Consider the following 144,179-nt stretch of genomic DNA (forward strand, 5'->3'; position numbering starts at 1 on the left):
CTTTACAACATTACGGGTCATTTGCAGTGCTTTCAGTGGGCTGTGTCTCCCACAGCTGGTTGTTACAATACGCCACTGTCCTCTGAAGTCTGAAGGTGAGTGGGGAATCGTTAGTTGGATGTTGAGTGGGGCAGGTGATGGGTTAGCCCAGGGCAGGGTATAGGGCTCTGGACAGTGGTGGGGGTAAGAGCATATGACGATGAAGGATGAAATCAGAGCAGGAGCTGTGACAACCAAAGACAGAGTAACCACATTTGGAAGCTGATTGACAGAAAAAAAAAGGTTGACTTTGTGACACACGGGATGCCTAATGACTTTTGAGTGTGTTGGTGATGGGAGCTTCCTGTGTTCAATTGTATGCTGAGTTCTAATGAGAATACTGACTGGATTGGTGCCATTTCACGGAAGGAAGGCAATGCTTGTAAACGCATTGTTCTTACCCAGAGAGCTCTGAGTTTAAGAATTCACCGTCGCTGTGAATCAAGTATGCAGGTGAGTGTCCAAAGTCGTGCTAAAAGGCACTCAGTGGACAAAAGATTCAGGACGTTTGGCAGCAGAGGGTTTCCAGGCTGGAACCGAGGGTGATGTGACCAAAATAATAGCTCCGAGTTTATCCCCAGATTATAAATTTCTAACATATCTTTCAGACAAGTAGGTAAGCGATTTTCTGCCAATTGAAGTGGAACATTGAGATAAGGTACAATGCCAAAACCAGCTGATGTCCATACCTTGATAGATGACGAGAATAGTTGAGACCATCCTAAAAGAAGGCACTGGGTCCATCTTCCAGTGAATTAAAATGTCATTTAGAACTGCATGGAGAAAATATCCTTCTAACATCACTTTTGGTTCTTTAGTAAGTCACTTTTGTTGAACGTTATCTGGTTCTGGAACCCACTGCCAAGTGAGACTATTGTTTCTTCTATTCTGTCTAAGTGTATAATGATAATAAACACCTCAGTCTTGGGGAACAAGAGTCCTGTAGCATCCATACCTCAAAAGGTCCTCACATTGATGGTCTCCAACAGGAAAGTCCAATCACCTGCCCTTGATATTCTTTGGCATTGCCATTACTGAGCTCATCACGGTCAATCACCTCAGGGTCACAGTGATCAGAAAATCTCCAGGAGCTGCCCTGTGAATACTGCGTGCTCCCGCTAGGGCAGTGGGACATGTCCAGACTGTTAGGCTATAGCAGTGGGTAGAGACACAGTGAGCAAGATCACAGATAATTGACAGGCTGGATGGACCCATTATGATACAGACATGTAGACAGTCAGAGAATTTGATGGTGAATCTAAATGCCTAAACCGTGACTACAGAGAAGATGAGGATTTGTTCTCTTAATTTGCGTAGAGCCTCTCTCTAACAGTGTGATGTCAGAACTTAACTTGGAGACTAAACCTGTCTCCTCTGAAATGTCCATCCTTCACCCAGTGATGTTATTTGTAGACTTTTTACAGGGTAGAAAAAACGAAGGATTTATTTGCAACAAAGTCAAACTCAAGAACGTGTCAGTTCTGCTATGAATATCAATTCACCAACAGTTGAAGAATACCATCGATCTTGGGACGTGGTGGTAGAGATGCGACATTGCATCTTGATAGATAGCATACAAGTTATTAGCAATAGAACACAGTTTATGGGTAAGAGTTGCATGACACAAACTGGAGATAAACCTTATAAATTGTCTTCCAAGTTATTGAAGGAGTGAACAATATTTCCTTGGTAATAGACCGTAAGTCATAGGAGTAAAATTAGGCCATTTGGCCCATCAAGTCTGCTCTGCCATTTAATCATGGCTGGTTTAGCCCTCCTCAGCCCCACACTCAGCCTTCTCCCTGTAACCTTTGATGACATGTCCAATTAAGAACCAATCGATCTCTGTCTTAAGTACACCCAACAACCTGGCCTCTACAGCTGCCTGTGGTAATAAATTCCACAAATTCGCCACCCTTTGGCTACAGAAATATCTCCACATCTCTGTTTTAAATGGACACCCCTCCATCCTGAGGCTGTGCCCTCTTGTCCTAGACTCCCCCACCATGGGAAACATCCTTTCTACACCTACTCTGTAAAGGCCTTTCAACATTTGAAATGTTTCAATGAGATCCTCACTCATCCTTCTAAATTCCAGCAAGTACAGACCCAGAGCTATCAAACATTCCTCGTACGATAACCCTTTCATTCCTGGAATCATCCTTCCGGACCTCCTCTGACCCTCTCCAATGCCAGCACATCTTTTCTTAGATGAGGAGCCAAAAACGGAGGCCTCACCAGTGCCTTATAAAGCCTCAGCATCACATCCTTGCTCTTGTATCCTAGACCTCTTGAAATGAATGCTAACGGGGCATTTGCCTTCTTCAGCACTGACTCTACCTGCAAGTTAACCTTTAGGGTGTTCTGCACAAGGGCTCCAAAGCCCCTTTGCATCTCAGATTTTTGGATTTTCTCCCCGTTTAGAGAATAGTCCACACATTTATTTCTACTACCAAAGTGCATGACCATGCATTTTCCAACATTGTATTTCATAATACTAGTATATCAGTTGATGATCATTGGTAAAGAAGGCATATCTCATCACAACTAGGAATGTGCATTTACTTTGTATCTGAAATCAAGTTCTATGTTTTTAAATCTCATTTGAACCCATTCGATTCAGTGCCCTGTTAACATAGCAGCATATCTTTCACAGACGCTCAGCTGCTTGAAGTTTGCGAGGGATTCACTTCTTCATCTGCCTGCTGATGCACCGGAGAGCGCGTAGCAAGGGAAAATATCAACCTGATGGCATGAACATTGACTTCTCTAACTTCCGCTAATGCCCCACCTCCCCCTCGTACCCCATCCGTTATTTATTTATATACACACATTCTTTCTCTCTCTCTCCTTTTTCTCCCTCTGTCCCTCTGACTATACCCCTTGCCCATCCTCTGGGTTTCCTCCCCTCCCCCTTGTCTTTCTCCCTGGGCCTCCTGTCTCATGATCCTCTCATATCCCTTTTGCCAATCACCTGCCCAGCTCTTGGCTCCATCCCCCCCCCACTCCTGTCTTCTCCTATCATTTTGGATCTCCCCCTCCCCCTCCCGGGTGAAGTGACCGCACCGATCACCTGGTCTCTGACAACTTGCGCTCGCTCTTCCTTCAAACTTTATTTAATTGTGTACAAGGACAACAGTCCAGTCCCCGTCACAGAACTGTACCGAAACTTCAGCTCAGAGTTGTCACTTTCATATGGATATTGACCAGTTGAAATCTTGTGAAGCTTCTAATTCCTTATTTGCAGATATATAACCCCAATCATGATACATTCTGACAGGTTATATTAAGCAGCAAAGCTGCATGGTCCTAGATTTAATCTGATCGCAAGCGGCAAGTAATATCTTAGTTTGTGTTGGAGTGATTGTCCGATGGAAAGTGCTTCTCGCTCCTTCATTACCGTCCTTGGCATGTCTGTCTGCTCATGTCCTCGGTGACTGTGTTGTACAGAGAGGAACTACTCCTCCAAGGGAGACCGAACGGCGCCGCTGAGATGGAGGAGAGGACAGTGAACAAACTGGAGAATGGGCAGGTAAAGGGGAGGAGGTAGATTCAAAGATAGGTAAGTGGCGCGTGGCCCAAGTGGTTAAGGCGTCGGTCTAGTGAAGGTCGCTAGTTCGAGCCTCAGCTGAGGCAGTGTGTTGTGACCTTGAGCAAGGCACCTAACCACACATTGCTCTGTGACGACACCGGTGCCAAGCTGTATGGGTCGTAATGCTCTTCCCTTGGACAAAATCGCTGAGAGGAGAGGGGAGACTTGCAGCATGGGCCCTGGAAACCTTTCAAAGCACAAATCCATGATCTCACGAGACTAACGTATGCTTAAGAAGAGGAGACACGTGGTGGGTGGGGGGGGGGCAAACGAGGAAGAGCGTTGTGGGAGGGAATGGACAACCCAGATACCGGGGATGTGTTGAGATGGGAGTTGTGACTCATTGACGGGGAATAGAGAAAAAGGGGAGTCCCAGAGATGTCAGTGGAGTGGCCCAGAGATCTGAGGAGATAGTGGATGACCCAGAGGATGGAAGGTGGTAAATCCGACGGAAGAATTGGACGAACTAGAGATAGTGAATTGGGAAGGGGGCGATTCAGGGGTGGGGAAGGAAACGGTTCAATGAATAGACGTGGGGAGGACAGAAGGCATGAAAGGTAGGAGGATGGAAAGGAGCCCAAGGCGGTGGGGGTTGGGTCGGAGGGACCAAAATCAGTTGGAGGAGGAAAGGGAGTGACCTAGAGACGGGATAGTGGGGGAGACCTAGAGGTGGTGAGACGAGGTAGCGGTGACCTGTATATGGATGAACGGGTCAAAGATGTGGGGTGGGAACGGTTTGACCTCGAGAGGTGAGGTTAGCAGGGAGTGACAAAGAGTAGGGGGAGACGGAAAGGGAGAGACCAATAGGCAATAGCAGGTTGGAAGGGAGCGACCTGTTGATTGTGGAAAGGTGGGAAACTGGCTAAGTAAAGAGGGGGAGGGAACGAGGGCCCTTCCCAGAGAAGCAGGTCAGGGGGACGGGAAGGAGATGGGGATGCAGGAATAGCGTCAAGATGGAGGGGGGAGGAGAGGTAGGTCAGGGCAGATAGGGGAAATTGCCAGGGTGTGATCCAGCGAATGCGTGGAAGTGGAGGTGCGACCCTTATACGACGTTAGGCGGAAAGGGGGCGACATAGAATGGGAGATATGTGCTGTCTTCCCAAGCACTTATTGCTCCATAATCCAAAGATCGGTTACATTTGAGTGCTGGTGAACCAATCGTAACAGCAAAACTGATATGTTGTGTCTGAGATTCACATACACAAATCCTTTGCCTTTTCACCCCGCAAAAGCGAGGCGAAGTTAAGATGGCACTAAATGGCGACACCTTTGCTTGCTTCTTCGCGAACAGCTTTATTTCTATCTTATTCAGAGTTTGGGGGATTCTTTTGAAGACCCTGACCTGGAGTTACACTCTGACTTCGGTTCTTTGCGGGAATGCGACCCGCTCTCAGGGCCTCGTGACCGGCCGCTTTTTGATACCCCAGGGACGCGGCCTGGGAGACTAGTGCTCCTTCAGAGTTCCGGGATTTCGTGGCGCTGGGGACGGGCTGATTCTAGGCCGGTGGCCCCTGGCTGAAGCGTCGCGGGAGAACACGGAGCATCGGGAGCAGCGGGTTAGCTGGCGGGGGTTGTGTGTCCGGAGAACTGCGCCTTTCTGGGGCCGACTCTCCGGGCGCGGTGCTCGGAAGAAGCGCCGCAACGGACTTTTAACACTGTAAATCAGCGGGTTGTTTTGTTATGTCTCCCCTCTCGCTGTGAAATGCGGACGTCTCTTTTCCCTTATTAGGGAGAGAGAGAGAGAGAGCTTATAGTGTGTTGAATTACCGGGTGAACAAGTCTGTGTCTTTACTGATGCTTTGATGCACGTTTGAGTGCTCGGTGGGGGGTGCTGATGCTTTTTGTTGGTGGGAGGGGGGCCGTTGCTTTGTTGCTGCTTGTGCGTGGGACAGGGGAGTTGCGGGGGGGCTTTGAGGTTCTAACGTTTAACTGTCATTCATCCTTTGGGGCACTCTCTGTTTTCGTGGATGTTTGTGAAGAAAAAGAATTCCAGGATGTATATTGTATACATTTCTCTGACATTAAATGCACCTATTGACCTACTGAAAAAAATATTTACAAAAGTCATCAATGAAAGAAGCACACACTTCAGCTGACGTAATTTTAGCTCTATGGTGAACTGTGACACCTTACTGTTACAGGAAGGTTCAACCCAAATTGGAGGAACGACTTTAATTGGACATCGATCAGGGATCCACGCACAATATTAAGTTCTCTGACCAGCTTCGTGTCTGTATCAGAATGGATCATTTCTGCCCGTCATTAATCTGTCATCTCATTCACTTTGTCGCTCTCCATCGGTAATATTTCAAGTTCTGGGCTTGTCTCTTGGCGCTACAGAGGTCACATGATACCACATGGCTGCTCCTGAAGACCCTTCAATAATTCTGAGCCTACCTCCAGGGGGTTGACGGCCGTGAACTCACCGGTGGCAATCCCAGTGAATGCAAAGTGGAAGTGATTAGACTTTCCTCGATGGCGATAGTTAATTTGCGGCACTTTTACCATGTGAAAGCTATAGGTCACGTGCTACCACGGACAAAAGTGCTTGATGTCAATACGTACCCAGAAAAAAATCATGTTCACAGGTAGAAAGGTCCGGAATCAGAGGAGGTCGAACAGAGATGATCTTTTAAAGGGCCGGTGCTGATGTAAACATTTTGTTTTCTCTACTTGAAATTTTAATTGACTGGAAGGTAGACCCAGTACTTTCGTTTAGGCCTCAGTCTCAACTATATTATCTACATGTTTATTCTGCACAACAGACCTAATCCAATGTTTGCCTTGTGCTCCAATTCATGCATGAAGTCAGTAATCCACTTGTCCGAAATCTGCCTTCGATGATCTTCTTCTGTGGTCAGCTCGGAACTATATATTTTATTCCGAGTTCTAAATCCTTGCATTTAGATAGTTGGAGTGTCTGGGGGGTCCACAAGCTCTCATTCCCTCCTCCTGCGCTTCCTCCTATGGACTGGCAGGGAAAGTGCTGGAAGCGTCATCCGTGATGGCTTCAATTCCCAGAAACCACTACGAGCCAAAAACTTGTCTCGCACAAAGTTGTTTGCCCTGTTGCCGCCCTGAGTCCTTTTTCCTCCCCGTAGACTCTTTCCCCGCCAATTCCTTTAACTCCAAAATCAGCACTGTGCTGGCCTCCCTGCCTTTGACCCTCCTCCACTGAGCATCAATTCATTCTGCTCTCAAACTTTGAAGGACAGGGGTGCATTGCAACTACTGGGCTGACAGCCCTCAGTTAAAATTACCTCCAACACTGAAAAGAACAGGGAGTAAGGAATTGGGAACCCGGGGTATACTTCCTCGACCCAGAGGCTTGGGGCATGAGGAACCTTTGGGACAAAACGTCAGTGAACTTGTCTTCTTCTTCAGTGTGCAGAATTCCATGGAGGAAATTCAAGGTAGACCTCCGCGGCCGCAGGGTGAGGACCAATTGGAACTTGTCATCACGGGGAGAGTGGGCGCTGAACAGCAGCGATGGAGTTAATAGCTTTGGCGAGGAACAGATGCACGGACAGGGACCAGCTGGGCCGAGTGGCCTCCCTACTGTACGTTATGTGTGTGGCCGAGACACCAAGCACCCGAGGCACAGGATTTGAAATGGAACTTGCTCATTTGCCACAGAGCAACAATATTAAACACTGGTCTAATTCAAGGCTAACAACAGCAGAACAACCCCTCCAATGCTCAGTGACCAGGGTTCAGTCCCGAGGGTGGTGAGCTGCCGCAATAACGGCAGAATCTGAAATCAGCAGTCCGCCAGGAGCCTGCAATCGGATTTGGCCACCAGTATGTTTAAAAAAATTAACATAGCGTCTTTGAACTTCTTCCCTGATGTGAAGTCGTTGGTTTTCCAGGGGATGGGAAAATCACGTAAATCACGCGCCTCTCTTTGGTGTGAACTCGCTGGTGTTTCACAAGGTGGAGTGACTGAGAGAAACCCTTCCCACGTTCAGAACGGAGGTACGGCTACTCCGCTGTGTGAACTCACTGGTGTTTCAGCGGGTCAGATGGCTGAATGAACCTCTTCCCACACTTGGAACAGATGAACGGCCTCTCTCCAGTAAGAATTCTGTGATGTGCTCTGAGGTTGGACACAGGTGAATGGTCTCTCTGTGGCGTGAACTCACTGATGTCTCGTCAGGCTGGATGGTCGAGTATATCTTCTCTCACACAGAGCAGCTGAACTGCCTTTCCCCGGAGTGAACTCCCTGGTGTATCAGTGGGTAGTATTGACGAAGTAAATCTCGTTGCTCACACAGGACAGGCGTGTGGCCTCTCGGTGTGAACGCACTGGCGCTCTACGAGGTGAGATAACTGAATGAATCCCTTCCCTCGTTCAGAGCAGGTGAGCGGCCTCTCCCGAGAGTGAGCTCGCTGGTGTCTGAGAGCGTGGTATGAATGGGTGAATCCCCTCCCACACAGACAACAGGTGAATGGCCTCTCCCTCGTGTGAACTCGCTGGTGTGCCAGCGGACGAGACGACCGAGTGAATCTCTTCCCACCGTCTGAGCCGGTGTGAACTCACTGGTGCATTATCAGATAGGATAAATTATCAGGGGAAGGGGCTAGATTTCCACGATAAAGATTGTTAAAGTGTGGCACTTTTGTGATGTGAATGTTATACGTCACTTGCTACCAAGGGTAAATGTGTTTGATATCAGTACGTTCCCAGAGAGAATGGGAAAAGACATGTTCTCCCGGGTAAAAAGATCGGAACCAGACTGGTATTGGTCCATGGCATAACAATGATTGGGGACACCTGCCATACACAAATCCTTCTTCGTTGTTACACTGTAAAAAATGTTTACAAAACACGTCAGAGGGTGAAGGATAATATTTCAGCTGGTATAATATTAGTCTCTATGGTGATTGCTGACATCACACTGTCACAGTGAGGGTCAACACAACTTGGAGAAATAACTCATCTTCCAACTGGACACAGTTCAGGCATTCGGACAGAGCGTCACATTTTCCGTCTTCCTGTGTTCTCAGAATGGGTCACTTCGCCCTTTCTCGGTCCGTGACTTGGATCAGTTTGCCTCTGTCCGTGTCCTGGGCGTGTCCCACACACCGCATGGTATGTACAAGGCTGCTTCTGGACTCTCTGATTATTACTTTTAATAAGAATTGGTTGTTAAGGAGGATATAAGGAGGATTAAGGAGGATAACAACCATCTCAACACATCCCCGGTATCTGGGTTGTCCATTCCCTCCCACAACGCTCTTCCTCGTTTGCCCCCCCCCCCACCCACCACGTGTCTCCTCTTCTTAAGCATACGTTAGTCTCGTGAGATCATGGATTTGTGCTTTGAAAGGTTTCCAGGGCCCATGCTGCAAGTCTCCCCTCTCCTCTCAGCGATTTTGTCCAAGGGAAGAGCATTACGACCCATACAGCTTGGCACCGGTGTCGTCACAGAGCAATGTGTGGTTAGGTGCCTTGCTCAAGGTCACAACACACTGCCTCAGCTGAGGCTCGAACTAGCGACCTTCACTAGACCGACGCCTTAACCACTTGGGCCACGCGCCACTTACCTATCTTTGAATCTACCTCCTCCCCTTTACCTGCCCATTCTCCAGTTTGTTCACTGTCCTCTCCTCCATCTCAGCGGCGCCGTTCGGTCTCCCTTGGAGGAGTAGTTCCTCTCTGTACAACACAGTCACCGAGGACATGAGCAGACAGACATGCCAAGGACGGTAATGAAGGAGCGAGAAGCACTTTCCATCGGACAATCACTCCAACACAAACTAAGATATTACTTGCCGCTTGCGATCAGATTAAATCTAGGACCATGCAGCTTTGCTGCTTAATATAACCTGTCAGAATGTATCATGATTGGGGTTATATATCTGCAAATAAGGAATTAGAAGCTTCACAAGATTTCAACTGGTCAATATCCATATGAAAGTGACAACTCTGAGCTGAAGTTTCGGTACAGTTCTGTGACGGGGACTGGACTGTTGTCCTTGTACACAATTAAATAAAGTTTGAAGGAAGAGCGAGCGCAAGTTGTCAGAGACCAGGTGATCGGTGCGGTCACTTCACCCGGGAGGGGGAGGGGGAGATCCAAAATGATAGGAGAAGACAGGAGGGGGGGGGGGGGGGATGGAGCCAAGAGCTGGGCAGGTGATTGGCAAAAGGGATATGAGAGGATCATGAGACAGGAGGCCCAGGGAGAAAGACAAGGGGGAGGGGAGGAAACCCAGAGGATGGGCAAGGGGTATAGTCAGAGGGACAGAGGGAGAAAAAGGAGAGAGAGAGAAAGAATGTGTGTATATAAATAAATAACGGATGGGGTACGAGGGGGAGGTGGGGCATTAGCGGAAGTTAGAGAAGTCAATGTTCATGCCATCAGGTTGATATTTTCCCTTGCTACGCGCTCTCCGGTGCATCAGCAGGCAGATGAAGAAGTGAATCCCTCGCAAACTTCAAGCAGCTGAGCGTCTGTGAAAGATATGCTGCTATGTTAACAGGGCACTGAATCGAATGGGTTCAAATGAGATTTAAAAACATAGAACTTGATTTCAGATACAAAGTAAATGCACATTCCTAGTTGTGATGAGATATGCCTTCTTTACCAATGATCATCAACTGATATACTAGTATTATGAAATACAATGTTGGAAAATGCATGGTCATGCACTTTGGTAGTAGAAATAAATGTGTGGACTATTCTCTAAACGGGGAGAAAATCCAAAAATCTGAGATGCAAAGGGGCTTTGGAGCCCTTGTGCAGAACACCCTAAAGGTTAACTTGCAGGTAGAGTCAGTGCTGAAGAAGGCAAATGCCCCGTTAGCATTCATTTCAAGAGGTCTAGGATACAAGAGCAAGGATGTGATGCTGAGGCTTTATAAGGCACTGGTGAGGCCTCCGTTTTTGGCTCCTCATCTAAGAAAAGATGTGCTGGCATTGGAGAGGGTCAGAGGAGGTCCGGAAGGATGATTCCAGGAATGAAAGGGTTATCGTACGAGGAATGTTTGATAGCTCTGGGTCTGTACTTGCTGGAATTTAGAAGGATGAGTGAGGATCTCATTGAAACATTTCAAATGTTGAAAGGCCTTTACAGAGTAGGTGTAGAAAGGATGTTTCCCATGGTGGGGGAGTCTAGGACAAGAGGGCACAGCCTCAGGATGGAGGGGTGTCCATTTAAAACAGAGATGTGGAGATATTTCTGTAGCCAAAGGGTGGCGAATTTGTGGAATTTATTACCACAGGCAGCTGTAGAGGCCAGGTTGTTGGGTGTACTTAAGACAGAGATCGATTGGTTCTTAATTGGACATGTCATCAAAGGTTACAGGGAGAAGGCTGAGTGTGGGGCTGAGGAGGGCTAAACCAGCCATGATTAAATGGCAGAGCAGACTTGATGGGCCAAATGGCCTAATTTTACTCCTATGACTTACGGTCTATTACCAAGGAAATATTGTTCACTCCTTCAATAACTTGGAAGACAATTTATAAGGTTTATCTCCAGTTTGTGTCATGCAACTCTTACCCATAAACTGTGTTCTATTGCTAATAACTTGTATGCTATCTATCAAGATGCAATGTCGCATCTCTACCACCACGTCCCAAGATCGATGGTATTCTTCAACTGTTGGTGAATTGATATTCATAGCAGAACTGACACGTTCTTGAGTTTGACTTTGTTGCAAATAAATCCTTCGTTTTTTCTACCCTGTAAAAAGTCTACAAATAACATCACTGGGTGAAGGATGGACATTTCAGAGGAGACAGGTTTAGTCTCCAAGTTAAGTTCTGACATCACACTGTTAGAGAGAGGCTCTACGCAAATTAAGAGAACAAATCCTCATCTTCTCTGTAGTCACGGTTTAGGCATTTAGATTCACCATCAAATTCTCTGACTGTCTACATGTCTGTATCATAATGGGTCCATCCAGCCTGTCAATTATCTGTGATCTTGCTCACTGTGTCTCTACCCACTGCTATAGCCTAACAGTCTGGACATGTCCCACTGCCCTAGCGGGAGCACGCAGTATTCACAGGGCAGCTCCTGGAGATTTTCTGATCACTGTGACCCTGAGGTGATTGACCGTGATGAGCTCAGTAATGGCAATGCCAAAGAATATCAAGGGCAGGTGATTGGACTTTCCTGTTGGAGACCGTCAATGTGAGGACCTTTTGAGGTATGGATGCTACAGGACTCTTGTTCCCCAAGACTGAGGTGTTTATTATCATTATACACTTAGACAGAATAGAAGAAACAATAGTCTCACTTGGCAGTGGGTTCCAGAACCAGATAACGTTCAACAAAAGTGACTTACTAAAGAACCAAAAGTGATGTTAGAAGGATATTTTCTCCATGCAGTTCTAAATGACATTTTAATTCACTGGAAGATGGACCCAGTGCCTTCTTTTAGGATGGTCTCAACTATTCTCGTCATCTATCAAGGTATGGACATCAGCTGGTTTTGGCATTGTACCTTATCTCAATGTTCCACTTCAATTGGCAGAAAATCGCTTACCTACTTGTCTGAAAGATATGTTAGAAATTTATAATCTGGGGATAAACTCGGAGCTATTATTTTGGTCACATCACCCTCGGTTCCAGCCTGGAAACCCTCTGCTGCCAAACGTCCTGAATCTTTTGTCCACTGAGTGCCTTTTAGCACGACTTTGGACACTCACCTGCATACTTGATTCACAGCGACGGTGAATTCTTAAACTCAGAGCTCTCTGGGTAAGAACAATGCGTTTACAAGCATTGCCTTCCTTCCGTGAAATGGCACCAATCCAGTCAGTATTCTCATTAGAACTCAGCATACAATTGAACACAGGAAGCTCCCATCACCAACACACTCAAAAGTCATTAGGCATCCCGTGTGTCACAAAGTCAACCTTTTTTTTTCTGTCAATCAGCTTCCAAATGTGGTTACTCTGTCTTTGGTTGTCACAGCTCCTGCTCTGATTTCATCCTTCATCGTCATATGCTCTTACCCCCACCACTGTCCAGAGCCCTATACCCTGCCCTGGGCTAACCCATCACCTGCCCCACTCAACATCCAACTAACGATTCCCCACTCACCTTCAGACTTCAGAGGACAGTGGCGTATTGTAACAACCAGCTGTGGGAGACACAGCCCACTGAAAGCACTGCAAATGACCCGTAATGTTGTAAAGAGCAGGGAATAAGGAGGTTAACAACCAATTCTTATTAATCAATTAACTTATTAATTGATTAATAATTATCAATTAATAAGATATATTACTTTTGCGCAGTACTGTATTTGTCAACGTGGAGCAGAGAGCGAGTTTGTAAATCTGATGGGAGAAAACAATGTTAGGAATGGCGAGAGTGGGGCGTCGCGGGAGGAGCGGCGGAGAAGGAGTGCTTGGGGCGGGGACTAAGCGGGTGCAGACACACCCGGCCCGGAGACACCAGGCAAGGTCATTTGATCCCAAACAGTTGGTTTATTGATCATTACAGAATGTCCCCTCTGGTGTTTCCTGTTCCTTCATCTCAATGTATCTATTCAGAACATGAGTTTGTGGGGGTGTCTGAAGTTATCCACACTGGTTCAGGAGCCTGACGATGCGAACTGTTCCTGAACCTGGAAGGGGCGGCCCACAAGTAAGTGTGAAGCGGGAAGGAAAAGCAAGAGGAACCAGGGAGAGGAGGGAATGTGAGGTGGGGCGTTATTGGAATTGGGGTGAAATGGGTGGGGGGGGGTGCGGCCGGGAGCTGAGGCTGGAGGGTCGACTCTGAGATATTGAGCAATGGGGTAACCTAGAGACAAGTGGGGGTTGGCGGGGTGGGGGGAGGGAGAAATTACAGACATGGAAAACGGAGAAAGGGACGACCCAGAAACGCGGGGCTGAAGGGGAGAGAAAAGTGACCGAAACATGGGGGAAATGGTGATGGGGGAAGAGGGCAACTCAGAGAGGGGGAAGAAGGGAACCGGGCACCCCACTTACGAGTTACGGGGTGGCGGCTGGGGAGGAAGGGGAGAAAGTGGGGAACCCGATGGCAGTTGAAAGGATCAGCAGGGAAGGGGGCCAGGGACGACCAAATGACAGGGAATGTCGACAGAGCGACGGCAGGAAGAGGCAAGCGGCGCCTTAGAAAGGAGGGGAGGGTTAAGGGAAGGGGAGAGATCTAGAAACGGAGAAGTTGGGGAGAGACCCTAATGCAGGGGAAGGTGTGAGGTGAAGGGCAGATGGGGATAGGGGGCAACCAGACATCGGTGGTAATAAGGAGAGAGGGAGGAAGGAATTTACCCTGCAAAGGGGTGTGGGCCCCAGAGATTTCAGGATGCAAAGGCTGAAAGGGGAAGAGAACGACCAGTAGATGGGGTGGGGGTGGAGGGAAGTGGGATTAAAAAGACCCAGTGAGAGAGGAAACTAAGCTGGTGACACAGAGACGATTGAGGGGGTGGGTATGTGGGAAGGGGCAACCCGGGAACCAAATAAGTGACCAAGAAAATGGGGCGATGTCAGATGAGAAGGGGTAGATGATGCAAGGGGGCGAGCCAGAGATGGGCGGAGGGAGGGGTGATCCAGGGAAAGTGGGGGGCGACTCAGACAGAGCATGGGTGGAAGGGGGCGTCACAGAGACCAGGGAGAGGTGGTGCTAAAGAAGAGGGTTAAGAGGGCGACGTAGAGGCAGGGAGTGGGGGGAAAGAAAGAATCCTCACGTGGGAGGGGGCAGGCGGTGATCTAGAGAGGAGGGAGGGGCGATCAAGACACAGAGGAGCTAGTAAGGCGGTGACAGAGACGGGGGGGGGGCGCAGAGACTGAGTGGTAAAGGGGCGAACCAGAGACAGAAGGGGGAAACTGGGACCCAGGAAGGGAATAGTGAGGGGAGGGGGGAACGATCCAGAAATGGGAGGGATGGGCGGGGATTTGGGACGGGGTAAAGCATGGACCCAGAGGTAGGAGACGGGGAGGAAGAGGGTTACCTCGAGAAGGGGGTAACATTTAAACTGGTGGGGGTAGGGGGAATGATGGGGTCGGGTGGACCCCGACAGGTACGACCCAGAAACTCGAAGCAGGGGAGGGCATGTGGTAAAGAGGAGGAAGGGAATATATTAATAGGGAAACCCAGAGTCGCGGGAAGAGGGCAACACAGTGATAAGGTAAGAGTTAGTGTGTTAGCCCAGGGTCAGGGTAGGTGAGGGAATGGGGAAGAGGGCGTCCTCATAGATGGGAGGAGAGTGTAGAAGAAGGGGGAGATCCAGACAGGGACTGCGGGGGGGGGGGGGGTTGTGGAGATACCACAGAGGAAACCAGTGCTCTCAAAAAAAACATTGTTGCACGTCTCAAGTTTGCAAAAGACCACTTGGATGTTCTACAATGCTTCTGCAACAGTGTTCTGTGGACAGATGAGACAAAAGTTGAACTCTTTGGCAGAAATGCACATTACTATGTTTGGGGGGAAAAGGGCACTGCACACCAACACCAAAACCTCATCCCAACTGTGAAGCATCACGGTTTGGGGCTGCTTTGCTGCCTCAGGGCCTGGATAACTTGCAATCATTGAGAGAACAATTAATTCAAAATTGTATCAAGACAATTTAGAGGAGAATGTCAAGGTAGCAGTCCATCACCTGAAACTTAATCGAAATTAGATAATGGAACAAGACAATAATTTGAAAGACAAGGGTAAACCTTCAACAGAAGGGTTTAAAAAGAATAAAATTTGTGTTTTGTTATGGCCAAGTCAAAGTCCTGACTTAATCCTACAGAAATGTTGTGGGAGGACCTGAAGCAGGCAGTTGGTGTAAGGAAGCCCACCAACATCCCAGAGCTAAAGCAGTTTTGTAAGGAGGAATGCCTAAAATTCCTCCAAGCTGATGTGCAGGATAAATCAACAGTTACCAGAAATGTTTGGTTGAAGTTATTGCTGTACAAGGGGGTCACACCAGTTATTGAAAGCAAAGGTTCACACACCCCTTTTTCCAACAAATACATGTAATATTGGATCATTTTTCTCAATATATAAATGAGCAAGTATAATGTATTTGTGATAATTATTTAATTTGGATTCTCTTTATCTATTTGTAGGGCTTATGTGAAGTTGGAGACAACACTTACTGTGACCCCAAAATGATTGTCGGTGGTGAACTCTGAAATGGCAATGCTAATCAGGTAAAATTTATTGTCATTTAACTCTATGCATGTATGTAACGTATATAACCACATAATGTATATGGAAAAGAGATGTTTCTGCAAGTCAGGGTGTAAAGCACAATAGTACACATAACACACAATAACTTACGGATAAAACCTACAGATGTATCACAGATAAATAACAAACAAAGGTGCATTAATATTAAGTATTGTAAGGTACTGAACAGATTAACCAGTGATACTTTGAATGTGATGCGGTAGGGAGTTCAGAAGCCTAATGGCCTGGGGGGAAAATGTTTCTCATCCTGACCATTCTTGTTTTTGTTTTGAATATTAAGGCTGGGTGATGAGATTTTCTTGTTGAGACTGTAAATGTGTGGAACTTTTGTGGTGTGAATACTACAGGTCACTTGTTTCCCCAAAACAGAGGTGTTTGCCATCATTGTGCACACAGACAGAATACAATGGTCTGCACTTGGTCAAAGGATCCAGAACCAGATAACATTTAGCAAAGGTGATCTGCTAAAGAACTAAAAGTGACGTAAGAAGAATTCCCCATGCCGTTCTAAATAGCATCTTAATTCACAGAAAGTTGTACCCAGTACTTTCTTTTGAGACACGGTCTCAACTATTCCCATTATTTACTGAGTTATCCACATCAGCTTGGTCTGGACATCAGACCTGATCTCAATGTTTCACTTCAATTGGTAGAAAATCGATTATCTACTTGGCTGAAAGATACGTTAGAAATTCATTATGCAAAATAATTACACAAATATTCTTTTTCCAACTCCCAATTCCTTAGATCACTTCTGTGCTGAGCCCAGCTGTGGGAGACCCAGGACGTTGAAAAGAGCAGGGAGTAAGGAGAATAACAACCAAAGTCAGTCTTCCTCAGCCCAGAGACTTGAGGGACAAAGAGAATGCAAGACAACTACAGACAACTGAGCTCATCTTCTTCTTCAGCCTGCAGAAAGTCAACGGAAACCTCTTCACCCAGAGAGTGGTGGCCATTTGGAACCTGTCATCACAGGGACAATAAGAAGTGAGCAGCAGAGAGGCATTAAAAGGACTGTCATGGAACAGAAACATGGGCAGAATTGGACCCTAACTGTACACTGCGTGTGCTGTAGGTTCACTAAAGTACCTGAGACAAAGTTTAAAATAGAGCTCATTTATTTGTAACAGAACCAGGATATTAAAGTCCAATCGCAATAGAGGTGAACATCAGAAGAAACTCCTCCCAGGCCCAGTCACCAGGGTGTGATGAGCAGCAGCAATCATTACACAGTCTGACCTCAGCAGTCACCTTTGAACTTGTCTCTAGGTTTGGCAACTGTGATAGTTAACTATCAGCTTGCATCTTGCTAAATTTTTCCCTAGTGTGAATTCGGCTGTGCTTCATAAGGTGGGATAATTGAGTGAATCCCTTCCCACAATCTGAGCAGGTGAACGGCCTCTCCCCGGTGTGAATTCGCTGATGTACCTTCAGTTGAGATGACTGAGTGAATCCCTTCCCACAGTCTGAGCAGGTGAATGGCATCTCCCCAGTGTGAACTGACTGGTGTGCCAGGAGGTCAGATGACCGAGTAAATCCCTTCCCACACTCAGAGCAGATGAATGGCCTCTCCCCAGTGTGGATTGACTGGTGTGCCTGTAGGTGGGATGACCGAGTGAATCCCTTCCCACATTCAGAGCAAATGAATGGCCTCTCCCCAGTGTGAACTGACTGATGTGTCTGCAGGTGGGATGACCGAGTGAATCCTTTCCCACATACAGAGCAGGTGAACGGCCTCTCTCCAGTGTGAACTCGCTGATGTACATTCAGTTGAGAGGACTGAGTGAATCCCTTCCCACATTCAGAGCAGATGAATGGCGTCTCCCCACTGTGAACTGACTGGTGTGTCTGTAGGTGGGATGATCGAGTGAATCCTTTCCCACATTCAGAGCAGATGAATGGCCTCTCCCCGGTGTGAATTCGCTGATGTACCTTCAGTTGAGATGACTGCGTAAATCCCTTCCCACAGTCTGAGCAGGTGAACGGCCTCTCCCCAGTGTGAACTGACTGGTGTGTCTGCAGGTGGGATAACTGAGTGAATCCCTTCCCACATTCAGTGCAGATGTACGGCCTCTCCCCAGTGTGAACTCGCTGGTGTGTCAACAGATCAGATGACCGAGTGAATCCCTTCCCACAAACGGAACAGATAAATGGTCTCTCCCCAGTGTGAATTCGCTGGTGTCTCTGCAGGTGAGATGGGTGGGTAAATGCCTTCCCGCACTCAGAGCAGATGAATGGCCTCTCCCCAGAGTGAACTCGCTGATGTACCTTCAGTTGAGATGACTGAGTGAATCCCTTCCCACAGCCTGAGCAGGTGAACGGCTTCTCCCCAGTGTGAACTCGCTGGTGTGTCAGCAGATCAGATGAACGAGTGAATCCCTTCCCACAATCAGAGCAGACGTACGGCCTCTCACCAGTGTGAAATCGCACGTGCGTCAGCAGATCTGATGACCGAGTGAAGCTCTTCCCACAGACAGAACAGATAAATGGCCTCTCCCCAGTGTGAACTCGCTGGTGTGTCTGTAGGTGAGATGGGTAAGTAAACGTCTTCCCACAGTCTGAGCAGATGAACGGTCGTTCCCCAGTGTGAACTAACTGGTGTGTCTGTAGGTACGATGATCGAGTGAAACACTTCCCACATTCTGAGCAGATGAACGGTCTCTCGCCAGTGTGAACTGATCGGTGTGTCTGAAGGTAGGATGATCGGGTGAATCCCTTCCCACATTCAGAGCAGATGTACGGCCTCTCCCCAGTGTGAACTCGCTGGTGTCTCCGCAGTTCGGATGATCGAATATATGACTTGCCACAGTCGGAGCAGATGAATGGCCTCTCCTTGGAGTAAACTGGCTGGTGCCTCATCATGCCAGGTGAATTAGTGAATCCCTCCCCAGATATGGAAGAAATGAATGGTCTCTGTTCCTTCTGAACTTGCTGGTGTGTCTGCAGGTGGCTGAGTGAGTGAATCTCTTCCCACATATGGAAATGGTGAACTGCCTCGCTCTGCTCTGAACTCGCTGATGTATCTTCAGGCTGATGACTGAGTACATCCCCTCCCACACACAGAAATGGTGAATGGCCGTAACCCAGTGCGAACTCACTGTCGGGGGGCTGAGTGAGTGAATCCATTCTCACGCTGAGAGCAGGTGAATGATATCTCCGTTATCAATTCCCTAGAAATTCATCAAGTCAGATGTCAGTCATCGAGAATCCGTCGCACAAACAATGCAGTTGATGAAACTGATCCCTAGTGAACAAAACCACAACAGATTCTGCAGGGGCTGGAAATCCAAGGCAACACGCACAAAATGCTGCAGCAACTCAGCAGGCCAGGCAACGTCTATGGAACTGAATAAACAGTCGGTGTTTTGGGCCAAGACCCTTCTTTAGGACTGGAAAGGAAGCGGGAAGATGCCTGAACAAAAAGAGTTGGAGGGAGGGAAAGGAAAACTAGCCAGAATGTGAGTGGTGGGTGGGAAGGCAAAGGGCTGGAAAAGAAGCAATCTGATTGGAGAGGAGAGTGGACCATAAGTAAAAGGGAGTTCCCAGCACCCTGGTTCCAGTGGAGTTCACTGAATTAAAACAGAAAACTTCATTTCTGAGACAAAGCATGTTTCCATCTTGGACAAAGAAAATATCTGGTCACTCCTTAAATATCTGGGCAGACACAGAACAGGCATGTTGTTGTCTCTGTGATTCCCGTACATAAATTCCTTGCCGTTTCTGTCCTGTAAAAACATTTACAAAAGACATCAGTGGGTGAAGGACAGCATTTCAGATTAGACAATTTTAGTCTCTGTGGTGAGATCTGACATCACACTGTTACAGTGAGGTTCAACACAAGTTGGAGGAACAATTTGTCCTGTAAGGCAGCCAGACTGACCATCAAATTCTCTGACTGTTCGATTATCTGCATCCGAATGGACATTTCCGACCATCATCAATCTGAGATTTGACTGAGTTTGTCTCTCTCCACTGAAATTATTTCTAGTTCTGGGCAGGTCCCACTCCACTGCACATAGCACATCACATCACATGACTGATCCTGGAGACTTTCTAACTACTCTGACCCCCCTCCCCTCGCAGGTGATTGACAGTGAAGCAAAGCCAATGAACATGAAGGGAAAGGCATTGGTCTTTCTCACTGGAGATTGGTGATATGTAGCACTTTTATGATGTGAAAGCTACAGGGCATTAGGTGATATACTGCGTCCGGTGCTCCCAATGCGGCCTTCTATATATTGGTGAGACCTGACGCAGACTGGGAGACCGTTTCGCTGAACATCTACGCTCTGTCCGCCAGAGAAAGCAGGATCTCCCAGTGGCCGCACATTTTAATTCCACATCCCATTCCCATTCTGACATGTCTATCCACGGCCTCCTCTACTGTAAAGATGAGGCCACAGTCAGATTGGAGGAACAATACCTTATATTCCGTCTGGGTAGCCTCCAACCTGATGGCATGAACATTGACTTCTCTAACTTCCGTTAATCCCCCACCTCCCCATCGTACCCCATGCGTTATTTATTTAGTATTATTAGTATATTTTTTTTCTCTCCCTTTTTCTCCCTCTGTCCCTCTCACTATACCCCTTGCCCATCCTCTGGGTTCCCCTCCCTTTCCTTCTCCCTGGACCTCCTGTCCCATGATCCTCTCATATCCCCTTTGCCAATCAGCTGTCCAGCTCTTGGCTCCATCCCTCCCCCTCCTGTCTTCTCCTATCATTTTGGATCTCCCCTTCCCCCTCCCACTTTCAAATCTCTTACTAGCTCTTCTTTCAGTTAGTCCTGACGAAGGGTCTCGGCCTGAAACTTCGACTGTACCTCTTCCTAGAGATGCTGCCTGGCCGGCTGCCTTCACCAGCAACTTTTATATGTGTTGCTTACAACTCCAGCATCTGCAGATTTCCTCGTGAGGGCATTAGTTATCCAGGACAAGGGTGTTTGATGTGATTACCCAGAGAAAATGGGGCAAAAGATGTCCTTATGGCTACCAGCATGGAAAGGAGATTGACTCACTGGCAGGAGGAAAAGAGTGGGAATAAAGGGGGCCTTTTCTGGTTGGTATTTGGTGACTAGTACAGCATTTTCCATGGGCTGTGCTGGGACCGCTGCATTTGGAATGTTATCAGTGACTCAGATGACCGAACTGACAGCTTTTGTGGGCAGGTTTGCAAAAGACACAAGGATAGGTGGAGGGGCAGATAGTGCTGAGGAAGCAGGGGGTCTGCAGAAGGGCTTAAGAGAGATTGTGAGAATGGAAGGATGACTGGTAGTTGGAATATAGTGTATTGTCATGCACATTGGCAGGCAAGGAAAACGGCACAGACTGTTTTCTAATTGTGGAGAAAAATCCAAATATCAGAGGTGCAAAAGGACTTGTGTAGGATTCCCTAAAGGTTAATTTGTAGGTTGATTTGTTAGTTAGGAGGGCAAACTACCATTCATCTCAAAAAAACTATAATGTGAAGACTATGATAAGACTATAATGCAAAAATGCGAGGCTGAGGATTTATAAGGCACTGGTCCAATTATATTTGGTGTATTACGAGCAGCAGTTTTGGGCCCTTTATCGAAGAAAAGATGTGCTAGGTTTGCAGAGGGTCCAGAGGACGATCAGAAGACGCATAAACAACACACATGAATAAAGAATCATGCCAGGAATGAAAGGGTTAATGTAGGAACACACATCAAAGTTGCTGGTGAACACAGCAGGCCAGGCAGCATCTCTAGGAAGAGGTGCAGTCGACGTTTCAGGCCGAGACCCTTCGTCAGGACTAACTGAAGGAAGAGTGAGTAAGGGATTTGAAAGTTGGAGGGGGAGGGGGAGATCCAAAATGATAGGAGAAGACAGGAGGGGGAGGGATGGAGCCAAGAGCTGGACAGGTGATTGGCAAAAGGGATACGAGAGGATCACGGGACGGGAGGTCCGGGAAGAAAGACCCGGGGGGGGGGTGGAACCCAGAGGATGGGCAAGGGGTATATTCAGAGGGACAGAGGGAGAAAAAGGAGAGTGAGAGAAAGAATGTGTGTATGTAAATAAATAACGGATGGGGTACGAGGGGGAGGTGAGGTATCAGCGGAAGTTAGAGAAGTCAATGTTCATGCCATCAGGTTGGAGGCTACCCAGACGGAATATAAGGTGTTGTTCCTCCAACCTGAGTGTGGCTTCATCTTTACAGTAGAGGAGGCCGTGGATAGACATGTCAGAATGGGAATGGGATGTGGAATTAAAATGTGTGGCCACTGGGAGATAGGAGGCGTGTTTGATGGCTCTAGGTCTGTAATCGCTGGAGTTTAGAAGAATGGGGGCCGGGGGGGGGGTAATTCTTGGACCAGAGGGCACAGCCTCGGTATAGAGGGATGTCCGTGTAAAACAGAAATGAGGAGGAATTTATTTAGCCAGAGGGTTGTGAATCTGTGGAATCCATTGCCAAATACAGGCGAGGAATCCAATTCATCAGGTATATTGAAAGTTGTGGTTGTTAGGTTCCTGATTAGTCAGGGCTTCACAGATTATGGGAGAAAGCAAAAGAATAGGATGAAGAGGATAATTGATATTTTCAGTGACTGAATGAGACTCTTTCAGCCGAGAAGTGTATCTTTGTTCCCAGCTCCTAAAGCTTGGATTTAGATAGCTACAACTCGGCAGTATCTGAGAGAAGCATCCGCTCCCACTTCCATACAAGTCTTACATAGTGGTGGGAAAGGACTGGAAGTATCACTCATGACCGTCCCTCAACCCAGAAAATGACAAGAACGAGACACCCGACGATCCGCCACGGTCGCACCGACGCGCATGCGCTGCAGGAATGGCGCAGCACTTCCGCTCATCAGCAGAAAATGTTCCCGGGGCCTGGATGCAGATCGTGGGACTGAGAGAGAAGCAAAGGGCCAGGACTGACCCGGGGGGTGCGGAGCCGCGGTGTAGCCGCAGCTCGCAGCGACTGCCGCCCAGTCGGAGTGCGACGCCACCCCGATAATGAAACCCCTGCCCGTACCCCCCGTCCGACCTACCAGCCTGCCGGCGATCAACCAGTCTTTTGTCCCCCGAGCGCATGCGCATTTCACCGAGCCCAGCCGCAACCCTTGGCGCCTGCGCGTTTGATAGGCAGGGCACCACCGGCGCTTTCTGAAGCGCAGAGATACTTGGGTAAGCGAGATGCCATTCAACGGAACGCACACAAACTGCTGCAGGAACTCGGCAGGCCAGGGGAAAAAAAGTAAGCAGTCGACATTTCAGGCCGAGTCTCTTCATGAAGACTGGAAAAAGAAAAACGATGAGAAGTTAGAGCAAGAAAGTACAAGGTGGTAGGTGATAGGTTAAACCGGGAGGGGGAGAGGGGTGAAGGAAAGAGTCGGGAAGTTGATAGGGGAAAGAGATAAAGGGCTGGAGAAGGGGGAGTCTGATAGGAGAGGGTAGAACACCATGCAGGAAATGGAAAAGAGAGGAGCACCTGAGCGATTGATGGGCAGGAAAGGAGAAAAGGCGAGAGAAGGAAATGGAATGGGGAATGGTGAAGGGGTGGGGGCAATTAACAGAAGTTTAAAAAATCGATGTTCATGCCATCATGTTGGAGGCTACCCAGATGGAATATAAGGTGTTGCTCCTCCAACCTGAGTGTGGCCTCATCGTGGCAGTAGAGGAGGCCGTGGACTGACATGTTGGAATGGGAATGGGAAGTAAAATTGAAATGGGTGGCCACTGGCAGGTCCCACTTTTCTGGCAGATGAAGTGTAGGTGCTTAGCAAAGCGGTCTCCCAAACTATGCCACCTATTTCAATCCCAATGTAGATTTTTGACTGAGTGTATCATTTCCCACACAGGGACACGTAAGTGGCCTCTCCCCAGTGGGAATTCATAAACATACAGTATGCTTGGATGAATCCCTTCCTACAAACGGAGCATCTGAATAACCTCTCCCTGGTGTGAACTTGCTGGGGTATCTGCAGGTGTGATAGCCGAGTGAAATACTTCCAAAATGAGAGCATCTCACGGACATCAACTCTGGTGATAGAACCAAGCCAGAATGAAACTCAGAGGAATGAGATCCCCTCCACATCTTGCTAGCAAATGTGCAGTCGCTGGAGAAGAAAACTGAGGCCCTGAGGCCAAAGTTACTGTATCAGAGGGCAATGAGAGATTGTTGTGGTCTATGTTTGACCAAGACATGTCCTACCACCAACATTCCAGATACGACGATCAGACCCAAAGGCTTTTCAATTCACAGGTTGGATCAAACTGCTGATTCAGAAAAGGCAAAAGTTGGAAGAGTGTGTTTCACGATTAACTCTCTGTGCCGCTCCAATGTGGCAGTTTTGTTGAACTTGTGTTCCCCTGACCCTGGGAGTATTATGACCAAATGCCATTCATTCTACTTACCTCGGGAGCTCACATCCATGATCCCCGCCAGAGTGTACATACCATCAGTGGCCGACTATATTCAAGTGCTTGAGAAGGTGTATGATGCCATCTCCAAACAGGAAACAGTTAATCCTGACGCAGTTCAAATCATAGATGGGGTCTTCAAACAGACTTGCTTGAAGAAATCTCTGTCCATTATAAACCCACTGACTCTCGCAGCCACTGGAGAATATGTCTTCCCACCCTGTCACTTGTGAAAATGTCATCTCCTTCTCTCAATTCCTTTGTCTCCATGCATCTGCTCTCAGGATGAGGCCTTTCATTTCAGAACTAAGGAGATGTCTTCCTTCAAAGAAAAGGACTTCCCTTCCTCCACCATCAACACTGCCCTCAACTGCATCTCTTCCATTTTGCACATGTCTGCCCTCACCCCATCCTCCTGCCACTCCACCAGGGATAGGGTCTGTATCCAGCACATAATTCTCTGTAACATCCACCATCTTCAATGGGCTCCCACCAGCAAACACATCTTTCCCTCCCCACCACATTCTTCTTTCCACAGGGATCACTCCCTATGTGACTCCCCTGTACATTTGTCCCTCTCCACTGATCTTCCTCCTGGCACTTGTCCTTGCAACGAATCAAATGCTACACCTGCCCCTACACCTCCTCCCTCATTACCACTCAAGGCCCCGCACAGTCCTTGCAGATGAGGCCAAACTTCACCTGTGAGTCTGTTAGGGTCATCTACTGTATTCAGTGTTCCTGGTGTGATCTCCTGTATATCAGTGAGACCCAATGTAGGTTGGGAAACAGTTTTGCCAAGACCTGTGCTCTGTCCGCCAAAGAAAGTGGGATCTTCCAGTAGTCACCCATTTTAATTTCACATCCTATTCCCTTTCTGTCATGCCAGTATGTGGCCTCCTCTACTGCTGTGGTGAGCCCTCAGTTGTTGCAAAAGCAACACCTTATATGCCGTCTGAGTAGCCCCTAACCTGATGGCATGAACATTGACTTCTCAAACTTTCGGTAATGTCCCCTCCCCCTCTCCTTTACCATTCCCCATCCCCATCCCCCTAATCCTCTCTCACCTCGTCTCCTTACCTGATCATCACCTCCCTCTGGTGCTCCTCCCCCTTTCTTTTCTACCATAGCCTTCTGCCTTCTATCAGATTCCTCTTTCTCTTACCCTGTATCTCTTTCACCAATCAACTTCCCATGTCTTGACTTCCCCTTTCCCTCCCCTTCCGCCCCAACCCCACTTTCTAACTCTGACTCCTCATCTTTTTGCTCCAGTTCTAATGAAGGATATCCTAGTGTCCACCCATTTTAATTCTACTTCCCATTTCCATTTCAACATGTCAGTCCAAGGCTGCGATGAGGTTACATTCAGGTTTGAGGAACAACACCTTATATTCCGTCTGGATAGCCCCCAACCTGATGGCATGAACATCGATGTCTTGAATGTCTGGTAATTGTTTTTAGATTAGATTAGATTATGAGGACACTCAGTCCTCGTTTATTGTCATTTAGAAATGCATGCATTAAGAAATGATACAATGTTCCTCCAGAGTGATATCACAAAAAAAAAGGACAAACCAAAGGCTAACACTGACAGAACCATACAATTATAACATATAGTTACAGCAGTGCAAAGCAATACCATAATTTGATAAAGAGCAGACTATGGGCACGGTAATTGCCCCCAGATGTTCCAGGGTTGAGTGAAGAAGCAATGAGATGGCATCTGCTGTGGAGCTGTTGTGCCGGGAAACAAATTGGAGTGGGTCAAAGTCGCTTTTCAGACAGCGATTTCTCTGCTTCACCACCAGCCTCTCAAACCACTTCATCACTGTGGATGTATGTGCAACTGGATGATAGTCTTTGGGGCTTTGAGGCACCGTGTGTTTTTTTTAGTAATTGGTCAAAGTAAAGCCTGCTTGAAGCATGTGGGTACCTCAGGCTGCCAAAGTGAGAGGTTAAAGATCTCCGTGAGCACTCCAGCCAGTTGATCAGCACAGGTCTCTTGTACTTGGCCAGGTACCCCCGTCTGGGCCAGACGTTCACATTTTCTACCACATGCAAGTAAGTAAACACACCCAGGGTATAAATGCCATGAAAATCAGAATCAGGTTTATTATCACCATCTTGGGATGGTACGGCAGCATTGTGGTTAGCACGACATTTTACAGTTCCATAAAGCCAGGTTTAATTCCCATGGATTAAATCGGGGGTTACTGGGCGGCGTGGCTCAACGCACCGGAGGCTCGAAGGCCTATTCCACACTGTATCTCAATAAATTAATAAATAAGTTCACCTACTTGAAAGATATTCCGTCGTCAGCCTTGAAGAGTGAGATCAGTGGGTTGTTTGATGGAATTTGATTGCATTCTGAAGCAGAGAGGCAGTAGTTCCAAACCATGTTCCATATATTTGTTTCTGTGTTCCCCTATACTGAATATGCATTTCTCATTCTCTGGTTTGCCCACTTCACATCATCCCTTGTTGAAGAAACAGGCATTGTTTTCACAAATGTCCATCAATCAAAATTGTCCATGTTGAAAACACAATAAAAACACTCAATATGATAACTATAAGAAAATAAAACACAGGAACAGAATTAGTCCTCTGGGCACGTTCTTTCTTTGGTGATAAATTTTTCCTCTCAACCCTCTTCTGCTGCCTTCTCTCTGTAACTTTTGACACCCCTGCAAATCAAGCATCTATCAACCTCCACTCTAAATATAGACGAGGGGTGATTGATAAGTTCATAGCCTAAGGTAGAAGGAGTCAATTTTAGAAAACCTAGCCATTTATTTTTCAACATAGTCCCCTTCTACATTTACACACTTAGTCCAGTGGTCGTGGAGCATACGGATCCCTTCTTTGTAAAAGTGGTCCACAGCAGGGGTGATTGATAAGTTCGCGGCCTAAGGTAGAAGAAGATGAGTTATTAGTTTCAAAGTTTCTGCATTATCACTCAAAGAGTTGAACTGCACATGCATGTAACAACAGCGTCTTGGACCTTCAGGTGGCCCACAGCAGGGGTGATTGATTAGGTCCTGTCCTAAGGTAGAAGGAGATGAGTTATACAGCTCTTGTTACAAGCACGTGCAGTTCAAATCTTTGAGTGAAAATGCAGAAAGTTAATAACATCTCCTCCTACCCGAGGCCACGAATTTATCAATCACCCCTGCTGTGGACCACTTTCTGGAGGCCCAAGACGCCGACTTCTACAATGAAGGGATCCGTATGCTCCACGACTGCTGGACTAAGTGTGTAAATACAGGAAAAATAAACGTGCTAGGTTTTCTAAAACTGACTCCTTCTACTTTAGGCTACGAACTTATCAATGACTTGTCCTCTGCAGTGTGGTAAGGGATGGTGGCAAAATCACAGGAGACTGATATGGAAGAACAATTTCAAAAATGGATGAGACAGAAGAGAAATAGTTTTGTTTGCAGCAATTAATGTACAGGTACAGGTCAGACGTGTGAATTTAATCATATTTAAGGAGCTCTTTGCTATGTAGGGTGTCCGTAAGTGGAACTCAGGTGACCCAGGGACACCCTGTTTGTGTGAGACACTCCCAATGTCAGTATGCCTGTGTGCACTTCTGTGAGCATTACCTTGCTGAAAGAGAACCCCTCTGTCCCTTCACCTCTCAGTGAACTTCTCTCTCCCAGTGAACACACTTGTATGTCTGTAAACCGTTCAAGGACCCACCTTTCTCCTGTGCATTTCTCACTGTGTGTGTGTGTGTGTGTGTGTGTGTGTGTGTGTCTCCCTCTCTCTCTCTACATCTCTACCTGTTTATGTTTATTTGTTTCTGTATCTGTCTGTATGTGTGTCCTTTGTCTCTCTCTCTCTCTCTCTCTCTCTCTCTCTCTCTCTCTCTCCCCTGCTTTCTCTGTCTCTCATGTCGATCCCTGTCCATCGGTTTGCGTATGCTTCACTCCAGAGGAGAAATAGAATACTATCTCTGTCACTGAGTGAGCGCTGGCACTATCGGAACACAAGTGCAGATGAAAGGCAGATTCCGATCTAGAGATGGCGAGCAGAGTTTATCCATAATAGTTCCAAAAGAACATCAAATAAAACGTAACAAACTGAAACAAAAAGCACCAGGAGACCACATCACAAAGAGCGAGTCACTGGAGATAAACACAATGAACTCTAAGCGATTAACGACTCATTAACCAGCAATTAATCTATTAAAATGCTCTGAAAACCTCAGAGCCCCAACGCGCTCCGGCACCATGCTCACATCTGAAGAGCTCAATGCAGTACTGTACCCCCATCCCCATGACCAGCACCTGACGGCCCAGGGACGCCTGAAAACCTGAGATCCAGGCACATCTCGAGAAACCTGGGGAACTCGAGAGGGAAGCGTAGCGAACCTCGAGAAGGACCCTCAAGACTGTCAGTGAAGACCTGGGGGCTTCGAGAGAGGAGGGACCAGGGAACCCCGAGAGACAGAGCCCAGGGAAGCCCTGACAGCCGGTGGGGGTGGAAATCCCTGAGACCCGAAGTGGCGGGGGGGAGGGGGTTCAAGGAGGCAGCCAGAGGGTGAGAAACATTGTCCAGAATTGCCAGGATTTCCCTTAGGTCCTTGATTGGAAAGGCTGTCTCTAATCAAACTGAACCCAACTGGAGTCTGTGGTCGAACAAAGGACCCTATGGAAAATCCTGGCAATTCCAGACAATGTTTCCTACCCTCTCCATGCCACCTTGGCTGAACAGAGGAACACTTTTACTAATGGACTACGACAACTGTGCTATATGAGGTTATTCTTACCCTCGGCCATTTGGCTCTTTAACGAGTCAACCTATAGCCGGGAAAGTGATGACCTCCTCCTGTTAGATTGTTTGAGGTAACTTATTTTTTATTCTTTCTAACTTCTCTTCTAATATTTGTATATTTGCATATCTGTGCACTTGTAACGCCACTGCGACATTGTGATTTCCTTTGGTATCAATAAAGTATCTATCTATATATTTACTGTAATTCACATTTTTATTGTTATGTATTGCATCGTACTGCTGCTGTAAGGACAACAAATTTCACAGCTTATGCTAAATCTGATTCTAATTCACAGAGACGTCACAGGAGGGGAGCCGACAGCTCAGCCCATCGCGCGCTTGGCACAACAATCTCGTCCTTTCAGTAAATTATCGCCATCTCCACAGCACCACCCACTGTCTTTCCGAATTCTTGACTGACTCGGACAGAGTTTCCACTACTGAGTCCAGGCACTCACTGCCCTGGGTGATAGTGGTTAGATTGACCCGTGAGGAGCGACCGAAGCAGACCAGGCCTGTAGTCTCTGGAGTTCAGGAGACTGCGAGAAGATGTCATTGTGAATCCTCCACAAGACCGGCAAGTTCAATGGGGTGGAGGTGTCTCCCCCGATTGAATTGTTTCATTTGAGGGGGAGGGCTTGTTCATTATGTCGGACTAAGACGTCAGTCATTGAGGACGGAGATGGGGAGAAATCTAGAGAGAGACGAATCTCTGGTGACCTTTGAAAGGGTAGGATGGGTGGGGAGGGGGTGCTCAGTCACTGGGTTCTGAATGTTAAAGGAACTGAAGGACGAGGACGAGATTTATTGTCTTACAGAGTCGTTGAGTCAGAGAACACTACACCACAGAAACAGTCTCTTTGGCCCATCTAGTCCATTAGCCTAGTCCCATCGACCGGCACCTAGACCGTAACACTCCATACCCGTCCCATTCACAGTCTTATGATCTGGTGAGGCAGGGGTTGACACGTGGGAGTCACGTCGCAGCAGATTGGGCTGGAAAGGAAGTGGGATCAGGCTGGCGTTAGAACGTGCGGGACTGGCCATCAATCTGAGGAACGGATACAAAGCCCCCTCCGAAGCCCCTCAGTGCGGCCATGTCCGGCAGTAGAGGGTTGGGCTGGAAAGGAAACGGGATCGCTGCTCGTAGTCAAGAACCACCAGATTTTCTGCCCACCTCCGGCCTGAAGCAAGTCCACTACCACCTGCTCAACCCATAGACCTCAGGACTAAGGGGTCCATCTTTACGCCTTATCCCACCGCCCGAACCCCCTCCCCATCAGCTGAGGACCTATTTGTTCATAAGCTCCCAACAACCCTATCCCTGGGCATTGATACTGAATACCGGGGACTTGACCCCACGCCACTAATTAACCCTCACCCTCTGAGACATAAATTCACCCACCCACCCCCACACATACACAATTCGACCCCACTCCCGGGACCTGATTCTCACTGTTCATGCCTCATTGCGTTTCCAATCCCATTGACTCCATCGCCCGAGAACTGATCTTTCCACTCTAATGTCCCTTTCTGAATTTAAACTCTCCCCACCCCTAGCTCCCTCAGCCCCTGCCCATCCCTGATTCTATGCCACCAAGTGGAGCTACAGGCACCGGGCCACATTGGCAGAGGTTCCTGGGTCCGGGCTCAGGCCAACACTTTCCAGCTGTAGCCACGGGTGCTTCAAGTGAAGGTTGCGTAGAAGCACAGCCGAGTGCCAGGTTTGCGCTGCAGGAAAACACCCGTCCCTGGTCTGAGCTACAGGAACCCCCCCCCCCCCCCACCCTCACGGTGATCAGGCTCCCAACTAGCACAAGCTCTGTCACAACAGGCGCATATCCCGCAGTGAACAGATACAGGCAGCCGCTGGCAACCCTGGACTGAAAGGTTCCCAGCATGCCAGCTCCCAGTTACAGGCAAACCCCCTACGGAATGCATCTACAGGCAAACTTGGCCAGTCCAACAGGAAGACCCCTACCAAGCATGGCCCATCTCAGCTGCAGAGAGCCCATGTGTTGGTGACAGGTAGCCCGTTTAATAGGGGTATTCTCTGTCACCCTGGTCTCAGCTACAAGCAACCCCCATAGACAAGCGTAGCTAAAGCCACTTCAGATCTCAGCCACAGGTAAACACATCGAGTGTGTCTCCGTGTATCCCGGGTCCCAGATACGGTAAAACATTACCTAGCTCCGCTACAGTAAGCCCTGAGTGAACGCGACTGAATTTGTCTCAGGTCCCAGCTAAAGGCACCCCGCTTCCTCCCCCTCCTATCTCAGTACCTCAGACAGATCCCTCCTAACACCCCCTCCCCACCCCACCCCCACATTCTGGGCGCAGGGCTGGTCATGGATGTGCGTTTCCCTGGCGCACAGCTCCCGTGTCTCTCTTCCTCCCACACCTACCTATCAGGTATGGGGTGTAAGGGGTGTCAGGGAGGGGTAGCACCTCTGGTAGGGGAACATGTCGCATCCTTTTCAAGGTGGTTAGTCCACCTTTGGTCCCCACCTGGCACTCAGCTCTCACCTGAGGCTCCCCGTAGCTGTTTGCATGCGACAGCGGCCACACCCCGGGCAACGGCTTCCACAAGCCAGCTAAACCAGGTGAGGACAGCCGACGGGTCTCAACCCCTCGGTAAGATAGGGAAATGTCTATCCCAGCACGTGAAGACAGACTCCGGCGGATTGAGCGGACGAGTCCAATGGAAGGTCCAATGGTCAAGAAATCGGTCTCTGCAAGCGTCGTGGAACGTGTAGAGCAGGACAAGACACAGAAGATGTCCTGGTCATCCACTGCGCCTAGTCCCATCTCCAGCCGTCTAGACTCTGTCTTGTCACTGGATCCAGATGGGAATTGGGAGGAGAGAGTGAGGCTGACGCTGCGCAACTCTCCGGCACTTATGGTCTTGGCACCACCATAGCCGGCTAGTGGCGTAGTGACATCAGCGCCGGACTCCAGGAACGAAGGTTCCCGAGTTCGAATCCAGTCAAGCCGCTCCTGGGCACGCTTTCCATCCATGCTGGGTTGAGTGTTGAGCTAGCAACTCGTCCTCGTAAAAAGTACTAATGATGTCGAGGTCTTCATCGATGACGACCATCATCAGTTGCATTACTTGTGGAAGACTCGGACCACACCGATCTCAAGCCGAGAGGTAGAGGGAGAATCGAGGCCTGGGGGTGCTGGGGTAGAACGGCAGGACCTGTATCTGATTATCTCTCTACTGCAGGGAGATGAACAGGGGGTCACAGCAGCTGGTGAGCGGGGTGGGGTGTATAGGGGTGGGAAAGGAAGTGTGAGGCAGAGAACGCCGATCTGGACATGGTTGTCCCAGGAGTGACCAGCAGCAGCAGGAGATCGAGGAAAATGTAGACCGTTCCCTGGGATGCTATGAGGGAACACATGGATATAAGGGAGGGTGGGAATCTGGGGTAAAGAGTGAAGCCGAGAGAGAGAAGGAGGGGAAGAAGCAAGAGAGAGGGAGAGAGAGAGGAAAGAGGAGAGAGAATGGGGGGGGGGGGGAGTGAGGGGGAGAGCGAGAGAGGGGAGAGGGAAAGAGATCCATGCCGAGGCTGCCATTCAGATCCCATGGAAATCATGACCCCCCCCCCCCCCCGCCCATCCCTCCCATCACTAAGTGGTGATGAATTTCCCGGTGCTTCTCTGCAATACGTCTGGGAAGTAAAACATGGTGTGCTCGGAATAATGTCTGATCTGCACCCCCCCCCCCCTCACCCCGCTCTCAGTCTGCACCGTCAGTGCCCTCTGATCCTCTCTCTGGTGCCAGAGCGGAGCGTGGTGAAGGAGATGCCCCAGTGACCAGGGTTCGGTTCCGGATCTGATGAACTGCAGAATCTGACAACAGTCACTCTTAAACTTGCAAATGGACTCTCCAAGTGTGATGGTTAAAAACTCATCATAGAGTTACTTAACCTTCCTCCCTGTGTGCCTTTGCTTGGTGTTTTAGCAGGCGGGGTGACCGAGTAAACCTCTTTGCTCACGCAGGGCAGGTGTACAGCCTCTCAATGTGGGTTCGCTATCGTTTCATATGGTGGGATGAATGAGTGAATCCCTTCCCACAGTCGGAGCAGGTGAGCAGCGTGAGCAGCGGTGTACCCTTTTCCACAGTCCACAATCCCTCCACTATGAACCCGCTGGTGTGTCTGTAGGTGGGATGTGTCAGAGCTCAGATGACTGAGCGCATCTCATCGCACACACGGAGCGGGTAAGCAGCTTCTTCTCGGTGTCAATGTTCTGACGTGTCTTCAGGCTGGGCAACGGAATAAATACATTCCCACAGTTCGAACAGGCGAACGGTCTCTCGGTGGCGTGAACCCGCTGATGTATCTTCGATGATCTTCACTGATGACTGAGTTTATCCCCTCCCACACACTGGCCAAGGAAATGGCCTCTTCCCGGCGTGAACCCGCCTGTGTTTCTGCAAACGCGGAGCAGGTGACCGACCTTTCCCCACTGTAAGCTCAACGGTGTGTCTGCAGGCTGGATGAACGATTGAATCTTCTCACGCTCAGAGCAGCTAAATGATTTTTCCTTGCTATGACTGTCTGTTGCGTCGTCAGGCAACTAATGTAGCCGACCTCTTCCACAATTCAAGCAGCTGAGCCTCTGGTCTCTGGTGAAGATATTCTGGTGTGTTCTCGGGGCACGGGATCCAATGGAAAGTTAAAACAGAGAACTTCATTTCAGAACAAAAACTTCATTTCAGTACGTTTCATGCCTTCACTTCCAAAGGATCGATAACGAAGATACCGGTGTGATTAAGTAAAAATCTGGTCGCTCCTTCAATGACTTGAAGGAAATTTAAAAGTTTTATTTTCAGGTTGGTTCATCCAGTCTTCACCTCTGTCTGACACGTGTCCGGATTTTCCTAGCTGTGTCCGCTGTGTTGTCTTCTCAAGCATCTCCTCCTCCACAATCAGAGATTTATTGTTTTCAAGTGCTGGTGAATGACTTTCACATTAGAGCTGATGTGTTCTTGTGTTTGAGACAAATCATCTGCCTTTTCTACACCGTAAAAAGTTTACAAAAGGCAGCATTTCAGATGAGGTAGCTCTGGTCGTGAACGTGAGCTCTGACGTCACACAGTTGCCGTGTGGTTCCACGCAAGTTAAGACAACAAATTCTCATCAGGTCACGGTTCGGGTCGCTTCACTCGGCATCAGATTTCGAGACTGTAACATAATGGGACAATCCTGCCCATAAACTACCTGGGAGTGCGCATCTCCCGTAATGTCTCATGGAACCAGAACTCATTAAACGCAATCAGGAAAACTCACCGCCCACCGTCTGATTTCTGCGGAGGCTGGAGAGAGCTGGACTTTGCACATCCAAACTCACGTCATTCTACCGACGCGCAGTGGAGAGCATCCTGACAAGCTGCGTGACTGCACAGTACGGGAACTGCACTGCGGTAGTCAAGACTGCCCAGTTGAATTCACCACCATCAAGGGCATATACTGTATACAGAAATGTGCTGAAAAAGGGCCAATAGCATCATGAAGGATCCCACTCACTCATGGATTTCTTATCTCGCTCCCATCCGGCCGGAGGCTGCATGGCATTCATGCCCGCCCCACCAGACTCCAAACCAGTTACTTTCCCCAAGCAGTAAGGCTGATCAACTTTTCTAGTCACTAACCCACCCCCACGACTTTATCATTTCCCGTCTCTCACCTTATGTACAGACACTCCACCGCTGAGCGTCACTTTATGAGCAGACAATCAATCACTGAATGTAATCTATCTTATCTATTGAAACTCATTATTGTAGTTGTGATCATTATCTTATTGTGTAAACTACATGAAACAATCTTGAATCTTGAAGTTTGCTCTGTCTGTCTCTGTCTCTCTACAGCTTAACAATTCTGGCCGTGTCCCACTGCCGAACTGCGGATGCAGCTCGGCTCCTCCTGCAGACTTTCTGATCACTCAGACCCCGAAGTGATTGACGGCGATGAATTCAACAATGAGAATACCAATGAATGCCGGGGATTGATGATTATACTCTTCGGAGATTCTGTGGTCTGAATGCTACAGGTCACTTGTTACCCAAAACAGGGGTATTCGTTATTATTATACACTCAGGCAGAATAGAAGAAACCATGGCCTCGCTTGGCAGAAGGGTCCAGGACCAGATAACGTCCAACAAAGGTGATCTGCTGAAAAACCAAAAGTGACGAAATAAATTTATTTTTCCCACTCAGCTCTAATTGACATTTTAATTCGTTGGAAGTCAGACCGGTTCTTTCTTTCAGTCCTCAGTCTGTTCGTTCATCCACACACATGCCCACTCCCTCTCTCCCCCTACAAAGTTACGTACACATTGATAATCCCTTGTGAACACGCAAGTCGGGAGGACACCGAGGCTCCTGTACACGGCTCTGTACACTCAGATACCTGAACACACAGAACCCGTGCCCACACAGTCACAAACCAGTGCGCGCACGGTTCTGTGTACACACAGCCCACACAGTCACAAACCAGTGCGCGCACAGTTCTGTGCACACACAGCCCACACAGTCACAAACCAGTGCGGGCACAATTCTGTGTACACACAGTCACAAACCAGTGCCTGCACAGTTCTGTGTACCCAGTGTTCTGTACGCACAGCCCACACAGACACAAATCAGTGCGCGCACAGTTCTCTGTTCACACAGCCCACACAGTCATAAACCAGTGCGTACACAGTTCTGTGTACACACAATCACAAACCAGTGCGTACACAGTTTTGTGTACACACAGCCCACACAGTCACAAACCAGTGCATGCACAGTTCCGTGTACACAGACCACACAGTCACAAAGCAGTGCGCACACAGTTCTGCGTACACAGAGCCCACACAGTCATGAACCGGTGCGCGCACAGTTCTATGTACAGAGAGCACACACAGTCACAAACCAGTGCGCTCACAGTTCTCATACCCACAGCCCACACAGTCACAAACCGCTGCGCGCACAGTTCTGTGTACATAAACCACACATATTCACAAACCAGTGCGCGCACAGTTCACTGTACGCACAGCCCATATAGTCACAAACCAGTGCGCGCAGTTCTCTGTACATAAAGCACACAAAGTCACAAACCGGTATGTGCACAGTTCTGTGGCACATAGCCCACACATTCACAAACCAGTGCGCGCACGGTTCTGTGTACACAGAGCCCAGACGGTCACAAACTAGTGCACGCACGGTTCTGTGTACACAGAACCCACACAGTCACAAATCACTGCGCTCACAGTTCTGTGTACAGACAGCACACACAGTCACAAACCAGTGCGCTCACAGTTCTCATACGCACAGCCCACACGGTCACAAACCAGTGCGCGCACAGCTCTCTGTACGCACAGCACATATAGTCACAAAGCAGTGCATGCACAGTTCTGTGTACACAGAGCCTCCACAGTCACAAACCAGTGCGTGCATGGTTCTCTGTACGCACAGCCCACACAGTCACAAACCGGTGCGTGCACAGTTCTCTGTACGCACAGCCCACACAGTTACAAACCGGTGGGCGCACGGTTCTGTGTACACGCGGCCCACACAGTCACAAACCAGTGCGCACACAGTTCTGTGTACACACAGCCCACACAGTCACAAACCAGTGCACGCACAGTTTTGTGTACACAGAGCCCACACAGTCACAGAGCAATGCGCGCACAGTTCTGTTTACACACAGTCACAAACCAGTGCATGCACAGTTGTGTGTACACAGACGACACAGTCACAAACCAGTGCGCGCACAGTTCTGCGTACACACAGCCCACACAGTCACAAATCACTGCGCGCACAGTTCTGTGTACAGAGAGCACACACAGTCACAAACCAGTGCGTTCACAGTTCTCATACGCACAGCCCTCACGGTCACAAACCAGTGCGCGCACGGTTCTGTGTACACAGAGCCCACACAGTCACAAACTAGTGCGCGCACGGTTCTGTGTACACAAAACCCACACAGTCACAAACCGCTGCGCGCACAGTTCTGTGTACATAGACCACACATATTCACAAATCAGTGTGCGCACAGTTCTGTGTACACAGACGACACAGTCACAAACCAGTGCGCGCACAGTTCTGCGTACACACGGCCCACACAGTCACAAATCACTGCGCGCACAGTTCTGTGTACAGAGAGCACACACAGTCACAAACCAGTGCGTTCACAGTTCTCATACGCACAGCCCTCACGGTCACAAACCAGTGCGCGCACGGTTCTGTGTACACAGAGCCCACACAGTCACAAACTAATGCGCGCACGGTTCTGTGTACACAAAACCCACACAGTCACAAACCGCTGCGCGCACAGTTCTGTGTACATAGACCACACATATTCACAAATCAGTGTGCGCACAGTTCTGTGTACACAGAGCACACTCAGTTACAGACCAGTGCGCGCACAGTTCTGTGTACGCACTCTCCACACAGTCACAAACCGGTGCGCGCACAATTCTCTGTACACAGAACACACACAGTCACAAAACAGAGCGCGCACAGGTCTCTGTGCATGCAGATCACACAGTCACAAACCAGTGTGCACACGATTCTGTGTACACAGATGCAACACAGTCACAAACCGGTGCGCACACGGTTCTGTGTACACACAGCCCATAGAGTCACAAACCAGTGCGCGCACGGTCCTGTGTACACGCAGCCCACACAGTCACAAACTACTGTACACACGGTTCTGTGTACACACAGCACACACAGTCACAAAGCAATGCGTGCACAGTTCTGTTTACACACAGTCACAAACCAGTGGGTGCACAGTTCTGTGTACACACAGCCCACACAGTCACAAACCACTGCACGCACAGTTCACTGTACGCACAGCCCATATAGTCACAAACCAGTGCGCGCAGTTCTCTGTACATAAAGCACACACAGTCACAAACCGGTGTGTGCACAGTTCTGTGGCACATAGCCCACACATTCACAAACCAGTGCGCGCACGGTTCTGTGTACACAGAGCCCAGACAGTCACAAACTAATGCACGCACGGTTCTGTGTACACAGAACCCACACAGTCACAAATCACTGCGCGCACAGTTCTGTGTACAGAGAGCACACACAGTCACAAACCAGTGTGCTCACAGTTCTCATACGCACAGCCCACACGGTCACACACCAGTGCGCGCACAGCTCTCTGTACGCACAGCCCATATAGTCACAAACCAGTGCATGCACAGTTCTGTGTACACAGAGCCCCCACAGTCACAAACCGGTGGGCGCACGGTTCTGTGTACACGCAGCCCACACAGTTACAAACCAGTGCGCACACAGTTCTGTGTACACACAGCCCACGCAGTCACAAACCAGTGCGCGCACAGTTTTGTCTACACAGAGCCCACACAGTCACAGAGCAATGCGCGCACAGTTCTGTTTACACACACTCACAAACCAGTGCATGCACAGTTGTGTGTACACAGACCACACAGTCACAAACCAGTGCGCGCACAGTTCTGCGTACACACAGCCCACACAGTCACAAATCACTGCGCGCACAGTTCTGTGTACAGAGAGCACACACAGTCACAATCCAGTGCGCTCACAGTTCTCATACGCACAGCCCACATGGTCACAAACCAGAGCGCGCACGGTTCTGTGTACACAGAGCCCACACAGTCACAAACTAGTGCGCGCACGGTTCTGTGTACACAAAACCCACACAGTCACAAACCGCTGCGCGCACAGTTCTGTGTACAGAGACCACACATATTCACAAACCAGTGTGCGCACAGTTCTGTGTACACAGAGCACACGCGGTTACAGACCAGTGCGCGCACAGTTCTGTGTACGCACTGCCCACACAGTCACAAACCGGTGCGCGCACAATTCTCTGTACACAGAGCACACACAGTCACAAAACAGTGCCCGCACAGTTCTCAGTGCATGCAGATCACACAGTCACAAACCAGTGTGCGCACGATTCTGTGTACACAGATGCAACACAGTCACAAACCGGTGTGCACACGGTTCTGTGTACACACAGCCCATAGAGTCACAAACCAGTACGCGCACGGTCCTGTGTACACGCAGCCCACACAGTCACAAACTAGTGTACACACGGTTCTGTGTACACACAGCACACACAGTCACAAAGCAATGCGCGCACAGTTCTGTTTACACACAGTCACAAACCAGTGGGTGCATGGTTCTGTGTACACACAGCCCACACAGTCACAAACCAGTGCGCGCACAGTTCTGTGTACACACAGCCCACACAGTCACAAACCAGTGCGCACACAGTTCTGTGTACACACAGCCCACACAGTCACAAACCAGTGCGCGCACAGTTTTGTGTACACAGAGCACACACAGTCACAAGGCAATGCGCGCACAGTTCTGTTTACACACAGTCACAAACCAGTGCGCACACAGTTCTGTGTACACACAGCCCACGCAGTCACAAACCAGTGCGCGCACAGTTTTGTGTATACAGAGCCCACACAGTCACAATGCAATGCGCGCACAGTTCTGTTTACACACAGTCACAAACCAGTGCGTGCACAGTTCTGCGTACGCAGAGCCCACACAGTCACGAACAGGTGCGCGCACAGTTCTGTGTACACACAGTCACAAACCGGTGCGCGCACGGTTCTGTGTACAAACAGTACGCACAGTTACGAATTGTTGCGCGCACGATTCAGTGTACACAGATGCAACACAGTCACAAACCAGTTCGCGCACGGTTCTGTGTACATAGACCACACACATTCACAAACCAGTGCGCGCACAGTTCACTGTACGCACAGCCCATATAGTCACAAACCAGTGCGCGCAGTTCTCTGTACACAAAGCACACACAGTCACAAACCAGTGTGTGCACAGTTCTGTGGACACACAGCCCACACATTCACAAACCAGTGCGCGCACGGTTTTGTGTACACAAAGTCCACACAGTCACAAAGCAACGCGCAGAGTTCTGTTTACACACAGTCACAAACCAGTGGGTGCACAGTTCTGTGTACACGCAGCCCACAATGTCACAAACCAGTGCGCACACAGTTCTGTGTACACACAGCCCACACAGTCACAAACCGGTGCGCGCACAGTTCTGTGTACACTCAGTCACAAACCAGTGCACGCACGGTTCTGTGTACACACGGCCCATACAGTCACAAACTAGTGCGCGCACGGTTCTGTGTACACAGAGCCCACACAGTCACAAACCGCTGCGCACACAGTTCTGTGTACATAAACCACACACATTCACAAACCAGTGTGCGCACAGTTTACCGTATGCACAGCCCATATAGTCACAAACCAGTGCGCGCAGTTCTCTGTAGACAAAGCACATACAGTCACAAAGCAGTGTGTGCACAGTTCTGTGGACACACAGCCCACACATTCACAAACCAGTGCACGCACAGTTCCTGTACACAAAGCACACACAGTCACAGACCAGTGCGCGCACAGTTCTCTGTATACACAGACCACACAGTCACAAACCAGTGCGCACACAGTTCTGAGTGCACACAGCCCACAGAGTCACAAACCAGTGTGTGCACAGTTTTGTGTACACAGAGCCCACACGGTCACAAAGCAATGCACGCACAGTATCATACGCACAGCCCACACGGCCACAAACCAGTGCGCACACAGTTCTGTGTATACGGAGCCCACACAGTCACAAACCAGTGCGCGCACAGCTCTCTGTACAGAGAGCACACACAGTCACAAACCAGTGCATGCACAGTTCTGTGTACCCAGTGCTCTGTACGCACAGCCCACACAGACACAAATCAGTGCGCGCACAGTTCTCTGTTCACAGAGCACACACAGTCACAAACCAGTGCGGGCACAATTCTGTGTACACAGAACACACACAGTCACAAACCAGTGAGCGCACAGTTCTCTGTACACACAGCACACACAATCACAAACCAGTGCACGCACAGTTCTCTGTACACACAGCCCACACAGACACAAATCAGTGCGTGCACATTTCTGTGTACACAGAGCACACGCAGTCACAAACCAGTGCGCGTACAGTTCTCTGTGCACGCAGATCACACAGTCACAAACCAGTGCGCGCACGGTTCTGTGTACACAGACCACACAGTCACAAACCAGTGCGCGCACAGTTCTGTGTACACACAGACAACACAGTCACAACCAATGCGCGCACAGTTCTGTGTACACAGAGGCAACACAGTCACAAACCGGTGCGCGCACGGTTCTGTGTACTCACAGCCCACACACTCACGAACCGGTGCGCGCACAATTTTCTATACACAGAGCACACACAGTCACAAAACAGTGCGCGCACAATTGTGTGTGCACACAGAGGCAACTCAGTCATAAACCGGTGTGCGTACGGTTCTGTGTACAAACAGTACGCACAGTACGAACCGGTGCGCGCACGATTCTGTGTACACAGATGCAACACAGTCACAAACCGGTGCGCACACGGTTCTGTATACACACAGCCCATACAGTCACAAACCAGTGCGTGCAAGGTCCTGTGTACACTTAGCCCACCCAGTCACAAAGCAGTGCGCGCACAGTTCTGCGTACACAGAGCCCACACAGTCACAAAGCAGCGCGCTCACAGTTCTCATACGCACAGCCCACACGATCACAAACCAGTGCGCGCACGGTTCTGTGTACACAGAGCCCACACAGTCACAAACTAGTGCACGCACGGTTCTGTGTACAAACAGTACGCACAGTCACAAACCGGTGCGCGCATGGTTTTGTGTGCTCACAGCCCACACAGTAACAAACCAGTGTGCGCACGGTCCTGTGTACACGCAGCCCACACAGTCACAAACCGGTGCGCGCACGGTTCTGTGTACAAACAATACGCACAGTTACGAACCGTTGCGCGCACGATTCTGTGTACACAGATGCAACACAGTCACAAACCGCTGCACACACGGTTCTGTGTACACACAGCCCACACAGTTACAAAGCAATGCGCGCACAGTTCTGTTTACACACAATCACAAACCAGTGGGTGCACAGTTCTGTGTACACACAGCCCACACGTTCGCAAACCAGTGCGCGCACAGTTCGGTGTACGCACAGCCCACACAGTCACAAACCAGTGCACGCACAGTTCTGTGTACACACAGTCACAAACCAGTGTGTGCACAGTTCTGTGGACACACAGTCCACACAGTCACAAACCAGTGCGCGCACTGTTCTGTGTACACACAGCCCACACAGTCACAAACTAATGCGCGCACGGTTCTGTGTACACAGAACCCACACAGTCACAAACCGCTGCGCGCACAGCTCTCTGTACATAAACCAAACATATTCACAAACCACTGCACGCACAGTTCACTGTACGCACAACCCATATAGTTACAAACCAGTGCGCGCAGTTCTCTGTACATAAAGCACACACAGTCACAAACCGGTGTGTGCACAGTTCTGTGGCACATAGCCCACACATTCACAAACCAGTGCGCGCACGGTTCTGTGTACACAGAGCCCAGACGGTCACAAACTAATGCACGCACGGTTCTGTGTACACAGAACCCACACAGTCACAAATCACTGCGCGCACAGTTCTGTGTAGAGAGAGCACACACAGTCACAAACCAGTGCGCTCACAGTTCTCATACGCACAGCCCACACGGTCACAAACCAGTGCGCGCACAGCTCTCTGTACGCACAGCCCATATAGTCACAAACCAGTGCGTGCACAGTTCTCTGTACGCACAGCCCACACAGTCCAAATCGGTGGGTGCACGGTTCTGTGTACACGCAGCCCACACAGTAACAAACCAGTGCGCACACAGTTCTGTGTACACACAGCCCACACGGTCACAAACCACTGCGCACACAGTTTTGTGTACACAGAGCCCACACAGTCACAAAGCAATGCGCGCACAGTTCTGTTTACACACACTCACAAACCAGTGCGTGCACAGTTCTGTGTACACACAGCCCACACAGTCACAAACCAGTGCGCGCACAGTTTTGTGTACACAGAGCACACACAGTCACAAAACAATGCGCGCACAGTTCTGTTTACACACAGTCACAAACCAGTGCGCGCACAGTTCTGTTTACACACAGTCACAAACCAGTGCGTGCACAGTTCTGCGTACGCAGAGCCCACACAGTCACGAACAGGTGCGCGCACAGTTCTGTGTACACGCAGCCCACACAGTCACAAACTAGTGTACACACGGTTCTGTGTACACACAGCACACACAGTCACAAAGCAATGCGCGCACAGTTCTGTTTACACACAGTCACAAACCAGTGGGTGCATGGTTCTGTGTACACACAGCCCACACAGTCACAAACCAGTGCGCGCACATTTCTGTGTACACACAGCCCACACAGTCACAAACCAGTGCGCGCACAGTTCTGTGTACACACAGCCCACACAGTCACAAACCAGTGCGCGCACAGTTCTCTGTACACACAGCCCACACAGTCACAAACCAGTGCGCGCACAGTTCTCTGTACACAGAGCACACACAGTCACAAAACAATGCGCGCACAGTTCTGTTTACACACAGTCACAAACCAGTGCGCACACAGTTCTGTGTACACACAGCCCACGCAGTCACAAACCAGTGCGCGCACAGTTTTGTGTATACAGAGCCCACACAGTCACAATGCAATGCGCGCACAGTTCTGTGTACACACAGTCACAAACCGGTGCGCGCACGGTTCTGTGTACAAACAGTATGCACAGTTACGAATTTTTGCGCGCACGATTCAGTGTACACAGATGCAACACAGTCACAAGCCAGTTCGCGCACGGTTCTGTGTACATAGACCACACACATTCACAAACCAGTGCGCGCACAGTTCACTGTACGCACAGCCCATATAGTCACAAACCAGTGCGCGCACGGTTCTGTGTACACAGAGCCCAGACGGTCACAAACTAATGCACGCACGGTTCTGTGTACACAGAACCCACACAGTCACAAATCACTGCGCGCACAGTTCTGTGTACAGAGAGCACACACAGTCACAAACCAGTGCGCTCACAGTTCTCATACGCATAGCCCACACGGTCACAAGCCAGTGCGCGCACAGCTCTCTGTACGCACAGCCCATATAGTCACAAACCAGTGCGTGCACAGTTCTCTGTACGCACAGCCCACACAGTCACAAACCGGTGGGCGCACTGTTCTGTGTACACGCAGCCCACACAGTTACAAACCAGTGCGCACACAGTTCTGTGTACACACAGCCCACACAGTCACAAACCAGTGCACGCACAGTTTTGTGTACACAGAGCCCACACAGTCACAGAGCAATGCGCGCACAGTTCTGTTTACACACACTCACAAACCAGTGCATGCACAGTTGTGTGTACACAAACCACACAGTCACAAACCAGTGCGCGCACAGTTCTGCGTGCACACAGCGCACACAGTCACAAATCACTGCGCGCACAGTTCTGTGTACAGAGAGCACACACAGTCACAAACTAGTGCGCGCACGGCTCTGTGTACACAAAACCCACACAGTCACAAACTGCTGCGCGCACAGTTCTGTGTACATGGACAACACATATTCACAAACCAGTGTGCGCACAGTTCTGTGTACACAGAGCACACGCAGTTACAGACCAGTGCGCGCACAGTTCTGTGTACGCACTGCCCACACAGTCACAAACCGGTGCGCGCACTATTCTCTGTACACAGAGCACACACAGTCACAAAACAGTGCGCGCACAGTTCTCTGTGCATGCAGATCACACAGTCACAAACCAGTGTGCGCACGATTCTGTGTACACAGATGCAACACAGTCACAAACCGGTGCGCACACGGTTCTGTGTACACACAGCCCATAGAGTCACAAACCAGTATGCGCACGGTCCTGTGTACACGCAGCCCACACAGTCACAAACTAGTGTACACACGGTTCTGTGTACACACAGCACACACAGTCACAAAGCAATGCGCGCACAGTATTGTTTACACACAGTCACAAACCAGTGGGTGCATGGTTCTGTGTACACACAGCCCACACAGTCACAAACCAGTGCGCGCACAGTTCTGTGTACACACAGCCCACACAGTCACAAACCAGTGCGCGCACAGTTCTCTGTACACAGAGCACACACAGTCACAAAGCAATGCGCGCACAGTTCTGTTTACACACAGTCACAAACCAGTGCGCGCACAGTTTTGTGTACACAGAGCACACACAGTCACAAAACAATGCGCGCACAGTTCTGTTTACACACAGTCACAAACCAGTGCGCGCACAGTTCTGTGTACACACAGCCCACGCAGTCACAAACCAGTGCGCGCACAGTTTTGTGTATACAGAGCCCACACAGTCACAAAACAATGCGCGCACAGTTCTGTTTACACACAGTCACAAACCAGTGCGTGCACAGTTCTGCGTACGCAGAGTCCACACAGTCACGAACAGGTGCGCGGACATTTCTGTGTACACACAGTCACAAACCGGTGCGCGCACGGTTCTGTGTACAAACAGTACGCACAGTTACGAATTTTTGCGCGCACGATTCAGTGTACACAGATGCAACACAGTCACAAACCAGTTCGCGCACGGTTCTGTGTACATAGACCACACACATTCACAAACCAGTGCGCGCACAGTTCACTGTACGCACAGCCCATATAGTCACAAACCAGTGCGCGCACGGTTCTGTGTACACAGAGCCCACACAGTCACAAAACAATGCGCGCACAGTTCTGTTTACACACAGTCACAAACCAGTGCGTGCACAGTTCTGCGTACGCAGAGTCCACACAGTCACGAACAGGTGCGCGCACATTTCTGTGTACACACTGTCACAAACCGGTGCGCGCACGGTTCTGTGTACAAACAGTACGCACAGTTACGAATTTTTGCGCGCACGATTCAGTGTACACAGATGCAACACAGTCACAAACCAGTTCGCGCACGGTTCTGTGTACATAGACCACACACATTCACAAACCAGTGCGCGCACAGTTCACTGTACGCACAGCCCATATAGTCACAAACCAGTGCGCGCACGGTTCTGTGTACACAGAGCCCAGACGGTCACAAACTAATGCACGCACGGTTCTGTGTACAGAGAGCACACACAGTCACAAACCAGTGCGCTCACAGTTCTCATACGCACAGCCCACACGGTCACAAACCAGTGCGCGCACAGTTCTCTGTACGCACAGCCCACACAGTCACAAACCGGTGGGCGCACAGTTCTGTGTACACGCAGCCCACATAGTTACAAACCAGTGCGCACACAGTTCTGTGTACGCACAGCCCACACAGTCACAGAGCAATGCGCGCACAGTTCTGTTTACACACACTCACAAACCAGTGCATGCACAGTTGTGTGTACACAGACCACACAGTCACAAACCAGTGCGCGCACAGTTCTGCGTACACACAGCGCACACAGTCACAAATCACTGCGCGCACAGTTCTGTGTACAGAGAGCACACACAGTCACAATCCAGTGCGCTCACAGTTCTCATACGCACAGCCCACATGGTCACAAACCAGAGCGCGCACGGTTCTGTGTACACAGAGCCCACACAGTCACAAACTAGTGCGCGCACGGTTCTGTGTACACAAAACCCACACAGTCACAAACCGCTGCGCGCACAGTTCTGTGTACAGAGACCACACATATTCACAAACCAGTGTGCGCACAGTTCTGTGTACACAGAGCACACGCGGTTACAGACCAGTGCGCGCACAGTTCTGTGTACGCACTGCCCACACAGTCACAAACCGGTGCGCGCACAATTCTCTGTACACAGAGCCCACACAGTCACAAAACAGTGCGCGCACAGTTCACTGTACGCACAGCCCATATAGTCACAAACCAGTGCGCGCAGTTCTCTGTACACAAAGCACACACAGTCACAAACCAGTTTGTGCACAGTTCTGTGGACACACAGCCCACGCATTCACAAACCAGTGCGCGCACGGTTCTGTGTACACAAAGCACACACGGTCATAAACTAGTGCACTCACGGTTCTGTGTACAGAAAGCACACACAGTCACAAAACAGTGCGCGCACAGCTCACTGTACGCACAGCCCATATAGTCACAAACCAGTGCGCGCAGTTCTCTGTACACAAAGCACACACAGTCACAAACCAGTGTGTGCACAGTTCTGTGGACACACAACCCACACAGTCACAAACCAGTGCGCGCACAGTTCTGTGTACACACCGCACAAACAGTCACAAACCAGTGCGCACACAGTTCTCTGTACAAAGAGCACACACAGTTCTCTGTACACACAGCCCACACAGATACAAATCGGTGCGCGCACAGTTCTGTGTACACAGAGCACACACAGTCACAAACCAGTGCGCATACAGTTCTGTGTACACACAGCCCATACATTCACAAACCAGTGCGCGCACGGTTCTGTATACACAAATCCCACACAGTTACAAAGCAACGCGCAGAGTTCTGTTTGCACACAGTCACAAACCAGTGGGTGCACAGTTCTGTGTACACACAGCCCACAATGTCACAAACCGGTGCGCGTACTGTTCTTTGTACACAGAGCACGCTCAGTCACAAACCGGTGCGCGCACGGTTCTGTGTACACACGGCCCATACAGTCACAAACTAGTTCGCGCACAGTTCTGTGTACATAAACCACACACATTCACAAACCAGTGCGCGCACAGTTCACCGTATGCACAGCCCATATAGTCACAAACCAGTGAGCACAGTTCTCTGTAGACAAAGCACACACAGTCACTAATCAGTGTGTGCACAGTTCTGTGGACACACAGCCCACACATTCACAAACCAGTGCGCGCGCAGTTCCTGTACACAAAGCACACACAGTCACAGACCAGTGCGCGCACAGTTCTCTGTACATACAGCCCACACAGTCGCAAACCAGTGGGCACACGGTTCTGTGTACACACAGACCACACAGTCACAAACGAGTGCGCACACAGTTCTGTGTACACACAGCCCACAGAGTCACAAACCAGTGTGTGCACAGTTTTGTGTACACAGAGCACACACAGTCACAAAGCAATGCGCGCACAGTTCTGTTTACACACAGTCACAAACCAGTGCACACTCAGTTCTGTGTACATACAACCCACGCAGTCACAAACCAGTGCGCACACAGTTTTCTGTATACAGAGCCCACACAGTCACAAAGCAATGTGCGCACAGTTCTGTTTACACACAGTCACAAACCAATGCGTGCACAGTTCTGTGTACACACAGCCCACACAGTCACAAGCCAGTGCGCGCACAGTATCATACGCACAGCCCATATAGTCACAAACCAGTACGCGCAGTTCTCTGTACACAAAGCACACACAGTCACAAACCAGTGTGTGCACAGTTCTGTGGACACACAGCTCACACAGTCACCAACCAGTGCGCGCATAGTTCTGTGTACACACAGATCACATAGTCACAAACCAGTGCGCGCACGGTTCTGTGTACACAGACCACACATTCACAAACCAGTCCGCGCACAGTTCTGTGGTCACACAGCCCACACATCCGCAAACCAGTGCGCGCACGATTCTGTGTACTCAGAGCTTCCACAGTCACCAACCAGTGAGCGCACAGTTCTGTGTACACATAGCCTACACTGTCACAAACCAGCACGCATGGTTCTGCGTACATAGAGCACACACAGTAACAGACCAATGCGCGCACATTTCTGTTTACGCTCAGTCCACACAGTCACAAAGCAGTGCGCGCACGATTCTCTATAGACAGAGCACACACAGTCACAAAACAGTGCGTGCACAATTGTGTGTGCACACAGACCACACAGTCACAAACCAGTGCGTGCACGGTTCTGTGTACATAGAGGCAACACAGTCACAAACCTGTGCGCGCACGGTTCTGTGTACTCACAGCCCACACAGTCACAAACCAGTGCGCGCACGGTTCTGTGTACACACAGTTACGAACCGGTGCACGCACGATTCTGTGTACACACAGCCCACACAGTCACAAACCGGTGCGCACACAGTTCTGTGTATACACAACCCACACAGTCACAAACCGGTGCACGCACAATTCTCTATACACAGAGCACACACAGTCACAAACCAGTGCGCGCACAGTTCTGTGTACACAGAGCCCAGACAGTCACAAACCGCTGCGCGCACAGTTCTGTGTACATAGACCACACACATTCACAAACCAGTACGCGCACAGTTCACCGTATGCACAGCCCATATAGTCACAAACCAGTGCGCGCCGTCTCTGTACACAAAGCACACACAGTCACAAACCAGTGTGTGCACAGTTCTGTGGACAAAACAGCCCACACATTCACAAACCAGTGCGCGCACAGGTCTGTGTACACAAAGCACACACAGTCACAGACCAGTGGGCGCACGGTTCTGTGTACACACAGCCCACAGAGTCACAAACCAGTGTGTGCACAGTTTTGTGTACACAGAGCCCACACAGTCACAAAGCAATGCACGCACAGTTCTGCTTACACACAGTCACAAACCAGTGCGCACACAGTTCTGTGTACACACAACCCACACAGTCACAAACCAGTGCGCACACAGTTTTGTGTATACAGAGCCCACACAGTCACAAAGCAATGCGCGCACAGTTCTGTTTACACACAGTCACAAACCAATGCGCGCACAGTTCTGTGTACACACAGCCCACACAGTCACAAACCAGTGCGCGCACAGTATCATACGCACAGCCCACACGGCCACAAACCAGTGCGCGCACAGTTCTGTGTATACGGAGCCCACACAGTCACAAACCGCTGCACGCACAGTTCTGTGTACATAGACCACACACATTAACAAACAGTTCACTGTACGCATAGTCCACACAGTCACAAACCGCTGCGCGCAGTTCTCTGTACACAAAGCACACACAGTCACAAACCAGTGTGTGCACAGTTCTGTGGACACACAGCCCACACATTCACAAACCAGTGCGCGCACGGTTCTTGTACTCAGAGCTCACACAGTCACCAACCAGTGAGCACACAGTTCTGTGTACACATAGCCCACACAGTCACAAACCAGCACGCACGGTTCTGTGTACACAGAGCACACGCAGTTACAGACCAGTGCACGCCAGTTCTGTGTACGCTCAGCCCACACAGTCACAAACCAGTGCACGCACAATTCTCTGTACACAGAGCACACACAGTCACAAAACAGTGCGCGCACAGTTCTCTGTGCATGCAGACCACACAGTCACAAACCAGTGCGCGCACGGTTCTGTATACACAGAGCACACACAGTCACACTCCAGTGCGCGCACAGTTCTGTGTACACACAGACTACACAGTCACAAACCAGTGTGCGCACGGTTCTGTGTACTCACAGCCCACACAGTCACAAACCAGTGCGTGCACGGTCCTCTGTACGTGCAGCCCACACAGTCACCCACCAGTGCGCAAACGGTTCTGTGTACACACAGTACACACAGTTACGAACCGGTGCGCATACAATTCTGTGTACACACAGCCCACACAGTCACAAACCGGTGCGCACACGGTTCTGTTTACACACAACCCACACAGTCACAAACCAGTGCGCTCACAGTTCTCATACGCACAGCCCACATGGTCGCAAACCAGTGCACGCACGGTTCTGTGTACACAGAGCCCACACAGTCACAAACCAGTGCGCACACGGTTCTGTGTACACAGAACCCACACAGTCACAAACCGCTGCGCGCACAGTTCTGAGTACATAGACCACACATATTCACAAACCAGTGCGCGCACAGTTCACCATACGCACAACCCATATAGTCACAAACCAGTGTGCGCAGTTCTCTGTACACAAAGCACACACATTCACAAACCAGTGCGCGCACGGTTCTGTGTACACAGAGCCCAGACGGTCACAAACTAGTGCACGCACGGTTCTGTGTACACAGAACCCACACAGTCACAAACCAGTGCGCTCACAGTTCTCATACGCACAGCCCACACGGTCGCAAACCAGTGCGCGCACGGTTCTGTGTATACAGAGCCCACACAGTCACAAACCAGTGCGCGCACAGTTCTGTGTACATAGACCACACACATTCACAAACCAGTGTGCGCACAGTTTGCTGTTCGCACAGCCCATATAGTCACAAACAGTGCACGTAGTTCTCTGTACACAAAGCACACACAGTCACAAACCAGTGTGTGTACAGTTCTGTGGACACACAGCCCACACATTCACAAACCAGTGCACGCACGGTACTGTGTACTCAGAGCTGACACAGTCACAAATCAGTGTGCGCACTGTTCTGTGTACACATAGCCCACACAGTTACAAACCAGCATGCACGGTTCTGTGTACACAGAGCACACACAGTTACAGACCAGTGCGCGCCAGTTCTGTGTAGGCACAGCCCACACAGTCACAAACCAGTGCGCGCACAGTTCTATATACACACAGACCACACAGTCACAAACCAGTGCGCGCACGGTTCTGTGTACACAGAGGCAACACAGTCACAAACCGGTGCGCACACGGTTCTGTGTACACACAGTCCATACAGTCACAAACCGCTGCGTGCACAGTTCTGTGTACATAGACCACACATATTCACAAACCAATGTGTGCACAGTTCTGTGGACACACAGCCCACACAGTCACAAACCAGTGCGCGCACGGTTCTGTGTACTCAGAGCTCACACAGTCACCAACCAGTGCGTGCACAGTTCTGTGTACGCATAGTCCACACAGTCACAAACCAGCGCGCACAGTTCTGTGTACATAGACCACAGACATTCACAAACCAGTGCGCGCACAGTTCACTGTACGCACAGCCCATATATTCACAAACCAGTGCGCGCAGTTCTCTGTACACAAAGCACACACAGTCACAAACCAGTGTGTGCACAGTTCTGTGGACACACAGCCCGCACATTTACAAACCAGTGCGCGCACCGATCCTGTACACAAAGCACACACAGTCACGGACCAGTGCGCGCACAGTTCTGTGTACGCATAGTCCACACAGTCACAAACCAGCGCGCACAGTTCTGTGTACATAGACCACACACATTCACAAACCAGTGCGCGCACAGTTCACTTTACGCACAGCCCATATATTCACAAACCAGTGCGCGCAGTTCTCTGTACACAAAGCACACACAGTCACAAACCAGTGTGTGCACAGTTCTGTGGACACACAGCCCGCACATTTACAAACCAGTGCGCGCACCGATCCTGTACACAAAGCACACACAGTCACAGACCAGTGCGCGCACAGTTCTCTGTACACACAGCCCACACAGTCACAAACCGGTGGGCGCACGGTTCTGTGTACTCACAAACCACGCAGTGACAAAACAGTGCGCACACAGTCCTGTGTACACGCAGCCCACACAGTCACAAACCAGTGCGCGCACGGTTCTGTGTACACACAGCACACACAGTTACGAACCGGTGCACGCACGATTCTGTGTACACACAGCCCACACTGTCATGAATCAGTGCGCACACAGTTCTGTGCACACACAGCCCACACAGTCACAAACCAGTGCGTGCACAGTTCTGTGTACACAGACCACACACAGTCACAAACCAGTGCGCGCACAGTTCTGTGTACACACAGACCAAACAGTCACAAACCAGTGCGCGCACGGTTCTGTGTACCCAGAGGCAACACAGTCAGAAACCGGTGTGCACACGGTTCTGTGTACACCCAGCGCATACAGTCACAAACCGCTGCGCACACAGTTCTCTGTACACACAGCCCACACGGCCACAAACCGGTGCGCTCACAGTTCTGTGTACACAGACCACACACATTCACAAACCAGTGCGCACAGAGTTCACCGTACTCACAGATCACACATTTACAAACCAGTGCGCGCACCGATCCTGTACACAAAGCACACACAGTCACAGACCAGTGCGCGCACAGTTCTGTGTACGCACAACCCACACAATCACGAACCAGTGCGCGCACAGTTTTGTGTACACAGAGCCCACACAGTCACAAAGCAATGCGCGCACAGTTTGTTTACTCACAGTCACAAACCAGTCCGTGCACAGTTCTGTGTACACACAGCCCACACAGTCACAAACCAGTGTGCACACAATTTTGCGTACACAGAGCCCACACAGTCACGAACCGGTGCGCGCACAGTTCTGTGTACACAGAGCACACACAGTCACAAACCAGTGCACGCATAGTTCTGTGTACACAGAGCACACAAATTCACAAACCAGTGCCGCACAGTTCACTGTACACACAGCCCATATAGTCACAAACCAGTGCGCGCAGTTCTCTGTACACAAAGCACACATAGTCACAAACCAGTGTGTGCACAGTTCTGTGGACACACGCCCCACATATTCACAAACCACTGCGCGCACAGTTCCTGTACACAAAGCACACACAGTCACAGACCAGTGGGCGCACGGTTCTGTGTACACACAGCCCACACAGTCACAAACCATTGCGTGCACAGTTCCTGTACACAAAGCACACACAGTCACAGACCAGTGTGTGCACAGTTCTCTGTACGCACAGCCCACACAGTCACAAACCGGTGGACGCACGGTTCTGTGTACACACAGCCCAAACAGCCACAAACCAGTGCGCGCAGAGTTTTGTGTACACACAGCCCACACAGGATACTCAGCATCGAGTGGATTGATCCTGTCCACTCTCCTCCCCAACCCCGCGCCCTCTACCCCTTATGGCCCTAAAGATGTTGCCTTCTTGGGAATTGCTTTCCCCGTCCGTTCTGAACCTTCAGCTCTCTCCGGCCTGAAAGAGACCGGAAGCTAACCTGAATCAGATGAAGAAGAGGCTACTCACCCGTCCCAGCCCCGTCTGACTCACTCACAGAGCCGTCACAGGAGGGGAGCAAACTGTCAATCCATCCAATAGAGGAAGAGGATGGGTGGTGAGGAGTGGGAGGGGCGGGGCGGAAAAGGGGAAGTGTATGACCAGAGGTTGCAGGTTCTAGATCAGTCAGTGCATTGCGGGGAGAAGGCAGGAGAATGTGGTCGAGAAGGATAGGAAATCAGCTATGATGGAAAGGCGATGCCGACTCGATGGGCTGAATGGCCTAATCCTGCTCCTATGTCTTGAAGTCTCGGTGTTGGAAAGGCTCCTCAACGTGATAGAGCACTACAGCTCACAAACAGGTCTTAGTCCGGGGTAAAGGTGGTGGAGGAGAGGGGAGCAGAGGACACCTCAGGGTGGTGCGTCCAGCGACCAGGGAGAGGGGCACTGGGGTGGAATTGTGCGACTCACTAGACGGATGGGTTTGCCCCAGCGAGGGGATGAGGCGGCCCTAAAACAGGTTGGCGATGGGGGACAAAGAGATGGGAGGAGGGGTGCGTCAGAGAATGGAAGGAATGAGAGTGCATGGGCGTGGGGGCTTCAGAGAAACAGGGATGGGGTGGGCTGAGTGGTAAGGGGCGTCCAAGTGATGAGGGTGCGGGTTGTCCCAGAGACCAGGAAATGAAGTGGGGGGAAGAAGCGAGTCAGACTGTGAGGGAAGGGAATAAAGGAGTTTTCTCGTAGATGGGGAGGAAGAATGGGAATGGGAAATCCACGTGTTGTGGGGTGTTGCGGGGGGGGGGGAGTCCCGGACATGGGGAAAAGTGGGACGGGTGTATCAGAGACATGGTGGAGAGGGGAGGCTTCCCAGAGACGGGAGTGGGAAGGAAAGGGAGACGGGATGTGCGGGGAAGGAGCACATCGGACACGAGGAGGGAGGAGGCGGGATGTGGGGAAGCACGCAACAGAGTTGGGGAGGGTGGGGGGAGAGGTGACGCCATAGAAATAACTAGTGGGAGGGACACCGCAGTGACGTGGGGGTGGTGGTAGTGGGTTTAGGGTCTTTCCAGGGACGGGAGGGGGAGTGGGGTAGACGGCGATTCGGAAACGGGAGGGGGTGAAGGAAGCAGAGGACGACCAGAGTCGAGTATAATATTCCGGGGCGACCCAGTCGGCGGGAGGGGTGGGGAAGTGAATGACACAGAGATACAGGAGGCACGCAGTGACGCTGGGCAGGGAGCTGGAGGGGGGCGACCTGGGGGGTTGGTCAGGGGGGGAAATGAGTGACCAAGAGACGCAACATAGAGGCAAAGAGGGGTGACCCCCAGATGCAGGAGAGAAAAACAGCAGAGAAGTGGGGAGGTGGGACGAGGGCAACACAAAGGTAGGTGAGCGGGGTAACTCGGAGATATAGGGCAAGGAGCGTTTCGAAGAAGGGGAAGGATGGGCGTAGGCGCTCTAGAGGGTGGGGGTGTATGAAGGAAGCGGCGAAGTGTGGTGGGGAAGGAAGCGACCGATGGGATGGGGGTGGTGCTGAGGAGTCAGTGACGGAGAATGGGCAAACCAGAGACAGAGCTGAGGGGGTGAGGGGGCGATCCAGAGACGGGGGGTGGAGGGAAGGCAAGGATAACTCAAAGTAGGTGGGTGGGTTTACCCAGAGACGCGGGATTAAGGGGCAACCCAGAGATATGGAGGGAGTAGAGGACGGCCGAGAATGGGATGAGTGGGGAAGTGCGAGTCGATGAATCGGGCAAGGGAGTGATTCAAAGGCACGGGGGGTGGGGGGAATGGCGGAGAGAACTAGAGACAGGGCAGGAAGGGGGCAATCAAGGGGCGGTCAGAAGTGGGATGAGTGGGGAAGTGCGATTCGATGGATTCACGGAGAAGGGAGTGATTCAAAAGCACGGGGTGGTGGGGTGGCGGAGAGAACGAGAGACGGGGCAGAAAGGGGACAATCAAGGGGCGGTCAGAAGTGGGAAGCGGTCGTCCCTGATTTGAGGGGGTGGACGGAGAAGGGTCGTCCCTGAAGTGATGGGAGGAGAGGGAGAGTGGGACGTTTCGTTGATGGGATTGAGGAAAGGGGTCGACCGAGAGGCAGATGGGGAGGTAGGGAGAGACATTTAGATCTCACAAGATAGGAGCAGGATTGCGCCCTTCAGCCCATCGAGTCTGTTCGCTATTTCATCATGGCAGATCCATTTCACCCGTCAGCCTATTCTCCTGCCTTCTCTCTGACTAATCAAGAACTTATCAACCTTTGTTTTGAATTCACCAAATGACAGTCTCCACGGCCGCCTGTGGTAACGAGTTCCTCAGATCCACCACCCTTAGGCTAAAGAACTTCCGCCTCATCTCTGTTCTAAATGGACGCCCCTCTATTGTGAGGCTGTGGCCTCTGAGTCTACCCTACTCTATAGAAAGCATCTTCTTCACAACCATCCGATCTAGGCCTTTCAACCTTTGACTGGTTTCAAAGAGATTCCAGACACCTCCCACTCCCACCGGCCCATTTCTTCTAAATTTTAGAAGGTACGGGCCCAGAACCATCAAACGGCGCTCCTTTCCAGAATCATTCTCCGGAACCCTCTTCACTGTCAGCACAACCTTTCTTGGGTAAGGGGGACGACAGGCGGTAGGGAAAGTGGCAGAGACGAGGGGAGTGGGCGAGTGACATCCCAGAGGCTCCTTCCAGGAGTAGAGTGGGAAGAAGGAGGGGAGGGAGCGTCAGAGACGGGGAAGAGGCGGTGGGGGTGGGTGGAAAGGAGTGAACCAGAGACCGGGGAATGAAGGGGTTTGGTAGTGACACAGACACGGGGGTATAGGGTAGCGGACGACCCGGAGCCGGTGAGACGGAAGGGTTTGGGGAACCATCCAGGGACCGGAGGTGAGTAGTGTAGGAGCAAGACAGGGGTGGGACGAGCTAGTCTTGAGGGAGCCCCAGAGACCGGGTGCGGAGAAGGGGGTGAGGCCTGGGTGTGGAGGGAGGTGGTGGTTGAGATCCCAGCGTTGGGGAGGTGGAAAGATTGTGACCAGAGACGGGGAAAAGGAACAAAGGGGGACACAGAGCTGTGGGGGAGAGGAAATGGGGCAACTCACGGACGGTGAGAGGGGGAACCTTGCAACTTAGAGAGCAGGGTAGGGGGTAACCTAGAGACGGGGTTAAAGGAGCTAGTGACCAGACAATGGGGTGACGGAAAGGAGCAGCTCAGAGTCTGGACAGAGAAAGGGTGCGTCTCAGAGAGGGCCAGAGGGTTGGGGAGAGCTCGAGACTGGAGGAGGGGGGCAGGCAGCGACAGAAACTATGAAAAGAGGTGTGGTGTCCTAGAGATGGAAAGGAGCGGAGGGGAGGAGCGGCATGAACCAAAGATGGGGTAGGGGTTAATCGAGGGGCAGAGTGGTGAAGAGTGAAGGGGTTGGTCCAGAGATTGGGGGAGGGAGGAGGGGTCGAGCCACTGATGGAGCGGATGAGAGCGGCGACCCAGAGATGCAGGGTGGGGTGGTGAGCAGTAGGGTAGACCCAGAGGCCTAAGGGAGGGGACGAACCAGAGACTAGGGGGCAGCGTTGAGAGTTGAGGGGCCAACTGGGGCAATGCAGAGTTGGGTGAAAGATGCAGAAAAGGGAAGATGGTGGAAGAGGGAGAACCAGAGAAAGGGATCCAGAGACGGATGTGGCAAGAGAGAAGAAGGGGTGAGGGGTGACCCAGAGAAAGAGGAGATAGGAATGGAAGAAAGGGGGGGGGGCGACACAGGGAAAGTTGGGGAAAGGGTAACACGGAACCGGGTGTTGTGGTGGGATGAGGGCAATTCACAGACAGACAGGGGGCCGAGTGGGCGTTCAAGAGACCAAGCTGAGTCAGGAATGGGGATTCCTTTAGACGGGGCGGACTAGAGATGGGTGTTGAGGGTGGAGGGATACACACCACTGCAGAGCTGTGGGGGCAAAGGGGAAACCTAGGAGCGACATGTAGATGGGGCTGAGTGGGGTGGGGTGTGGTGAGGGGAAAGAGGGCGACCTAGAGAGTGGGGAATGGGGAAGAGGTGATCGAGATGCGGTAAGTGTGTGTGTGTGTGGGGGGGGGTGGTACACAGAATCGGGACTGAGGGTGGAGAGGCAGGGCTAAGCAGGCAAGGGAGAGACCAGAGAGAGGGTGATACAGTCCGGGGAGGGGGAACTGGAGTAACCCAGAGACGGGGGCGAGGGGGTGACATTGAAACAAGGTGGGAGGAAGAGACAGATGGACAGACAGGGGGAATGGGGAACCCAGACCTGCATGGATGAGGGAAGGAGAAGGTATGGGCGGAGGGGGGAAAGGTGAAAGAGGTATTGCAGAGATGGGCGGAGTGTGCAAGGAGGCGACCCATTTGCAAAGGAAGAAGTGAGTTTAAAGGGAGGAGGGGGAAAGGGCGTCCCATAGATGGCGGTGGGGGGGAATAGGGGGCAATCAAGAGACAGGCGCAATGGAAAGGGAAACCCAAAAATGGAATGGGGGAGTGACCCAGAGAGGTTGGGAAGGGGCAGCGCCAGTGGGGGGGGGGGGAGGGGCGTCGCAGAGGCGGTAGTAGCCGGAAGTGGCAAAAGAGATATGGGGCCGAGGAGCAAGAGCTGACCCAGGAATGAGGGGAGAGGCTGGGGGTAAGGGGGAAAGAAGCCGATCTGGAGAAGGAGAGGTGGGATGGGGAGATAAAGACAAGGTGAGAAGGGCTGTGGGAAGGAAGAAAGCGGGGTCTATCTGGAGAGGAGCAGCACAGAAACAGGGGTTGAGGTTCAAGAGTTTAATGTGAATTTTATTGTCAAGGTACGTGTACAGAATGTCATAGAATATCGCCCAGAGATTCATTTACTTGCGGGCGTTCACAGTAAGTACAAAGAAACACAACAGCACATAACAAAAGACTGCTTGTAACAAGGACGGACAAACAGCCAGTGTGCAAAATTGTGCAAGCGCAAAAAGAAAAACAAAAGAATAATAAATAAATAATACTGAGAACATGAGTTGTAAAGTTCATGAAAGAGAGTCCCGAGTTTGTGGGATCAGTCCAGTGCAAGGTGAGTGAAGTTATCTTCTCTGATTTCAGGAGCCTAATGATAATACTTGTTTTTTGAACCTGTGGGACCTTAGGTGGGAAGGGGCGACCCCCAGATAGGTTCGAGGTTTGGGGGGGGCGGTGCAGAAGGAAGTGGCCAATAGACTGCTGAGAGGAAGGAGTGTGGGGTACTGGACTCGGGGCAAGGGTACTGGACTCGGGGCAGGAAGGTGGGCTTGGAGACGGGTACTGAGGCTGGAGGGTCAACCCAGAGATACGGAGCTGAGGGAGAATGTGGATATGCAGAGACAGGTGGGGTGGATGAAGAGGGAGGGAGGACCTAGAGACAGGGAGACGGGAAAGAGTGACGACCCAGAGACGTGGGGCTGAGGGGGAAGAGAGTGACCCAGAGACGGGAGAAGGGGTGCTAGGGTACGGGGGAACGGTAGTGACCCAGAGCCTGGGGGTAAGAGGGCAAACTAGAGATAAGGAAAAGGGGGATAAAGAGAGATATAAGGGTTTGGGCCAGAGACAGTGAGGCGGGGGGGTGGGGGAGGGGTGTGACACAAAGACAGTGGGGGGGGGGGAGATAAGGGTGACCCGGGGATGGAAGGGGTGGTGTTGACCTAAAGGCGGAGAAACAGGATGAATGGGAGGGAGGCAGAAGAGGGTGAATCAAGAGATTGGAATAGGGGCCTGACCCAGAGTGTAAGGGAGAACCCTTAGGTGGGAGGGGTAACGTACTGAGGCAGAAAAGGGGGCAAATGAACAGTGATAGACCCAAAAGGGGAGTGGAGGGAGAGGGGTGATGGGGGAGGGGTGTGGACGGGGGAATGGAAGCTGGACGGTGAAGGGAGGGAATCAGAGATGGAGGGAAAGCTCAAAGACGAGAGGGGGAGAGAAAAGGGGGCGACTCAGAGATGAGCAGGGCGGATGAATGCGCAGACCCTCAGACAGATGGGAGGATGGCGTCTGGGGCGAGGCAGACAGAGGTGACAGGGCAGAAGTGGGCGAAGAGGTATGACTCAGAAATGAGGCGAACGGGGAGGTACACAGACACGGTGCAGACGTGCAGATCGGAGGCGTTTGGAAAGTGAAGTTGGGGGGGGGTGTCTGAGGGTACAATGGATGAGGTGCAGGGTCTCAGTGTGGAACAGGTTTCACTGGGTACCACTCAGATCCTGCGACTTCATTCATCGTTCTGCCTTCCTGGTTCCAGTTGCCTCCTCGTCACAATGCGTCTCCCAACCGCACACCCCTCCCCCTCCACTCACAGCAACCTTTCATGATCTTGCTCTAGTTTCCGGCCCCTAATGGTTCCCCACTCCGGCGTCAGGGCTGCAGGCGACAGACACTCGACCTGTCGCTGTAAAGACGCGGCGTCTCAAGAAGAGAGAATATATCAGCAACGACGCCACCCTCCAGCACGTCCCCTCCACCCTCAGATTTCTGAATGGTCCATGGATCTCACTATTCCTTTTTTGCACGATTTAGTTATTGAGATTGCCGATAATGTTGAAAAGAGCTGGAAACAAAGTGGTAAATTCCCCAATGCATCCCCCCACTCCCCAGCCGTGATGATTACGGGACGGGGAATATCCGAGATCGGTCCTTTAGTCTGCAAGGAGACATGCAGGGAAATCAGGGCCGTTGCTATGACAGCTGCAGCATGGCAAGGGTTAAGTTAGACCGCAGCTAAACTGAGCAAGGTGCTTGGACGAAATGCTCGCTTTGGACAGCACGGACACCAGGGACATAACCAGACCAAAACATGATAAAGGAAATGAAGGAGTGAGAAGCACACACTTCCCATCGGACAATAACTCTAACTAAAATTATGGTATAATTGCCCTTTTTTAACCGGACTGAATGCAAATAAAGGAGTAATTATCATGTCCTAGTGTTGGTTATTAACAGCTGTAAGAACGTATCATGATTGGGATTCGATGTATGCAAATAAGGAATTAGAAGCTTCACAAGATTTCAGTTGGTCAATATCGATATAAAAGTGACAACTCTGAGCTGAAGTTTCGGAACAGTTCTGTGACGGGGACTGGACTGTTGTCCTGGTGCACAAGTAAGTAAAGTTTGAGCGGGCGCAAGTTGTCAGAGACCAGGTGATCGGTGAGGTCACTTCACCCAGAGCGGTGACCGTTCGGAAACCGTCACTACAGGGACAGACTGAGGGGAGCGGCAGGGATGGATTGAAGGGGAAGCTGAGTGAACAGAGAGAGAGAGAAAAGAACATCAGTACAGGGTGATGGGACAGGAACACTGGCAGGGACCAGAGGGGCAGAATGGCCTCCCTACTGTAAATTGAGTGTGCTGCAAAATCATCAAGAGCCTTTAATACAAGAATTAAAATAGCCCTGATGTATTTATCACGGATCCACAATATTAAACACCGGTCCAATTAAAGGCTAATGTCATCAGAACAAACCACTTCCGAGCCCAGTGACCAGGGTTCAGTCCCAGGTGTGATGAACAGCAGCAGTAACTGCAGAATCTGACACCAACACTCACTTTCGGACTTGAAACTGGATTCAGTAAACCTAATGGTTAGAGATTCAACATGGATTATTCAAGCTGCCTCCCCTGTGTGAATTTGCTGGTGTTTCTGTCGGTGGGTGTGCGGGAAACCAGGTAAACCTCTCTGCTGAAACAGGACAGGTGTACTGTCTCTCAGTGTGGAACTCCCTATTGCCTTACAAGGTGAGATAACTGAGTGAATCCCTTCGCACACAAGCAGCAGGTGAACGGTCTCTCCCGCGTGTGAACTGACTGGTGTGTCTTCAGGTGGAATGAATCCTCGGTTGTGGCGAGATCTAGGCCTCGGCCGCGGGGTCGCCTCGGACACAGGCCTGGAGTGAGAGCAGGGAACTCTGCTGTTTTTTCCCCCTGAAATCCTAACTCTATGTGCTACGTACTGTGGGTAATGTGTTTTGCATTTGGCTGTATTCATATATGGTTGAATGATAAGCTGTTTATCCCATCCCACACACAGGGCAATGGAACAGCCTTTCTGCAGTGCGAACTCACTGATGGGTCTGCAGGCTGGATGAACGACTGAATCCCTTCCCACACTCAGAACAGGTAAATTATTTTTTTTCTTCTTCGTGCTGTGTGCGCTCTGATGTCTCGCCAGGTCAGACGATGCAGGGAATCAATCCCTTCCATACTTCAAGCAGTGAGCGTCTGATCTCTCACGAAGATCTGCTGATCGATTCTGGGGGCCTGGATTCATGGGTTTCAATGAGAAGTTAAAACAAAGAATATCATTTCAACCACAAAGCTGGGATGGGATGTGCATTTATTTCCTAACGATCCACAACTTATATACAGTGCTTCAAAGGAAATATCTGGTCACTCCTTCAATACCTCGAATAGCTGTGTCCTAAACCCCTCCCCCCCCCATACCCTCTGTATACCCATGACTGTGTCGCCACCCACAGCTCCAATCTGCTGATTAAATTTGCCAACGACATTACAGTGATTTGTCTAATCTCAAATAATAATGAGGCAGCCTACCGAGAAGAAGTCATCACCTGACACAGTGGCGTCAAGAAAACAACCTCACTGTCACAAAAACAAAGGAGCTGGTTGTGGACTACAGGAGAAATGGAGACAGTCTCACCCCTATTGACATCAATGGATCTGGGGTTGAGAGGGTAAACAGCTTTAAGTTCCTCGGCATCCACAGCATTGAGGATCTCACGTGGTCTGTGCATACTGGCCGTGTGGTGAAAAAGGCACAACAGCGCCTCTTTCACCTCAGACAGTTGAGGAAGTTTGGTATGGGCCCCCAAATCCTAAAAACTTTCTACAGGGGCACAACTGAGAGCATCCTGACTGGCTGCATCACTGCCTGGTATGGGAACTGTACCTCCCTCAATCACAAGACTCTGCAGAGAGTGGTGTGGACAGCCCAGCGCATCTGGAGATGTGAACTTCCCATGATTCAGGACATTTACAAAGACAGGTGTGTAAAAAGGGCCCGAAGGATCATTGGGGACCTGAGTCACCCCAACCACAAACTGTTCCAGCTACTACCCTCTGAGAAACTGTACCGCAGCATAAAAGCCAGGACCAACAGGCTCCGGGACAGCTTCTTCCACCAGGCCATCAGACTAATTCACACTGATACAATTGTATTTCCATGTTATATTGACTATCCTGTTGTACATACTATTTATTTTAAATTACTATAAAATGCACATTGCTCCCGAAGACAGACGTAAAGATTTTTACTCATGTATATGAAGGATGTAAGTAATAAAGTCAATTCAATTTAGAATTTATTTTATTCCTACATCCATTCCACAATGTGAGGGAGTAAAAAAACTCTAATGGCTTGTAGAAAGAAGCTGTCCTGTAGCTTGTTGGTTCTGCTATTTGTGAGGATATCTCCAGGCTGGTTCACCACTGCACTGAACACGTGTCCCAGATCTCCTTGCTACAATTTGTGTACTAACTATTTACATCAAGGGTTCCCAACCTGTTTTGCCATGGACTCCTACCATTAACTGAGGGGTCCATGAACCTCAGGGTGGGAACCCCTGATTTGATGCTGTCTAGTATCTCCAAAGACTGAAGAAATTCAAATGCTGCTGAACTAACGTTCACAACAGAACTGCTGTGTTCTCGTGTCTGATATTGCCTTACTCAAATCAGTTGTCTTTTCTACCCCGACTAAAATGTCGATGGGTGAAGGACAGCACTTCAGATGAGAGTTTTAGCCTCTGGTGGGCCCTGACATCACACTGTTACAGTGAGTCTCCACACAAAATATCAAATTCTCATCTTCTCTCTCGTCATAGTTTAGGCATCTGGGCTCAGCATCAAAATCCCTGCCTCCCTACCGGTCTGTAACATAGTGGGTCAAGCAGTTGTCATTTGGCTCAGCGTATCTCTGTTCATTTCTAGAGCTAAACAGTTCTGGGCTTTCTCACTGCCCTACCAGGAGCACATAGTATTTATGTGGCTGCTCTTGGAGCCTTTCTGATCACTATGACCCCGAGGTGATTGACAATGGTGAACTCAGTCATGGTAACGCCAAGCGAAGGTGATCAGACTTTCTCATTGGAGATTATTAAGCTGAGCAACTCTGTGGTCTGAATGCTACAGGTCACTTGTTACCCAAGACAGATGTATCCGTTATTATTGTACACTCAGACAGAATAGAGGGAACAATGGCCCCGCTTGGTAGTTGAGTCCAGAACCAGATAACGTTCAACAAAGATGATCTGCTAAAGAACTAAAAGTGACAAAATAAATGTATTTTTCCCATACAGCTCTAATTGACATTTTAATTCGCTGCAGGTCAGACCCGGTTCTTTCTTTTAGTCCCCAGTCTCAACTATTCCCGTTATCTACTGAGATATGGACATCAGCAGGGTCTGGATATCAGACCTGATCTCAGTGTTCCACTTTGATTGGTAGAAACTTGCTTATCTACTTGTCTGAAAGTTACACAATAAATTCATCATGTGAGATAAACTTGGATCTTGATATCTGGTCCGAGACCAAAATCCTTAGATTTTGATAGCAAGGTATCAGCTGGAGACCCACTGCAGCCATTCCTTCCGCTTGCCATTCCACTCATGCCCTGCAGACTGGCGTGCAAAGCTGTGGTCAAGTCTGCTCCTGTACCCACATTCCAACACGAACCAAGAACTAGGCTGTTCATGACAGTCCCAGCGATACACATGCGCCCCAAAAACTGCGCGGGCACTGTTACTCAGCAGCAGAAAATTCCCCAGGGCTTTCTGCAAATTGTGGGGCAGCACAATTTGGTAAATGGGTGTTCGGAGCTTGGAGTAATTCTCCCTCATTCCAGATGACCCACCCCTACCTGCTGCCAATCGTCCGGAGATCTTTGCCCACTGAATGCATTGGCACCTTTCGGTACAACTTTGGACTCCTGGCACCTGCAAATTCCATTCACTGTGACAGCCAATTCTGATGCTCGGGGGTTTCTGGGTAAGAACAGTCCCATTGAAAGTGTTTACATGCACACCACCTCCTACCAAATGCCAGTCAATATTTTTATAAGAACCCAGCGTGCAGTTTAACACAGCAAGCGCCCACATGCAACATACTCAATATCAACAGTCAATGAAACTTTTTTCCTCTCAATCAGCCTCCAAATGTCGAAACTCTGTCATTCGTTGCCACAACCAGCCCCACCCCCTCCCCACTCTGATTCCCTGTTCCTCATCTTATGCTCTTACCCCTACCACTGTGCACTGCCCCAAACCCTGCCCTGTGCTGACCTGGCTGCATTAAACATCCAGCTAATGGTTCCCCATTGTGCGTCAGACTTCAGAGGACTGTGGCAAATCGTAACAACCAGCTGTGGGAGACGCCGGCCTGTGGAAGCAGTGAAAATGACCCGTATTGTTTAAAAAAGCCGGGAATATGGGGGTTAATAACCAATGTCGTTCTCCCTCAGCCCAGATATTTGAGGGACGAAGAACATGTCAGACGTAACTGCAGAGAGCTCATCTTCATCAGTCTGCAGAAAACTCAAGGGACACCTCTTCACTCACAAACTGGTGACTATCTCATAGTCATAGTCATAGCAGGGGAAATTGGTTTTGATTACAGTTGCACCATAAATAATTAAATAGTAATAAAACCATAACTAATTAAATAGAAATATGTAAATTATGCCAGGAAATAAGCCCAGGACCAGCCTGTTGGCTCAGGGTGTCTGACTCTCCAAGGGAGGAGTTGTAAAGTTTGATGGCCACAGGCAGGAATGACTTCCTATGACGCTCTGTGTTGCATCTCGGTGGAACGAGTCTCTGGCTGAATGTGCAAACTGGTGACTATCTCACCAGAGGGAAAGGGACAGGAGAACATCAGGAATGGATTAGAAGGACAGTCGTGGAACAGAAACAAGGGCAGAGCCCAGATGCGTGAGTTCACTCTCTACTGTGTACCGGGTGTGGTGGAGATTCGCTGAGACAGAGTTTCAAATAGAACTGATTTATTTGTCAAAATCACAATGTTAAACTCCAGTAACAGTGAACAATAGCTGAAGAAACTCCTCTCTTGCCCAGCGACCAGATCTGGGTGGGATGGGAAGCAGCAATCATTACAGTCTGACACAGTCACTTTTGATCGCCTCTGAATTCAGCAGCCATGATGGTTCATTATCCAGCATCCTGCTCACCGAAACACTTTCTCCAGGTTGAACTCGCCAGTGCTTCACAAGGTGGGAGAGCTGAGTGCATTCCTTCCCACATTCAGTGCAGATGAATGGGCTCTCCCCAGTGTGAACTTGCTGGTGTGTCTGCAGCTGAGATGAGTGAGTAAATCCCTTCCCACAGTCTGAGCAGGTGAACGGCATTGCCCAGGTGTGAACTAACTGGTGTGCCATTAGGTCAGTTGACCGAGTGAATCCCTTCCCACAGACTGAGCAGGTGAACGGCCTCTCCCCAGTGTGAACTGACTGGTGTGCCTGTAGGTGGGACGACCGAGTGAATCCCTTCCCACATTCAGAGCAAATGAATGGCCTTTCCCCAGTGTGAACTGACTGGTGTGTCTGTAGGTGAGACGACCGAGTGAATTGTTTCCCACACTCTGAGCAGGTGAACGGCCTCTCCCCAGTGTGAACTCTCTGATGTACCTTCAGTTGAGATGACTGAGTAAATCCCTTCCCACAGTCTGAGCAGGTGAATGGCCTCTCCCCAGTGTGAACTGACTGGTGTGTCTGCAGGTGGGATGACTGAGTGAAACCCTTCCCACATTCAGTGCAGATGTACGGCCTCTCCCCAGTGTGAACTCGCTGGTGTGTCAACAGATCTGATGACCGAGTAAATCTCTTCCCACAAACGGAACAGATAAATGGTCTCTCCCCAGTGTGAACTCGCTGGTGTCTCTGCAGGTGAGATGGGTGGGTAAATGCCTTCCCACACTCTAAGCAGGTGAACGGCCTCTCCCCAGTGTGAACTCGCTGATGTATCTTCAGTTGAGATGACTGAGTGAATCCCTTCCCACAGTCTGAGCAGGTGAATGGTCTCTCCCCAGTGTGAACTCGCTGGTGTGTCAGCAGATCAGATGACCGAGTGAATCCCTTCCCACAATCAGAGCAGACGTATGGCCTCTCACCAGTGTGAAATCGCACGTGTGTCAGCAGATCAGATGACCGAGTGAAGCTCTTCCCACAGACAGAACAGATAAATGGCCTCTCCCCAGTGTGAACTCGCAGGTGTGCCTGTAGGTGAGATGGGTGGGTAAATGCCTTCCCACAGTCTGAGCAGGAGAACGGTCTCTCTCCAGTGTGAACTCGCTGATGTCTCTGTAGGTGAGCTGCCTGAGTGAATCCCTTCCCACACTCAGAGCAGGTGAATGGTCTCTCCCCAGTGTGAACTAACTTGTGTGTCTGAAGGTAAGATGACCGGGTGAATCCCTTCCCACATTCAGAGCAAATGTACGGTCTCTCCCCAGTGTGAACTCGCTGGTGTCTCTGCAGTTCAGAAAAACGAATATATGCTCTCCCACAGTCTGAGCAGGTGAATGGCCTCTCCTCAGAGTGAACTCGCTGGTGTCTCATTGCCCAGGATGAATTCGTAAATCCCTCCCACTCTCAGAGCAGGTGAATTGCCTCTCCACAATCTAAACTCACTGGTGTGTTGGTGAGTGGGCTGAGTGAGTGAATCCTTTCCCTCAGAGAGCTGACGAATGATATCTGCCTGCTGTCAGTTCTCTGGGGTGTTCACCAAGTCAGATGACAGACGTAGTGAATTCCTCGCATGATCAATGCAGATGAAGAACTGATCTCTGGTGAGCAAATGCCGGGTGATCTCAGCACCCCGGTTCCAGTGGCTTTCACTGAATTAAAATGGAAAACTTCACATTAAGATAAATCACTTTTTCATCTCCGAGGATCGACAATGAAAGTTTTGGTGTTGCAAAGAAAATGTCTGCTCACTCCTTAAATGTCTGGTCAAGCACAGCAGAACTGACGTGTTGTTGTGTTTGAGATTCCGGCACACAAATCCTTTGCTGTTTCCAACCTGTAAAAAGATTTACAAAAGACATCAGTGGGTGAAGGACAGCTTTTGAGATGAGGTAATTTCACTGTCCCTCTTAGCCTTTGAGGAATTGCTTTGACCACTTAATTGCTTTTTAGGAGCCATTTTTACACAGAAACAAAGGGTGCACACAACACAAGGAGCGAACGAGCGAGACGCGAGGTGAACAACGAGTGCTGGGGAGAGACTTCTAGCATTTTTTTTTTCAAATGCAGCATTTTCGATCTGCGGTTGGTCAAATCTGTGGATTCGGAATCTGCGGATACGGAGGGCCGACTGTACTCTGATCTCTCACCATTCTGGTGACTGACGGTGAAGAACTCATCGGTGTCAAAGCCAATGAATGTGAAGGGGAGGGTATTGGTCTTTCTCACTGGAGATGGTAAACACTTTTGTGATGTGAAAGCTGCAGGTCACTGGTTACCCAGGATAAAGGTGTTTGATGTCACTATGCAGCCAGAGAGGGGAATGGTGAAAAGGAAGTTTTCATGGGGACTGGCATGGACGGAAGACTGGCTGATTGGCAGGAGGTAAAGATTGGGAATAAAGAGAGCCATTTCTGGTTGGCTGTCAGTGACTGGTGGTGATCTGCTGGGGTCAGTCTTAATGCTGCTTCTTTTCACGTTATATGTCAATGATTTGGATGAAGGAATTGATGGCTTTTTCTGCCATGTTTGCAGCCAACACAAAGGTAGGTGGAGGGGGTCGGTAGGGTTCAGATAGCAAGGAGTCTGCAGAAAGACTTTGGCAGATGGGCAAGGAAGTGGCAGATGGAATATATTGTCGGGAAATGTAATGTTCGGCACCTTGTAGAAGGAATAAAGGGGTGGACCATTTTCTAAAACTGGGAGAACATTTAAAAAAAATCAGAGTTACAAGAGGACTTGAGAATCCTCGTGCAGGATTCCCAAAAGGTTAATTTGCAGGTTGAACCAGTGGAGAGGAAGACAAATGTAAAAACTAGCACCCATTTTTGGAGTACTGGAATATAAATCAAAAATATAAAGTTTAGTGCCTTTATAAAGCATTGGTCAGAGCACCCGGAGTATTGTGAGTAGCTTTGGGTCCCTTGTCCAGGAAAAGATGTGCTGGCCTTGGAGAGTGCCAGAGGAGGTTCACGAGAATCATTCCAGGAATGAAAGAGTTAATATATGAGGATCATTTCATCACTCTGGGCCTGTACACGCTGGCGTTCAGAAGAATGAGGGGGATCTCACTGAAACCTATCGACTATTAAACAATATTAAATATCTAGATAGCGTGGATGTGGAGAGTATGTTATCTATATGGAGGTAGTCTGGCACCAGAGGGTACAGACTCAAAATAGAGGGGCGTCCGTTTAGAACAGAGCTGAGTTTCTTTAGCCAGCGAGTAGTGAATGTGTGGAATCCATTGCCACAGATGGCTGTGGAGGCCAAATCACTGGGTACATTTAAAACAGAGGCTGATATGTTCTTGGTTAGTCAGGGCATCAAAGTTTACAGGGAGAAGGCAGGGGAATGGGATTGAGGGCGATAATCAATTAGCCATGATGGAATTTCCGAGCCGAGTGGCCTATGTCTAATGGTGTTGTGTTCTTAAGGGTAAAAAGACCCAGAACAACAGGCGGAAGAACAAAGGTGATTTTCTAAAGAACTAAAACTGGCGTAACGATTCTCTCTTTTTGCTCTGTCACAGTAACTCACATTTTCAGTGACTAAAACGGACTTCAGCTGCGATTAACCCGGAACTCTATTTTTGTTCCGAGTTGGATTTATCTCGCCAGAGCTCGGCAGAGTCCGTTCCCATCCCCTCCGCCAGCGCTTCCTGAGACTGGCGGGGAAAGCGCTGGAAGTGTCACGCGTGTCCGCGACACGTCAACAACGAGATGCCGGTCTGTCACGGTCCCAGCAGCGCGCATGCGTCGCTGAAATGGCGCCAGCACCTTCGCTCATCAGGCCAAAATTCCCCGGGGCCCGGGTGCGGCGCATGGGGGTGAGGAAGGGGAAACAACCGGGACTACCCGAGGTGCGGAGCCGCGGTATGTCCACAGCTCGCAGCAATTGTCCCTCAATCGGGGTTGCGGGCCCCCTGATATAAGACACCCACCCAGAGACCAGCTCCTACCTGCCACCGATCAGTCAGACCCTTGTGTCCACGCGACGCATGCGCGATTTCCCGGAAAACCGGAAATCTTCACGCCTGCGCATTTGATCGGTGGGTTACCATAGGCGAATTCTGACGCGCGGAGATCTCTGGGTAGACAAGGCACCATTCAAAGACGAGGAAAGCGCCGATTTCCCCCTGCTTCATGCTTCAAAACTAGTCATTGTCTTTATGTGGAATACTCAGCAGCTACTTTAATGCAGCATGCTCACACAAACAATATACTCAATATCAACAAACATTCCGTGTGTCAAAAGTCAAAGTCCAACCCACTTACAAATGCAGATATAAAACACAAAGACAGTCTGTAGTCGCTGGAAATATAGAACATCATACACAAATTGCTGGAGGAACTCAGCAGGTCAGGCTGCATGTACGCGGAGGAATAAACAGTTGGGGCTTCATGCCAAAGCCCTTCATCAGTCACCAGCATGGTGAAGAGTCTCAACCTGAAGTGTCAACTGCCCATTCTTTCCATAGGTACTGCCTGACTTGCTAAATTCATCCAGCGATTAGTTTTTAGTCAATCAGGTTCCAAATGTTGCTGATCTGCCATTTGTAGCTACGTCCTCCTGGTCTGATTCTCTCCATAGACATCCCACCACCAATTTCTGGATTCTCTAAGTCCTTCTCAGTACTGGCTCCTCTTTAGATTCTGACCCTGTTCCATCGAACTCTTATACTTTATTATATACTCTCAGACTTCACTGCAACAACCCAGCTGCGTGAGGCACAACCATTTGACATTGGTGAAAACGACCCATAATGTTGAAAGAACAGGGAAGAATTTAACACCCATGGCATGATTTCCTAACGGATAAGTTGCAGCTTGAGTCTGTGGTAAAGAAGAAAATTGAAATGTTAGCTTTCATTTCAAGAGGGCTAGAATACAAAGTCAGGGATATAATGCTGAGTCTTTATAAGACATTGGTTAGATCACACTTGGAATATTGTCAGCAGTTTTGGGCCTCTTATCTAAGAAACGATGTTTTATTATTAGATTATGAAGACACGCAGTCCTCTTCTATTGTCATTTAGTAATGCATACATTAAGAAATGATACAATATTTCCTCCACTGTGACATCACAAAACACAGGACAGACCAAGACTGAAAAAAAACTAACAAAACCACATAATTATAACATATAGTTACAACAGCGCAACAATACCATAACTTGATGAAGAAATCCATGAGCACAGTAAAAAGTTCAAAGTCTCTCAAATGTCCCACATCTCACGCAGACGGGGGAAGGAAGAAAACTCTCCCTGCCATGCCTGACCACAGTCCAACTCTGAGTCATCCGAAAACCTCGAACTCTGATCAGCTTTCCGACACCGAGTACTGAGCGCCATCTCTATCCAAACGATTCGACCTCCATCTCGGTTGCCAATAGCAGGCAAAGCCAGGGATTTTGAGGCCTTCCCTCCGAAAGATTCCCGATCACTCAGTAACAACAGCAGTGAACTGGCGTTTCAGAAATCTTTCCAGATGTTCCTCTGTGCTTTCACATCCATCTCCATCAAATCAGAATTGTCCACGGCCCTATTCAACAGATGCAATATCATTTTTCACTAGAGGGCTGCGCACTCGCGGCGCGCTGCTCTCTCTTCCCCCACCATTGTGGGATGTGTTAGCATTAGTGAAGGTCCAGAGGAGGATTGCAGGGATGATTCCAGGAATGAAAGCGTTATGGAACAAGGAATGTTCGATGGCTCTGCAAATATCTTTGCTGGAGTTTAGAGAATGAGGGCAGATCTCATTGAACCCATCGAACATTGAAGGCCTGGATAGAGTGGATGTGCAAAAAGATGTTTCCTGTGTTTTGGGAGTCTAGGCCAGAGGACACAGCCTCAGAACAGAGGGACATCCATTAAGAACAAAACCGAGAAGGAATTTCTTTACCCAGAAAGCGGTGAACCTGTGGAATTTGTTGCTACAGACGGTTGTGGAGGCCAAGTCACCGGATATATTTCAAGCGGAGTTTGACAGGTTCTTGATTAGTCAGGGCATCTAAGCTTACTGCCAGGCCTGATCCTGCTGACACCTCCCAGCCTGCATAAGCAAGCACCTCCCAGTCTACACCCAGTAAGATTCATCCACAGCTCGTTCCAGACTCATCTCCTGCAGCCTATTTCACCCCAGTCTCATCCACAATCCCTGATCACGCATCAAACCGGCCACCTCAGCCGAATGGGAGAGTGGGAGGAGAGTGGAAGGGTGCATGAAGAGGGAGAGTGAGAGGGGTAGAGCACGACGGGGATTGGGGTAGAATGAGAGAGCGAGTGTGGGGTAGAGGGGAAGAGCGAGAAGGGGTGAGAGTGAGAGATGGTGAGAGGGAGAGTGGGAGGAGGATCAAGTAGGTGAGAGGGAGATTCAGAGTAAGAGGGGAGGTGGGTTGAGAGGAGGAGGGAAGGGGCAGTTTAGGGAGAGTGGGGGAGATCGAGTAGGTGAGGATTTATTCAGGGCAAGAGCGAGAAGGGGTGAGAGTGAGAGATGGTGAGAGGGAGAGTGGGAGGAGGTCGAGTGGGTGAGAGGGAGATTCAGAGTAAGAGGGGAGGTGGGTTGAGAGCAGGAGGAGGAGGAGAAGAGCAGTTTAGGGAGAGTGGGGGAGATCAAGTAGGTGAGGATTTATTCAGGGCGAGAGCGGGAGGGAGAGTAACAGGATTGTGGGAAGTGGGGGAGGGGGAGTGAGAGGTGGTGGGGCAGATCAAGAGGGGGAGTGGGGGAAAAGAGGGGGGAGAGCGTAGGGAATGAATTGAAGAGAAGAGGTTGAGCGAGAAGAGGTGTTGGGCCAGTGATAGTGACAGCAAGAGTGGGAGTAGGGGAAATTGTGCAAAGGGAAGGGAATGGTGATGGAGGGGAGATGGGAGGGTGGAGTATGAGAGGAGTGGAGATGCTGGGGGTTGTAGGAGAAGGTGTGGGGAGGGAAAAGTGATGCAGGGAAGACAGTGAGGGTGGAGGGGGAAGGGAGAGTGTCCTTGATGGGGGGGAAAGAGGTGACGGGGTGGGGTGGGGAGAAAGTAGAGGGAGGGGTTGGGTGTGTTAGGGTATGAGAAGGTTGGAGCGGGGAGTGAGCGTGGGGAGGAGGAGGGATGGGGAGGCTAGGCGAGATGATGAAATGAAAAAGGACAGGGAAACAGGAGAGGGGAGGGTTGGGGAAAGTGGAGGGGGAGAAGTATGGATAGGGAAGGAAGAAGTGGGAATATTGGGTCAGGAAGGGAGGTTGAAGGTTAGCTAGATGGTAGAGGGAGGGGTGAGAGAGTGGCAGGAGATAAGAGGGGGAGGGAGAAGGTGTGAGGATGGGGAAATGGAAGGAAGAGGAGAGGATATGGTAGAATCTGGGGATAGATAGTTTACACGAGGGGAGAGGAGGTGGGAAGAGGTGAGTGAGTGGGAGGGGGAGGATGGGGAAAGTAAATATAGGAGAGGGGGAAGTGTGCAGACAGTGGATAGGTGGAGGGTGAAGGGGAGAGGTTAAAGGGAGGGCAGATGGCGGAGGAGAGAGAATGCAGGTTAGATAGATGGTGGGAGAGGAGGGGGAGATGATGGATCGTGGAGGGACAGTGGGAGAGAGATAGGTAGAGTCTGGGGAAACAGTAATAGGAGGGGAAGGGATGGTGGAGACATGAGACTGGAGGGGTGTGGAAAGGTGATGGGGTTTTTGAGGGTAGGGGAGATAATGGGAGTGACGGGAGTGGGTGAGGGGAAGATTAGAGACAGTAGAGGGGGGAGTGTGTGAGGGTAATGGAGATGGGAAGGGTTGGGGAGAAGTTAGGAGTGATGATGGAGGGGTTGTGTAGCAAAGTTGCAGAAGGAGAGAGTTGGGAAAGGTGGCTGGCAGGAGGTGGGTGAGATGGAGATTGTGAGTGGGGAGATGGACAAAGGGAGAGGTGGGTGAGATGAAGATTGTGGGTGGGCAGATGGACAAGTTAGCCTGACTTCAGTGGTTGGGAAGATTTTGGAGTCGTTATTAAGAATGAGGTTTCGGGGTACTTGGAGACATGTGATAAAATAGGCCAAAATCAGCATGGTTTCCTTGAGAGGAAATCTTGCCTGACAAATCTGTTGGAAGTCTCTGAGGAAATAACAAACAGGAGAGATGAAGGAGAGTCAGTGGATATTGTTTACTCGTGGTAGTGGGAAAGCTCAACGGTTATTGTAACACTATCACAGCAGTTAGTGTAACACCATTACAGCGGTTACTGTAACACTATTACAGTGGTTAGTGTAACACCATTACAGCAGTTTTCGTGTAACATTATTACAGTGGTTAGTGTAACACTATTACAGCAGATTTTGTGTAACATTATTACACTGGTTAATGTAACACTATTACAGTGGTTATTGTAACATTATGACAGCGGTTTTCGTGTAACATTATTACAGTGGTCAGTGTAACACTATTACAGTGGTTAGTGTAACACTATTACAGCGGTTTTCGTGTAACATTATTACAGTGGTTTTAGTGTAACACTATTACAGTGGTTTACAAGTAACATTATTACAGTGGTTACTGCAACACTATTACAGTGATTAGAGTAACACCATTACAGCCCATGACTGCGATCGGGTTCAATTCCACCGTTGTCTAAAAGGAGTCTGAACTTTCTCCCCGTGACTCGGTGGCTGTAAACCAGGTGCTCTGGTTTTCTCTCAAATCTCAAAGATGCACGGGTTAGCAGATTAATCGGTCACACGGGTGTGACTGGGTGGCGCTGGGTCGATGGGCCGGAAGGGTGTGTTACTGTGCTGTATCTCCAAATAAAATAACAGATGCCTTCTGACGGCTTTTGCCCGGGTGCTGCCTGTGAGAAGAGAGTTGGTGGTGTTACGGGAAAGACGCCAGCATGGACAGATGGTTGATTGCTGACCAGCAGAAGACAATAAATGTTTTTTCTCTGGCTGGCTGCCAGTGACAAGCCGTTTTCCACAGTCCTGGGTGTTGGGACCGCTACTTTGCACGTTATATGCCAATGATGTGCATGACAAAATTTTTGGTTTTGTGGCCAAGTTCAGGGATGATACAAAAAATAGGTGGAGGGGCAGGTAGTGTTGAGGAGGCAGGGAGTGCCCGCATTCTGCACTGCACATCAGACCAGCGCTCCTTATATACGGGCACCCAGTACGGAAGAGGGTGGGTAGCGAGGAGAACCTACGGGTGGGCCTGGCCAAGATGGCCATTCATGGGTGCAGCTGGCAGAAAGTCGAGGATTCCGCCAGGGCCGACTGTCTGCCCCTTCCAAGGACACGTTCATGACCGGTTGTCCTTGGACAGGGAGCATAAGGTCACAATGGGTACACTGGGGGACTTCCAGGAGTGGTGTCCCCCCGCCGCCATCCCCAGGGGAATGACTGTTTTACAGACAGTAGTAATCATATTTTAATGTGAATTTATTCACCATCTTGTCAGCATTGAATTTTGAATATTTTTGAATTACTGAATTTTTTTTGTATTTGTTGTTTAGGTAAACTTTTATAGTTTTGTAAAACAAAAGAGAGGAAAAGTAGGGAGTCTGCAAAAGGAGTTGGACGGATTAGAAAATGGACGAAGAAGTGGCAGATGGAAAAATGAAAGAAAGTGTATGTTCGAGCACTTTGGTGGAAGGGGTACAAGTGTGGACCATTTTCTAAATGGGGGCAAAGTATGAAATCGGAGGTGCAAAGTAACTTGGGAGAGCTAGTTCAGCATTCGCTAAAGGTGGCTTGGAGGCTGAGTCAGCCGTAAGGAAGGCCAGTGTAATGTTAGCATTCCTTCCCTGGGACTAGAATGTAAAGCAAGGATGTAATGCTGAGGATTTTTAAGACATTGGCTAACTGCACTTGAAGTATTGAGGACAGTTTTGGGCCCAATATCTAAAAAAAAGGATCTACTGGCATTGGGGAGGGGAGAAGAGAGGAGAGAGGGGAAGAGAGAAGGAGGGGGAAGAGAGAGGAGAGGGGGAGGAGGGGGGGAAGAGAGAGAGGCGGGGAGGATGGGGAGGAGAGTGTGTGGAGGGGGAGGAGAGAGGGGAGGGGAGAGGAGAGTGTGCGGGTGGTGGTAGGAGTGGAGGTGAGGGGAAAATGAGGGAAGAAGGAGGAGGAGGAAGGGGTTTGTATCTCAGGGACAGGGAAGGATGGGATGGGAGGGGGAGTGACCCAGAGTCGGAGTTGAGATACGAAGGGGAAGAGGTGTAAGGGAACAACACCTCGGGCGAGGGAAGCTGCGACAAGAAGACGGGGGGGAGGGCGGGAGTGGGTGACCAGAGACGTGGGGGAGTTTACGGGGTGACAAAATGTCAAGGGAGTGGAAAGGGAAGCACCGAAGAGACGCTGGGAAGGGTATGAGGGCAAAACGGGACCCAGAGATGGGAGGGGAACGGAAAACGTGTGCGAGGGGATCAGCCAGTGATGTGAGGTTGGGTGTGGTTCTAATGGGAAGGAGAAGGGACTAAGCCAGATATAGGAGGAGAGGGAGAGAGAGAAACACTGAGGAGTGGAAGGGGGAAACCCTGAGGTAGGAACTGAGGAGCCAGCGGGGGAACAGGGAAAGGTGCAACCCTGAGAAGTGGGGGGGGGGGACCCAAATATGAGGGAGGGTGGGAGGGCTGAAGAAGAAATGGGGGAGGGAACGGGGAAGAGAGAAGTGGAGAGCCAAAGCAGCGTGCTCGGGGTGAAACTGAGACGTGGGGAGGGGCAGAGCCGAGATGGGGTGGGGTAAAGTGGGCGACCCACAGAAGGGGCAGGGAAGTGGGACGAGGGCAACAAATGCAGGTATGAGGGTCGACCAACAGGCGGGTGGCGGGGGAGGGGACAATACAAGGACGGAGGGTAGGAGGGGGAAAGGGGTGACCCAGAGACGGGGGAGGGGTGACGCGGTGACACGAGAGTTGTGATGTAGAGACGGGGAGGGGACGGGAAAGGGGACGTCGGAGAAATGTGATGAAGGATGGCCCGGAGATCTGAGGGGAAAATGAGTGTCGCAGAGACGGAGAGAGGGTGGGAGTTGTAACAGAGACAGGAGAATACGGAGAGCGGGGCCGAGCAGGTGGCAACTCACGGACGGGGGTGGGGAGGTGGAAGTGCCATCATTGGACGTGGGGGGGGTGGTGCAGATGAGGGCAAGTGAACTGGGGAGGGTGGAAGGGACACCAAGAGGCGGTGGGCGAGGGATTCAGAGAAAGATGGAGAGGGAAAGGGGGTGACCTAAAGACGGAGGGAGAAGGTAGGAGAGCCAGAGGTGGGTGGGAGGGGTGAATGGGTAACGGGACTGCTCAGAAATGGAGGGAAGGAGGGCAACTCAAAGATAGGGAGGTGAGGTGGGGAATGAGTGACCCGGAGATAGGGAGTTGGGAAGAGAGGGGCAATGAATGACCAGAACATAAGGGGGTGACCTATTGAATCTGGAGGGGTGAGGGGGTAACTTAGAGACCGGGGAGTGGCTGGGATAATAGGGAAAGGGATAACCCACAGACGGGGTAGAGGGGCAAAGCGGATGATGCGGAGACCCAGGGCTGTGGGGTGAGCGGGGCAACCTGGAGTAGGAGAGCAGTAAACCAGAGACCAGGGAGGGGAAAGGGGCCGGGTCAGAGAAGTGGGGATGGGGAGGGGGAGGGGGAAGTGGGTAGACCCTCGACAAGACAGAAGGGGGAGTAGGGAGAGGTGGTGTACAGATGGGAGGTCAGGGGGGTGGGGGGACAGGGAAGGAGCTGGAGGGAAAAGGGGAGAGACAACCCATAGACAAGGGTAGTGCAGAAAGTGGCGACCAAGAGAAGGAGGTGAGGGTGAGAAAGGGGCGTCCCAGAGATGGGATACAGAGGATGACACAAAGGAGGGGGCAATGTGGAGGCAGAGAAGGTGAAAGGAGAGATTCCAGATGGACGAGGGGTTTGTTACAAGGGCAGGCGAGAAGGAGACCCGCTGACGAGTGGCGAGGCAGGAAGGGCCGATCCACAGAAGGGGTGAGAATTCAGATTTTATCCATAGGCATGTTTTCCCGTTTCTGTAACACGGACTGGACTGTTGTCCTGGTGCACAAGTAAATAAAGTTTGAAGGAAGAGCGAGCGCAAGTTGTCAGAGACCAGGTGATCGGTGAGGTCACTTCACCCAGAGCGGTGACCGTTCGGAACCCGTCACTACAGGGACAGACTGAGGGGAGTGGCAGCGATGGATTGAAGGGGAAGCTGATTGAACAGAGAGAGAGAAAAGAACATCAGTACAGCGTGGTGGGACTGACACCAGCAGGGACCAGAGGGGCAGAATGGTCTCTCTAATTTAATAGTAAGTATGTTACAGAGTCAGTAAGGATCAGAAACACAATATTTAAAATAAAAATTGATTTATTTACGACAGATCCACAATATTTAACTCCAGTCCGATTAAAGGCCAACATCATCAGAACAAACTTCTCCCGTGCCCTGTGATCTGGAGGCGGTGAAGCTCGGCGTTCTCGCTGGGTTGGGGGCCGGTCTCGCCCGTCTGCGCTGCCCCCTATTGTCCGAAATGTGGAATGACAGCCTGGATCGTGGGCGTGCATTTGTTCCTCTGCAGACAATTGAGAACAGCTTGCTCTTGCCGACAACATCCACGGATCATAAACTTATAGCACATGTCACTCGGGGACTTCAGCTAAGTATATATCTTTTGTGCGAATATATGTTTACTTGCTATCTTATATGCGCCTTGTGCTGTTTCTGTTGTTACTGTGTTTTGCACCTTGGCCCCAGAGTAACATTGTTTCATTTGGCTGTATTTGTTGATGGTTGAATGATAATTGAACTTGTATAGCTGAACAGTTCTGGACATGTCCCACTGCCCTAGCGGGAGCACACAGTATTTACACGACTGCTCCTGGAGATTATCTGCTCACGGTGACCCTGAGGTGATTGACAGTGGTGAACTCAGTATTGGCAATGCCGATGAATGTCGAGGGTAGATGATTAGACTTTCCCGTTGGAGATTGTTAATGTGTGGAATTGTTGTGGTCTGAATACTACAGGTCACTTTCTCCCCAAGACAGAGCAGTTTGTTATCTCTGTGCACCCAGACAGAATAGAGGAAACAATGGCCTCGCTTGGCAGAAGGGTCCAGAACCGGATGGTGCTCAACAAAGGTGATCTGCTGAAGAACCAAGTGTCGCAACGGGTTTGTTTATCCCGTTCAACTCTAATTGACATTTAAATTCACTGGAAGCTGGATCTAGTCCTTTCTTTTAGTCCTCAGACTCAACCATTCCCATTATCTATCTCGATATGGACATCAGCTGATTCGGGACATCGGACCTGATCTCAAAGTTCCCCTCCAGTTGGCAGAAAATCGCTCATCTACTTGTCTGAAAGGTGCAATGCATGAAACTTGCAGCTATATTTTTGGCCAAGTCCCAGATCGTTAGATTTAGATACCAACATCTGAGCTGAGCCTGCAAGATCCACTGCACCCATTCCCTTTGCCTGCCCTTCCAAACACACCCTGTGGTCTGTACCCTCAACCCCTCACCAGAGCAAATGGTCTCCCCATCACACACACCCCAGAGGTTGCCCCAGGGCCCCGAACAAATCGTGGGGCAGCAGGATGGCGACTGTGTCGGGCGCAGAGCCATGGTGTTTCTGGAGCATGTGGCAATTGCCCCTCAGTCAGGGTGCAGGCCCACCTGCTGATGAAACCCCACCCCTGCCTACTGTCGACCCTCCAGAGCCTCTCGTCCTCTGAGTGCACGCACACTTTTCAGCTCAACCTCGTACTCTCGACACCGGCACACTCGATCCAGGCGTCACCGAAGGTAAATTCTGAAACGCGGAGACGCCTGGGTAGGAACACCACTGAAAGCGTTTACAAGCACTGGTTCCCCTCTGGCACCCTAATGGCCCCAATCCAGTCCATATTTTATGGGAACTCAGCAATTAAACACAGCAAGCTTCCTCGACAAATATACTCAACATCAACAGGCGTGGTGTGTGTAACTGGCAAAGATAATGTAATTTTTTTTCTCTGTCAGTCAGACTCCAAAGAGCCCGAAACCCTTCAGTGCTGACCCATCTCTGGTTTCTGACCCTCCACTGAACATCCAAATAATGGTCCCCCACTCTGCTGGCAAGTTTAGAGGACTGCAGAGTGTTCGAGTGACCCAGTTGTGTGAGATGCAGCCTTTAAGCAGTGAAAATGACCCATGGTGTTGGGAAGAGCAGGGAATGTTAGCAACCGATGTCATTCTTCCTCAGCACAGAGGCACAAAGAACATGACAGACGTAACCACAGTGAGCTCATCTTCAGTCTGCAGGGAATTTAAGGGAAGCCTCTTCACCCACGGAGTGGTGACCATTTAGAACCCATCACCACAGGGAGAGTGAGAGGTGAACAACAGGGATGGATATAAAACAGAAACATTGGCAGGGACCAGTTGGGCTAATCTGACCCCCTACTCCACACTGGGTATGTTGTAGATTCACTAAACACCTGAGACAAAGTTTAAAATAGAACTCATTTATTTGTAACAGACCTAGAATATTAAACTGCAGTCTCATAAAAGCTGAATGTCAGAGGAAGAGACTCCTCCCAGGCCCAGTGACCAGGGTGCAGACTGGCTGTGGTGAGCAGCAGCAATAATTGCAGTTCCACACCAACAGTCACTTCTCAAACTTGCCTCCAGCAGGCAGTTTATTTACACTTTTTCCCCAGCGTGAACTCGCCGGTGTTTCACAAGGTGGGACGCTTGAGGGAAACCCTTCCCACATTCAGAGCAGGTGAACAGCCTCTCCCCGGTGTGAATTCGCTGGTGGATCAGCAGATCAGATGACCGGAGGAATTCCTTCCCACACACGGAGCAGATAAACAGTCTCTCCCCACTGTGAACTCGCTGGTGTGTCTTCAGGTGAGACGACTGGGTAAAAGCCTTCCCACTGTCTGAGCAGGTGAACAGCTTCTCCCTGGAGTGAACTCGCTGGTGTCTCGTCACGTGGGATGAGTGAGTGAATCCCTTCCCACACACAGAGCACGTGAACGGTCTCTCTCCCGTGTGAACTCGCTGGTGTACCTGCAGGTGAGATGATTCAGGAAATGCCTTCCCACAGACTGAGCACCTGAACAGACTCTCCCCAGAATGAAGTCGCTGGTGTTTGATCAGGTAGGACGACCGAGCGAATCGCTGGCCACATTCAGGGCAAATGAATGGCCTCTCCCCAGTGTGAACTTGCTGGTGTGTCTGCAAGTTGGATGACTGAGTAAACATCTTCCCACACTTTGAGCAGGTGAACGGCCTCTCCCCAGTGTGAACTCGCTGATGCATCACAAGACGGCATGAGTGAGTGAATCCCTTCCCGCACATGGAACAGGTGAAAGGTTTCTCTCCCTTGTGAACTCACTGGTGTAACTTCAGCTGAGAGGAAAGAGTGAATCCATTCCCACAGTCTGAGCAGGAGAACGGCTTCTCACCAGAGTGAACTCGCTGGTGTGCCAGTAGGTTTGATGACCGAGTGAATCCCTTCCCACAGTCCGAGCAGGTGAACGGTCTCTCCCCGGTGTGAACTGACTGGTGTGTCTTTAGGTGGGATGACTGAGTGAATCCCTTCCCACAGTGTGAGCAGGTGAATGGTTTCTCCCCAGTGTGAACTCGCCTGTGTGTCAGCAAGTCAAATGACCGAATGAATCTCTTCCCACACATGGAGCACATAAACGGCCTCTCGCCAGTGTGAACTCGCTCGTGTGTCAGCAGATCAGCTGACCGAATGAATCTCTTCCCACACACGGAGCAGATAAACGGTCTCTCCCCAGCGTGAACTTGCTGGTGTGTCATCATGTGGGATGAATTAGTGAATCGCTTCACAACAGTTCAATGGTCTCTCACTCTTGTGAACTCACTGCGTGTCTGCGAGTGGGCTGACTGTGTAAATCTCGTCCCACGCAGTCGATGATGAGATACATCTTCATCTCGAAGGATCTACAAATGATATATTGGCGTCACGAAGGAAATATCCGGTTACTCCTTAAATGTCCGGTCAGACACAGCAGAACTGATGAGCTGTTGTGTTTGAGATTCCTGTACACAAATCCTTTGCTGTTTCCAACCTGTAAAAAGATTTACAAAAGACTTCATTGGGTGAAGGAGAGCATTTTAGATGAGATAATTTTAGTGTCTGTGGTGAGATCTGACATCACACTGTCAGCGTGAGGTTCAACACCAGTTGGACGAAAATCTCATCTTCTAACTGGGTTTGGATCAGGTGGCCAGACTGATCATTGAATTCTTAGACGGTTTTTCTGTCTATATCAGGACTGGCCATCTCTGACCGTCTGATATCAGCTCTCTCTCCTTCAGTACTAATACAAGGTCTACTCATGTCGCACAGCATGACCAAGGTCACATGATATTACATTCCTGGTCGTGGAGACGTCCTAATTACTCCGACCCCTCCCCACCAGGTGATTGACGGTGGAGAAACTCATCAATAGTAACACCAATTAATATGGGGGGGGGGGTAAACTTTCTTATTGGAGACTGCTGATGTGTAGCATTTTGTGATGGGAAAGTTACAGGTCATTTGTTACCCGGCACAAAGGTATTTGATGTCACGATGCACCCAGAGAGAATGGGGCAAAACATGTTCGCAGGGATAGGTAGGTCCAGAACAAGAGGAGGCTGGGCAAATGTTATTTTCTAAAAAAGCCAGAGCAGACACGACGATTTTTGTTTTTTAATGCAGCATTAAATGACATTTTAACTGACTGGACGGTAGATCCAGGAGCCTTTTTTAGACCTCAGTCTCACTGAAACACGTTAACTAACAAGGTTTTGGATATCAAGTGATTCTGGACATCAGACCTAACAACAATGTTTCAATTCATGCATAAAATTGCTAATAAATTCTCTGATGCGAAGATTTTGTTTTTTAATGCAGCATTTAACGACATTTTAAGTGACTGGACGGTAGACCCAGGAACCTTTTATTAGACCTCAGTCTCATAAAAACATGCTAACTAACAAGACCTGGACATCAAGTGTTTCAATTCATGCATACAATTGCTAATTACATTCTCTGATGCAAAGATTTTGATCTTTAATGCAGCATTAAATGACATTTTAAGTGACTGGAAGGCAGACCCAATACCTTGATACCAGCTGATTCTGGACATTGGACCTGATTTAATGTTCGTGTTCTGATTCAATTCATGCATAAAATCTCTAATCCACTTTGTCTGAGAACCGCCTTCGAAGTTCTTCACCCGTGATCAACTCCGAACTTATTTTTGCCCCGAGTTCCAGCTCCTTGGATTTAGATAGCTAGTGTCTGGGAGATCCAGAAACCCGTTCTTCTGCCACGGTCTGAGCAATACGCATGCACCGCAGAAATGATTTCTACACTTTCTCTCATCTCCCCCGGACTCGGGTTTGGATCGAGGGTCAGAGGGACAGGAGGACCACCGGCACTGTCCGAGGGTTCAGGGCCACAGTGTGTCGGCAGCTCACTGCAACTGACCCTCGGTCGGGGTGCGGACGCCGGTGACAATGAAACCCCCGCCCGGAGCCCGGAACCCGGAACCCCGCTCCTACCTGCCATCCGTCCTCCGGAGCCTTTTGTCCACTGAGCGCATGCGCGATGTTCGGGCAGGCCAGACACTTCTGTGCGCCTGCGTACTTGAGTCACTGTCGACTGAGATTGCTGAACCGCGGCGATTTCAGTGACAACGCCGACTTCCCTCCGCCGCATCCCTTAAATGCAGTCAATGAAACCCTAGTGAATCTGTCTGCAGAACGCCATGCAGGAAGTTCAAGGTCTCTTCGCCCACAGGGTGGTGACTATTTGAAACCCCTCATCACAGTGAGAGCGTGAAGTGAACAGCATGGATGGATTTAATAGGACCGATGTGGAACAGAAACATTGCCAGGGACCAGATGGGCTGAGTGGCCTCTCTACTGTACATTGGGTGTGTGACAGAGACATTAAGAACCCGAGACACAGGATTTAAAATATAACCTTTATTTGTCACGATCCAGAAAATGGAATACCAGTCTAACTTAAGGCTAACAGCAGCAGAACAAACCCCTCCAATGCTCAGAGATCAGGGTACAGCTCTGGGTGTGGCGAGCAGACACACTATCTGCAGAATCTGACATTAACTGTCCCTCATGAGCTTGCAACTTGATTAACATACAGCTTGCCTGAACCTTCTCTGATCTGAAGTTGCTGGCGTGTCAGCAGGAGAATGGTTGTGTTAATCTCTTTGCTCCCTACAGACAGAAGTGTGGCTTAATGTGAACTCGCTGGTGCCTCGCAAGTTGGGTAGACTTAATGAATCCCTTCCCACATTCAGAGTGAACTGCCTCTCCCCAGTGTGAATTCACTGGAGAGTCTGTGGGCGAGATGACTGAGTAAGTCCCTACTCATTGTCTGAGCAGGTGAAAGGTGTCTCTCCCATCCAAACTACCTGGAGTGTCTGTTGCTGGAATCACCGAGTGAATCCCTTCCCACACATGGAACAGGTGAATGACCTCTCCTCGGTGTTCCATAGGTGGGATGACCAAGTGAATTTCTTCCCATATTCAGAACAGGAGAATGGTTTCACCCAGTCTGGACTCACAGGAGTGCCTGCAGATAAGATGACCAATTCAATTCCTTCCTACAGTCGGAGCACATGAATGGTGTCTCCCGAGTGAAGTTGCTGGAGTCTCATCACGTAAGATGACTGAGTAAATCCTGTCCCACACACGGAATAGTTGAACAATCTCGCTCCCCTGTGAACTCGCTAGTGTGTCAGTACATGGGATGTCCAAACGAATCTTCTCACACACAGAGCAGATGAACAGACCCTCACTGGTGTGAATTTGCTGATGGATCTTCAGGCTGGATGACTGCATTAATCCTCTCACGTACACGAAGCAGGTGAACAGCCTCCCCTCAGTGTAGACACACGTATGTGACTGCAGGTCCGCTGAGTAGAGAATCCCTTCTCACACTGAGAGCAGGTGAATGATATCTCCCTGCTGTCAAATCTTTGGCAATTCATCAAGTCACATGTCAGCTATAGTAATTCCTGCAGAAGGGCAATGTAGTCGAAGAACTAATCTCCACTGAAATAAATGCTGATATGTTCTCAGGACATCGGCTCCAGTCTGACCCGGCTTCACTGAGTTAAAATGGAATACTGCATTTCAGACACAAAACAGATGTGTTTCCAGCTGGACTGAGATACATCTTCTGCAAGGATTGACAACTGATATACTGATCTTCAAAAGAAAATATCTGCTCATTCCTTCAATAACTTGAAGACGATTTACAAGGTGTGTCTCTAGGTGGGTTCACCCAAATCTCGGCCCTACACTGAAGTGTTCGGATTCTCCTCGCGGTGACCGCTGTGCTGTCTTCTCAATCATCTCCCCCTCCACATCATTGGTTGATGAAATCTGAGTGTGGTGAACCAACTGTTACAGCAGAACTCATATGTTGTGGTTGAGATTCCCATCCGCAATTCCTTTGCATTTTCTACTCGGCAAAAAGCATCAATGTCTGAAGAACACATTTGCGTTGAGACACTTTCGTGGTGAGCTCTGACAGCACACTATTCAACCCAAGTTGGAGCACTGATTCATCTTCTAACGTGGGCACGGATTAGGCACCTGCACTTACCACGAGATTCCCTGACTGTCCTTCTGTACGCATCAGAGTAGATCACTTCTGCCTGTCATCAATCTGTGATGTCCAGTTTGTCAGAGAAACTCACTTTGTCTCTCTTCACGTGTACAATTTCACGTTGTGACCATGCCCCGCAGCACTACGAGGGGCACATAGCTGAGTGACGTCCCCTTCACCTCCTAGGTGATTGACATTGTTGCCAATGAATACCAAGGGAAGTGGTTAGACTTTCTCATCGGAGATTGTCAATCTGAGGCCCTTTTATGATGTAACTGTACGGGCCACTTATTTCCTCAGGCCAAGGTGTTTCATGTCAACCCAGAGAGAATCGGACAAATCATCTTCTCATGCATAGAAAGATGCAGAAGCAGAGGAGGCTGAACAAAGGTGATTTCCTAAAGAGCCAAAGCTGATGCAAGGATCTTGTGTTTTTTTAAATGCAGCATTAAATGACATTTTAAGTGACTGGAAGGCAGACCCAGTACCAACCGATTCTGGACATTGGACCTGATTTTAATGTTCGTGTTCTGATTCAATTCATGCATAAAATCTCCAATCCACTTTGTCTGAAAGCCACCTATGAAGTTCTTCACCCGTGATCAACTCAGAATCATATTTTTGTCCCGAGTTCCAGCTACCTGGATTTAGATAGCTAGTGTCTGGGAAATCCAGAAACCCGTTCATCCGCCACGGTCCGAGCAAAATGCTTGTGCCTTGGAAATGGCGCCATTACTTTCACTGGTTAGCACAAATCTCCCCCGGGTGGACAGAGGGAGAGACAATGACCAGGACTGTCTGAGGGTGTGTTCCAAAGCTCCCAGCAATTGACCTTCAGACCTTCACATTTTGTATCAGCAGCAGACATGAGAAGGACTCTGCAGAGAGTCAACCCACACCTGTAAGGCAGCCGAGCCAGATAACATCCCGGGCCACGTACTCGGAGACGATATCGACATATTCACGGACATCTTCAACACTTTATTCATCCAGGCTGCTGTCACCACATGCTTCAAGTCAACCACCATCATCCCTGTACCGAAGAACTCTTACACTTCCAGAATTAAATGACGACCATCCAGTGGCACTGACATCAATCACCATGAAGTGCTTTAATGGGCTGGTGACGACATGTATCAAAGATTCCATTCCTGCCACATTGGATTCTCACCAATATACTGACTGACAGAACTGCTGAACGACAGGTGCCAAAGCACCCGGCCCTGATACACCTAGAAAAGAAGTACACTCAAGTGAGAATGCTGTTCCTGGATTTCAATTCATCATTCAACACTATTGTCCCACAGATATTAGTGAACGAACTCCTACTCCTCGGTCTAAACGCATCACTGTGCAACTGGGTGTTGGTCTATCAAACCAATAGACCTCAGATAGTTGGGATGCTTAACAGCTCCTCCCCCTTCATCATCATCAACACGGTTGCCCCCAGGGCTGTGTGCTGAGCCCATTGCTGTATTCTCTCTGCTCATACCTAACTGCACAGCCAAACACCCAAGTAATCACAAGGTCAAGTTCACCGAAGACACGGCCGTGGTGGGGCTCGTCACCAAGGGTGATGGGACAGCCTACAGACAAGACGTGGAAGAGTTCGATGCTCAGTGTCAGGAAAATAACTTCTTCCTCAATGTTCGCAGGACGAAGATTAGATTAGATTCAACTTTATTGTCATTGTGCCGAGTACAGATACAAAGCCAATGAAATGCAGTTAGCATCTGACCAGAAAAGCAAAGAATAGTGTTATTTACAAAAATAACTGCGAATAAGAAGTAAGTGCTACAGCACACAAATATGAAAGTACTGAGACAGTACAATATGGGTGCAATACTGCTTAGATTAGATTAGATTATGAGGACACGCAGTCCTCTTTTATTGTCATTTAGTAATGCATGCATTAAGAAATGATACAATGTTTTTCCAGAATGATATCACAGAAACATATGACAAACCAAGACTGAAAAACTGAGAAAAACCACATAATTATAACATATAGTTACAACAGTGCAAAGCAATACCGTAATTTGATAAAAACAGACCATGGGCACGGTAAAAGTCTCAAAGTCTCTGGAAAGTCCCATCATCTCACGCAGACGGTGAACCTCCAGCGCCGCCAACTTGCCGATGCAGCATCCCGGAAGCATCGGATCACAGTCTGACTCCGAGTCCGTCCGAAAACTCCGAGCCTCCGACCAGCTCTCCGACACCGAACACCGAGCACCATCTCTGCCGAGCGCTTCGACCCCGGCCCCGGCAACAGGCAATAGGCAAAGCCAAGGATTTGGGGCCTCCCCTTCCGGAGATTCTCGATCGCACAATAGCAACAGCAGCGAAGCAGGCATTTCAGAAGTTTCTCCAAATGTTCCTCCGTGCTTCTTCACGTCTGTCTCTATCAAATCAGGATTGTGCACGACATCCTACTTCACAGATATGATATCATGATACATGCTTAGCGCTGTGATGTGAGGTTCAGCAGGGTCACAGCCTCAGGGAAGAAGCTCTCCCTGTGCCTGCTGGTGCGGGAGATGGTTATCAGCTTCAGGAAAACTTGCACCACTCACAGCCCTCTACATCAGTGACACAGCAGTGGAAACTACGATCAGTTTCAAACTCCTGGGAGTGCACATCTCACACAACCTCTCATGGTCCCAAAACACAAGGAAAGCTCACCAGCGCCTCTACTTTCTGAGGAGGCTGAAGAGAGCTGGGCTATGCACATCTTTATTCATGTCATTCTACAGATGCGCAGTGCAGAGCATCTGAAAAGCTGCATTACTGCATGGTACGAGACCGCACTGCACCATACAACGGGTGGTCAAAACTGCTCAAGGCATTACTGCCCCAAGCCTACCCTCCATCAGGGTCATATATACAGAAAAGTCCCAGTCCCAGTCACATCATCCCCCCCACCCTGCTCATGGACTGTTTCTCCCACTCCCATAAGAGAGGCTACTTGGCATCTACCCCAGGACCAGCAGACTCAAAAGGTTACGTTCCCCAAGCAGTAAAGCTGATCAACACCTCCACCCATTAACCCTCCCCTCTACACCCCCAACCACTACTACTTTATCATTTCCTATCAGTCACCAGTCCCTAGCATGACAGCGACTATTCTTCATTAGGAGTTTGAAGAGATTTGGCATGTCAACAAATACACTCAAAAACTTCTATAGTTGTACGGTGGACAGCATTCTGACAGGTTACAGCACTGTCTGGTATGGAGGGGCTACTGCACAGGACAGAAAGATGCTGCAGAGGGTTATAAATCTAGTCAGCTCCATCTTGAGCGTTAGCCTACAAAGTACCCAGGTCATCTTCAAGGAGCGGTGTCTCAGAAAGGCAGCGTCCATTATTAAGGACCTCCAGCACCCAGGGCATGCCCTTTTCTCACTGTTACCATCAGGAAGGAGATACAGAAGCCTGACAGCACACACTCAGCGATTCAGGAACAGCTTCTTCTCCTCTACCATCCGATTCCTAAATGGGCATTGAACCCATGAACACTACCTCACTTTTTAATATGTATTATTTCTGTATTTTTCATGATTTTCAATTTATTCAATATAGGTATACTGTAATTGATTTACTCATTTATTTACTATTATTATTTTCTTCTTCTTCTATATTATGTATTGCATTGAACTGCTGCTGCTAAATTAACAATTTTCTCAACACATGCCGGTGATAATAAACCTGTTTCTGATTCTGATTATGGACATACAACCAATTTATGTATATAAATGATCTACATATCTATATTTATTGGTTTTTTACTATTATTACTATGCTCTTTATCTTACTGTTTTAATGCTGCATCTGATCCCGATTAACAACTAATTTGTTGTCCTTTATGCATTTATCGAAAGGACAGATAAAGGGGGTGATGTGGCTTTGTTGGTAAGAAATGAAATCAAATCCTTAGAAAGAGGAGATATGGGATTGGAAGATGTTATCCTGTGGGGGCATGCCGTATTCTGATTGTCGAAAGTCACTCCGTTGTGATTGGTTAGTTTAGAAGCTGCAGTTGCTTTTCCCATCAGATAGCTGCCTGGTGTCTAGTTTCAAATACAGTATAAAAGCATCGGATAGTCTTACGAGACCATGGATCTGCGCTTGGAAAGTCTTCACTCTCCAGGGTGCAGGCCTGGGCAAGGTTGTATGGAAGACCACCAGTTGCCCATGCTGCAAGTCTCCCTTCTCCACACCACCGATGTTGTCCATGGGAAGGGCATTAGGACCCATACAGCTTGGCACCAGTGTCGTCGCAGAGCAATGTGTGATTAAGTGCCTTGCTCAAGGACACAACACGTTCCCTTGGCTGGGGCTCGAACTCACAACCTTCAGGTCGCCAGTCCAATGCCTTAACCACTTGGCCATGTGCTCACACAGTTTCAAATATACTGGGTATATAAAATTGAGGAGAAAGGGACATTCCCGCTTCTTCCTTTATTTAAGGCAATGATGCACAAGACTTGAACTCTGAACTGAGTGTGTTTGTTGAATAGTCAGCTTTGTATTGTCTGTAACTTGGGAAACATGAATGTTTGGTTGAATTGTAAATAAATCATTAATAAACCTTTTCAAAGTCAGTGCATTTCCTGTCTCACTTGCCAGACCCGTGAACCTGATTCAACATTACAGATGTAGAATCCCTGAGGGTAGATTTAAGAGACTGCAAGGATGAAAATACCCTGATGGGAGTTACATACAGGTCTCTGAACAGTAGCCCAGATGTGGGCTACAAATTACAATGGGAGATAGAAAAGGCACATCAAAAGGCTAATGTTACAATAATCATGGGGGATTTCAATATGCAGATATATGTGGAAAAACAGGCTTGTCCTGGATCTCAAGAGAGATAATTTGAATAATGCCTAAAAGATGTCTTTTAGGAGTGTTACGAAATTGTAACGTTTTAGAAATGAACCAGCAGCAAGAGATTTCACACTGAGTCAGGTTTTAATGGTAAAACGACTATCTTCATTAGTATCTGCTCATAATATAGTAACTTAACGAGATAAATAAAAGTTAACAGTGTTATGTGTATATATGTGTAACTATCAAGCTTAGGGATAGTCACTTAAGTCTTAAAATGGCAAATTAGTAAGGTTCAGTAATCCACAGAACAAAATGATGAAGAGAGATTTTTGTAATCCACGCTGTAATGTAGCGAAAAGGTAAGTACAAAGTATTTCACAGGTTCCACGTCAGGTAAACAAAGTAATAGTCGCCGAAGATCTTGCCTGTAGAATCCGTCCACATACAAATTATCACCAAAAGTAACCTGTCACAGGAATATTGTCTTCGAGTGGTTACCACACAACATACCCAGACAAGGGTTAACACCATTGGTCCCACAGGATACCCCCAAAATCCACTCCTATGGATTATACGAAGTGACAGCCTCACATTCGTTGTGCCCAGCATTGTCGATTAACCCAATCTTTTGGGTAATGGGAAAGCTTTAGACTTCACCCATTCTGGAGCAAACTCGCCCCGGCAGTTCGTAGTTCCAATTCTTGCGAAGACTGCGAGATTAACTGTTTTCTCTCTCGTTTTTTTTTCTTTCTCTCTCTCTCTGCCTGTGTTTTTAATCTGCACAGACCGCGACAGCCTGTGACTGACGTCATAGTCCCGCCTCCCTTAGGTGCTCTCAAAGAAACGATTTCAGTAAACGATCGCAGACTCGTAACAGGAGCAGCTTGTAGTTGAGCCCACTGGGGGATCAGCTATTCTCGATTCACTGCTGAGTAATGAACTGGATATGATTACGGAGCTTGAGGTAAAGGAACCCTGAGAAGTCGGAGATCATATGATAGAATTCACCCTGCAGTTTCAAATGGAGAAGTTAAAGTCAGATCTATCAGTATTGCAGTGAAGTAAAGGGAATTATAGAGGAATGAGAGAGGAGCTGGTCAAATTTGAATGGAAGGGGATGCCAGCAGGGATGAAGATGGACCAACAATGGCTGGAGTCTCTGGGAGTAATTCAGAAGGCACAGGGGAGACACACCCCAAAAAAGAAGTATTCTGAAGGCAGAATGATACAACCATAGCTAACAAGGGAAGTCAAAGCTAACAGAAAAACTAAAGAGAGGTCATATAATAGATCAAAAATTAGTGGGAAGTTGGAGGACTGGAAAACTTTAAAAAACAATAGAAAGCAACTAAAAAAGCCAAATGGAAGGAAAAGATGTCAAGGATACCAAATGTTTTTAAAGATACATAAAGAGTAAAAGAGGTGAAAGTGGATATTGGACTGTGGAAAATAATGCTGGAGGGGTACTAATGGCGATAGAGGATGAAATGAATAAGTATTTTGCATTACTCTTCATTGTCGAAGACATCAGCAATATGCCAAAGTCTGAAGAGTGCTGTGGGGGGCAGAAACCGAAAGTGCTGAAGGTAGATTAGTCACTTGGACCAGATGGAGAGCCATCCTGTATGTTGTAGGGGTTCGAAAGAGGTAGCTGAAGAGATTGTTGAGGCATTAGTAATTATCTTTCAAGAATCACGAGATTCTGCAATCCTAGAATATTGCAAGTGTCACTCCACTCTTCTAGAAGGAAGGGAGGCAGAAGAAAGGAAATAATAGGCCAGTTAGCCTGAGTTCAGTGGCTGGGAAGAAAGTTGAAGTCAATTGTTAAGGTAGTGTTTTAGGGGTAACTGGAGGGACATGATAAAATAGGCCAAAGTAAGCATGGTTTCTTTAAGGAAAGATCTTGCCTGACAAATCTGTTGAAATTCTTTAAAGCAATACCAAGCAGGATAGACAAAGGAGAATCAGTGGATGTTGTTTGCTTGGATTGTCCAAAGGTCTTTGACAAGGCACTGCACTGGAGGCTGCTTAACAAGTTAAGGGCCCATGGTATTTCGGGAAAGATACTAGCATAGATAGAATATTGGCTGGTTCATAGGAGGCAAAGAATAAAGGGAGTCTTTTCTGATGGGCTGTTGGTAATTAGTTTTATTCTGCAGTGGTCAGTGTTGGGACCGTTTCTGTTTAGGTTGAATGTCAATAATTTGGATGATGGAATTGATAGCTTTGCAGCCAATATGAAGATAGGTGGGAGAACAGGTAGTGCCGAAGAAGCAGGGAGTCTGCAGGAGGATTTAGACAGATTGAGAGAATGGGCAAAGAAGTGGCAGAAGGAATAAAATCACAGACTGTCTTTAAATGGGGGAAAAAGTCCCAGATGCAAAGTCCTCATGCAGGGTTCCCTAAAGAATAATTTGCAGGTTGAGTTGGTGGTGAGGAAGGCAAATGCAACGTTCATAATCATTTCAAGAGAACTGGAATATAAAAGCAAGCATGTAATTTTGAGTCTTTATAAGGCACTAGGGAGGAGTCATGGAGTATTGTGAGCAGGTGTAGGGCCCCCTTATTTAAGAAAGGATGTGCTAAGATTGGATAGGCTTCAGAGAAGGTCCACAAGAATGGTTCCAGGAATGAAAAGCTTAGCATATGAGGAGTAATTGATGACCCTGCATCTTTACTATCTGGAATTCAGAAGAACGGGATGCGGGGAATCGAATGTTGGAAGGCCTCCACAGAGTGGACTTGGAGAGGTTGTTTTCTATGATGGGAGAGTCTAGGACCAGAGGACACAGCCTCCGAACAGACAGACATATATTTAGAATGGAGATGATAAGTGATTTCTTTCACCAGAGGGTGGTGAACCTGTGGAATTCATTGCCGTAGATGACTGCGGAGGCTTGGTCATTGGGTGTATTTAAGGCGGAAGGTTCTTGATTAGTCAGGGTATGAAAAGATACGGGGAAAAGGCAGGACACTGGGTCTGAGAGCGAAATGGATCAGCCATGATGAAATGGTGGAGCAGACTCGATGGGCCAAATGGCCTAATTCTGCTCCTATGTCTTATGGTCTTACAAGAAATTATATTCAAGTATCTAATATATCTTAGATATGTTAGTTTAGTTCATCCAGCCGGGATGACCGTTCACCTGTTTTGACTGGGGGAAGGGATTCACTCACTTACCCCAGTTGCAATCACATCAGTGAGTTCACACTGGCGAGCGGCCCTCCTGCATTTCACAGTGGTCAGTGGACTTGGGGTGTAGAGGATGAGAGGAGATGGGTGAAAGTGAATGAGGAGAGTGACTGGGAAATGGTCGGGGCGGAGGTGGTGAGGGGAGACAATATGGGATGTGGAGGTTGATGCTGGGGTAGTGGTGAAGGGTGTTGGGTTGAGAGCAGGGGAAAGATAAGGATAGAAGTTGAGAACAAAGGGTTGAAGGGAGAGAGTGGGGGTGGACGGTAATGGGAGGGTTGACAGAAGTGTGAGGGAGGGGAGATGGTTGTAGATCAGGAAGGGAGTCTCCTTTGCTTGGATCTTTGGAAACAGTTCTATTCCTTTCTTTAATATCTCTTTTTTTCCCTTTTCAGGGTTCTTTTGAAGACCCTGACCTGGAGTTACACGCTGACTTCAGTTCTTCGTGGGAATGGGTCCCGCTCTCAGGGCCTCACGACCGGCGATTTTTTGATATGTCAGGGACGCGGACTAGAAGACCAGCGCACCTTCAGGGTGTCACATTTTTGTAGCTCTGGAGGTGGGCAGACTCGAGGTCAGTGCCGCATGCCAAAAACTGGTGTGTTGTGGGGGACAGAAGATCGAAAGCAGCAAGCTGGCTGCTGGCTGTTTGCCCAGAGACCCGAGATCTTTGGGCACAGAGCTCAGAAAAAAACAACACAACAGACTTTTAACACCATAAATCAGCGAGTTGTTTGTTTTGTCTCCCCTCTAGCTGTGAAAGGGAGACACGTCTTTTTCCCTTATTAGGGACAGAGAGAGAGTAAGCCTGTGGTACGTCAAATTACCGGGTGAACGAGTAATCTATGGGGTACTGCAAGTCTGTGTCTTTATTGATGCTTTGATGCACGCTTGAGTGCTCGGTGAGGGGAGCCGATGCTTTTTTGCTGGTGGGGGAGAGGGGGATGTCGCTTTGCTCAGAGCTGGGGGGGGGGCTTTGGGGTTCTTACATTTAACTATCATTCATTCTTTAGGGCACTCCTTTGTTTTCGTGGATGTTTGTGAAGAAAAAGAATTTCAGGATATATATTGTATACATTTCTCTGACGTTATATGTACCTATTGAAACCTATTGAGTCAGTGATGGAGAGGAAAGGGTTGACAGGGTGGAGAGGGGAGACAGCTGAGGGAGGGGGGAGTTGGAAGGGTTGTTATGGGAAGGCGGAGGAGAGGATGAGAGGGGAGGAATGGGGGAGGTGTAGTGGAGATGACTGAAGAACAAGGGAGTGGGTGAGGGGTGGGGAAGGTTGGAGGTTCAGTACGGGGAGGGTATGGAGAGCTGGTGTGGGCTATGTCGGTGGCAGCTGGGGAAGGGGATAGGTGGATGACTGGAGAGCTGGTCAGTGATGGAAGTGGATGTAGAGGGGAATAGGGAGAGGGTAAGAATACGGGAAACGGTGGAGGATAGGAGGGTATTGATGGGAGCACAGAGTGGGTAGTTGTTGAGGGGAGGGACAGTGGAGGAGTGGGATTAATGAAACAGTAGTAGGGGAGATGGCAAGGGTTGGGGAGAGTGGAAAGAAAATGATGGGGGGAAGGGAAATGTTGGGAGGGAAGTTAGTGAGGATTGAGGAGGGGGAGAAAGTAGAGGGGTGATAGAGGGTAAGTGCCTTGAAAGGGTGGTGGAGGGGACAGAGAGAGGCTTGGAGCGATGATGAAGGTAAAAGGAATAGCAGACTAGGAGGAGGAGTTGGGGGAAGTGGATAGTAGGGGGGGTGGGATGGAGAATGTGGGAGGGAAATGGACAGAGGGTGGGGGTGCAGCTCCGTGCCACTGTTACTGAGCTGGACTCAACCAGCAGCTGACCCCTCAGTCTGGACCTGTACAGATGTAGAAAAGGTTCAGATGCTATTGTGGGAGGTGGTGTTGGGGAGACACCAGGCTGTGTGAGAGGGACGCACACAGTGAGTGATTGATATTGGGATGAAGAGAGGGGAATGCAGTGAGAGAGAAAGAGTGTGAGAGGGAGAGGGAGGAGAGGTTCAGAAACTCAGGTTAGACTCTGTGTGTGTGAGGTCTACATGCTCTGCCGGTGACCCCATGGATATCCTTGGGTGTTCCAGTTCCCTCCCACCTTCCTGACACGTGTGGGTCGGTGGGTTAATCATCCACTCTGAATTGAAGGGTACCGGGCTTCTTAATGTTGGTGTGAGACCCCGTCCTCTACAGCAGCCAGTTTTGGAGTGATGGGGGAAGGACTCAGGTGGAACTGACTGGAACACTTTCCACCACACCCCCGATCAATATTCTGGGTGGGAGGGGGCGGGACCTGTAAGACTGTAGAACCAGGCCATTCGGCTCCTCCCACGCTGGTTGCTGGTGCTCAGACGGACCTCTCCTGTCCCACTCAACTCCAACGTTCATCCCGAACCCCATGAACCCTCCCCCAGGCACCGACCTGGGGCTGGACTTTGGGAAGCGGGTAGTTGAGAGGATGACAGTCGAGTGAAAGAAGACCAAAATACATCAGTCAGGCAGTATCTGTGGAGAGAGGGGTACGGGTGAGGGAGTAGACACGAGGTTTGAAGACAGAGCCCCGTCCATTCCCAGAGACACGCTTAACGGCGCAATTGTTACCCTTTAAACTCCACGCTTCAGAATTTGCTCACTATGCGAAGTGCGCAGGCGTCGAGAACTGGTGCTCCTGGAAAGCGCGCATGCGCTCACAGACAAAAGATCCCGGAGGAGCCGGGGCTTCATCAGCTCCGGAGTCCGCGCCCCGACCCAGGGGCAACTACTGCGAGCTCTGTGGCCCCGTACACTCAACCGGTCCCGGTCCCACAGCAACCGCACCCGGGCTGCGGGGAATTTTCTGCTCAGAACGAAAGTGCCGCTGCTAATGTGCACGTTGCATCGGCTCCCCTCTGCCAAATGGCACCAAATCCAATGAGTTTTCCTGTGGGGGATTCAGCAGCCAATCTGACCAACACAGCCAGCAGACACTGTCAGGACAGATATCGGAAGCGCTACCCCTCCGGCATTGTGAAAGACCCCTCCCATCCTTCCCACAACCTCTTCCGCCTTCTGCCGACAGGGAGACAACGCCGCAGCACAAGAACCACAATTGTCAGGCTGGGGAACGGCACTGTCAGACTTCTCAACACCTTGCTGGCACGTAACCCTATCTGAAAGCCCTGCCGTCTCACCCACTCATGGTGCTATTGCTGTTGTTTCACACATTTATACGACTGCTTGTTTTACGATCATAGTGTCAGTAACATCACACTGTCTTACATGAACATGGGCTTCGCACTTGATATCAACCTGTCACTCAGGGACACGTGATCTGTGCTGGGTGGTAACTACATGTGTGCGACTTTACATACTGGCCGTACTGTGTTTAGCTGCATCTGTGTACGGCTGAATGACGATCAACTTGAACCTCAAGTCAAATTCAACACCCAGATGTAGAAATAAAACAGAAATACGAGAAAATCTGCAGATGCTGAAAATCCAAAGCAACACACACAAAATGCCCGAGGAACTTAGCAGGCCAGGCAGCATCTATGGAAAAGAGTAAACGGTCCATGTTTCGGGCTGAGACCCTTCTGGGGGGGGGGGGGGAGGAAAAGCCTGGCTGATAGATGATGGGTGAAGCCAAGTGTATGGGAAAGGTCAAGGGCTGGAGAAGATAGAATGAGGCAGCAGAGAAGCTTGAACCATAGGAGGAAAAGGAGGAGGAAGTAATACGCAGGTTTGATGAAGTGAAAGGTCTGAATGGGGAATGGGGGGGGGGGGTATATTCACCGGAAGGAGAAATCAATATTCATACCATCAGGTTGCAGGGCACCCAGACAGAATATAAGCTGTTGCTCCTCCACCCTGAGGGTGGCCTCATTTTGGCACAAGAGGAGGCCATGGCGTGATATGCTGGAATGGGAATTAAAATGTTTGGCCATGGGGAAGTCCTGCCTGTGGCAGGTGGTGTGGAGGTGCTCAACAAAGCAGTCCCCCAATTTACAACGGGTCTCACCAGTGAGGAGGCCACTTCAGGAGCACCGGACACAACAGACGACCCCAGCAGATTCACAGGTGAAGCGTTGCCTCACCTGGAAGGCCTGTCTGTGGCCCTAACTGCAGGTGAGGGAGGATGGACAGTTGTCGCAGTTAGGCCACTTGCAGGGTTAAGTGCCTGGACAAGATTCATGGTGAGGGACAAATGGTCGAGGGAATCAGAGAGAGAGTGATCCCTGTGGAAAGTGAAGTTGGTAGGGGGAAGTAAAGATATGTTTAGTGGTAGGATCCCTTTGGAGATGGTGGAAGTTGCAGAAGTTAATGTGTTGGATGCAGAGGGTTATTTCTCAACCCCATTCTTCTGCCTTCTTCCCATAACCTTTTACATGCTGAATTATCCAAGAACCTTTCAACCTCCATTTTGAATTCACGCAATGACCTGGCCTTCACAACCACCTATGGAAAAGAATTCTACGGATTCACCACCCTCTTGCTAAAGAAATTCCTCCTCATCTCCATTCTAAATGGGCTTCTCTGTATTCTGAGGCTGTGCCCTGTGGTCCTAGACACCCCCACCATAGGAAACATCCTCTCCAAATCCATCCTATCTAGACCTTGCAACATTTGACAGCTTTCAGTGAGAGCCCCCCCTTCCCTCCATTCTTCTAAATTCCAGTCAGTGAGGCCCAGAGCCATCAATCATTCCTCCTACAGTAAGCCCTTTATTCTCAGAATCATTCTCATGAACTTCCTCTGAACCCTCTCCAATTTCAGCACATCCTTTCTAAGGGCTAAAAATGCTCACAGTACTCCAAGTGAGGCCTCACCAGTGCCTTATAAAATCTCAACATTACATCCTTGCTTTTATATTCTATTCCTCTCAAAATTAATGCCAACATTGCACTTGCATCCCTCACCACAGACTCAACGTGAAAGTAACCTTTAGCAAATCCTACGAGGTCTCACTTTGCACCTCGGATTTTTGAACTTGCTCCCCGTTTAGAAAATAGTCTGCTCTTCTACTCCTTCTACCACAGTGCATGACCACACACTTCCCAACTCTGTATTCCATCTGCCACTTCTTTGCACCTTCTCCAAGTTCTTCTGAGACTCCCTGCTTTCTCAACAGGCTCCCTTTATTCCCACTCTTTGCCTCCTGCCAATCAGCCACTGTTCAGGGGTTTCCTATAGCACCATTTGCTCTCATCTTGTCAAGTACCGTCATGAGCAGCACCTTGTCAAATGCCTTCTGAAAAGCCAAGTACACAACATCACCAATTATTCATTGTCTGTCCTGCTTGTTACTTCCTTATAGAACTTCAACAGGTTTGTCAGGCAAAGCTGCTCCTTACAGAAAGCATGCTGACTTTGGCCTGTTTTATCACGTGCTTCCAAGTACTCTGAAAACACATCCTTAAAAATCCACTCCAACATCTTCCCAACCAATAAGGTCAGATTACTGGCCTATAGTTTCCTTTCTTCTGCCTCCCTCCCTCCTTGAAGAGTGGAGTGACATTTGCAATTTTTCAGTCCTCTAGAACGTTCCCAGAATCTAGTGATTCCTGAAAGATCATTACTGATGTCTCCACAGTCTCTTCAGCCACCTCTTTCAGAACCCTGCGATACAGTCCCTCTGGTCCAGGTGACTGACTTACCTTCAGATATTTCAGTTTCCCAAGCACCCAGTAATAGCAACTGCACTCTCTTCTGCCCCCTGACCTCTGATATACTGCTGGTGTCTTAAACAGTGAAGAGTGATGCAAAATACTATCCAGTTCATCCACTATTCCCTTGTCCCTCGTTACTACCTCCAGCATCATTTCCAAGCTGTCCAATATCTACTCTCACCTCTCTTTTACTCTCTCTCTACATTGATACACACACACACACACGTGTCCGCTACCCTCTTGATATTGTTGGCTCAGTTACCTTCATATTTCATTATTTCCCCCCTTATGGCTTTTTACTTGCTGTCGCGTTTGGTTTCCAAATCCTCTAACTTCCCACTGATTTTTACTCTATTATATGCCCTCTCCTTTGTTTTGAATATTGTATTTGACTTCCCTTGTTAGCCACAGTTGCATCATTCTGCTTTTAAAATGCTACTTCTCCTCTGGACTTGATGAGGTGAGATAGTGGTGAGAAGACAGCTTGGCTCGGCGGGGTGGGGGGGGGGGGTTGGGGGCCAGGTCCTTGATGATGGATGCTGCCCCTTTTAGTGGCATGTAAATGTGCCCAGTGGTGGGGAGGGCATTGCCTGCAAGGGACTGGGCCATGTCCACCACTCTCTGTGGAGTTCTGTTCCTTCTAAAGGATGCTCTCACATCAGACTTGGATATTGAAATCTCAGAGCCTTTGGGAGTAGGGTGACGTGGAACAAACACTGTCAGAGATGAGCTGGGGTGCGTCGACTCCCAATGGAAATTTAGTGTGCTGTAAATTCACTAAGTGCCCAAGACAGTTTAAAATAGCGCTGACGATTTTGTCACAGATAAGACCACAAGATATAGGAGCAGAATTAGGACATCTGGCCCATTGGGTCTGCTCCAACATTCGATCATGGATGATCCTCTTTTTTTCTCCTCCTCAATGCGTTCCTGGCCTTCTCCCCGTAACCTTTGATGCCATGTCCAATCAAGAACCTATCAATCTCTGCCTTAAATATGCCCAATGACCTGGCCTCCACAGCTGCCCGTGGCAACAAATTCCACAAATTCACCACCCTCTGGCTAAAGAAACCTCTCCGCATCCCTGCTTTGTAAGAACACCCCGTATCCTGAGGCTGTGCCCTCTTGTCCTAGACTCTCCCACCATGGGAAACATCCTTTCCACACCTTGTCTGTCTAGTCCTTTCAACATTCGAAAGGATTCAATGAGATTCCCCCCTCATCCTTCTGAATTCCAGCGAGTACAGACCCAGAGCCATCAAACATTCCTCGTATGATAATCTTTTTATTCCTGGAATCATCATTGTGAACCTCCTCTGGACCCTCTCCAGAATATTAAACTTCAGTCTCATTAAAGACTCGCAATAGCAGAACAACCCCCTCCCGGGGTGATCGGGGCTCAGTCCTTGGTGAAACTGTGGAATCGGACAACAAGAGGAATACACGGACTTGTAACCAGATCCAGCAACTGCGATGGTTATAAATACAGCACAGAGAAACTTTTTCAACTTTTTCACCATTCTGAGCTCGCTGGTGTTTCAGCAGGTGGAATGACTGAGTAAATCTCTTTGCTCACACTGGTGTGAACCCTCTCCTTGTTGTGCACTTGCTGATGCCTCAGAAGCTGGGTTGACTGAGTGAAAGCCTTCCCACACTGAGAGCAGATGAATGGTCTCAGCCCGGTGTGAACTTGCTGGTGTTTCTGCAGGTTGGATTGATGAATATATGCCTTCCCACATTCAGAACAGATGAACGGCCTCTCCCCGGTGTGAACACGCTGGTGTTTTTGCAGGTTGGACGAATGGATGAATCCCTTCCCACACTCAGAGCAGGTGAATGGCTTTTCCCCAGTGTGAACACACTGGTGTGCCAGTAGCTCGGATGATTTAATGTATCCCTTCCCACACACGGTGCAAGTGAACAGCCTCTCCCCAGTGTGAACTCGCTGGTGTATCATCAGGTGAGATGACTGATTGAATCCCTTCCCACACACAGAGCAAATGAATGGCCTCTCCCCAGTGTGAACTCGCTGGTGTCTGATCAGGTGGGATGAATGAGTGAATCCCTTCCCACATTCAGAGCAGGTGAACGGCCTCTCCCCGGTGTGAACACGCTGGTGTGCCAGTAGTTCTGATGACTGAATGTATCCCTTCCCACACACGGTGCAAGTGAATGGCCTCTCCCCAGAGTGAACTCGCTGGTGTATCATCAGGTGGGATGACTGATTGAATCCCTTCCCACACACAGAGCAAATGAATGGTCTCTCGCCGGTGTGAATTCGTTGGTGTCTCATGACGTGGGATGAATGAGTGAATCCCTTCCCACACACAGAGCAGGTGAACGGCCTTTCCCCGGTGTGAACACGCTGATGTGACTGCAAGTTGGATGACTCAGTAAATCCCTTCCCACACTCAGAGCAGGTGAATGGCCTCTCTACAGTGTGAACTCGCCTGTGTTTCCGTAGTTGGGATGAACGAATGAATCCCTTCCCACACACGGAACATGTGAAAGGCCTGTCCCCAGAGTGAATTTTCTGATGTGTCCTCAGGTTGGACAACTGAATGAATTCCTTCCCACAGTCGGAGCAGGTGAACGGTCTATCTGCGGCGTGAACTCGCTGATGTATCTTCAGGCTGGATGACTGAGTATATCCCCTCCCACACACAGAGCAAATGAATTGCCTCTCCCCAGTGTGAACTCGCTGGTGTGTCTGCAGGTGGGACGAGTGAGTGAATCCCTTCCCACACATGGAGCAGGTAAACGGCCTCTCACCACAGTGAACCCGCTGGTGTGTCCGTAGGTGGGATGACCGAGTGAATCCTTTTCCACACTCGGAGCAGGTGAATGATTTCTCTCTGCTTTGAGCTCTCTGGCAATTCATCAGGTCAGACGACATAGTGAATCCCTCCCACACTTCAAGCTGTTGAGTGCCTGGTCTCTGGTGAAGATACTCTGGAGAGTTCTCAAGAGCCCTGGATCCAACGTGTTTCAATGAGAAGTTAAAACAGACAACTTCATTTTAGACACAAAGCAGACGCACGTTTCCAACTGGGATGAGATATGCCTTCTTTTCCGAGGATCAACAATGAATATGTTGTTAATTTACAAGGATTGACTCCAGATTGGTTCATCCAGATCTCACCGTAGGCCAAACAAGTGTTCAGATTCCCCTTGCTGTGACTGGTGTGCTGTCTTCTCAAACATCTCCTCCTTCGCATTCAAAAACTGATTTCATTCAAGTGCTGGTGATCCAACTTGCACAGCAGAACTGGCATATTGTTGTGTCTGGGATAACCGCACACAAATCCTTTCTCTTTGGTTTCCTGTAAAAAGAAGTTTACAAAAGACATCAATGGGTGTAGGTTAGCATTTGAAATGAGATAATGGTACTCTCTATAGTCAGCTGATTGTTAGAGTGAGGCTCAACACAAGGTGCACAGAAAATTCATCATCTTCTAACTGGGCACGTGTCAAACATCCAATTCTCTGACTATCTTTGGGGTTTTCTAAATATGTGGCAATTTTTTGATGCAAATACTTCCGGTCACTTTTTCCACAGGACAGATGTGTTCAAAGTCCTTAAGTATTCAGACAGAATAGAAAAGTGGCAGAATATCCAAAAGCAGTGATAAAAGTGTTTTTTTTTCTCCCTCTCTGCACAGCACTAACCAACTTTTTATTTCAAATCAGACCTAGTACCTTCTTTTAGACAACACTCTCAACTATTTACTAAATCTCTGGACATCAGCCGGTTGAAGACATGGGCCCTGATGTCAATGTTCCATTGTGTTCCATTTGTCAGGATATCGCTTACTACACTGGTTTGAAAGGTTCATTCGAGGCTCTTAATGTGAGATTAACGTAGACATCTACAAGGAAAGGTGGCACCTGTTATTAAGGACCCCCATCACCCAGGATATGCCCTCTCCTCATTGTTGCCATCAGGAAGGAGGTACAAATGTCTGAAGACACACACTCAGCGATTCAGGAACAGCTTCTTCCCTTTTGCCATTCGATTTTGAAATGGACATTGAGCCCATGAACACTACCCCACTGTTTTATTATTGGTTTTTGCACTACGCTTTTTAAAAGTTAACTATTTACTATACACATATATACTTACTGTAATTTACTTTTTCAAAGTTTTCTATATTATCATATATTTCATTGCACTATAACCAGATAACAATTACAGCACGGAAACAGGCCATCTCGGCCCTTCTAGTCCGTGCCGAACTCTTACTCTCACCTAGTCCCACCGACCCGCCTCAGCCCAAAACCCTCCATTCCTTTCCTGTCCATATACCTATCCAATTTAACTTTAAATGACAACATCGAACCTGCCTCAACCACTTCTGCTGGAAGCTCGTTCCACACAGCTACCACTCTCTGAGTAAAGAAGTTCCCCCTCATGTTACCCCTAAACTTTAGCCCTTTAACTCTCAACTCATGTCCTCTTGTTTGAATCTCCCCCACTCTCAATGGAAAAAGCCTATCCATGTCAACTCTATCAATCCCCCTCATAATTTTAAATACCTCTATCAAGTCCCCCCTCAATTTTCTAAGCTCCAAAGAATAAAGACCCAACTTGTTCAACCTTTCTCTGTAACTTAGGAGATGAAACCCAGGTAACATTCTAGTAAATCTTCTCTGTACTCTCTCTATTTTGTTGACATCTTTCCTATAATTTGGTGACCAGAACAGTACACAATACTCCAAATTTGGCCTTACCAATGCCTTGTACAATTTCAACATTACATCCCAACTCCTATACTCAATGCTCTGATTTATAAAGGCCAGCACACCAAAAGCTTTCTTCACCACCCTATCCACATGAGATTCCATCTTCAGGGAACTATGCACCATTATTCCTAGATCCCTCTGTTCTACAGCATTCTTCAATGCCCTACCATTTACCATGTATGCACCTCACATTTATCAGCATTAAACTCCATCTGCCATCTTTCAGCCCACTCTTCTAACTGGCCCAAATCTCTCTGCAAGCTTTGAAGACCTACTTCATTATCCACAACTCCACCTATCTTAGTATCATCTGCAAACTTACTAATCCAATTTACCAATCCATCATCCAGATCATTAATATATATGACAAACAATATTGGACCCAGTACAGATCCCTGAGGCACACTACTAGTCACCGGCCTCCAATGTGACAAACAGTTATCCACCACTACTCTCTGGCATATCCCATCCAGCCACTGCTGAATCCATTTTATTACTTCAATATTAATACTTAACGATTGAACCTTCCTAACTAACCTTCCATGTGGAATCTTGTCAAAGGTCTTCCTAAAGTCCATATAGACAATATCCACTGCTTTACCCTCGTCAACTTTCCTAGTAACCTCTTCAAAAAATTCATTAAGATTTGTCAAACATGAACTTCCACGCACAAATCCATGTTGACTGTTCCTAATCAGACCCTGTCTATCCAGATAATTATATATACCATCTCTAAGAATACTTTCCATCAATTTACCCACCACTGACGTCAAACTCACAGGCCGATAATTGCTAGGTTCACTCTTAGAACCCTTTTTTAAATAATGGAACAACATGAGCGATACGTCAATCCTCCGGCACCATCCCCGTTTCTAAAGACATTTGAAATATTTCTGTCAGAGCCCCTGCTATTTCTACACTAACTTCCCTCAAGGTCCTATGGAATATCCTGTCAGGACCCAGAGACTTATCTACTTTTATATTCCTTAAAAGCCCCTGTACTTCCTCTTCTTTAATCGTCATACTTTCCATAACTACCCTACTTGTTTCCCTTACCTTACACAATTCAATATCCTTCTCCTCAGTGAATACCGAAGAAAAGAAATTGTTCAAAATCTCCCCCATCTCTTTTGGCTCCGCACATAGCCGTCCACTCTGAATCTCTAAGGGACCAATTTTATCCCTCACTATCCTTTTGCTATTAATATAACTGTAGAAACCCTTGGGATTTATTTTCACTTTACTTGCAAAGTAACCTCATATCTTCTTTTAGCTTTTCTAATTTCTTTCTTAAGATTCTTTTTACATTCTTTATATTCCTCGAGCACCTCACTTACTCCAAGCTGCCCATATTTATTGTAGATCTCTCTCTTTTTCTGAACCAAGTTTCCAATATCCCTTGAAAACCATGGCTCTCTCAAACTTTTAACCTTTCCTTTCAACCTAACAGGAACATAAAGATTCTGTACCCTCAAAATTTCACCTTTAAATGACCTCCATTTCTCTATTACATTCTTCCCATAAAACAAATTGTCCCAATCCACTCCTTCTAAATCCTTTCACATCTCCTCAAAGTTAGCCTTTCTCCAATCAAAAACCTCAACCCTGGGTCCAGTCCTATCCTTCTTCATAATTATATTGAAACTAATGGCATTAAACACATAACTCTGTCACCTGACCTATCTCATTCCCTAACAGGAGATCCAACACTGCCCCTTCTCTAGTTGGTACCTCTATGTATTGCTGCAAAAAACTATCTTGCACATATTTTATGAACTCCAAACCATCCAGCCCCTTTACAGAATGGGTTTCCCAGTCTATGTGTGGAAAATTAAAATCTCCCACAATCACAACCTTGTGCTTACTACAAATATCTGCTATCTCCTTACAAATTTGCTCCTCCAATTCTTGTTCCCCATTAGGTGGTCTATAATACACCCCTATGCGTTACTACACCTTTCCCATTCCTCAATTCCACCCAAACAGCCTCCCTAGACGAGCCTTCTAATCTATCCTGCCAAAGCACTGCTGTAATATTTTCTCTGACAAGCAATGCAACACCTCCCCCTCTTGCCCCTCCGATTCTATCACACCTGAAGGAACGAAATCCAGGAATACTTAGTTGCCAATCACACCCCTCCTGCAACCATGTTTCACTAATAGTTACATCATCATATTTCCAGGTATCAATCCATGCTGCCGCTAAGTTAACAAATTTCACGACCTGTGCCGGTGATATTAAACGCGATTCTGATGAACTCGGATGTATATGATTGAGCCCCAAATGCGTGGATTTAGATAGCTGAAGCTCAGCAATATGTAAAATGTCCTCCCGCTCCCATTCCGCCCACCTGCGCACCCAAACATGACCTGCGATCGGGGCAGAGTCTTGCATGGCGGCTCCTTTACCCAGGACAGCCCAGAGCCCAGAAACCGCTCCGCCCGTCACCGTCCCGGCGATACGCATGCGTTAAAGAGATGGCGCCAGCACCTTCGCCCATCAGCAGAAACCACCCCCACCCCCCTCCGCCTCTCCCGGTGCCCCATTTCGTACTGTGAGGGGAAAATAACCGGGACTGTCCCAGTGTGAGGAGCCGCGGTGGGTCCGGAGTTCACAGCGATTGTCCCGGGGTGGGGCTGAGGGTTACGCGGGCCCCGCTGCTGATGAAAACCCGCTCGGAGCCCATTCCTACCTGCTGCCAATCCTTGGAAGCCTATTGTCCACTGGGCGCATGCGCGCTTCTGAGACTCCGACCTGTGGCTCTTTGCACCTGCGCACTAGAATCACAGCCGGCGCTTTCTGCAGCGCGGAGATTTCTGGGTAAGGCTGGTGCCATTGGAAACATCTATCATCGACTCCCGCGGCCGCCCGCAAAAGACTTGCGCTGCTAACATGCGGGACTATTTGGAAGCACTGTAGGTTCGGGTAACCAGGAGGATCTGGAAAAGGAACCAGAAACGGAGATTGGGGGAGAGTACGGATTGACGGAAGGAGGTTGGAATGAAGTCCGTAAAACAGAAAAAGACACATAATATTGGGTGATTTCTACTGATGGAGAGGAAGAGGGGAATTTTCGAAATAAGGGAAGACTCTAAGGTATTGTTTAAATTGGACCCGGGTCAAGCCTCTTCCATCAATCTGATTAAGTTAACGAGAGAGTTGAAATCTGCTATAGGGGATTTAGATTATGCTCGTACTTCGGTAAATCGGAAAGTGTTAAGCGTTTGTAAGATTTAAAAAATGTGAGAAGGCATTACGTTTGAAGACCTTGCTTGTTAAAAAAAAATTATGAAAATAGCGGTACTGGGTTCCGGTGTAGATTTCAATAGAGCAGGTTCAATCTCATTTATTGAGAAGTAAGGTTAAGGAGGTAAAGAGATTGAAAGTATTTAGAAATGGGAAAAGGTGGATAGTGTATTGATTTATTTTGTTGAGGTGAAACTCCCTGATAATGTTACCTTGAGGTAATTATAGTGTACAAGCTTATATTCAATCTCCACTTAGTTATTCTAAATGCAAAGATGTGGGCATGTTCCTGCAGTATGTCATGGGAAACGAAGGTGTAGTAAGTGTGTGTGTGTGTGTGTGTGTGGGGGGGGTGGCATCAGTATGAAGTGTCAAGTTAAACTGATGTAATTGTGGAGGAGAAGAAAGTGCAGCTTACAGCGGATGTGAAGTGTTTAAGAAGGCAACTGCAGTTGAACAGGTTAAAGTACAGTTGGGTGTGTCTTATGCAGAGCCTTGCAAAAGTATTGTTGATAAAGTATTACCGTTTTGAGACCAGATTGTGAAGTCAGTGGATGTATGTCAACATCAGAGTTCATTTAATTTACTTGTGGATAACATGAGGTTTGTGATGCTTGTAACAGATGTGGTGAATTGTACTGCTCAGGAATGTCATACTGAGAAAACTTAAATTATGAAAGTTGCAGAAAAGTTTTTTGGTTTAACTGGTGTTACGTGGGAAGCTTTGAATGAGCCTCTGATGGGTAGGGTATCTGTATTTCAGTCTTCTTGTGAAGGTAAGTAATGGGATTTAGAATACTGCAGTGGAAGTCTGATTTCCAATGGACAAGATTAACTTCTGGAGCTGTAAGTGGAGAGGAGGTGACAGGAACTGAAAGTGAGGCAAGAAGTGAGTGGGAGATGGAGAATGGTGACAGAAGCAGGGAGGAGGATAACGCCTGGCAGGTAGTCAAAGGACATAGGAGAAAGCAGGAACATAGAGAAGGGAGCAAACTTGGTGATGGCAAGGAATGGTGTGATATTGGAAAGAAGAGGCAACAGAAATTTAAGATATTGATGAAGCTTGACTCTGCTCCCAGTAGTTCTCTTAATCCAATTCAGTTAATTTCTGATCTTAAAAAAAAGCACTGGGGATAGAGTTGGTGCTTATTTGGTTCGAGGTGGGAAGATGCTGGTGATATGTAGTGATGTTACACGAAGGGACAGAGCCTTGGCTTTGAAATCCGTTGGTGGTAGGAGTGTAGTTATGTCACTGTTCATGGAAAGACAGTGGAGTGATATCGGAAGTTGCTCTTGTCTAGATTTTCAATGGACCAGATAAGAGAATTTGAAAGTTGAAAATGTGATGGAAGCAAAAAGGTTTAAAAAAAAGTTTCAGGATGGAGTAGGTAGCGATAATCTCTCAATTATAGTTAAATTTGATGGTATTTCATTGCCAATTAGAGTGTTCGTTAGGTTTTATGAATTATGGAGTCCAGGTGTATGTACTGCCTGAGATGTTTTAACTGTAGAAAGTTGGACCTGTAGCTGCTGTGTGCCGTGGGAAGAAACGGTGCAGCAGGTGTGGTGGTGAACATGACTATGGAAGCTGTGGTGAGCTGAAATGTTGTCATTGTGGATGGGAAGCTGGTGCTGTATATGGAGGCCGCGTAGTGGTTAAAGTTCAGCGGGTGAGCCTGCAGTCTGCTATGTCGTATGCTGAAGCCTTGCAGAGAGTCAAGGAAATTGATAAGGGTGAGAGGCTTGTACCCTGAACCCCTGTCCAACAAGAAATTGTTTGTCTGGCTCACCCATTTATTACTCATAAATCTTTGAAGGGAGATAAGATAAGATTTGTGGTTTTTATGGCTGCAGATAAATTTCTTGGCATTGCAGGATTGTTGTTCGAGATAGTAAGTGAGGTGTTACAGGGTGGAGCTCTCAGTTAACTGTCTCTTGCCCAATGGTGCTCACTATTTTACAGTGGAATGCCAAGAGTCTGACTGTGAGTAAAAAAATTAGTGAGGTTGTGTCCATGGGTTAATTGTCCATTCAGAAATTGAATGGCAGAGGGGAAAAAGCTGTTCCTAAATCACTGAGTGTGTGCCTTCAGGCTTCTGTACCTCCTTTCTGATGGTACTGATGGTAACAGTAAGAACTGGGTAGTTGGGGTCCTTAAGGAGGTTTGTAAACGTAACTTTGCTGGATCAAATAACGACAGCACAAGAAGATCGTTACTTATCTTTTCACCTGTTTATTCCTTCGAGCTCAGCCAGCGAGTGAACTTAGACCCGACATCAGGGAGAGAAATGTTCTCATCTCCCCAGCGGTGCAGCAAATTCACTGCCTGATGTCAGAATTGTCAGAAGTTATAAGGCCACCGATACAAATGAACAATCAGTTTGATAATTATTCCAGCCAAGTCAATGGACTATTGATACAAAGAACAATCAGCTTGATAACCATTCCGGCCAAGTCAATGGACTATTGATACAATGAACAATCAGTTTGATAATTATTCCGGCCAAGTCAATGGACTACTGATACAATGAACAATCAGTTTGATAATTATTCCGGCCAAGTCAATGGACTACTGATACCAATGAACAATCAGTTTGATAATTATTCCAGCCAAGTCAATGGACTATTGATACAAAGAACAATCAGCTTGATAACCATTCCGGCCAAGTCAATGGACTATTGATACAATGAACAATCAGTTTGATAATTATTCCGGCCATGTCAATGGACTACTGATACAATGAACAATCAGTTTGATAATTATTCCGGCCAAGTCAATGGACTATTGATACAAAGAACAATCAGCTTGATAACCATTCCGGCCAAGTCAATGGACTATTGATACAATGAACAATCAGTTTGATAATTATTCCGGCCATGTCAATGGACTACTGATACAATGAACAATCAGTTTGATAATTATTCCGGCCAAGTCAATGGACTATTGATACCAATGAACAATCAGTTTGATAATTATTCCGGCCAAGTCAATGGACTATTGATACAATGAACAATCAGTTTGATAATTACTCCGGCCAAGTCAATGGACTATTGATACCAATGAACAATCAGTTTGATAATTATTCCGGCCAAGTCAATGGACTATTGATACCAATGAACAATCAGTTTGATAATTATTCCGGCCAAGTCAATGGACTATTGATACCAATGAACAATCAGTTTGATAATTATTCCGGCCAAGTCAATGGACTACTGATACAATGAACAATCAGTTTGATAATTATTCCGGCCAAGTCAATGGACTACTGACACAATGAACAATCAGTTTGATAATTATTCCGGCCAAGTCAATAGACTATTAATACCAATGAACAATCAGTTTGATAATTATTCCGGCCAAGTCAATGGACTACTGATACAATGAACAATCAGTTTGATAATTATTCCGGCCAAGTCAATGGACTATTGATACCAATGAACAATCAGTTTGATAATTATTCCGGCCAAGTCAATGGACTATTGATACCAATGAACAATCAGTTTGATAATTATTCCGGCCAAGTCAATGGACTACTGATACAATGAACAATCAGTTTGATAATTATTCCGGCCAAGTCAATGGACTACTGATACAATGAACAATCAGTTTGATAATTATTCCGGCCAAGTCAATGGACTATTGATACAATGAACAATCAGTTTGATAATTATTCCGGCCAAGTCAATGGACTACTGATACAATGAACAATCAGTTTGATCGACACCCCAGCCACCTGAATTAAAGTAAGGAATGTCCTACCTGGTTTGCTGGAGCCACAACATAATTACAAAGATAAGTCAAATTTGTGTTTTAATTAAGAAAGCAATGTTCTGTCTAATTTCCATCAGGTACTGCTTTTTGTCAAAATCAAAAGGTGTGAAAAGCCCAGAGACATCTTATGTGGATCTGGACGAACCTTAACCCTTATCTTGCTCCAAAGAAAGCAGCTGTGAGACATTATTCAAACACACTGCAGTCACAGACATAGTCAGTACCGAGTCCATTGTTTACAGGGATCTGAGAATCCCCCATTCCCTTAAACTTTATCAGATAGACGGCACTTTTCTGAGGCACCGCTCCTTAAAGATATCCTGGATACTACAGAGGCTAGTGCTCATGATGGAGCTGACTAATTCAATAACTCTCTGCAACTTACTTTGATCCTGTGCAGTAGCCCCACACCACCCCATACCAGACACTGATACAGCCTGTCTGAATGCTCTCCACAGAATATCTGCAGAAATTTTCAAGTGTTTTAGGTGACAAATGAAATTTCCTGAAACTCCAAATGAACTATAGTTGCTGTCCTGCCTTTTATAATAGCTGCATCAATATATTAGGATGAGACTCGGTTAAAGACTCATTTGGATTTTGCTTTACAGGGAGATGATGTATTATGAGGGAACGGGATTCAGGTGCTGAGGGTTGTGTGACTACTTGTATCAAACATGGGACAGGGTGTAGGGCAGGCAGTGGGCAAACCTTATGAGTTTGTGGTGGTAGAAATATGGGAGAAATGTGGGAAAATAGAGGTAATTATTTTATAATCCCTGTGATAAATTCATCTCTGTAGTGTTGGAAACTGTTGAAGTCATAGGACTCAGAGGCTGGTTTGGTGTGCTGATTTTACTGAACCCAGTACATTGTGGAGTAGCAGTACAACCAATGCTAGTGTTGGAGCATTTTTTGAATAGTAACTCCTTGGTGTAATTTCACAAAGATCAATATCTGTTATTGATCTGATACTATTACTGGTATTGCAGAGTGGGATATTTATGACGTCCTGACGAAGGGTCTCGGCCTGAAACGTCGACTGTACCTCTTCCTACAGATGCTGCCTGGCCTACTGCGTTCACCAGCAACTTTGATGTGTGTTGCTTGAATTTGCAGCATCTGCAGAATTCGTGTTGTTTGTGTTTATGAAAAGGGTTTGTTAGGGAGTGATCGTTACTGATAGGAGTGGAACTGTACAGAACAGTGAGCTCTTCTTTCCCTTTCGGAAGCTCAGGTGTGCAGAACTGCATACATGTGAGAAATTATGCGAGGAGAAGTTGCAGTATAGTCATTTAGAGGGGATATTGGTAATTATTTTGAGTGTTTTAGTAATGTCCTGTGGAAAAAAAAGTAGCTGCAGACACAATCCCTAAAGTAGCCGGTTATGGCAGGGGAAAGGTTGTGCCTTGGTAGACATCCTGTGCTCAGGCAGTGAAGAATTGAAAAAGGCCTTTGAGAAACTTTGGAAGTTTTATTCTATGGAATATTTGGTTCTGTATAAAGGGGCACAAGCAGTGGTTAGGAAAACTGAAGTGTGCAAAATGAGAGTTGTGGAGGAAATACTGTAGCAGTATTGTTAGAGAGATCCCAATAGGTGAAGTGGGGGGTCTGATTCGGAAGATGGGAGGCGTGTGACAGAGCAGAGTCCTTCCAGTTTTATGTTCTGAAGCTTTTGTGAAAGTGCACAGTTCTGAGAAACCTAGTGAAGAGGCTAATCCAAATAGCAGGGCTTTTCTTGACAATAATCCTGGGATTACTGAGGATAGGCAACGTATTGATTCAGTGTTTGATGTGGAGCTTTCATTATCTGAACTCAAACAATTACTTTCTAGGATTAAACATGTGTCTCCAGGAAAAGATGGGCTTTGTTATTGAATGTTTTCCCATATGTCAGAGAGAAAGTTTCAAATGGTTGTAGATTTGTTCAATCAAAGTTGGACTGCTGGATGCCCTCCACCAGTTAGCAGTATTAATTCCAGACCTGAAACCAGGCGAAGAACGGTCAGAGCCTGTTAGTTACAGGACAATTTCATTGACTTGTGTAAACTTATGGAGATGATGATGTCTAGAATATGATATTAGAAAAGCACGGGTTAAGGGTGAGGTTGTAGTGGTATCTTCCTTGATATTGAGAAGGCTTATGATGTGCTTTAGGAGGAGGGACTGTTGATAAATCTGTAAAACCCGAATGGGTGGAGAAATGTGTAATTGAGTTAAAGATTTGTTGTTTCAGAGGATCATACAGGTCAGTGTGTGCAAAGAGTATTGTAAGGTTTATTTATAGATAATAGTCCTCCACGATGGAGTGTTTGTTGTCCTGTTTAATATGATGATAAATGATAATTTTTTATAAAGTTGATCCTAACATTTCCAAGTCCCTGTATGCTGATCACAGGGCTGTATGGAAAAGGGGCAGGAATATAAACATTATAATGAATAAGTTCAGGCTGCTGTACAGGAATTGGAGAAATGGGGTGAGCAGTGGGGGTTTAAGTTCACAGCGGCAAGAATTCAGGTTATTTGTTTTAGTAAACAGATCAATAGGCCCATTGTTGATCTTGGACTGCGTGGACAGACATTGGAACAAGTGTCAGTGATTAGTATGTGAATAAATGTGAAACTTACATGGAAGCACCTCGTCAATAAAATACCTGGGAGATAGAAACAGAGAAAATCTACAGCACAATACAGGCCCTTTGGCCCACAAAACAAAACATGTCCTTACCTTAGAAATTACCTAGGGTTACCCACAGCCCTCTATTTTTCTAAGCTCCATGTACCTGTCCAGGAGTCTCTTAAAAGACCCTATGGTATCCACCGATGTGAATTGATGTGAAATTTATATGGAAGCACCATGTCAATAAAATACTTGGGAGATGTAAGGCTGTCCTTAACATGCCTCGGTGTTTGGTGGGATATGATTGAAGAGGGGCTAAATGTGTATCTACGATTACTTTCTACTATTAATTGATTAGAACAGTTTCAGATTATGGGTTTGGCACCCCCTCACTTTTGAAATCACTGGATGTTCTTCAAGCCCAGGCTCTATGTCTGTCTTGTCGTATCCCTCGGTCACCCGTCTCTGCTCCGCAGGTGGAAGTGGGTCAGATGCCATTGCATTTACAAAGATTACAGATAGCTGTGAATTATTGGGTACACCTCAGTGATCACAAGGATGCTCATCCAGCTGAGAATATATTGAAGGATTGTTGTGAACATCAGGATTGCAGGATTTGCAGTTTTGGGTGGGAAGGAAATGATCAGGCAGAGAACATGCTCTGTCCAATATGACCTGTGCTCCATTATTCCTCCCTGGTGATTTCCTCTACCTAGGGTAGATTTGATTCTTCAGGAGAGGCTGTCAGAACATTTACCTGGGGTAGATTTGACTCTTCAGGAGAGACTGTCAGAACGTGCCTGGAATGTATCTGAAGAGGGAGTGATGACTCTATATATACATCATCAATATTATGGAGTGGTTCTAGTGTTCACAGATGGCTTTGATGACCCGGTGTCTCATAACACCAGTGCAACAGTCTATGTCCCAAAATTTCAGATGTCAATTAGAAAAACGTTACCTAATAAACTTTCAGCTTATGCTATTGAAATGGTGGCAATCCTTCTTGCATTGCCGTGGATAAGAGTACATACAGCCTAAATGGGTTATTATCTGTTCTGATTCCGTCTCTGTGTTGTGTAGTCTAAAGCTGGGTCTGTCCAATAGTTGTCCAGATGTTTTGTCGGAAGTTAGACAAACATTATTACATCTGCAGTATTTCGGAGTGTATCTGCTTTCAGTGGATCCCAGCTCACGTGGGGGTGGAAGGAAGTGAGTAGTCAGCAGGCTGGCTAAACAGTCTGTGACAGTCTGTGTTGTTGACGTTGATATTCCTCTAACTAACGGCAGGCAAAGTTTTAATTAAGGACTATGTTCTCTCGATATGGCAGGGCCTGTGGGATACACAATTGTAGGGGAGATACTTGTATGGAATTCAGAAAAAAGGTTCACAGTATTTCACTTTGGAGGTGAGGAGAGGAGGGCCAGTAGGGAGGAAGTTATAATTACTCAGCTTAGGCTTGGCCATACTGGTTTAAATGCCACTTGGTAAACATAGTTCAGGTGATTGTAGACAGTGTCATCTTCCAGACACAGTACAGTCTCACGAATTATTGGAATGTCGGCCATATGAGTGGGAGAGAAGTAGACTCGGGGAAGTAATATTGTTACTTTGGATAACTTGGTAGGGTGTGGCCAAGAAGAATGAGAGAAGCATAACCAAGTATTGAAATTCTTGACTCTTGCTGGGTTGTTTAATACAGTTTATAGCAACCGATTTGGGTGTTTATATATTCCTTTATTTAGTTAGTACACTCGACAACAAAGATTTTGCTTCTGAATACTTGTGGGTGTATCATGGATTTTCATGATCGTTACCCACCCCAACTCTCTGCTTTCCACAGGGATCGTTAACTCCGAGATTCCCTTGTCCATTCGTCCCTCCCCGCTAATCTCCCTCCTGACACAAATGCCTGCAAGCGACAGAAACGCTACACCTTCCCACTCACCTCCATTCAAGGCCCCAAACAGACCTTTCAGGAGAGGCAGGACTTCACCTGCAAATCTGTTGGGGTCATCTATTGTATCCAGAGGTCCCGATGCAGCCTCCTCTACATTGGTGAGACCTGGTGTAATCGGGAGGACCACTTTGAAAGCGGAATTTCCTAGTAGCTAACCATTTTAATTCCTATTCCCATTTCCACATGTCGCTCCACTTTTGCCATGATGTGGCCACTCTCAGAGTGGAGGAGCAACACCTCATATTCCTTCCAGGTAGCCTCCAACCTGATGAAATGAACATCCATTTCTCCTTCCGGTAATTTTGTTTCCCTTCTCCCTTCTATTCCCCACTCTGACCTTTCACCTTCTACAGCCCTTTACCTTTCTCAGCTACCTGGCTTCACCTTTCACCTTCTGGCTAGTCCTCCATCCCCTCCCCCTATCTTTTTATTCTGGCACCTTCCCCCTTCTGTTCCAGTCCTGAAGAAAGATCTGGGTCTGAAACTTCGACTGTTCATTCATTTCCTTAGAAGCTGCCTGACCTGCTGAGTTCCTCCAGCAATTTGTGTGTGTTACTCTGGATTTCAAGCATCTGCAGAATCTCTTGTGTTTGTAACAACTCAGTAGTGTGAGACACAGGGAAGCAGTGAAAATTACCCATAACGTTGGAAAGAGCAGGGAATACAGAGATTAACAGCCAGTGACACTCTTCCTCGGCTCAGAGGTTTGAGGGACAAGGAATAGCTGTGACATAACTCCAGTGAGCTCATTGTCTGTTTCAGTCTGCAGAAAGTCATGCAGCAAATTCAAGGGAAAACTCTTCACCCACAGTGGTGACCAGCTGGAGCCTGTCACCACAGGGAGGAGCATGAGTTGAACCTGAGGGATGGGTTTACTAGGATTGGTGTGGAATAGAAACACTGGCAGGGACCAGCTGGGCTGACTGGCCTCAGCACTATACATTGTGTTGCATAGACAGTGAGAACCTGTGACACAGGATTTTAAATACTGTAAAAATGTTTTAATGGTCAGAGATCAGCAACATTAAAGTCCAGTCTAGACAAAGACTAACGACAGTGGAAGGAACCCCAACAATGCCCAGAGACTAGGGTTCAGTCCTGAGTGTGATAAGCAGCTACAATAACTGCAGAATCTGGCACAACAATCGGTCATGAACTTACAGCTGGACTCAGCAGCTGTGATGATGAAACATACAGCATGCAGCTTATTTTTTTCTGCAGTGTGAATTCATTGATTAAATTTCTTTGCACACACAGGACAGGAGTATACAGTCTGCTTAGTGTGAACACCCTGGTGTCTCATCAGTTGGGATGAGATCGTGAATCCTCTCCCAAACACAGAGCAGGTAAATGGACTCTCCCAAGTGTGAATTTGCTGATATGTGAATTCTCTGGTGCATCAGCAGGTCGGTTGACTGAATGAATCCCTTCCCACACAGCAGGTGAATGGTCTTTAGACACTGTGAGCTCGCTGGTGCCTCAGAAGCTCACAGGACTGAAAGAATCCCTTCTCCCTCACATGGATCAGGTGAAAGGTTCTTCTTCATGTGAACTCCCTGGTGCCTCATCAGATGGGATGGATGAGTGAATCCCTTCCCACACTCGGAGCAGATGAACAGCCTCTCTCCAGTGTGAACTTGCTGGTGCCTCATCAGCTGGAAAGACTGAGTAAATTCCTTCCCACACTCGGAACAAGTGTATGTCCTCTCCAGGGTGTGAGCTTGCTGGTGTACTTGCAGGTCGGATGACTCAGTGAATCCCTTCCCACGCTGAAAGCAGGTGAAAGGCGTCTCCCTGGTGTGCACCCGCTGGTGTGCCTGCAAGTGGGACGACTGAATGAATCGCTTCCGACACACAGAGCAGGTAAAAGGTCTCTCCCCTGTGTGAACCCGCTGGTGTCTCAGTAGCAGAGAAGATGTAATGAATCCCTTCCCACATGTGGAGCAGGTGAATGGCCTCTCCCCGGTGTGAACCCGGTGGTGTATTCGAAGGTCAGAAGAATCAATGAATCCCTTCCCGCACTGGGAGCAGGTGAATGGCCTCTCCGTGGTGTGAACTAGCTGGTGCCTTATGAGTTTCGATGACTGAGTGAATCCCTTTCCACACTCCGAGCAGGTGAATGATTTCTCCCTGCTTTGAAGCCTCTGGCATCTCATCAGATCAGATGACATAGTAGATCCCTCCCAAGCTTCAAGCAGTTGAGCGTCTGATGTATGGTGAGGACGTGCTGGAGTGTTCACAAGGCCAATGGTTTCAATGAGATGTTGAAACAGAAAACTTCATTTTAGACAGAAAACAGATGCACATTTCCAGCTGGGAAGAGATGCATCTTTTCCAAGGACCGACAACTGATGGATTGATATCTGCTCACTCCTTCAATAAATTGAAGACAATTTACAAGATTTATCTCCAGAATGTTCATCCAAATCTCACCCCTATACTAAACATGCATTCCGGTTCTTGCTGTGACTGCTGTGTTCTCTTCTCAAGCACCTCATCCTCCTCCACATTCAGAGATCAGAGGCATTCAAGTGCTGAGGAATTCATAGACACAGAACTGTGATGTGTTTGAGATTGCCGTACACAAATCCTTTTGCCTTTTCTACCCTGTAATAAGTTTATAAAAGACAGCAATGTGTGAAGGACAGCATGTCAGATGAAATCATTTCAGTCTTTAGAGTGAGCTCTGATCACACTATTACAGAGAAGTTCAACCCAAGTAAGAAGAACGTCATCTCATCTTTAACTGTGCATGGCTCAGGAATCCAGACTCGGCATTAACTCCTCTGTTTTTGTGTCGGTATCAGAATGGGTGATTTCTGCCCAGTATTCTGACTGTGGCTTGGCTCAGTTTGCCTCTCTCCATTAGGAGGGAAGATAGAACAGTATAGTACAGTATGGGCCCTTTGGCCCACAATGTTGTGCCGACTGCTAAACCTTCTCCAAGATTAATCTAACCCTTCCATTCCCCATAGCCCTCTATTTTCCTTTCACTTGTATGCCGAGCTAAGTTTATTAAATGTCTGTAATGTATCTGCTTCTACCCCCTCCCTGCCACCGCATTTATGTACTCATCACTCTGAGTAAATAAAACCTACTTCTGAAGCCCTCCCCCATACTTTATTCCAATCACCTTAAAATTATACCCTCTCGTATTAGCCATTGCCACCCGAGGGGAAAATGATTGTCCACTCTATCTAAGCTGCTTCTCATTTTACAGACCTCTGTCAAGCCATGCCTCATCCTCCTTTGCGCCAAGGAGAAAAGTTCCAACTCACTCAAACTTTTCTCATAAGACACAGTGTCTAATCTAAACAGCATCCCGGTGAATTTTCTCTACACTTTCTCTGAAGCTTCCACGTTCATTACAGAATGAAGCGACCAAAACTGAATGTGCAGTAGATTTGTGGTGTGCTTGGTGTCACTTGTTATCCAGGACAGAGGTGTTTGATATCATTATTTATTCAGGAAGAATAGCAGAAAAAATGGCCTCAGTGCCAGAGGATCCAGAACCAGACGACACTGAACGAAGGCTATTTACTGAAGAACCAAATGTGAGTCAACGATTTTGTTCGGCGAGGGGGAAAGGACCCTGAAGGGTGTTATACACAGGCCTCTGACCAGTAGCCAGGATGTGGGGTACAAATTACAATCAGAGATAGCAAAGGCATGTAAAAAGGGACAAGGTTAGGGGGATCTTGATGTCTGGGCAGCCCAGGATCTCCATATTTATCGCCCAGGTCTGCGCCACGGACGGGCGCATCCACTGTCTACCTGGACAGATGGAGCCATGATGATGATGGTCATGGGGGATTTCAATATGCAGATAGATTGGGAAAATCAGGTTGGTGCTGGATCCCCAGAAAAAGAATTTGTTGAATGTCCATGAGATGGCCTTTTGGAGCTGCTTGTGGTTGAGCCCACGAGGGTAAACAGAATTCTGGTTTGTATTTTGTGTAATGCAGGGGTCCCCAACCTTTACGCACCATGGACCGGTTTACTATTGACAATATCCTTGTGGACCGGCCAACCGGGGGGCGGGGTGTTCAAGTTTAACAGTGTGTGACAGGGAATGAGGAAAGGTGCAGCTGACTCGTACTGTTTCATATCGCCAAATCATATTGTTTCCTCTCGGCCCAGTAGCACATCTTTGCAGCCCGGTGGTTCGGGACCACTTGTGTAATGAACCAGATTTGATTACGGAGCTTAAGGTAAAGGAATCTTCAGGAGGCAGTGATCATAATATGATAGAATTCACCCTGCAGTTTCGGGGGAGAAGCTAAAGTCAGATGTATCCATATTACAGTGGAGTAAAGGGAAATACAAAGGCATCAGAGAGAAGTTGGCCAAAACTGATTGGAAGGAGACATTAGCAGCAATGACGGCAGAGCAGCAATGACTGAAGTTTCTGGGAACAATTTGGAAGCTGCAGGAAAGATGAAGGGAGGATGAAGCAAGCATGGCTGACAAGGGAAGTCAAAGCAAACATAAAAGCAAAGAGAGAGCATATAATAGACCAAAACTTAGTGGGAATTTAAAGGAATGAGAAGCTTCTTAAAAACCAACAGAAGACAAATAAAATGGTAATAAGGAGAAAAAAGTTGAAACATGAAGGCAAGCTAGCTAATTAATATTAAAGAGGATACCAAGAATTATTTCAGATATACAGAGAGCAATTTGCAGCAATTGTCCCTCAAATGAGGCGAGCACCCCGACCATAATTGAACCCTCGCCCGGAACCCCGCTCCTACCTGCCGCTGACCTTCCCACAGCGTTTCATCCACTCAGCGCATGCGTGTTCTCCTGCGCAACCTACGGCTCTCGGCGCCTGCGCATTTGGATCGCGTAGCAAAGTTCAAAGTTTATTATCAAAGTACATATAATGTCACCATATACAGCCCTGAGATTCGTTTCGTATCACAGATGGCGGAAGCGCTGAAATGTTTGGGTGACCATAGTGCCATTGAAAGCGTCTGCAAGGACTGGCAGCGCTCTGCCAAAAGGTTCCAATCCAGTCATTCGTTGCCACATCCTTCTTGTCCCGATTCCCTCCACCTCAGTGTTTCTGACCCTGCTCCATTGCACTTCAATCTGAGGGCTCCCCGCTCTCGTCTCCGACTTTAAAGACAGTGTTGTATAGTAATGACCCAGCTGTGTGAGAGGCAGCCCTTTGGAAGCAGTAAAAATGACCCAAGAAGTTGAATAAGGAATTAAGCAACCCAAGATGTTCTTTCAAGTCGTTTATTGTGATTTAACTATACCATGTCTACAATGTATATAATCATATAATGTATATAGAAATGAGACAACGTTTCTCCAAATCAGGCTGTAAAGCACAGCAGTACGTATAACACATGCAACATACAATAATTTATGAAGTTAAGGATAAAATCTACAGAAGAATTATGCATGAATAATGAACTAAAGTGCATAAATTAAATACTGTAAGCTACGGAACAGATTAACCAGTGACACTTCAAATATGATGCGGCAGGGAGTCCAGAAGACTAATGGCATGAGGGAAGAAACTGTCTCCCATCCTGACCGTTCTCAATTTTATGCATCATCAGTGTCTCCTGCCTGATAGTAGAAAGTCAAAGAGGGTGCTGGATGGATGGGTGGGATCTTAGGGCCAAAGGTTTCTACGTCCTAAGGTTCGAGGGACGGGAAACATCTGTGACATAATTCAAGTGACCTCATCACCTCCTTCAGCAAGTCAGGGTAAACTTCAAATTGAGGTGCCCATTTGGAACCTATCACCATAGGGAGGAAAATGGGGTGAACAACAAGGATGGATTTAATAGAAACCGATGTTGTATTGTGTGACCAGCTGGGCTGAATGGCTTCTGTACTGTAGAATGTGTTGCATAGACAGTAAAAACCCATGACACAGAATTTAAAATAGAAATGTTTTATTTGTCACAGATCTACAGTATTATAGTGCACTCTGGTTATAGACTAACAACAGTGGAACGAACCTCAACAATGTCCAGGGACCAGGACTCAGTTCTGAATGTGATGAGCAGCAGCAATAACAACAGAGTCTGATGCCAACAGTGCCTCATGAACTTGCAACTCAACTTGTGACGCTTAAATATCCAGCATGCAGCATTTGAACTGTGAACTCTGGTGTTTCACTAGATTGGGTGACGAAGTAAATCTCTGCACTCACGGGGCAGGTATGTGGTGTCTCCTTAGTGTTCACACTGGTGTTTAAAAAGTGATGTCTCAGGAAGGCACCAGCCATCATTGAGGACTCTCACCATCCAGGACAATTCCTTTTTTCATTATTATCATCAGAAAAGAGGTGGAGAAGACACCCAATGCTTTAGGAACAGCTTCTCCCCTCCACCATAACATTTCTGAATACTCCCCCACTACTTTCCTTTCTTTTTGCACAACTTATTGATCTGCAGAACCCATGAATCTGATGAGGGCCAGATTCGAGGCATTCAAGTCTGGTGACCAAGAAAGTTACAAGAGGTCCAGGTACGATGTCTAGGAAGCCATCTCATGAGCAGTGGCAATTCAGGATTAAATTTGAATCAACAAAGGATGCTTGATAGTTCAGGCAGGGTTTGAATACCATCGCCTCTTATAAAGTTAAATCGAGCAACAAAGCTGACAAAAGGGCTTCACTTCTAGATGAGCTCATTGTCTTCTGTGCTTGTTTTGACCATCAAAACATTGAGGAGCCATCATGAACTCCTACAGCTCCCGATGATCCTGTGACTTCAGCCTCTGAGGTCAACATGAAAGCAGCCTTTATGAGGGACAACCCAGAAAAGCATCCGGCCTGGACAAGGTACCTGGCCAAGTACTAAAGTCCTGTGCTGATTAACTGGCTAGAATGTTCACTGAGACCTTTAACTCCTCGTTTTGGCAGTCTGCTGTATCCACCTGTTTCAGGCAGTCTTGAATTGTACTGGTGCATATGAAGAACGTGGTAACCTGCCTCAACGACTATCCTCCAGCAGCACTTACATCCACAGTAAAGTATTTTGAGAAGTTGGTGATGAAACATATCAATTTATCAACTCGCTGAGAATTTGCCTACTGGAGCAACAGGCCCACAGCAGATGCCATCTCATTGGCTCTTCACCCAACCCTGGAACATCCGGACTGCAAAGGTGCATACATCGGGATGCCCTTTATAACTATAGTTCAGCATTCAATCCCATCATCCACTCTAAGCTAATCAATCAGCTTCAAGACCTTGGCCTTAATACCTCCTTGTGCAATTGGATCCTGGATTTCTTCACTTGCAGACCAGTCAGTTCAGATTGGCAACAACATTTCCTCCACAATCTGAATCAGCACAAGTGCCCCACAGGGCTGTGTGCCTAGACCCTGCTCTACTCGCTTTACACTTAAGACTGTGAAGCTAAGCACAGCTCCAATGCCATATTCAAGTTTGCTGATGACCCCTCTGTCGTTGGCTGAATCAAAGGTTGTGATGAATCAACATAGCTAGATAGATAGATAGATATACTTTATTAATCCCGAGGGAAATTTGGTTTTGTTACAATACAGCCGCACCAACTAAGAATAGAGCGTAAATATAGCAGTACAAAAACCACAACAATCAAACACCAAAATGCAAACTATGCCAGATGGAAAATAAGTCCAGGACCAGTCTATTGGCTCAGGGCATCTGACCCTCCACGGGAGGAGCTGCACGTTCGATGGCCACAGGCAGGAACGACCTCCGTGCCGCCAAGTGTTGTATCACAGTGGAATGTGGCTGAAGTCCAACAGTAAAAAGTTCAGTATCCAGTCTGCAAACACGTTCCTTGATCGTAATATACCCCGGATTGCACCATCTGTTGTTAACCAGATCAGTAAGCATGAAACTCCTTTACGCTTACCGCTCTCAGTGTACTGCCGGTCAGCCGGAACGGTATTACCCACCGAACTCCTATTCTCCAAAAGTCTCTGTTGTCTCGACCCGGTCCTCTTTCCTCAGCTTTGTGATCCCCCTCTGTGTGTTTTCCTCTGGATTTCAGCAGGGGTGTCCACCACTCTGTTCGCTAAGCCGGCTGGTCTTTGCTGGTCCATGAAATACACAATGCGACCTTGCTTCTGTCCCGTGTGTTGGGATATAACCATTTCCAGCGCTAAAGAAAACCCAAATAAAACTCTCTCTACCAGCATGTTAGAGAGGATGCAGCTTCGACGTGTTACCGTGAGAAAAAAAATACGAAAAAAAATGTAAATTAAAAAGTAAGAAGAAGAAAGTAAGAATAGATCGGAACCGCTGTACCAGGCTGCATGCACGACCGGCGCATACGCACTAAAAGTTCGGAAGGAGATTGAAAATCTGGTTGAGTGATGCCAAAACAACAATCTCTTACTCAATGTCAGCAAGACCAAGGAGATGATTATTGACTTCAGGAAACCAGAGATCCATGAGCCAGTTCTCATTGGAGGATCAGAGGTGGGGAGAGTCAGCAACTTTAAATTCCTCTCTTATCATTTCAGAGGTCTTGGCCTGGGCCCAGCATGCAAGTGCAATTAGAATAGAAAAAAAACCCACAGAAAATCTACCTTTTGGCCCTTCTTGGCTGTGCCGAACCACTTTCTGCCTAGTCCCACTGACCTGCACACGGACCATATCCGTCCATACACCTCCCATCCATGTATCTGTTCAAATTATTAAGTGTTCAAAAAGAACCTGCATTTACCACCTCGTCTGGCAGCTCATTCCACACTCCCACCACTCTCTGTGTGAAGAAGCCCCCCCTAATGTTCCCTTTAAACTTTTCCCCCTTCACCCTTAACCCATGTCCTCTGGTTTCTTTCTCCCCTTGCCTCAGTGGAAAAAGCCTGCTTGCATTCTCTCTATCTATACCCATCATAATTTTATATACCTCTGTCAAATCTCCCCTCGTTCTTCTACGCTCCAGGGAACAAAGTCCTAACCTATTCAACCTTTCTCTGTAACTGAGTTTTTCAAGTCCCGGCAACATCCTTGTAAACCTTCTCTGCACTCTTTCAACCTTATTAATATCCTTCCTGTAATTTAGTGACCAAAACTGAATACAATACTCCAGATTTGGCCTCACCAATGCCTTATACAACCTCATCATAACATTCCAGCTCCTATACTCAATACTTTGATTAATAAAGGCCAATGTACCAAAAGCTCTCTTTACGACCCTATCTACCTGTGACGCCACTCTTAGGGAATTTTGTATCTGTATTCCCAGATCCCTCTGTTCTACTGCACTCCTGAGTACCTTACCATTTACCCTGTATGTTCTACCTTGGTTTGTCCTTCTAAAGTGCAATACCTCACACTTGTCTGTATTAAACTCCATCTGCCATTTTTCAGCCCATTTTTCCAGCTGGTCCAAATCCCTCTGCAAGCTTTGAAAACCTTCCTCACTGTCCACTATACCTCCAATCTTTGTATCATCAGCAAATCTGCTGATCCAATTTACCACATTATCATCCAGATCATTGATATAGATGACAAATAACAATGGGCCCAGCACTGATCCCTGTGGCACACCACTAGTCACAGGCGTCCACTCTGAGAAGCAATCCTCTACTACCACTCTTCGGCTTCTTCCATTGAGCCAATGTCTAATCCAATTTACCACCTCTCCATGTATACCTAGCGACTGAATTTTCCTAACTAACCTCCCATGCGGGACCTTGTCAAAGGCCTTACTGAAGTCCATGTAGACAGCATCCACTGCCTTCCCTGCATCCACTTTCCTGGTAACCTCCTCGAAAAACTCCAAAAGATTGGTCAAACATGACCTACCATGCACAAAGCCATGTTGACTCTCCCTAATAAGTCCCTGTCTATCCAAATGTTTGTAGATTCTGTCTCTTAGTACTCCCTCCAATAACTTACCCACTACTGACATCAAACATAGCGGCCTATAATTTCCCAGATTACTTTTCGATCCTTTTTTAGGCAACGGAACAACATGAGCCATTCTCCAATCCTCCGGCACCTCACCTGTAGACACCGACATTTTAGATATTTCTGCCAGGGCCCCCGCAATTTCAACACTAGTCTCCTTCAAGGTCCAAGGGAATACCCTGTCAGGTCCAGGGGATTTATCCACTTTAATTTGCCTCAAGATAGCAAGCACCTCCTCCTTTTCAATCTATACAGTTTCCATGATCTCACTACTTATTTCCCTTAATTCCATTGACTTCATGCCAGTTTCCTTAGTAAATACTGATGCAAAAAACCCATTTAAGATCTCTCCCATTTCTTTTGGTTCCGCACATAGCCGACCACCCTGATCATCAAGAGGACCAATTTTATCCCTTACATTCCTTTTACTCTTAATATACCTGTAAAAACTCTTTGGATTATCCTTCACTTTGACTGCCAAGGCAATCTCATGTCTTCTTTTAGCCCTCCTGATTTCCTTTTTAAGTATTTTTTTGCACTTTTTATACTCCTCAAGCACCTTATTTACTTCCTGTTTCCTATACATGTCACACAACTCCCTCTTCTTCTTTATCAGAGTTGCAATATCCCTTGAGAACCAAGGTTCCTTATTCCTATTCACTTTGCCTTTAATCCCGACAGGAACATACAAGCTCTGCACTCTCAAGATTTCTCCTTTGAAGGCTACCAATCACATCCTTGCCAGAGAACAACCTGTCCCAATCCACACTTTTTAGATCCTTTCTCATTTCTTCAGATTTGGCCTTCTTCCAGTTTAGAACCTCAACCCTCGGACCAGATCTATCTTTATCCATGATCAAGTTGACACTAATGGTGTTATGATCACTGGAACCAAAGTGCTCCCCTACACACACTTCCGTCACTTGTCCCAACTCGTTTCCTAATAGGAGATCTAATATTGCCTCCCCTCTAGTTGGTCCCTCTATATATTGATTTAGAAAACTTTCCTGAACACATTTTACAAACTCTAAACCATCTAGACCCCTAACAGTATGGGAGTCCCAACGAATATGTGGAAAATTAAAATCCCCTACCATCACAACTTCATGTTCCCTGCAGTTGCCTGCTATCTCTCTGCAGATTTGCCCCTCCAATTCTCGCTGACTATTGGGTGGTCTATAATACAACCCCACTAATGTGGCCATACCTTTCCTGTTTCTCAGCTCCACCCATAAGGACTCGGTAGACAAGCCCTCTAATCTGTCCTGTCTGAGCACTGCTGTAACATTTTCCCTGACAAGCAATGCAACCCCCCCACCTTTCATTCCTTTGCCTCTATCACATCTGAAACATCGGAACCCTGGAATATTAAGCTGCCAGTCCTGCCCCTCCTGTAGCCAAGTTTCACTAATTGCTATAACGTCATAATTCCACGTGTCAATCCACACCCTCAACTCATCCGCCTTCCCCACGATACTCCTAACATTGAAATATATACACCTCAGAAGATTTTTACCACCACTCACAACCTTTCTATTTGCAGCTTTGCTTGAACTTTTAACATCATTTATTTTCACCCCAACCCCACTGTCAGCTCTGGCAGTCTGGTTCCCATCCCCCTGCAAATATAGTTTAAAGCTTCCTCAATAGCACTAACAAACCTCCCTGAAAGGATATTGGTCCCCCTGTAGTTCAAGTGTAACCCGTCTCTCTTGTACAGGTCCCACCTGCCCCAGAAGAGGTCCCAATGATCCTGAAATCTGAAATCCTGCCCCCTACACCAGTTCCTCAGCCACTTGTTCATCCTTCAGAGCATCCTATTCCTACCCTCACTGGCATGTAGCACAGGTAGCAATCCTGAGATTACCACCCTCGAGGTCCTGCTTTTCAACTTCCTACCAAGCTGTCTATACTCACTCTCCAGGACCTCCTCACTTCTTTGCTATGTCATTGGTACCAATGTGCACCACGACATCTGGCTGATCACCCTCCCACTTCAGAATGTCATGCAATCGATCAGAGACATCCTTGACCCTGGCAACCGGGAGGCAACAAACCATCCTGGATTCTCTGTCACGACCACAGAACCTCCTGTCTGCACCTCTAACTATCAAGTCCCCTATCACTACCGCTCTCCTCTTTTTCCATCCTCCCTTCTGCACTACAGAACCAGACCCAGTGCCAGAGATCTGGCTGCTGCAGCTTGTCCCAGGTAAGTCACCCCCCCCAACAGTTACAGACCCTTCTCCCTGAGCAGTGTTTAAAAAAAAAAAAACTTTTTGTACCCGATTTCTTCACTCCCTTCTTCTCAGCTGCTTGCTTCGACAGAAGAAAGCACTGCACCGCCTTGACTTCCTTAGGAGTTTACGAAGATTCAGCATGACATCTGAATCTTTGACAAACCTCGAGAGTTCTGTGGTGAAGAGTATATTGACTGGCTGCTTAACAGCCTGGTATGGAAACACCAAAACTGTTTTGAATGGAAAATTCTACAAAAAGTGATAAATACGACCCAGTCCGTCACAGGTACAGCCCTTAATTGAGCACATCTGCATGGAGCGTTGTCACGGGAAAGCAGCCTCCATCATCAGGGACATCACCACGGACACGCTCCCTTCTCACTGCTGCCATCAGGATAAAGATACAGGAGTCTCAGGACTCACACCACCAGGTTCAGAAACAGTTATTACCCTTCAACTATCAGGCTCTTGAACTAAAGAGGATAACTTCACTGAAATTCATTTGCCCTATTACTGAACTGTTCCTAGAAGCTATAGACTCACATTCAAGGACTATTCATCTCATGCTCTTGATATAGTTTTTAATTTATTATTATTATTGTTGCATTTTTAATTTTTCTCAGCTTCAGCTGGTAAAACCTGAGGTACAGGCATAGCCAAGCACACTCAATTCTCAATTGCTGGGAACTTTTGGACTATTCTAGTGGTGTTTAGTATTGTGGCTTTCTAGAGATTTACACAGATATTGCTGCACAGTCCTAATGCTATTGTGTAGTGACCTTGGGATGATACCAGTTGTAGATATTATTATATCTACACCTGGTTCCGGAACTCCTCCATCCTGATCAAAAGGGCGCAACAGCGCCTTTATTTCCTGTAGAGCATCAGGAAAGCTCACCTCTGTTCCAGGATACTGACGGACTTTTACCACTGTACCATTGGGATGGGATAGAGAGGTGGGAATTGTGTCTGAGGGTGGGGGTTAATTATTGGAGTGGGTTCAGGTCACAGGTGTGGGAGTGATGAGCAGGTCCCCAGGCCCCAGAGAGTTGGTTGGAGGGGGTGGTGGTGTTGCTGTTTGTGGGCAAACGGGTCCCCAGGGGTCTGGGTGGGTTGGCGCTGGTAAGTTAGAGCCCATGGTCGCTGGTCCGTGGATTGGCAATGGATGGGGTTTTTATTTGGGGGGGGGGTCTGATGCTGTGGGAGGGGAGGGATAGTCAGCAAGAGGGCTTGGCAGTACAACCTGGCACAAGTGTTGAACAGAGGCATAATGTGGAGAGCAAGAGGGAGAGGAATGTGTCGGGAGAGGGAGGCCCCACAGACGAGGTGAGAGGAGGGAGGAGTGCGAGGGAGGTTACTTGGGGAAGATTTGGGTGGGTCACCAAGAGGAAGGGAGGGAAGATGCCTCGGGGAAGAGAGAGAGAGAGGCCACAGTGGTGGAGAGATTCCTGGAGCAGTTGGTCAGGACACTAGAGGGAACTTCTGGATGCAGAAGGAGGCAAGGCAGGAAAGATCAGGGAGATTCCCCAGGGTTGGAGGTGGAACCTTAATAGACAAATTCCTCAGGGGAGGATGAGAGGGTGTGTGAAGATTTGGTAGTTGCCTGGGCCAACGTGGTGGTGTTCAGAGAAAGTGAGGATGTGTTGGGAGGGGTTTGGGGTTGGTTTCCCGGGGTGGGGGTTGCAATTGGCAGGGTTCCTCACTTGGACCTGTGATCCTGCTCCCTTTCAGGCCCAGCCTGCTGCTGCCGGACATGGCCACACTGATGGAGACCTATGAAGGGGCTTTGGATCCATTCTTTGGAGTGATGACTAGTCCCCCACTGCCTAGTCCAAGTCTGATCCCAGAGGCAAGTGTAAAGTTGGGTTGTAACTCCCAGCTCTCCTCCTCTGACTCACTAAGCCTATCGGGGCAGAATTAAGCCATTTGGCCCATTGTCTGCTCCACCATTCGATGTTTGAGGCTGAAAGATTATAGTGGGGAACTTAATGTCCAAGGATACACATTGTATCAAAAGGATAGGCAGGTAGACAGAGGGGGTGACATGGCTCTGTTGGTAAAAAAATGAAATCAAATCATTAGAAAGAGGTGACATAGGGTCAGAAGGTGTTGAATCATTGTGGATAGATCTCTGGAACTGCAAGGGTAAAATTACCCTGATGGAAAGTTGTATACAGACCCCCAAATAGTAGTAAGGATGTGTCCTACAAATTACAATGGGAGGTAGAAAATGCATGCCAAAAGGGCAATGTAGTCATGGGGGACTTCAATACGCAGGTAGATTGAGAAAATCAGGTTGGTGCTGGATTACAGGAGGGAGAATTTCTAGAGTACCTACAAGGTGGCTTTTTAGAGTAGCTTGTCGTTGAGCCCACTGGAGGATCAGCTATTCTGGATTGGGTGTTGTGCAATGAACCAGAATTGATTAGAGAGCTTAAGGTGAAAGAACCTTGAGAGAAAGTGACCGTAATATGATCAAATTCACCCTGAAATCTGAGAAGGAGAAGCTAAAGTCAGATGTATCAGTATTACAGTGGAATAAAGGAACTACAGAGGCATGAGAGAGGAGTTGGCCAGAATTGCTCAGAAAAGAACACTGGCAGGGATGACAGCAGAGCAGCAATGGCTGGAATTTCTGGAATCAATTCAGAAGGCACAGATGTATCCCAAAGATGAAGAAGTATTTTAATGGAAAAATAACACAACCGTATCAAACAAAAGAGGTCAAGACCAACATAAAAGACAAAGAGAGGGTATTTAATACAGAAAAAAATAGTGGGAAGTTGGAGGATTGAGAAGCTTTTGAAAACCAACAGAGGGCAACTAAAATTACTAAAAAGGTCATTAAAAGGGTAAACATGGAAAATGAATGTAAACTAGCCAATATTATTAAAGAGGATACCAAAAGTTTCTTCAGATACATTGTGTAAAAGAAGTGAATGTGAATATTGGACCACTGGAAAAAGATGCTGGAGAGGTAGTAATGGGGGTTAACAAAATAGCGGATGAACTGAATAAGTAATTTGTATCCATCTTCCTAATGGAAGATACAAGTATGGTGGAAGTTCCGGGTGTCAGTGGTTATGAAGTGTGCGAAGTAACAGTAACTAAAGAGAAAGTTCTTGGGAAACTGAAAGGTCTGAAGGTAGATAGTCACCTGAACCAGATGGTATACACCCCAGAGTTCTGAAGGAGGTCGTTGAAGAGATTGTGGAGGCATTGGTAATGATCTTTCAAGAAACACTAGATTTTGGTATGGTTCTGGAAGACTGGAAAAATGCAAATGTCACTCCACTCTTCAAGAAGGGAGAGAGGCAGAAGAAAGAAAACTATAGGCCAGTTGGTCTAACCTCAATAGTTGAGAAGATGTTGGAGACGATTATTAAGGATGAGGACTCAGGGTACTTGGAGGCACATGATAAAATAGGCTGTAGTCAGCATGGTTTCCTCGACAAATCTGTTGGAATTCTTTGAAGAAGTAACAAGCAGAAGAGACAAAGGAGAATTGCTTGATGGTGTGTACTTGGATTTTCAGAAGGCCTTTGACAAAGTGCCACACATGAGGCTGCTTAACAAGCTATGAGCCTATGGTATTACAGGAAAGATTCTTGCATGGATAAAGCAGTGGCAGGTTGGCAGGAGGCAAAGAGTGGGAATAAAGGGAGCCTTTTCTGGTTGGCTGCTGGTGACTAGTGGTGTTCAACAGGAGCCTGTATTGGGACCGATTATTTTTACATTATATGTCAACGATTCAGATGATGGAATTGATGGCTTTGTTGCAAAGTTTGCAGATGATATAGAGACAGGTGGAGGGGTAGTTTTGAGGAATTAGAGAGGCTACAGAAGGACAGACAGATTAAGAGAATGGCAAAGAAATGGCAGGTGGAATACAGTGTCAGGAAGTGTATAATCATGCAGTTTTGTAGAAGAAATGAAAGGGTTGTCTGTTTTCTAAATGGAGAGAACATACAAAAAACTGAGGCCTAAAGGGACATGGAAGTCCTTCTGGAGTATTCCCGAAAGGTTAATTTGCAGGTTCGGGCAGTAGTGAGGAAGGCAAATGCAATGTTAGCATTTACCTCGAGGACTAGAATATAAAAGCAAGGATGTAATGTTGAGGCTTTATAAAGCACTGGTGAGGCCTCACTTGGACAGGCACATGGATAGGAGAGTGTTGGATCTGCAAATAAAATAGTCCAGAAGATTCCCTGTGGACAGATGATTCTGTGGACGCAGGAAAGAAATGTGGATGGTAGTTTGCCTCCTAGGTGCCAGGGTCTGGGATGTTTCTGATCGCGTTCACAATGTCTTGAAGTGGGAAGGGGAACAGCCAGAGGTCGTGGTACATATTGGTACCAACGACACAGGTAGGAAAACGGAGGAGGTCTTAAAAACAGTCTACAGGGAGTTAGGAAGGAAGTTGAGAAGCAGGACCTCAAAGGTAGTCATCTCGGGATTACTACCTGCCCTCGTGACAGTGAGTATAGGAATAGAATGAGATGGGGGATAAATGTGTGGTTGAGGGATTAGAGCAGAGGGCAGGGCTTCAGATTTCTGGATCATTGGGACCTCTTCTGGGGCAGGTGTGACCTGTACAAAAAGGACGGGTTGCACTTGAATCTAAGGGGGCAAATATCCTGGCAGGGAGGTTTGCAAAGGCTATTGGGGAGAGTTTAAACTACAATTGCTGGGGGGTGGGAACCAAACTGAAGTGATGGAGGAAAGGGAGGTTGGCTCACAAATAGAGAAAGCTTGGAGACAATGCAAAAGAGAGGATAGGCAGGTGATAGAGAAGGGGGTGCACTCAGAAGGAAGGAATAATAGAAGAGCAGATTATTACTTAATTAGTGAAAGATTGCAGCATGCTGTTGTGCAGAGGGACTTGAGAGTGCTTGTGCATGAATCGCAAAATGTTGGCTTGCAGGTACAACAGGTTATTAAGGCAGCAAATGGAATGTTGGCCTTCATTGCTAGAGGGATTGAATTCAAGAGCAGGGAGGTCATGCTGCAACTATACAGGGTACTGGTGAGACTGCTCCTGGAGTACTGTGTGCAGTTCTGGTCTCCATACTTGAGGAAGGATATACTGGCTTTGGAGGCAGTGCAGAGGAGGTTCACCAGGTTGATTCCAGGGATGAAGGGGTTAACCTATGAGGTGAGTTTGAGTTGCCTGGGTCTATACTTTCTGGAATTCAGAAGAATGAGAGAGGATCTTATAGAAACATACAAAATTTTGAAATGGATAGATGAGATAGAAGTAGGAAAGTTGTTTTCATTGGTAGGTGAGACTAGAACTAGGGGACGTTGCCTTAAGATTCAGGGTAGAAGATTTAGGACGGAGATGAGGAGAAACTGTTTTTCCCAGAGTGAATCTGTGAAATTCTCTGCCCAGGGAAGCAGTTGAGGCTTCTTCACTAAATATATTTAAGAAACAGTTAGATAGATTTTTACATAGTAGGGGAATTAAGGGTTATGGGGAAAAGGCAGGTGGATGGAGCTGAGTTTACAGACAGATCAGCCATGATCTTATTGAATGGCGGGGCAGGCTCGATGGGCCAGGTGGCCTACTCCTGCTCCTATTTCTTATGTTCTTATTTATGCAGACCAATGGTTTGAGATGTGTCTATTTCAATACGAGGAATATTATGAAAAAAGCGCATGAGCTTAGAGCATGGATAAGCACTTGGAGCTATGACATTGTGGCCATTACGGGGACTTGGATGGTGCAGGGGCAGGAATGGCTACTTCAAGTACAAGGCTTTAGATGTTTCAGAAAGGACAGGGAGGGAGGCAAAAGAGATGGGGGCCTGGCACTATTGATCAGGGATAGTGTCACAGCTGCAGAAAAGGAGGAAGTCATGGAGGGGTTAGCTACGGAGTCTCTGTGGGTGAAAGTTAGGAATAGGAAGGAGTCAATAACTTGACTGGGTGTTTTTTTTATAGAGCACCCAATAGTAACAGTGACATCGAGGAGCAGATAGGGAAGCAGATTCTGGAAAGGAGTAATAATAACATGGCTGTTGTGGTGGGAGATTTTAATTTCCCAAATATTGATTGGCATCTCCCTAGAGTGAGGGGTTTAGATGGGGTGGAAGGTTTCTTGACATAATATGTAGGTAAGCCTACAAGAGGAGAGGCTGTACTTGATCTGGTATTGGGAAATGAACCTGGTCAGGTGTCAGGTCTCTCAGTGGGAGAGCATTTTGGAGATAGTGATCATAATTCTATCTCCTCTACAATAGCAGTGGAGAGGGATTGGAACAGACAAGTTAGGGAAATGTTTAATTGGAGTAAGGGGAAATATGAGGCTATCAGGCAGGAACTTGGAAGCATAAATTGGAAACAGATGTTCTCAGGAAAACAGGCGGAAGAAATGTGGCAAATGTTCAGGGATATTTGCATGGGCTTCTGTGTAGATATGTTCCAATGAGACACGGAAAGGATGGTAGGATACAGGAACTGTGGTGTACATAGGCTGTTGTAAATCTAGTCAAGTAGAAAAGAAGAGCTTATGAAAGGTTCAAAAAACTAGGTAATGATAAAGATCTAGAAGATTATAAGGCCAGCAGGAAGCAGAAAGGGCCATGAGAAGGCCCTGGTGGACAGGATTAAGGAAAACCCCAAGGCACTCTGCAAGTATATTAAGAGCAAGAGGATAAGATGTGAGAGAATAGGACCCATCAGGTGTGACAGTGGAAAAGTGTGTATGGAACCAGAGGAAATAACAGAAGTACTTAATGAATACTTTGCTTCAGTATTCACTACAGAAAACGATCTTGGCAACTGTTGGGATGACTTACAGTGTACTGAAAAGCTTGAGCATATAGACATTAAGAAAGAGGATGTGCTGCAGCTTTTGGAAAGCATCAAGTTGGTTAAGTCTCTGGACCAGATGAGATGCACCCCAAGCTACTGTGGGAGGCAAGGAAGGTGATTGCTGAGCCTCTGGCAATGATCTTTGCATTATCAATGGGGACAAGAGAGGTTCTGGAGGATTGGAGGGTTGCAGATGTTGTTCCCTTATTCAAGAAAGGGAGTAGAAATAGACTAGAAAATTACAGACCAGTGAGACTTACTTCAGTGGTTGGTAAGTTGATGGAAAAGATTGTGACAGGCAGGATTTATGAACATTTGGAGAGGCATAATATGATTAGTCAGCACGGCTTTGTCAAAGGCAGGTCGTGCCTTACAAGCCTGATTGAATTTTCTGAGGCTATGACTAAACACATTGATGAATAGAGCAGTAGGTGTAGTGTATATGGATTTCAGCAAGGCATTTGATAAGGTAACCCATGTAAGGCTTTTTGAGAAAGTAAGGATCCAAGGAGACCTTGCTTTGTGGATCTAGAATTGACTTCCTCATAGAAGGCAAGGAGTGGTTGTAGACGGGTCATATTCTGCATGGAGGTTGGTGACCAGTGGTGTGCCTCAGGGAGCTGTTCTGGGACCCCTAATTTTCGCGATTTTTATAAATGACCTGGATGAGGTAGTGGAGGGATGGGTTAGCAAATTTACTGATGAGACAAAGGTTGGAGGTGTTGTGGATAGTGTGGAGGGCTGTCAGAGGTTACAACAGGACATTGATAGGTTGCAAAACTGGGCTATGAAGTGGCAGATGGAGTTCAACCCAGATAAGTGAGAGGTAGTTCACTTTGGTATGTCAAATATGATGGCAGAATATAGAATTAATGATAAGACTTTTGGCAGTGTGGAAGATCAGAGGGATCCTGGGGTCCGAGTCCCCAAGATAGGACACTCAAAGCTACTGCGCAGGTTGACTGTGGTTAAGAAACCATACGGTGCTTTGGCCTTCATCAGCCGTGGGATTGAGTTTAAAAGCTGAGAGGTAATGCTGCAGCTATATAGGACCCTGGTCAAACCCCACTTGGAGTACTGTGCTCATTTCTGGTCACGTCACTACAGGAAGGATGTGGAAACTATAGAAAGGGTGCAGAGGAGATTTACAAGGATGTTGCCTGGATTGGGGAGCATGCCTTATGAGAATAGGTTGAGTGAACTCAGCCTTTTCTCCTTGGAGCGGCGAAGGATGAGAGGTGACGTGATAAAGGTGTACAAGTTGATAAGAGGCATTGATTGTGTGGATAGTCAGAGACTTTTTCCCAGGGCTGAAAAGCTAACATGAGAGGGCAGTTTTAAGGTGCTTGGAAGTAGGTACAGAGGAGCTATCAGGGGTACATTTTTTATGTAGAGAGTGGTGAGTGCATGGAATGGGCTGCTGGTGACAGTGGTGAAGGCGGATATGATAGGGTCTTTTAAGAGACTCCTGGATAGGTACATGGAGCTTAGAAAAATAGAGGGCGATGGGTAAGCCTAGGTAATTTCTAAAGTAAGTACGTGTTCCGCACAGCTTTGTGGGCCAAGGGGCCTGTATTGTGCTGTAGGTTTTCTATGTTTCTGTGAGCGATGCCTCAGAAAAGGTTATCCATCATTAAGGACCCTCTCCAACCCAGGACGTGCCCTGTTCTCATTGCTACCATCAGGAAGGAGATACAGAAGCCTGACAGCACGTACTCAGCAATTCAGGAACAGCTTCTTCCTCTCTGACATCTGATTTCTGAATGACACTGAACCATGAACACTACCTCACTATTTTTATTTTTGCACTACTTATTTAACTAATATATTTAACTGTAAATCACACACCAAACAATCGATACTAGAACATACAATCATCGCAGCAATATTTGATTCTATGCTTCCCTCTCCCTGGATGACAAATATTAAATATAGTAAAAATTAGTAAATATTAAAATTTAAATTATAAATCATAAATAGAAAATAGAAAATGGAAAGTACGGTAGTGCAAAAAAACCCAGAGGCAGGTCCAGATATTTGGAGGGTACGGCCCAGATCTGGGTCAGGATCCGTTCAGCAGTCTCATCACAGTTGGAAAGAAGCTGTTCCCAAATCTGGCCGTACGAGTCTTCAAGCTCCTGAACCTTCTCCTGGAGGGAAGAGGGACGAAAAGTGTGTTGGCTGGGTGATAATATTTTTCTGTTATTATGTATTTCCTTCTCTTGCTGCCGCAAAGACAGGTTTTGCATCATATGGTATTAAACCTGATTCTGAAATCTCATCCCAGCTAGAAACCTGCATCTGCTTTCTGTCTGAAATGAAACCCAATTAAGCAGGGCTCTCAGAACACACCAGCGTATCTGTACCAGAGTTCAGACAAGCAACTATTTTACGTGTGGGCAGGACTCACTACATCCGTGGTCTAACCTGATGAATGGCCAGAGAGTTGTTAGCGGAGAGATGTCAGTCACTGGCTCTCATTTTGGAAGGGATTCACTAAACTATCGCAGCTGCAGATACACCAGCGAGTTGACACCGGGGAGAGGCCTTGGAGCTGCTCCGTGTGCTGGAAGGCGTTCATTCAGGTAGCTGAGGTACTGAAACACCAGGGAGTTCACACAGGGAAGTAACCCTGTGAACCTGTTCTGAGTGCGGGAAGGGTTTCAGTCAACCCACCTTGTGAGGCACCGGCTAGTTTCCATTAAGGACAGGCCACACTTCTGTCCCATGCGGGCAAAGAGACTTACTCAATTATCCTACCTGCTGAAACACCAGGAACTTCACATCAGGGGCGAAGTTCAAATCAGCCGCTGAATCTTCCCGCCAGGGTGGCTGAAACCAGTTGCAAGTTCACGAGAACATGGAGCATATTCTTTCTGAGAGCTTGTTGTGTTAAAATTAGCCGCTGTGTACGTTGACGGACTTGCGGTACGCGGCAGAAGGAAGCCGGCGCTGACAGACTCTGTCAATTCAATTTCAGTCTTTAAAACTCAGAACCGTGCACGCTGCTGAATTCGCCTCCGGTGACCTGTCGCTCAGGTGCGCATGCGCGTGAGTCGCCGCATTCCCCCCCCAAAATTGCGCATGCGTTGATTCGCAGTTTGAGCCCAAAAGAAGTTGCGCGGGTGGAGTTTCATTCGGACGGGAGTCTGTATCCCAACCGAGGGACACTTGATAATCAGCTTCCCACCTTCCCAGCTCTTTACTTCATCCTCCCCCTTTCAGGTTTCACCTATCACCTTGTGTCTCTCTCCCCTCCTCCCACCTCTTAAGTCTACTCCTCATCTTTCTTCCCAGTCCTGCCGAAGAGTCTCGGACCGAAATGTCGACTGTTTGCTCTTTTCCATAGATGCTGCCTGGCCTGTCTGTCACTTGGATTTCCAGCATCTGCAGATCTTCTCTTGTTTTGGATAACCAGTGTTCTTCCTTTCTCCCTGCCCGGCTGCAATCCGCACCCGGGCCCTGGAAAGTTTCGGCTGATGATTCTGGTGCCATATCCTATGGCGTATGCGGGGCGCTGGGTCCGGGGCGGAAAGGCTGCTTCTGGCTTACGGGCATTTTGGGGTATAAAGCCAACTATGGGAGACTTTCCCCGTCAGTTCGCAGGGGTTGTTTGGAAACACGGGCAAGAGGAGCACGTCCTGGAAATCCAGAGCAACACACACAAAATACTGGAAGAACTCAGCAGGTCAGGCAGCACGACAGTGAATAAACAGTTGACTTTTCCGGTCGAGACCCTTCATCAGGACTGGGAAGGAACGGGAAAGATGCCAAAATAAGAAGGTGGCGGGGGTGGGGGGATGTGGAGTGGAAGGTGTACAAGCTAGAGGGTGATAAAATTTCCTAATATTGATTGGCACCTGATTAGTTCCAATGGTTTAGACGGGGCAGAGTTGTTAAGTGTGTGCAGGACGGATTCCTGTCACAGTATGTGGACAGGCCGACTAGGGGGAATGCCATACTAGATCTAGTATTAGGAAACGAACCGGGTCAGGTCACAGATCTCTCAGTGGGTGAGCATCTGGGAGACAGTGACCACCGCTCCCTGGCCTTTAGCATTTCATGGAAAAGGATAGAATCAGATAGGACAGGAAAATTTTTAATTGGGGAAGGGCAAATTATGACGCTATAAGGCTAGAACTTGCGGGTGTGATTTGGGATGATTTTGCAGGGAAATGTACTATGGACATGTGGTCGATGTTTAGAGATCTCTTGCAGGATGTAAGGGATAAATTTGTCCTGGTGAGGAAGATAAAGAATGGTAGGATGAAGGAACCATGGGGGACAAGTGAGGTGGAAAATCTAGTCAGGTGGAAGAAGGCAGCATACATGAGGTTTAGGAAGCAAGGATCAGATGGGTCTATTGAGGAATATAGGGTAGCAAGAAAGGAGCTTAAGAAGGGGCTGAGAAGAGCAAGAAGGGGGCATGAGAAGGCCTTGGCGAGTAGGGTAAAGGAAAACCCCAAAGCATTCTTCAATTATGTGAAGAACAAAAGGATGACAGAAGTGAAGGTAGGACCGATTAGAGATACAGGTGGGAAGATGTGCCTGGAGGCTGTGGAAGTGAGCGAGGTCCTTAATGAATACTTCTCTTCGGTATTCACCAATGAGAGGGAACTTGATGACAGTGAGGACAATATGAATGAGGTTGATGTTCTGGAGCATGTTGATATTAAGGGAGAGGAGGTGTTGGAGTTGTTAAAATACATTAGGACAGATAAGTCCCCGGGGCCTGACGGAATGTTCCCCAGGCTGCTCCATGAGGTGAGCGAAGAGATTGCTGAGCCCCTGGCTAGGATCTTTATGTCCTTCTTGTCTATGGGAATAGTACCGGAGGATTGGAGGGAGGTGAATGTTGTCCCCTTGTTCAAAAAAGGTAGTAGGGATAGTCCGGGTAATTATAGACCAGTGAGCCTTACGTCTGTGGTGGGAAAGCTGTTGGAAAAGATTCTTAGGAATAGGATCTATGGGCATTTAGAGAATCATGGTCTGATCAGGGACAGTCAGCATGGCTTTATGAAGGGCAGATCATGTCTAACAATCCTGATAGAGTTCTTTGAGGAGGTGACCAGGCATATAGGTGAGGGTAGTGCAGTGGATGTGATCTACATGGATTTTAGTAAGGCACTTGACAAGGTTCCACATGGTAGGCTTATTCAGAAAGTCAGAAGGCATGGGATCTAGGGAAGTTTGGCCAGGTGGATTCAGAATTGGCTTGCCTGCAGAAGGCAGAGGGTTGCGGTGGAGGGAGTATATTCGGATTGGAGGGTTGTGAACAGTAGTGTTCCACAAGGATCCGTTCTGGGACCTCTACTTTTCGTGATTTTTATTAACGACCCGGATGTGGGGGTAGAAGGGTGGGTTGGCAAGTTTGCAGACGACACAAAGGTTGGTGGTGTTGTAGATAGCGTAGAGGATTGTTGAAGACTGCAGAGAGACATTGATAGGATGCAGAAGTGGGCTGAGAAGTGGCAGATGGAGTTCAACCCGGAGAAGTGTGAGGTGGTACACTTTGGAAGGACAAACTCCAAGGCAGAGTACAAAGTAAATGGCAGGATACTTGGTAGTCTGGAGGAGCAAAGGGATCTAGGGGTACATGTCCACAGATCCCTGAAAGTTGCCTCACAGGTAGATAGGGTAGTTAAGAAAGCTTATGGGGTGTTAGCTTTCATAAGTCAAGGGATAGAGTTTAAGAGTCGCGATGTAATGATGCAGCTCTATAAAACTCTGGTTAGGCCACATTTGGAGTAATGTGTCCAGTTCTGGTCGCCTCACTATAGGAAGGAATTGGAAGCATTGGAAAGGGTACAGAGGAGATTTACCAGGATACTGCCTGGTTTAGAAAGTATGGATTATGATCAGAGATTAAGGGAGCTAGGGCTTTACTCTTTGGAGTGAAGGAGGATGAGAGGAGACATGATAGAGGTGTACAAGATAATAAGAGGAATAGATAGAGTGGATAGCCAGTGCCTCTTCCCCAGGGCACCACTGCTCAATACAAGAGGACATGGCTTTAAGTTAAGGGGTGGGAAGTTCAAGGGGGATATTAGAGGAAGGTTCTTTACTCAGAGAGTGGTCGGTGCGTGGAATGCACTGCCTGAGTCAGTGGTGGAGGCAGATACACTAGTGAAATTTAAGAGACTACTAGACAGGTATATGGAGGAATTTAAGGTGGGGGCTTATATGGGAGGCAGGGTTTAGGGGTGGGCACAACATTGTGGGCCGAAGGGCCTGTACTGTGCTGTACTATTCTATGTTCTATAGCTGAAGCCAGGTGGCTGGGGGAGGGACAATGAAGTGAGAAGCTGGGTGGTGACAGGTGGAATCGGTAAAGGGATGGAATCTGGTTGGAGGGCAGAGTGGACCACGGAAGGAAGAGGGGAGGTGATGTACGGGAGAGAAGTAGTAAGAGGAGGCCAGAGCGGGGAATTGAAGAAGAGGGATGGGTGAGGGGGCTGTTACCGGAAGTTGTAAATGTTCATGCCATCATGGTTACCCACACGGTATATGTGTTGCTCTCCAACCGGAGAGAGGCCTCACCATGGAAGTAGATGAGACAATGGACTGGCATGTTGGACTGGAACGGGGATGGGAATGGAATGGTTGGGAACTGGGAAATCCTTTTTGTGGATGGAGCAAAAATGCTGAACAAAGCAGTCCCCCAAAATATGTTGTTTTTCAACAACAGAGCATAGCAATTCCAGAAAATGAAGACCATATTAACAGACAGAAAGATGAGCACATACACTAAAAACAGAATACTGCAGTGCTACATTTATTCTATCCTGACTTATAGAAGTGAATGCTGGACCATTTCTCCAGCAATGAAAAAGAGACTAGAAGCAGCTGAATTATGGTTCTATAGGAGAATGTTAAAAATATCATGGACCACACACACATCAAATGAAGAAGTTCTCAGAAGAGCCCAAGCAGTTCGATCACTCATACCAACAATAAGAGAAAGACAACTCAGATTCCTAGAACACATCATGCAGAAAGATGAACTAGAAAAACTCATACTCTCTGGAAAGATTGAGGGGAGGAAACCTAGAAGAAGATCTGGGCTTATGTACATCAAAAGCATAGCCAGGTGGCTACACATCGAGGAAATGGAAGTCATCCAAAAAACGAAGGATAGGTCTATATGGAAAACCATGGTCACCAAAGTCCGCATCGGATATGGTACCTAGACAGACAGACATAGCAATACGTAATTTTAGAAAGCTATGAATTACAATAAAATATATATTTAAAATTAAATTAAATATGTATTGTAGAAAGAAATAGGAGGTAGTGTATGTATTGTTCATTGTCTATTCTGAAATCTGATGGTGGAGGGGAAGAAGCTGTTCCTAAAATGTTGAGTGTGTATCTTCAGGCTTCTGTCTCTCATCCTTGATGGTAGCAATGAGAAGGGGGCATGTCCTGGGTGATGGGGTCCTTAATGATGGGTACCACCTTTTTGAGACATCACCTTCTGAAGATGTCCTCGCTGCTGGGGAGGCAAGTGCCCAGGATGGAGGTGACTGAGTTTGCAACTTTCTGCAGCTTTTTCCAATCTTGTGCCATTGCCCCTCCATACCAGACGGTGATGCAACCAGTTAACTTTTAGAGATAAAATAAGGGCTATAGAATTCAATATTAAGTCCAGGAGGCTGCAACATGCTCAGAGGGAAGGTGGGGTGCTGCCCCTCATGCTCATTGTAAAAGTAGAGGAGGTCAGGTCAGAGTGGGATGGAGAATTAGTGACAGGGAACTCAAGGTCACTCTTGTGGATTAAACGCAGGTTCCCCACAAAGCAGTGACCCAATCTGTGTTTGGTTCCTCCAGTGTTGAGGAGGTACACAAGGCCACTGGATGCCATAGATGGATCGGAAGAAGCTGCTTCCCTGAGAGGGTTCACACACAAGAGAAAATCTGGAGATCTGAGCAGCACACACAAATTGCTGGAGGAACTCAGAAGGCCAGGAAAAAGTACAGTGGATGTTTTGAGCAGGACTGGGAGGTTGTTATTCTCCCTGGATGGTGGGGAGGATTGAAGTTTAAGTACCTGCCTCTTACACTCTGTGGTTGAGTTCGGAAGTTTTGTAAGGTGCGGAATGCTGGACATATGGACGAAAGGGAAGACCAGGTGAGGTTTGGCAGGTGTGGGGGTCGGGTGTCTGGTGGTGGAACCTTGTTGGAGCTGGCAGGTATTGTGAATGATGACCTGATGACTGCAGAGGCCATTGAAGTGGGGTGTAAGCCCCGGAGAGCTATCCTTGCTCAGTGAAGGAGGGGAGCATCAGTGGGTCAGTGCAGAGGTGGGTGCACGGTGCGATGCAATCAGGGTTCTGTGTCAGAGGGGATTCACAGATCAGGAAGCATTTCAGAATGCCACCCATTTCACCTGGTCTCACCCTATCACCGTTACCCCCTTTTCCCTACTAATCCCTAGGCATTTGCAGCTTCCCACGGACACGTTCCTCTGCTCCCCGAACCTGAGGAGATCACTGCCTCATGCCACGTCCTTCAGCAGCGCAGGGTGGAAGTGGGCGGTGCAGCAGCCAGCGAGATACCTTATGCAAGGCTGGGCTTCAATCCACACGGGAAGCATTTTCCAAACCGCGGACCATGGGGACGGCAAACAACCCAGCCCCCACGCGCCACCTTAAAAATACTCAAAGCTTGGGTTGGGGTCCGTCCGGGGCAGGGAATGCCGCCTGATAACGGAGCGATCGTAGGGCACTGACCACAGTGCATTCACCCTTTCATCTGCTGATCCTGACAAGATTATAATCATTCCCAACTTCCAATGCAACTTTTGAACATGACTAAGCACCCTCTCCATCCGGCACATTGTCTCTTCTTGTTCCGACCAACGGGAAGGAGGTGCAGGATGGTGTCCCTGATAACCCATACTCAACAATTCACACACTTCCTACTCCACCATTAGATATTTGAACAGTTGGCGAACGTTACTTCATAGCCCAGTTTTTGCTCTATTCATTTCATCGTAATTTTATATCATTGTCCTGTACATCTTCCTCAAAGCAGCAAATCTCAGGATATGTAAGCAAGTGATAGTAAATCTAATTCTGATTCTGATGACAAGCACGAGAAAATCGCTGGAAATCCAAACGACACACACAAAATGCTGACGGAACTCAGCAGGCCAGACAGCATCTATGGGAGAGGCTACGGTCAATGTTTCAGACCAATGCCCTTCACCAGGACTGGAGGAAAAAGGTAAGTCAGAGTAAGAAGGTTGGGGGGGGGCAGGAGGGGAGGAAGAAACACAAGATGATAGGTGAAATCGGGAGGGGGAAAGAGGGTGAAGTAAAGAGCTGGGAAGTTGGTTAGTGAAAGGGAGAGACAGGGCTGGAGAAGGGGGAATCTGATAAAGGACAGAAGGCCATGGAAGAAAGAAAAGGGAGCGGAGCGCCAGAGGGAGGTGATGGGCAGGTAAGGAAATGAGGTGAGAGAGAGAAATGGGAAAGGAATGATGAAGGGTTGGGAGCATTACTGGAAGTTCGAGAAATCAATGTTTATGCCATCAGGTTAGAGACTACCCAGATGGGATATAAGGTGTTGCTCCTCCAACCTGAGTGTGGCCTCATCGCAAGCGTAGAGGAGGCCATTGACTGACATGTTTGAATGGGAATGGGTGGCCACTGGGAGATCCCGGTTTTTCTGGCGGACGGAGTGAGGTGCTCGGTGAAGTGGTCTCCCAATCTAGTTCAGGTCTCACTGATATACAGGAGGCCACACCG

The 144,179-nt window shown here is 48.0% G+C and overlaps 3 protein-coding genes and 1 long non-coding RNA gene across 5 annotated transcripts; 1 reads left to right on the forward strand and 3 right to left on the reverse strand.

The window, feature by feature from the left end:
- Positions 1–8,634: 8,634 nt before the first annotated feature.
- On the forward strand, positions 8,635–16,884 carry LOC140204039 (uncharacterized). The gene is made up of 3 exons (XR_011887493.1): positions 8,635–8,723; positions 15,667–15,750; positions 16,538–16,884. It is a non-coding gene; the product is annotated as an uncharacterized lncRNA (long non-coding RNA).
- LOC140203996 (uncharacterized) lies at positions 16,648–69,873 on the reverse strand. Of its 2 annotated transcripts, XM_072270216.1 has the most exons (3): positions 69,828–69,873; positions 65,892–67,703; positions 16,866–18,560 (listed from the first exon to the last, which is right to left on the reverse strand). In XM_072270216.1, the coding sequence occupies exons 2-3, from the start codon at positions 67,238–67,240 to the stop codon at positions 17,078–17,080; spliced, it is 2,832 nt and encodes a 943-aa protein (XP_072126317.1). In that variant the 5' UTR covers positions 67,241–67,703; positions 69,828–69,873; the 3' UTR covers positions 16,866–17,077. The 2 variants fall into 2 exon arrangements, with proteins under 2 accessions (XP_072126316.1, XP_072126317.1); XM_072270215.1 differs by lacking the exons at positions 65,892–67,703; positions 69,828–69,873 and adding an exon at positions 22,805–22,850 and having other exon boundaries at positions 16,648–19,515.
- A 10,456-nt stretch (positions 69,874–80,329) lies between these two features.
- LOC140204028 (uncharacterized) lies at positions 80,330–83,414 on the reverse strand. The gene is made up of 2 exons (XM_072270270.1): positions 83,389–83,414; positions 80,330–81,905 (listed from the first exon to the last, which is right to left on the reverse strand). Exon 2 carries the CDS (start codon positions 81,163–81,165, stop codon positions 80,503–80,505), a length of 663 nt encoding a protein of 220 aa, XP_072126371.1. The 5' UTR covers positions 81,166–81,905; positions 83,389–83,414; the 3' UTR covers positions 80,330–80,502.
- A 17,006-nt stretch (positions 83,415–100,420) lies between these two features.
- LOC140203681 (uncharacterized) lies at positions 100,421–120,284 on the reverse strand. Its single transcript, XM_072269728.1, has 6 exons — positions 120,246–120,284; positions 116,986–118,101; positions 113,542–113,567; positions 106,588–106,834; positions 102,407–102,474; positions 100,421–102,163 (listed from the first exon to the last, which is right to left on the reverse strand). Exons 2-6 carry the CDS (start codon positions 117,663–117,665, stop codon positions 100,665–100,667), a joined length of 2,520 nt encoding a protein of 839 aa, XP_072125829.1. The 5' UTR covers positions 117,666–118,101; positions 120,246–120,284; the 3' UTR covers positions 100,421–100,664.
- Between the last annotated feature and the right edge of the window lie 23,895 nt (positions 120,285–144,179).

The sequence above is a fragment of the Mobula birostris genome, chromosome 10, assembly GCF_030028105.1.
Source record: "Mobula birostris isolate sMobBir1 chromosome 10, sMobBir1.hap1, whole genome shotgun sequence".
In the NCBI taxonomy this organism is placed as follows: Eukaryota; Metazoa; Chordata; class Chondrichthyes; order Myliobatiformes; family Myliobatidae; genus Mobula; species Mobula birostris.

Bases quoted from the DNA above. Each gene is read 5' to 3' on its own strand.
- LOC140203996 (XM_072270216.1), bottom strand. From the start codon at position 67,240: ATGAGACACCAGCGAGTTCACTCTGAGGAGAGGCCATTCACCTGCTCA. The intron at 18,561-65,891 runs GCACTGGCGAGT...CGAACTGCGGAG, and splicing joins CAGCTCTCCCACCTTGTGAA to ACACCAGCGAGTTCACACTG.
- LOC140204028 (XM_072270270.1), bottom strand. From the start codon at position 81,165: ATGTGCGGGAAGGGATTCACTCACTCATGCCGTCTTGTGATGCATCAG.
- LOC140203681 (XM_072269728.1), bottom strand. From the start codon at position 117,665: ATGTCATCTGATCTGATGAGATGCCAGAGGCTTCAAAGCAGGGAGAAA. The intron at 106,835-113,541 runs GTAAGTTTCACA...TTCCTTTTCCAG, and splicing joins TATTGACGAGGTGCTTCCAT to ATCCTCCTGGTTACCCGAAC. The intron at 102,164-102,406 runs GTTGGATCACCA...TCTAAAATGAAG, and splicing joins ATGCCAGTTCTGCTGTGCAA to TTGTCTGTTTTAACTTCTCA.